This window comes from Lissotriton vulgaris, unplaced genomic scaffold (assembly GCF_964263255.1).
Source record: "Lissotriton vulgaris unplaced genomic scaffold, aLisVul1.2 SCAFFOLD_251, whole genome shotgun sequence".
In the NCBI taxonomy this organism is placed as follows: domain Eukaryota; kingdom Metazoa; phylum Chordata; class Amphibia; order Caudata; family Salamandridae; genus Lissotriton; species Lissotriton vulgaris.
The window spans coordinates 1531218-1675396 of NW_028250285.1; positions in this window are offsets into that span (position 1 = coordinate 1531218).

Here is a 144179-nt window from a genome sequence, read left to right on the forward strand (position 1 = left end):
CGCGTATGCAGTGACCACTGAAACTGAAGTTAAAGAAACACATCGTATTGATACACTGTCTGCTCAAGCGGCAGAGCTCATCGCTCTGACCCGAGCCTGTATTCTAGCCAAGAACAGAAATGTCAATATATACACTGATTCCCGTTATGCGTTCGGAGTTGTACACGACTTCGGCATGTTATGGCAAGAACGAGGTTTCCTGACCTCTCATGGTGCCAAGATCCAACATGGTCCCCTCATTCAAGCATTGTTAGAAGCAATACATCTGCCTTCAGCCATATCCGTCATGAAGTGTAAAGCACATACTAAAGTCACAGATTCTGTTTCCCAGGGTAACGACCTGGCAGACCAGACAGCAAAACATACAGCACTGACTCACACTCAGACAACTGATACGACAAAGACAACAGAACCGACAAACTGTATGACAGTCAGGGATCCCACCCTAGATGTTATCGACATTCAGACACATGCTACTCCAGAAGAAATAAAGAAATGGATTGAACAAGGAGGGATCCAAACAGATCAAGGTTGGGTGACGAAGGGAAAATATACATGGTTTCTCCCTGACTCTATGGTTCAAGTCATGATAAATACAGCACATAGCCCAGCACACCTAGGAGAGAAAGCGATGTTAGACAGTTTACAAAATCTCTGGAACAATAAACACTTACGAGCAGCAGCGAAACAGAAAGTGCGTACTTGCATGATCTGTTGTCAGTTCAATCCAGGTAAAAGTGTCCCTGTAGAGCAAGGTGGATTTCATCCTCCCGAACACCCTTTTGAAGTCCTCCAGATGGATTATATCCAGATGGACCGTTGTCGAGGATTTAAATATGTTCTCGTAGTTGTCTGTGCTCTGTCCCGCTGGACCGAAGCATACCCAGTCCCAGATTACACTGCTCCGACCACTGCCAAGCAGCTGGTTCGTGAATTCTTCCCACGATACGGCTTGCCTCGTGTCGTGTACTCAGATAACGGTCAGCCATTCTCATCTGCATTAATGAAAGAAGTTTCTTTATTATTGGGATACCAGTGGAAGTTCCATTGTGTCCGACATCCCGAAGCCGCAGGCCTTGTAGAAAGGCATAACCAGACACTAAAGATCCGCCTTGCCAAAATATGTCAGGAGAAAGGGGTCGACTGGATAGTCGCCCTGCCGGTGGCACTATTCTACATGAGAATGGTCGCCCATTCGAGATCAGGGCTATCCCCGTACGAGGTGGTCTTTGGCAGACCACCGAATATGTGGGGGACGCCCATTCCGAAAAAGATTACTGATGTTGATTGTAATATGTTGACAGATTACCTTGCCTCCTTGATGTCTGCACTCCAATCATGTCGTTCACAGGTTGCCGCAGCCTTCCCTGACAACACTGATGTAAAGCCACACGACGTCCGTCCTGGCGACCTAGTCCTGGTGCGCAATTTTGATAGAAAGAGTCCGTTGGAGCCCTGCTGGAAGTCCCCGAAGACCGTTCTTCTCACCACGAGGACGGCCGTGAAAATCGAAGGAAGAAAGGGGTGGGTTCACACGAGTCATGTGAAAAAATTTTCTGGACTGAAACCTGATCGAGACTCGTCCACCCCCACCAAAGACTGTGTCGAGCCAAAAGACTTTACAGAATCTGAACGAGAAAAAACTCCTCAAGAGAAATATCGCATGAAACTCCGATCTAGCAAGTCAGACAGTTTAATTGTTTAAGTCCTCCCCTAGGTGAATCGGTTAAATAGTTTCTGACATGTATCCCCTAGATCGAGATAGAGAGAGAGAGAGAGAAGCCAAGAAACGTACATATTGTAAATCACTTCGTAGTCACTGTATAGTGACACTAATAATCATGTTTATTCTGAGTATTTTAATTATTGTTACTAGCATCCTTTTACCTATCTACTATCCTATTCTCAAGCGTGAACAATCTGTCTATAATGTATCTACTGAACACACTTTTAGTGAGTTACCTCCACATGAACTTTCCTACAGACTTGCGCTGCGCAACAACACATTCATTAGTATGCTACACCACTCTCATCAAACTAACAATGCTACAAATTGCTGGATATGTGGCCGACTCCCTCCCTACCAGAACTACAAGGGAGCTCTGCCCCTCTTTCCGTACCCATTCACCCACAATGGCTCTTGCGGAGCATGGTTTAAAATAATTAATTCCTTAGACCCTGATATTGCTGTTTTCGACGGGGGCTGGGTTTGGGGAAACCTGAACTTAGTCCTGCTAGACGTCTGTTACCCTGATAAGGAGGGACTCCCCACTAGAATAGGAACTGATCTAGAAAATGAAGTGTATGGATTAGGTAATTATACAATTAGCCTTATGATTCTTACTGTTGAATCCGAAGACACGCCTGTTCTACCCATTATGTCAGTATTGCCAGTCACTGGTGAATTATGTATCAAGAAGAAAGGTTCAGTACACTTAGGTCATAGTAAATGCACTACTGTGGTCGAATTCAGTGATCAAGGTAAATCGTCCTTTAAAGCTATTAGTCATTCTTACTTTGTTTGTGGTCATACCGCATACATACGTCTACCTCCAGATTGGGATGGTACCTGTTACATTGCATTCCTTCTGCCACCTGTCTTCCTAGCCCCTCCTGATTACCATAGAAATACCAATCTAGTAAAGACTAGACCCAGAAGAGATATCCCACTTGTCGACTACACAGAAACGGCATGGGAACAGTACACCGATTTTAATAAAGGATTCTTTTTCTTTTTAGGACCTGTTCAGAATAGTAAATTAATACGCAGATTAACTAGAACGCTTGAAGCAGTAGTGAATGAAACTGCCTCCGCCTTAGGTAACTTAACAGAAGAGCAGTCCGCCATGCGGGTTGTTGTCCTTCAGAACCGTCTTGTTATTGACGTCATCTTGGCAGATAGAGGTGGAGCCTGTAAGGTCATCGGGTCAAGTTGTTGTGTTTTCATACCACAAAACGCACCATCTGTATATCAAGCTATCACCCGTCTCCATAAAATTGCAAATCAGATACATCAGAATCCAGGCACCTGGACTTGGTCCGGTTGGTTCTGGACAACGTTAACAGCTTGGGGATGGAAGATCCTATCCTTCCTAGGCATTGGCCTAGTCCTAGTATTCAGTTGCTGCCTGTGCCTGCAGTGTGGGCCAGCGATTTGTGGACTATGTGCCACCTCTTGTGTTGAACATTCCAGTTTTCTCTCAAAACGTAAACGAAAGAAAGAAGAACAAATGATGTTGCAAGAACAAACTGATCGATTCATGAGGATCGATATATCATGAAGGGTCCGTAGGGAACAAGGAGGGAATGAGGAAATATAAATTTTTGGTCATGTTATGTTCCCTAGCGCGTACCCCACCGACTCCATGTACCAGCTTAAAGTGCATGTAACTTCCCTCCTGTGCCAGCTATGAAGACGCAAATACATTTGCGTCCAACGTTAACTTGTCCTCTTTCAGATCCACCCTGAATGGATTATATAGTCCGTTCCTAAGTATGTTATGCCACCGTCTTTTTGTAGTGTACTTTACATATTTTCCTGCTCTGGCAGAGTAGGCCCTGAATTCCTGCCATCGAGCCTCTTTTCTGGCTTTCGACTCTGACAGCCTCTGCCCAGCCTACCTCTGTACCCGTGAACTCTGACTTACTTCCAGCGCGGCCCCTCGCGCTCAGCTCAGCCTGCTTTCTGCCAAGACTGACTATAACCTTCGAGTTATCTGTTCCGCTCCTCGAGAATACATTCCTGCCTACTAGCTTCAGTAAACATCCTCCCCAGCTGCAGAGCCAAAGGGCCGACCTGTCCCAATACAAGTAATTCATAGCCTCTGTTACCATGCTCCCATGGAAGGCCCCGTGCCCCACGCTTCTCATGTAGACACTTAGGCGCTTATACACGCATCCACAGTTAGCATAGAATAGCTTCTGCCCTAGAGACCTTTCCGCCCAGATAGTATGGTTCCTAAACATCAGATATCAGATATGATAGAAGTACAAGTTGATCTGACATGCCAGACTTCTGTCTCTTTCCGTCAGTGTAAATGTCAAGTCCCCTGCACCCCTTCAATCACACGTCATGCAGCTGCGCGCGCATCCAAGTTTCCGATTTCTGCTGACATTGCAACAATTCTGTTAGCACCACCCCTTGGTGCCACCCACTTGCGTCACCTATCAGTGACGTTTCTAGCACACACCTCCAGTTCACGCCTAGTTCACGCCTCTTGATTACGTACTAGTACCACGTGTATACTGTTATCTTGTCTTCTCTCAGCTGTTACGCCTCCTGCACTATTACTTATGATGTGAATCAAGTATATAAGCTATGTATTGTTAATAAAATGTTAGCGCGCTCATCTATCCCTTCTGACACCCCTGTGGTGTTCAGAATCCGATATCCTGGTCACGACCATTCCTTTATGAGGAATAAAACCCTTAGAAACTCTAACACCACGGACTCTGTCTTTTTTCATCCGATCTGAGTTATTATTGATTAAGTACTTACCTGCATAGAAATTAAGAGAGTAAATTAATTATTTACGTCATTTCTGCTCCAGATTGCCCCTGTCTGTCTGTCTGACTTGCTGTCAGCCATAGCAACGCCCCTTGCCTACGCTCACCAATGAAGCACGCTACCTGCGACTAAGGTTCAGGACAGGACAAGATAGCACAGAAGAGAGAGGGGACCAGAGGAGACAGTGGCGCAGTGGAGGTTGAGGAGGTTGGGGAAATAAGGGAAATCAGTGCAAGAGAAAATGAGATCAGGCAGGGTGAGAGGGGGTCCGCTGCTCAAGACAAAAAAGAAAGAAACGCAAAAGAAGATTCCTGTCGCTGCAGGCCAGTATGGGTGAACCCCACTCTAAAAACAGACCGGGCTCAGAATCTGGCGACTCTTCATCAGGAAATGCATTGCCATGGGGGGTCAACAAAATGAGGTGAAAACCTCCCAGAACTGTCCTACAGTGTTACAGCCTAAGATCTACACCAAATTTCGAGTACAATTGTAGCCCAGGACCTACTGACGCCGCTTGAACCACTCAATCTGCTAGACAACGGAAGCAATAGGAATGGTCTGGCTCTCAGGTCAAGTGCTACACCCGGACCAGAAATCCAACTCCTGCCCGAGGCCAACCGACCTACTGTAGCAGCTTCAAGACCAGGCTCACAAAATCACGCCACACTTTTGTTACAGGACCCCCAGTGGCCTGCTAAGATGACCACGGCAGAAGTAGTAGCAGAAGTAATAGCAACCAACTAAAACTGAGAGGGTTAGAAGAGGAGAAACAGAGCCGCCATGAGGGGGGCCCGCCACAAAAAGATGCAAAGTAACTGTACCATACATAAGGATCTGTCAATAATAGAGCTAGGCCGCCCGAGGACGCCGAAACAGCCCTGGTCTTCCATTAACAAAACAAAGTCTAACCTGATCTTCACATCAAAAGAATTTAACGCCGAGTGTCACATGCCGTTAAATCCACCATTGACTAGATTAGAACCAGATCTAGAACCAGAATCGGGCCATGAGACCTGAGACTATGAACAGCACTCTCACCTCAATGCGAAGGAATGGGAGGAACTGCTGGCAACCTACACACAAGAGCCATCAGCAGAATCTAAGACCAATTCTCAAAACTCCGATGCTCTGGAGCACCTAGAGGCAAGAGGGAACCAGAGGACAGAAGACCCCGAACTAGGGACTGACCTGGAAAGTCCAATAAAGCACCAGCAAAAATTGAACTCTGAAAGCCCATGGGCAAGTCTACGCAAAACAGTGCAACTCTTGGTGGAATTAAAATAAATGTTAAATCCTACCTCAGGCTGGGGTCCTGAGTAGGTCCGCGCCGCCGCCGGGTCCTTTGGCGCCTACCACCCGTCTCAGCCAATCCTGGCGCTGCCAGCAGCGCCAGGCTAGGCTTAGGGCACGGCTACTCTTCGCCCGCCCATTAGGAAAAACACAAGTGCGCATGAGTGGGAACGGTGCGTAAATTCGCACTCCGTCCCCACTCATGCGCACTTGTGTTGTGCTGCTGCCTGTTGCCCCCCACTGGTCTGACAATCATGTCAGTCAACATGACGCCAGACTGCCCACCCATTTCAGACTCTGAAGGGGGTGGACGGTCCAACGTCATGCTGACTGACATGATTGTCAGTTCTCCCTTGGGTCTTTGAACTTAAATAAACTGATTCAGTTTACTTTAGTTCAAAGAAGCAGAGGGAGGTGCCCGGGCGGGGCAACGCCCCCACACCCCAATGACGCACCGCAGCTGATGCAGCAATAGGAAACGAAGTCAAAAGTGACGGACACAATAAAGCAACGGCACTGGAACAGGCAATCGGTCCTGATCGGGGGCCCAGACAAATTTCAGACTCTCAAGTAACAAAATCAAATGACAACTCAAACGCAAAGCAAAGACATGCCCAAAGGAGGAAGAGCCGGAACCAAAAGTTCATCTCTAACCAGAAAGACTTTGCCCGCCTATTCAGGTTCACCCTGCCTGAGATGTCAGGACCCACAAATCAACAAATCATAGCGTCAGCGGGGACACTGAATAAGAACCCCACGACTGTAGAAAAGAGGACAATCTCAAAATTCAACAAACAATCTACCACCCCAGGGCCACCATGCCAACCAACGCAGGTTGGGGATGAAAATAAACATTCATTCAACCAAAACAACTTCGGAAAGGAGGCAGAAGCATGAGGTCAAATGACATTCAGAACGAAGGAATTAACAAGAATTACGCACCATTTTTCACCGATTCCAACAACAGCACCATCAGTCTGTCAAGGGGCAAAGATTCCCCAGGCTGTCTCGGCCACTCCTATTTATCAAACTAAACTTCATCTAGTCCTAAGGGAGCTTCAACTGGAAATAGCAATCCAACTCTCGACTGAACTCGATTAATCTCCAATAAGGGATGAGCGGCCAGCAAACTTGATCCTGCCAAAGCTGGGGTGGTCCAGCTTTAGGAACATCTCAGTGGAAAAAAGGGATCACTTGTCCAGCACTGGATCAGTCTCAAACACAACTCAGAGCAATTGGTGCAGGGTTGACACTGAAGGTCCACTAACATTGGACAAACCAGGAAATAACTATCAACTTATTACCAACCAGAATGTGGCCTACACAACTGGCAACTTAAATGAGGAAGAAAACACTCTCAAGTTTGTACCAGAATATAGATCAAGAGGCTCACACAATATAATAAACCAAGGAAATATCCTCCGCCTAATGTCGCACATACCAACACTTTGAAAGATGTAAGTACCACAGACCTGGACTCAGTTGAATTCATCAATCGTAAAGGCCCTGAGGGGGGAGAGATTACAATGACCACATGGAGACAGCCAACTATGGCACAAAAAATACTCCTGGAAAGCTCCACATTCAAAGGCTTGGGGATAAAGATCATCCCCGTCAGCGTTCCTGGCTATCCTTTTCCATTGGCCGTGGAGTATATAGACAAAGCACCGACAGCTCGGAAAAACATCCCAAGATCTGTATTAAAAGGCGCAAGAGGGCACTCTCCTCTCACAAATGGGCATTCACAGGATTCACACAGAACAAGCCAAGAACCTGCAAATCAAGTGAACCGGCTTGAAGTTCTAGGATGGTTCTCAAGGACAATTAACAACCAAGCAAGAAATTATTGACAAATCAGCCACCAACCCCCACCAACAGGAGAAACCAACCTTCTACTGATATGCTCATGGAACATCAATGGGCTGGCAAGCAATATGACAGATTTGAATTTCATTAACTATCAAAGGACATTCCACATCATCGCACTGCAGAAGACTTGGTTGATTGATCCACCACATTTCCAAGGATATCTCAGTTTTTTCGCACCAGTTGTTAAAGGGGCAAGATACGGTCACCTGCAGGGAGGCCTCACAATTGATGTCACCAACACATGTACAACCTCAGCACATTCAGTTGGCCCAACAACATCAGAAACTATTGCAATAAAAATATCTGCACCGACGGTGCCACCAGGGAACGGGTGTAAGGACATCATAATAATAAACGCTTATATACACCCAAATAGAAAAACCAAGGCAGTTAAACAACTAACTGATTTGTTAGATACATGCATAAGTGAGATTAATACATCAGATATGATACTCACAGGGGACCTCAATTTACATCTAATTGTCTCAGACAGCGGAGGAAATGTCTATACAAAACCGGATATGGAACATCCCACCACAGGGGAAGAGCCTAACCGGACAGCCTACAATAACTGGCTAGCGTCTCTTAGAGGACCTTGAACACCTCCATTTTAGAGCAGTAAATGGCAGAAGCACAGGTGGCAACCCCCGGCAATCACTAACTACTCATCAACTAAAAATTCGACATTAGACTATACTTTCATGTCTCTACACCTGCTTAATGAAATTTACACCTTCAACATGGACAACAAAGTAGACAGTGACCATCGCCCCCAGAAAATCCCATTCTGTACAAATGTGCCCAAGTTTGAGAAATCACACCCCCTACAAGGAGTGAATTTTACAATTGATTTTATGTAAATAAAATTTGTGCAAGCATCGCAAAGGAGCTTCTTGCAAACTGCTGCACTTTTATTTGAAGCATGGGAAGGGGGCAACGAAAAAGAGAAATGGGTTAACTTTACAACTTCACTGGGAGAGTCTTTTGCCACCCCAATTAAATCAAGAGAGCAGCCTAGCTATAGCAGTGTAACCAACTTCACAAAAATGCAAAAAATCGAGATAAGATCCATAAAAAATGTAATCAATTGCACGCTGTGGTTCCTCCGACGAAATCCAACTGACATCACATACTTAGCCGCATTACGCCAGCAGAAAGTTAAGCTAAAGCAAGTAACATGGGCAGCCAAGAGAGCAACTGAAGACGCGGTCTGGGCGAAACTGCACGCACTGCCGGACTGGGAACCAGAACCGGCCCTGGCAAAGTGCTCGGCCGGCCCCCCTCCCCCACACAGGACTGGGAACCAGAACCGGCCCTGTAACAAAAACGGCCCCTTGGGGCCCAAAACCGGCCCCCAACCATGCGGCCCACCGAGGGATTGCCCGGTGCTCGTAACGGCCAGTCCGGGCCTGACTGCACGCAGATATTAAAGAGTGACAGTGCAAGATTCTAGGGGACAATAAATTGACTCATCTGTCCCGATATATCAGAAGAGGATTGGGCAACATATCTTGGAAAACACTTCCATCAAGATGACATCTCACCGCCTACTGGAGCACGGTCAGCTGTAAAGCTGAGAAAAACCCCACTTGAGACCAGACAAGTTGAGGGGAGTGCAATAGTACTGCAGGGGGAAGAAGGCATAACCTTGGGAGCTTTACTCCCAAGCAATCACTATAAAGCAATCAAACAACAAATAGGGAAGGGAAGAAGAGAAGGGCACCAGGCCGAAACGGAATCCCACCAGTGCTTTACAAACAAGATGCATATTATTGGGCAAAAGCACTCACCCCTCTCTTCACTGAAATACGGCAAACCGGCCAACTACCCCCTCCTGGAGGGCCTCGATAATTCTGCCAATTTGTAAGTCAGGAGACAAAGCCCTGCCCAAGTATTACCGCTTAGTTACCCTTTTGGACAACGAGGCACATTTTTTTGCAGGAACTCTTCTGGAGAAACCCCAGATATGGGCCAAAGGAAATTCAATCATTCCTCTAAATCAGACCTGCTTCTCTAATTCTGCTGGAACAGTAAGAAATATAATTACTATGGCTATGCTGATAGATAAGTCAGAAAACACAAAGATGCCACTATACCTATGTTTCATCGATTATAGGGCTGCCTTTGACCATGTAAACCGCAACAGATTATGGGCAAAATTGGCCAAGCGGGGCATACCACAGCCATTGCTTAGTTTGCTAATCAACTTGCATACTGACACCTGGATCCAAATAAAACTGGGCAACGGATCAACCCTTTCAAGACGGGTACCAACAATGAAAGAACTTAAGCAAGGTTGTGTGCTGGCACCGACCCTTTTCAATCTGTTTCTTGCGGACATTGTCCCGCTACTAAACGCCAGCAATTCACATGCCCCACGGCTAGGGAACTCATTACTACTGTGCCTACTCTACACAGATGACTAAGGGCCAGATGTAGGTGAAATAGATTTACAGATTTTTAATTACAGAATTTTACCGATTCGGTAATTAAAAATCAGTAAATCTATGGGGTGGACATGTAGGTATTCCAGATGTGCTGGAATACCGAATCGGATGATTTCGGTATTTACCGTGTCGGTAAATACCGAATCGGTAATGCCCATTCATTCCTATGGGCTTTGAAGCCCATAGGAATGAATGGGCATTACCGATTCGGTATTCACCGAATCGGTAAATACCGATTTTCACAAGGGTGCAGGGGGTATCACTTTGACACCTTCTGGCACCCCCAAAACAGGCTTGGGTGCCATGTGGCAGGCATACATGCCCTAAGGGCAGGTCTGCCTGTCACATGGCATAGGTGTGCATGCACACATGTGCATGCACACCGGAATCAGTATTTTACCATCAAATTGGATTTGATGGTAAAATACCGATTTGGTAAGGCCTCTGGGACTCTGAAGAGTCCCACCTACATCTGGGTGGCTCACATTCGGTAAATTTACAGATTTTTTATTTTACCGAATCGGTAAAATTACCGATTCGGTAATTTTACCGATTCGGTAAAATATTGCCCCCTACATACCTATCACCTATTTACCGATCGGTAACGGCCGAAAATACCGATTTTCGGCCGTTACCGACCGACCTACATCTGGCCCTTAGTCTTAATTGGCCAGACAAAGGTGGGTTTAGAACATCTCCTTAGCACAACATTGGAATACTCCAAAGCCAACAGTTTGAACATCAACCTGGAGAAAACTAAGACTATGGTAATCAAAAAGAATCTAAAGAAATTACCCGCCTGGTTCAGCAGTAACACCCGCATTGACTCTGTATCAAAATATAAATACTTAGAAGTGGTTATCGACAAAGGCGGCCACTTCACTGCTCAAAGGGACTCAATCAGGAGGAAGGGCACAGCCCTGGCAGTTTCAATAAGAAATTTCAACTCTAAACTGAATAGCCTGTCACTCCTTACATTAGTCAAAGTTGTATGGGCAAAACTCTTACCGACAATAGCCTACAGCAGCGAGGCACAAAGGGGCAGGGACTAAACTACTGAACAGCACGGTTGGAACAGCGTATAAAATAATCTTTGGCTTGCCTAAATACACCTCTCCTGCACAGATCAGGCTAGAGTTTGGCACCCAAAAGCAGACCCTGGCTCTCTGTAAATTGATGTTTGCCGCATTGACTATTATCGTACGTTGTTACAATGTAAATGTCGCAGTTATTGTTGTTAATAAAATTTTTTTTTTTTTTTAAAGCAGACCCTGGCTAGCATATGTCATTTTTTGGAACAAGGTACGAAAATCTGGACCAGGTACTCTCAACTGGCACTTGTGGTTAGAGCTACAACAGCAAACATCATCACCAGCCGCAAAATATCTACAAACAAGTCAGACCACCCGGGCCTATCCGAGCTCTGGGAAACACCTACCAATCACTGCCTTTTAAAAAACATTGTATGGAAAGAGTAAAATGTTTATCATGGATCGAGGATAAAGCATCCTTATCAAAAAAGTCACAAGGCTGGATGACTCTGAGTACCTATCCCACTCCCGCCACTCAAGAATTTCTATCCCTGTGTTATGCTAGATCTAACAAAATCCAATTCTTAAAGTATCAACTAGGTCTACTACCCTGCACAAAGCACTTTCCACATTGGCTGAAGGCCGAAACTGACTCCACCTGCCGTTTATGTGGCACAGCACAGGACATGTTGCACCTGCTTTGCACTTGTAAAGAACTGAAGGCTGAACGAAAACAACTTTTAAAACCATTTTTTAACCACAGAGGCATTCGCACACGGAGACAAGCTGTGCTTACCTGCTTTGCACCTGAGGACTCGCAGCTGAATTGCCGCCTGGTGAACTTTTTGAGGCAGGTGGGGAAGAAAACGCAATATTTATGATAGGCATACGCCAGCACCAACATCACCCCTGCAGAGCTACGTCCCGACCCAAATGCATCGCAGCTAACTGTCATTCAGCAAACAAACCGCTTATTATAAACTGCAATGGAAATGAACGTGCAACTGTTTTAACCAAACTCCTTTTAATATTTTCTTATAATATAATTTACCCCAAAAAATGTTATCGACACATTTTGTAGCAATTGTTTTAAGTAACTACGCTATAAAAATAAACGTACTTACTAGTGTTATTGTTAGAAACATCAGATATTACCTAGCACCTCATTGAGGTCATCACTCACAGGCAGCCCACGGAGCAGGTGGGGGTGCATGGTGGAGAGGACATCCCTCTCGAGTGGGATGAGATAGAGGCAGGCTCCAGTTTGTCCTCCAGGGAGAGCTCTGGCCACCTCTATTCTGCTGTATGGACATCCTCCCCCAATGCAGTGACTGCAGTAGCCAAATGCTGCAATGGGGCTGCCTTCTGTGTGGCACTGCTGCTGTAGGACGGTAGACCATGCAGTCTTTGCGGTGCCTCACTATGAACTTGATTATCATGGTGGTCTCATTCTCAGTATAATTCTTCTTCCTCCTCAGGGGTAGCATGGTGTGGAGGCAAGGCGCAAGGCAGGCAAGTGAAAACCAGGGCCTTGATTTTGTGCTGCTTTTATGTCGTTTGTAGTGCTGGGATTGCAGGTGGTGTTGATAGTCTGCAGGTGTATATATTTACACTGGTCCGAGGGTGGAATCTCTGCCCAGAGTGCGGAGATTCTTCCCCGAGTGCTGAGATCCCAGCCCGAGTGAGGAGAATCAATCCTGAGAGCTGAATCTCTGCCCAGAGCGTGAACTAAACGATATTACTTGTAAATACCTTTTGTGAATATCGAAAGTCGTAAACTTGGACTTTTGGTCTAAGTTTACCTTTGTGAATACCGAAAAGTAGGAAACTTACACAAAGTGTACGTTTACCTTTGTAAATCAGGACCACTGTGTGTATTCATGGTGACAACCTGCTATTCCTGTCATAGTAGTGGACAATCAATGACATATATAGGCCATTCTTGGTACAGTGGCGGCTCCTCGGCCGCTTTCAAGCACAGTGAGAAGGTGAAACATAATATGATAAGAACTTTCAGTTATTATCATTTTATGTTTGTACTGCTTTGCGGGTTGGCGTGGCCTCTCTGCTCAAGGAGCAGTGTGGGGGAGGAGTAGATTTCCCACTCCTAAGTGCGCAATGACTGTTTGGCCGGCCCTCCTGGGCCAACCAAACGAGTCATGCAAACTTTCCCCATTCTCCGTGCAGGCTGCATGGAGAACATGCCCAGGCCCCTATTCCCTGGTTGAGCATCGAACTAGGACCCTTAAAATCAATCACAACACTGCATTGCAGCATTGTGATTGGTCAGGTGAGCCTGGGTGCCTGCCAATCACATTGCAGCGTTGTGATATTTCAGTGGGGCCTTGCTGTGCTTCCTGTTCCTGGAAGAGAGCAGGAGCAGAGACGCGGGACCTGGCGGCAAGGTAAGTTAATTAAAAAAAAAAATCTTTTATAATGCGCACTTCCAGCAATCACGATCACCCATGTTATGTTATGTTATGTTATGTTAATAACACTTCTATAGCGCACAGATGCCCCAGCCAAGGGGCGTCCCGGCGCTTCCGGAAGGGTACCCAGACACAACATAGCAGTATGAGAGTGGAAACACACAGATCAGGATCCTAAAAGAAGTGAGGGAACAGATGTGTTTTGATGGCTCTCCTGAATTTCAGCAGCTCATCAATTTCACGGATGTGGGACGGAAGAGAATTCCACAGCTTTGCAGCCAAAACTCGGAAGGAACGACCTCCCGTCCTGCACAGTCTAAACCGTGGGACCATGACCAAGTTTTGGCCCAGGGATCTCAAAGAGCGCGAGGGCACATAAGGCTTCAGAAGATTATCAAGAATCGGGGGGATGCCATCCTGAGGATCTTGAAGGACAGGCACAGGGTCTTAAAGTGGATCCTCTGTGCCATCGGCAGCCAGTGTAGAGAGCGGATGGTACTCTCTGCAGAACAGAACCTCGGTAACCCCACCAGGGCTCTGGCTGCAGCATTCTGGATACGTTGCATCCGGGCGATTTCAGTCTGGTTGGCCCCCAACAATAGTGAACTGGCATAATCGAGCCGCGATAGTATGGATGCTTGAATGACCAGCTGCCTAGTTGAGGCATCAAAGAACCTCAGGATAGGTCTCAACCCTCGTAAGATGCCAAAACAAGTGGCCGCTACTTTTTTCATGTGGCCACAGAAACTGAGGGCAGGATCTAGCCAGACCCCCAAGTTCTTTACCTCTGTGACTGGAGTAGGGGTTACACCCAGCTCAGGGGGCCACCACGTATCACCCCAGAGATCTGCTCGCTTTCCCACTATCATGACCTCTGCTTTTTTAGCATTAAGCTGGAGACAGTTGGTATTCATCCAGCTGGCTACTGCCAAGAGTCCTTCCCAAAATCTGGGGGCATCAAGGTTGGAGTCCCCACTCAAGGTGACCGCCAGCTGCCATGATCCCCTGCGCCTCACCACCTATAAGCAATGCGGCCGCCACTGTCTTGATAGTGTTCTAGTGACTCCTGGTACAACAGTAGACCATCTATAACATATACTTGCCCTTCTAGGCAACATTCTGAATCACCCTGCCATTCTTGTGGCTCATCGTTGATGTGAGATTCTGGCTAACTGGTGTAACAATGGACATCCATTGACACTGAGTGGACTTTTATGGCAACTTTATTGCTATCCCTGACATAACAATGGCTCATCTTTGCATATTGTGGGCATTTTTGATAATATTCTGACTATGCCTGGGATAATAGAGGCCCATCATCGAAAATTGGAAGAGTATCTGGTGACGTACTGTCTATCGTAGGCATGCTAGAGGCCCTTTGTTGCCACATTTTGAGCATTTTGACAACATCTAAACTAAAAGAACCATAATATTAACCAATCCCCATCCTTTTTTTGCAGGTTTTTGACATAAATGTTCCTATCTGTTGCATAATAGTGGCGCTTGCACAATGGTGCTCGTCCTTGACTTAATGGGCCACCCAGGGGGTAATGTTGCCCATCCCTGGCTCAATGATCATGAAAAACCATGTCATGTTGTATTGTATTTTATCATTTATAAAGCCCTACGATGAACATCCTTGTATTTAATGATGCCAATAAATGGGCCTGAAAGGCAGGATGTGCCTATGTGTGACAGTAGTACGTGAGAGTGCTTGATGAAAATGACAAGCTGATGTTTGGGACTAGATAACTAGTTGCGGGACCAGGTACAGGGGGTCAATGGAGGCACCGCCGTGGGTATTCGGATGCCTGTCTTTTGCGGAGGAGATTCCGCCGCAAAAAGACAGGCAGAAAATGCCTTTGGGGGCCTGTTGCGGGACCCCAGGGGTGTGGGGGGTGGGGCGCTGCACATGGGGGGTACCTATGGTAACCCCCTACATTTGCACGTACAAGGTGGCAGGCACCACACGGTGCCTGCCACGTTGTACATGCAAATGTGAAACATGTATTTTTACAATGTGGGCGGGTGCTGCCACCCGCCACAATGTAAACATACAGGATGCGCATGCCGGTGTGGCGGGTGCATCCTAATTTGTTTTGTGGGACCGCCGCACCTATGGCGGGCGGTCCCTTTTGCACCACAAAGTCCACCCGCCATCGTAATCGGCCCCCATGTTTTCTAAAAAGTCTATGCTCTTTGGACATTATACTTCCCGTTCAAATACGCTTGAAAGTGCTGTTGGTTTTATGTATGACTCAGGGTTTACACACTGCTTGTCTTGTCAGTGTGTTTCTGCAGCTTTGGTAGTAGGGTGCTCGAACCATTACAACACCTCCCTAATATTTGGCTTTTCTCCCAACCAATAGATTTGCCACAGTTTATTCTGTTGCTTTCATACGAGGTGCGATAACTGTTACCACTAGTACCCAACGTTCTATTGTGCAAAATGATGTCCTGTTTAAGTGTCCTGTTTCCTCCTGCAACATTTCTTGCTTTGGCACCCTCTTACATCCATTGCTGGTTGCACAGTTGTGCAGCCGCCTGCAATGGTCCTAATTTAGCGTTGTCCGTCTTGGCCATCTGTAAACAAACCATTGATATCCATAGTTTTCCTTCAATATGAAAAGATGAGCAAAGAATGAATGGAGAGGTTTGGCAATGTGAGGAGAAGTTACACTCTGGATGGGGAACACAGAATGGAGGACACGAGCTAATAACAGAATTGTGGGAAAGCAGAAATGGACATTGTTGATGTAGCGCTAATGGAAGAAGGCTTGGAAATGACAGTGAGAAGAATAAAGGCTACCAAGAGAAAGCAAGTTGGACGAGGACACAGCAGATTGAAGGGGAACAAGCAGCATGGAGCTATTTTCTTAAATGGGGCTGGAAAAAATGGGGATTACATTTTTTTTTTTTTTTTTACCTCAGACGTTTTTTGAACCACACTGACATCATTCATGTCACAGGGCTGTGAATATAAAGCAGGCACCTTTGGCGGTAAACATCCTTTTATGCGCGGTCATTCCACCGCGTACCATTACTATGCGAGCTTTGCTACTCATGCGCTGTAATAACACGTAGCCATTTCTATGCATGTTATTACAACGCATGCGTTGTAAATCGAACCACACCGTTGTAAGGAAACTGAGGCGTTTTCTCTCAGCCACGTGCAATGATCACCGCCTCTCTGAAGACGCAGGAAGGAGAACATAGTACACGAGGAGAGAGAGGTAAGAGGGGCTATTTTTAAGGGTTTAGGGTAGGGGGGTCTTTAAGGATATGGGTAGTGTTCTATTTGAGGAGTAGTGTTTTGGGGTTTAGGGTAGTGTTGGGGGGTCGTGTAGGGGAGTGTTTGGGTGTAGGGACAGGATTTGGGGTAGGGGAGGATCATGCTGGGGGTAGTGTTTTAGGGTTTAGTGTAGTATTGTGGTGTTTGTGTAGTGTAGGATAGTGTTTTAGGGTTAAGGCTAGTGTTGGGGTGTCGTGCATGGTAGTGTTGTAGTGTAGGGAGCGGACTGGGGAAGGGTGAGGGTCATGCATGGGGTAGTGTTTTAGGGTTTAGGGTAGTGTTGTGGTGTTAGAGTAGTGTAGGGTAGTGTTTTAGGGTTAAGGGTAGTGTTGGGATGTCGTGCATGGTAGTGTTGTAGTGTAGGGACCGGACTGGGGGTCGGGGAGGGTTGTGCAGGGGGTAGTGTTTTAGGTTTTAGGGTAGTGTTGTGGTGTGGTGTAGTATAGTGTAGGGTAGTGGTTTAGGGTTTAGGGTAGTGTTGGGGGTCGTGAAGGGTAGGGTTTGGGAGTAGGGACAATTCTGGGGTAGGGTCAGGGTCGTGCTGGGGGTAGTGATTTAGGGTTTGGGGTAGTGTTGTGGTGTTTGAGTAGTGTAGGGTAGTGTAGTGTTTGGGTAGTTTTTTAGAGTTTCTTTTGTGTAGGGTAGTGTATTTGTATTTAGTGTAGTGTTGTGGTAAATGTCTGTTTTTATTACTATGCAAGTTTTAGTGTTTAGTGTAGTGTCGGGGGTTGTGATGGGTAGTGAATGAGTGTAGGGACCGAAGTGGGGTAATGCATATGTTAGTGCAGGGGGTAGTGATTTAGTGTTAAGGGTAGTGTAGTGGTGTTTCAGTAGTGTAGGGTAGGTTAGTGTTTGGGAAGTGTTTTACAATTTTAGATGTGTAGGGTAGTGTATTTCTATTTATTATTTAAAGTAGTGTTGTGTTTTAAACATTTTAAACAAGCATTTACAATGCAATGGTTTCGCCTTTGGAAAAGTTAGAGCTATTGGCATTGTAAATGACAAAATTTGTATTTATGTGTTGGTTTTGAAAACAGATAAATAAATGGCATTGTCATTTACATTGCTGTTAGCTTAATCTCTCGCAAAGGTGCGCGGAAAGTAACAGCGAACTTGCGTGTCTAGTATTTACCATGAATAGTACGAAAGATACAGTGAGTCTACCATATAAAACAGGCTGTGGGAAAGAGAGCAGCCAGAGTATATCACAAAAAGGCTACCAACATTTAGAAAATTAAATGCATTGCACACAGCAGAAGACAGGCCGCATGCAGTATAAGAAAATCTGCCAAAAAATGTGCAAAATTATTCAGTGTATAATAGCTTACATGGCCTTCCAAAGTTGTATAACAGAGTTCAACGAGTGTGGCAACAGGGGAGTAAGAGGAGGATGGCAGAGGAGGGGGAGGAGCCATGGAAGAGGAGGGTGTGGTGACAAAACTGTTTACAAATAAAGCTAATAACAAGAGGGTGGTAGCAGAGAAACAATACCAGAGCAGACAGTTGGCAGAGATGTGATCGCAGAGAATGGTGATGGCTGGAGATAGTGAGGGCAGGATAAGTTAATGGCAGAAGCCAGTGAGGTTTTGGCAATCGCAATCATGGAATACTGGTAAAATAAAATACTAGAAATAAACCGCAAAAATAAATCACTGTTGAGCCTCAAAATCTAAACGTTGGTGCTGCAAAATCTTCAGGGGGGGAGGAATCGGTTTAGAGGAGAGAATTAAGAATTGTAGAATCAAAACTCAGAAATGAACCAAGCCGTTTTAAATTGTCTGCTCGCACGTGAAGAGTCTTGAGAAGTAACAATGCAAAATTCACCACCTTACTCTTTACTTATAAATTAAAAACAACTTTATGTGCTCAGTACTAAAGCAAGATTAACAATAAAACGCTGAACGTAGCGAATCACCAAAACATATCGTATAGGAAGCAGAAAAGAAAAGGAAAGATAAACATTTGAATGTTAAAAATTACTTATGAAAGTGAAGTGCTGTCTAGGAAATCTCCCGAGTTGGAGCTCAAAGGATAGCTGTGGCTGCATACCAATCTGAAGCATTGCCACGGCCCTCCGTCTGATTCCAAACCATCTGCCGGAACATTCGCATCTAGGTTGGCGCATACTGGGCTGTGCGGAAAACACTAAAGGGATCACCTGATAAGAGTAAGATGCGAGAGTTAAAAAAATAAGTATGGCTATGTGGTAGAGATGTTAATACCACAGCTGTGCAGGTAGGGCATACTTGCCCTGGGGCTGTGCTTCAAATATGGCAGGAGTCTGTGCAGGCAGCGTCCCCTCGTACGCTAAATGACTTTGATTGTTTAAATGACTTGAATAGTGTGGTGACAGGGGTAGTAGCGCTTACCTCTCTGCAGCGCTGCAGCGCCGGTTGGAGCGTCCACCTCCTCAATGCAGGTCGGGGGAGGTGGGCATTGGGCCCGATTGCTTGTTTGGCTCCGCACTGCCCCTGGAGCCGCTTGCTTCATGCCGGAGGCAGGCCAACCCTATACAGATATTTTGTTTACATCCTCTGCCGAGCTATACCACGGCCGCCATGTTCAGCAGGTCTGAGGTATCGTCACTTCCGGCGCAACCTTGATGCAACTGAAGGGCTTTCCTCCGTCTGAGGTTCGATAACGGAGTGCAGACGCTGGTGATTTTGGAGCCTAATACAATGATAGGAAACTTAAATTGGAAATCGGGCTCGCTAACTTAAAAAAACGAAATGTAAAAGCTGGGCTGTTATGAACAATGCAAATGCAGGTTGGGGGCAGCGGGCATTGGGCCCCGACTGCTTGTTTGGCTCCGCACTGCCCCTGGAGCCGCTTGCTTCATACCGGAGGTAGGCCAAGCCTATACATATATTTTGTTTACATCCTCTGCCGAGCTATACCACAGCCGCCATGTTCAGCAGGTCCGAGGTATCGTCACTTCCGGCCCAACCTTGATGCAACGGAAGGGCTTTCCTCCGTCTGAGGTTCGATAACGGAGTGCAGCCGCTGGTGATTTTGGAGCCTAATACAATGATAGGAAACTTAAATTGGAAATCGGGCTCGCTAACTTAAAAAAACGAAATGTAAAAGCTGCGCTGTTATGAACAATGCAATGGTAAAAAGATTGGCCCCCTTATCAAAAATAAAAACAAGCATTTACAAGTGGGGCCAGTACGTAACGTGTAGGAAAATTAAAAAACTTACATCCGGGAGTCGGCTCGGAGTAGGGAGCGGGTGGTGTCTGCGTCCTCACAGGGAGAGCCGTCCGGCTGGTGTAACGAAGGATGCCGAAGAATAAAAAAAAGAAACCCGCCCACCGCCGCATGACGTGGGCAAAAAGCGAAAAATTATACGGAACGCCCACGAATATGCTCGGGGAATGAGTGACGCATCTCTGTTCTAATGGCTAGCCTCCATTTATGGAGCTAGCCAATGGAACAGAGAGGCGGGACAAAGCCCCATACTAGTAAACAAAAGTTTTCGCCTGCGCGAACGCTGCTGCGCAGCGGATCGCCAGGCGAAACCTAAAAAGGGGTTAAATATTTTTTTTAATATGACATGTTATTCCACATAACTAAAAAGAATGCAGGATACAACCTACATGTAGTATGCACTTTTCCTAGTGAACGCTATGTTCACACTTTTCCCACAAATGATTGCTCAAAATTTATTCATAAATTCATATCTTTTTTATGTGTATCTTTTGCATGAAATCAATAAATCATAGAGCAAAAATTGACATCATTGTCGATATATTACATAATATCAATGCTAATATATACATCTTCATTGCTCCAATCTTTCTTGATACAAAAATTCATTCATAGATATATGAATTCAAATATAATGGCGTACAGTCCTAATTCCATAAATCATGATACATGAAGTTTACAGATGGCTTGATTTCAAGGGGTCCGGAGCCCAATGCATTTCGGGAATTATGCTTCCCTTCATCAGGGACAATATCCTGAACTTGATATTCCAATGCGTATGTCCCGACATAATGATCTTGATGAGGCGCTGTGGTTTGCAGGAGAGACAGAGTCGTCAATGACTTCAGGTTTATAATTCTAAGAGTTCAGTTCTGTATCCGTAGTAGAACACTCTTACAACGACTGGCCCAAAAGTCACCCCGAAGTGTACGCGTTAATAGTTTCCAACTTTAAACGTGTGTGGACGCTATCTAGATGGTAGTTCCTTGGTGCACTTAGGATACCGGCTATACTCAGAAACTATTCCCCATAGAACACCAAATGTACTCGCCGCGTTGTAATCCAGCGGAAGGATACCGCATACCATTTTTTTTACTAGGCAAGTTTTTACTTCGTATGCATTAACACTTTCAGTGTAATGGTATGCAAACTAAAAACTTTGCGTAGTAACGGTTATTGCTAAATAATAACCGCGTAGTAATGGCATGCGAAGTAATGGCATGCGAAATACAGTGTCATATTCACCTTTGGCACTACATATGCATCTGACCTAAGATGATCACCCATCAGTGACAACAGGAATTCCAGACCACTTAAAATGTGCACATCTTTCATTGTATATATGCTGTCCTTTGCCCTGGAGAGGAGTGAACAAAAAAATCCACAAATAACTAAATACTATCTTTAAAATTCACAAATGGCTAAAAACTATCTTTTTCGATCAAATGGTAGGCGAAACACAAGTGAGCTGGCATACGTCAGTACCTGCAAGCCCTTGATTGGACCTTTGGTGATATTTAACAATAAACCATAACCATGTTGTATGTGATGAAGAGGCATATTTACAAGCCCCTATCGCCACCACAGCATCACTTTTCACAAAGTTGTGGTGGCGATAGGGGCTTCGCCTTATTTACAAGGCAGCGTTAAGCCACTTATCGTGGCTTAACGCTGCCTTGTAATAAGGCACCCTTTCACGCTATGCTTAGCATGAAAGAGGAGGGCAATGAGTGTTGCAGTGGGCGTTTTATCGCCACTCCCATTGATTTTGATGTTGCCCCATATTTACAGAAGTGGTGGAGTGCGGCGTTAAGCCAAGAAGGCTAACGCTGCGATCCGCCACTTCTATTGTAAATATGCCCCTATGTTTTGTGCTGTGGTTTGGCAGGCTTTGTAATGTGATAACGCTAAACTGCTAATGTATTCACTGACACTGCTGTCTCCTATGGCCCTGTATGTAGCACTGCTGCTATGTCAGAGTTTGGTCCTGCCTCATAGGTAAAAGTCCATGCACCAACTGGACACACCAAATGATAAAATGTATGTTATTGTCGGGGTCCTTTTCACATTTTCTCTGTAGTATTTCCTAAGCGTATTGATTTTGTAGTATTAAAGGTGTGCACCTTTAATTTGTCAAGATTTAAGCGTCCATAGTTAACAAATATGCCTTTCTCTGAGTTTATTATCTAGGTGTTGATGATGAGGTGATTCTATTGGTGCATCAAGCTTGTGAAATAGGCTAATCTTTTAATGAACTCGCTAAACAGGGTAATGTTCAGCCTGTAGGGTACAGGTTCAAATAAATTCCATCGATGCTGACCGCGCTTATCCCACTTGGGTTGATGAAAATAGGAATAATAACATAAAATACCAGACATCTGAGATTTTACTGATTTAGTGATACATTAAAGATCAGTTCTCCTTACTATAAGTCACTTTCTCCAAGGGAAATATTTGATCAGCACCAGCTGCTGTCTAGAGGTGTAAATTAATTGTAGAAACGTATAATTATGGATGTCAAAACCTGGTTTTGCATATTTTGATATTGTCTATGCAGGCGCTTTAGTTCTTTCTTTTTTAATTTTACCGCATTGTAAAAAGGTACAAAGACCAGGAGACTTCATGGCATTAAATTTACCAAGTAAAAGTTGAACTAAGGTTGTCACTAACATGCCAGTTCAGTTATGCAACTCGCATAGGGTTTATGCAAGTTCCTGGGAGATGGTTGTCTTCTGAAAATAGTTCTGATTGGATCTTGGTCCGCATCTGAACTGATTATATTCAGAAATATCTGTCAGGTAGGTATGTACAAAACAAGTTTATTTAGACAATGTTCCATAAAACATTCTGAAAACTCATTTAACAATTAAAATCAATCCCTTTGTAACCAACTTCTCTTCATTTACATGTAATCTCTGTGTGTTAGTGGATCAAGTACTGGTTCTGTGTGGACTTTGTCAGGTTTTAGGCAAGTTGGTTGATGGTGCATGACCCAAATCCACTTGAAGCAGGACAGTATTTAATCCGAGTTGTTAGAAAACAGTCCAACATGCACACTGACAAATATACCCCTGCTCAATGTACTTGTAAAATGTAATCTTTTTCCATCACAAATTTCAGAAGGCTACTCACTTATGTGCATGGACGGCTTCCCCACAGTGCTGCCTCTCTTGCTGCTACACTATGCTCATCAGAGGGGTGTAGGTGGTTAATGTTCATTCAAGGGTCAGATGGATATAGTATCACAACATACACAACTCTGGCTCCTGTTACCGTACACATTATTATTGATCATTTTCCTCCTACTCCCCCTAATCCTCGTCCTCTTCTTCGTTCTGGTCCTCCTCATTATGGTTTTCATGATTCTTTTTCCCATGGCCCAGGTCCTCCTGGTCAGTGTTCTCCTCTTGCTGATTCTCCTGGTTGCCCTTGTCCTGATGGTCCTGATCTTCTTCTTGGTCCTCCTCTTCCTCCTGGTCTTCCTGCTCTCCATCCTGGTCTTCCTTCTGGCTCTTCTATTCATCCTCTTGGATGTTTTGCTCTGACTCTTGGTCATCCTCTACCTCCTCCTGGTTTTCCTCTTTATCCTCCTTGCCCTCCTGGTCCCAGTCCTCTGGTGGTCCTGGTTGGTTCTGGTCACCTTTGTCCTCCTACTCCTTCTGTTTCTCATCTGTCTCCCTCTTGGTACTAGCCCCCCTGCTTGTATTCCTCCTTGTTCTCAACCTCCTTATTCTGATCTTCTTGGCAATGGTCCTCATGAAGAGGGTCTTCCTGGACCACATTTTTTAGGTCCTGGTCTTCCTGGTGGGCTTGGTCGTCCTCTTCTCCCTTGCCTCCTCCTTGTTGACCTTCTCATGGTCCTTCTGTTCAACCCACCAGCCCCCTTCACTGGGGTCAAACAGATACCTGGTCCTAACTAAACAGGTGTGGCGGGCTTCAAGAAGCCTGTTGGCCTGTGGGTTGTGCAGCCCTGCACAGTATTAAAATGAGATGTGCAGAAATGCATTTCATGAACTAGTGTTTGTTTACATGTTGCATGTGGAGAAGAGGCTACAGCACATACGGTGTCCTGTACAGGTCAACATTAAAAATAATTTTTACCTTTAGAAATGCCACTAAGGAGACTGTGACCACCTGCAGTGACGCCGCCTGGTACCAAGTTGAGACCAGTCCTAAGTCAGCCAAAGATCAATGTCAAAGCCTTTGATGCAGCCCGGCCCTTCTGCATTAGCAAGATTGACTTAATGGTCGATTTGCCCCACCTCCATTTTTTTCATTTTGCTGCCTTCTGATTTTTCTGGTGAGAATAGGGCATTAAGGAAAAAAAACGGGCCTGGTGAGGAACCCTTTGCTTTGAGGGTGCTGAGCACAAAGAGGGCCCAGCAAGCCCTGTCAGCGGCTTTTTGTGTGTGCTGGGTCAACACTCGATGCACGTCCACCTGGATGTTTATTTATTTTTTGCCATAAGCACCTGTTTCTGGTAATAAAAAAACACAGCAGGTCGATATATGGTGCCATCTAGTGGAAAGGTCATGTAATCTCAATACTCATTATTGAAGAAAGAGAATTGCTTTAAATTAAAATTGTATTCATACATTTTAATTCAGGACTTTAGGGCCCTAAAAGGTGTGGGGTAGGGGTGGTAATGCCCCCTTAGCTCCCCCTTTGTGGCAGGCGGTGCCCGGCCAACATAAAGCAGAACACTTTTGAATGAGCAAGATGGAGTCAGGGACAAAAGAACACAGAGGACTCTGAGAAAAAGAAAAATTGAGGACGCTGGTGTAGAGGGAGTGTGGAACGGCCAGGGTTGTTTACTGCTCTGCACCCTGAGTATTTACATCAATATAAACAACAGCAGGCACGTCTGGCAGGCGCACTAGCATTATGCCTGTTGTTTTAAATCGTAAGTGGCTTATATACGAGCCTCTTGCGTCGCCGGTGCGTCACTTTTTCCCCCATATTAAAAGTGACGCACCGGCGGCGCAAGGGGCTTGTGAAAGACGCACACTCGTCCACCGACGCTGTTACGCCTTTATGGATGTGGCGTTCTACGCACACACGGACGGGTCAGATGACTCACAACAACTGAATGTGCAGTTCTGCCACAGACCATTACTAAATGGGGCGTGACAAAGGCCCATCTCCGACACCTCAAAGGCACCAGTCAGTGTCTGTATGTAACATCTGGCGATAGGGCGGTTTAGAAAAAAAAATAGAACGCAGAGACTGCCTTGTCTCCCGACTGAAAATGAAAATGTAGAGCGCCAAGGCCCTACGGGGCAGTTGTGTGTCATCAGCGCTCCCTGCAGCCATCGGCATTCTCCCGCCCTTTCCTGAGCATGTAATGCCCACATCCAATCCGCAAATGGATGCTGTGAATGTTATGTTGTTTTTTTTTTTTACTTGCAAAGAAATGAACCGTACAGCAATGCTTCTTTGCAATGCAGGCTGTGCGATAGGAGGCGTATACGTCTATTCCCCCCTCCCCCAAGGTCTTCTTTAGTCCATAAACTAATCTGGACATCACATGTTTCGTTTTGGCCTAAGAGAAACCTAAGTGAACACATCAACGTCTTTCAGATGCTCACACTTATCCCTACAAAGACCCATGGATCTACCATGATGTAATAACCACAGTGGCTATGTCCACATTTCCACAGGGGGATGTCCAAAGCAGGACTGACCCGCCCCTCAGGTCCCCAGAGCCATCCTTCAAATTCAACCAACCTCATCCATCTCAACAGAACCGCAAGCATGCGCAAGACAGCATGAGGGAATGCACAACTGGTAGTGAGGGGTAAACCAACCGATTATTACACACACCCTGTTCAGAAAATACTCCATGAGCTAGCAGCAGTATCGTTAGCCAACATTCTGGCTTTATGGGGGATGTCTGAGCTGGCCAGTGCCCAAGCGGTGCACAGGGAGGTCATGGTTGGAGTAGCATCCATTAGACAGGCGCAGGTAGGACTGGTCACCAAGTTGTCCAAGAATGACAGACAATAACTGCGGGGGGAGCACTGTGTTCCATACAAAAACACAAGAGCAGTGAAGTACCTTGGTGTCACATGTCCTAATGCAAGCAAGGAAAATGGGCCTCTGGGATGAGTAGCAAAACACAGCCATAATGTGGGTACTATTGCCCCCATCACTATCCTGATCCCCGGAGCACTAGGGCTCCCTGCACCCGATGCACTGCCTACTTTGGTGGAGAAATACTACAAAAATGCTACAAAATACTACAAAAACCATTGGGTGCCATGAAGGTTGGACTTTCTATGCCACAGTATGCCATGCTCTAAACTCCTTTACAAACCAAAGAGTGGCCCGATAAACCATTGGGTGCCATGAAGGTTGGACTTTCTATGCCACAGTATGCCATGCTCTAAACTCCTTTACAAACCAAAGAGTGGCCCGATCACAGCTCAGAGAGAACTGGAAAGTGGTTTATCGTGATTATTATCAAATGTGAATTCTGATACGACTAACATTTCTCTTCCTCTCTTTCGCCGTCACTGTGGTGGACCACCTCTCCTAGGTCACCCACTTCACAGTCTCTCAAAGTGCATGAATTATATATACTCCTTTATTGACAACACAGTTTTGCCTGCTCACCAAGTAAATATTTTCCACTCCACCTACTTTGTTTTGCTCAAGGCACTGACACAAATCATTCCCCTCTTCTTTTCCCTCATTTATCATAGGAGGTACAATTTGTTATTACAGCTTGCCTCAATTATAGAAACGCAACTTATCTGGGATTTTCTACATGTTTGGTCCACATTATGCAAGTGACCCGGACCACGGCAACTAGACATTTTTGTTGGCCTACCAATAAGTCTAGGTCCCATCTCACCTCAAAGATCTTCATTGGCTAAGAAATCCGCAAAAGCAAAAAGTTGTTGTAAAAGCTCTCTGTGTATGCAGCGTGGATCTCAACCGTGGTCTACCTGCCTTTTTTTTCACACGCCTTGTGAGGTATAGACCGAAACCTGACCTTGGATCATCTTCTCAAGGTCTTCTTGTGGCTCCTAAAGTGATTCTTAAGGATCTACAGGCGATTGTTTTAATTTGTCTTGACACCCAGGCTATTGAATGGTTTGCTGCCGTTGAGCTGTCCCCTAACAAAACACACTTTATCAACCAGTGCCGTAAAAAACTTGAGGGGGGCCCCTGAAAAGTGCTCTAGTGCGGCCTCCCCTACCCGGCCTACCACCTACCACTTTTGAGGCGCCCCCCACACAGCAGGGGCTGGGGGGGCTTATGTTCTGCTACTCTTATCAATGCTTGAAATATGGCTTTTCTTGTTGATTGGCAGTGCATTTTATGAAATTAATTTACCTATTAATTTCTCATGTGCATTCATATTAAGTTATTTCCATTCCAAAGAAAGTGAAGACGGAAAAGCATGACATTTGTTTAGCAGAAAGAGAGGCAAAACTATCTGCATAACCAAGTGTGGGTTTGTTTTCTACGACCATTTTTTAGCTTGTGTAATTTTTATGATTGCTATTCTTAAATGTTTTTAATGTTTTATCAAATGTATTACATATATGTGCTTTTATGATTTTGCACAAAAATCGAATAAAGCAAATTTTGAATCTTTGAACCTTTGCATAACCAAGTGTGCCAGGGTCACATACAAGGTTACTACTATACTACTATCCAGAAGTGGCAGTTCCATTTACTCTGAGCACACTCTTTCGAGTTACCGCCATTGCGTGGCTGTAACCCGTAAGAGAACGAGGTAAATATATCATGGACGAGGAAGCAGTATGCAGACTGACGCTGAGGATGTGAGGAAAGATATCGATGGACTGGCTGTTTCTGTCGGATTCTGTTTGTCTCTGCTTTATCTCTTGAAATAGAATAAAAGCAAAGGTTACTGGCGATCAAAGGAGAAGGTGTGGTGATGGCACGTGGTAATGAGACCTGTCGAGTGCAGTGGCGGCTGAGGAGCGGCTCACTTGAGGTTAGAAGGGGGAGTTGGCCCTGGACCGTCTGCTTCATCCAAATCATGCGCTTTTTTTTTGATCACTGACATTGAAAGAGATTTCCCCCTCCGGGGAGGTGCTTACTGCTGGTTTGCAAATTTGGACTAATCTGGGGGAAGCGTTTGCGCCTGGAGGAAAGCTGCGCGTGCTGGATGATGCAGCGTGGTGGTGGGAGGGAGGCAGCGCTTTCAGCAGAAAACAAAAAAGCATTACCGCCTGGAAACTGAAATCAAAATCTTCAAAGCCAGACAGACATTCTACTATTCCTGCTCACAAATCAGAGACACATGAAAGGAATGACATTTATAAAAAATAAAAAAATGAAAAAAATCTGAGAAGGCAGCATCAGAACTGATGCTTTGAATTCCCAGACCCCTGTGCCCCCACACTGTGCAGCTCTACCGCCTCAGCCTCACGTGCACTCTGGTGCACCCTTCTCCTGTTTTCTATGTAGAGTGCTGGGGATTGGGCAAGTGGGTATGTTTAGTTTTAGTTTATTAAATTAGCACAGTTAAATAAAACCATTGCAATAAAATGTCATCATAGCGCTGCTACCACGTTAAAAAGCAAAGACGAAGCAAACCGTCAAGTTTAAATTCATACACATATTACTGACGAAGTAGTCTTGTAGTTACTATTGTAATCATGTGACAGGTTTACAAAACCAAGGATAAAATAGCTTGGTACCGAGACGCTAGGGCAAAGTGCAAGAAAAGTCTGTGATACGTTTTTTGGGGGGAGGAATTGGTAGGGCAAGGGCAGGAGAGGGTGAAAGCAGATTGTCCAAGAGTCTCACATATTTTCCAGACCTTGCAAGCACTTGAATATCAGGGGAAGAAAAGAAAAGAGCTGATGCCTCCCAACATGTACTGATGCCCCTTTTTAAATATAAGGGTTTTAAAAGAAGTCTTCTAGGAGCGTCAAGGGCGGGGCAACAGCACAGAAGATGCAACCATGATTCAGACCTATAGTGCACAGTCTGCAAGCCCCCTCCTGACTTGTTTGAGCCCATCGGTTGAAGGCAGTGGAGCGCAAACCTAGGAGACGCATGAACATTATATTTTTACGGGCCACTGCGTTCAGACTACGCAGAAGGTAAGGTTGAGGTACCCCAGGGAGGTATGAGTGGTTCACGGGAAGCAGGATAATTGTTGTTTTTAGAGCCTGAATGTCCATCTGGTAGGAAATTTGTGTAACCTGCTTGTTAATAACCCGTTTCCAGACTGTGTATGGAATATAGTCTGCAGTTAGTAATGATTCGTCGATATGTAGTGTTCTTATGGCTTTTACAGTGGGTATGTCATGAACTACGTATTGGTCTAGCAATCAATCCCACTGCACTGCCCTTAGAGACACTAACCAATCAGACTGTATCCTAGGGAACGTCACCCGCAATACTGCATAATCATTGTCTTGCTTGCTAGGGACTCCAACCCACAACACTGCAAAGCTAGGGATACTAGTCTAACCTAACCCACAGCATTATGCTCATCTTAACTCATCACATTGCATCCTATGGGCACTAGTCCACTGCACTGCATCCTGTTCAATCTATCAGTGTAATTTCTAGTTTGGTGCTCTGCTGTATGTTGGGGGAGATCCCGCTCCACCTCATTGAGGTTTCCCCTGTCCCAGTTATAGGTAACGCAACCGGCTCTGCCACCACACAATCAAAGAGAGTGCATGTCTACCCAAGGGCTGCTGCAGTCAGTACATCAGGTGGTCCTCCTTATATAGGCTGGTGCATTTGATGCCCGGATCCAGGCAGAGAAAATTAAACAATGGCCCCACCATGAGGGACACAGCTTCTTGTGCATAGACGTCATTGTTTTTTCTTTTGCTTTAAAGAAACAAATGTTCTGAGGGGCGCAATAACATGCCCACTCGGAATTCAAATTTCCAAGAGTGTATCTGTCGTAGCTGAGGAGGCTGTTTTGGAAGAGGGCTCTAAATGGGTCGCATGATCCTTTACTGGGAAGGCCCCCTGCAGACCTAGTGATTTATTAGGATCCCACCCCCGTAAATGTAGTTCTACTCCACCACACTGCATAGCTTCCTAGGCATCCTACTGACAATAAAACACCACACTGTGCTGATCTGTGGACACTAAGGCCTCAATTATGAGTTTGGCTGTAAATACCACTAAACTTGCAGGTAAGGTAAATACCCATTCCACAGGGGCAGCTCCTCCACTACACTGAAGAAGCGTCGCCCCACTGCTCTTTGAGAAGGAAAAAGAAAACAACAGTAACATTGTTATTATTGTTTTATTTTTTTCAAGTTCTCGGCTGGGTTAGGGCGGGGCGGGGCTGGAGCCACCGGGGCAGGAGGGGTTTGCACACTCCAAGTGTGCAGCCATCTTGGCCCTGCCAAACAGTCATGCGCACTTTGTATGTTCTCCACCAAGCTGCATTACACAGCCTGGTGGAGAACATGCAAAGGCCCCATGTCCCCATCTGAGCACCGATCCACGGTGCTCATATCACTAACAGCTCTGCATTGCAGCGTTGTGAATGGCTGTGGGAAGCTTGGGTGCTTCCTGGTTTCAGGACTCCCAGAGAAGCAGAGGAAAAATGCAGACGGCGAAAGAGGTAAGTGGCTTTCGCCCATATTTTATTTTGTACTGCACTCCCTCCGCCACCCCTACCCTGTCCTCCACCCTCATTGCCTGCCAGCCGCTACTACCATTTCATGGGGTTCTCTAAATAACATGTGTTAAATAACACTGATTATGATTTTTTACCATATACTGCGGAATTGGTATTGAGTGCATGCTGTAAATACTGTACCTGACAAATAGCACATGCACAAAATATCAGAAGGTGCCAATTGTCAGGCATTAGAAATTCCTGCAATGAGAAAATTAATCCTCAAGAACCCTGGCAGGGAAAGGAAGTATACATTTACGGATCCTGTGCTGGGGGCCCTGGCCCAGGAGGAGGTAAAACACCATTACTGTCTAATGTGCCATCTCATGCTGAAGATGACTTAATAAACATAAAGATGTCTGTGGAAGGCTATAATAGGCAAAATAAATAATGAATTAACATGTTCACGTGACATTGAGAACAATAAAAACAGGTTCCAAACCTTGAAACTAGATGTTTAAATGAGTTGCCAAGCACAAACACTAATGCATGGCAGCTGGTGGTAGTTAAGTTCTACATCAAGCTATGGGAAGAAACAATTATGACCGGTTATATGACAGAGGCACACATGGCTAAATCACGCATGCCTCTACCACGCAGCCCGAACTACGAATGCGTCTGACCCACGCATGCATTTACCACGCATGCATTTACCACACATTTTCGAGGTAAAGGCATGATTGGTATAGGAATGTGTGGTAAAGATCCCACCCTATGCTATCTGCCCTTGGCCCTAACAACTTCCCCTACTCTCCCTGGGCCCTAAAAAGTACCCTGACCCCACCCTGAGCCCTAAAAAGTAACCCAATCTCCCTCCCTGAGCCTAAAAACTTCTCCGACCCCCCCTGAGCCCTAAAAACTACCCCAAATCCCCCAAGCCCAAACAACTACCCGAGCCCTAAAAAGTACCCCAAGCTCACCCTGAAATCTAAAAACGAACCCTCCCCTCCTCCTGAGCCCTAAAAACTACCCGAGCCCTCAAAACTACCCTGACCCCGCAAGCCCTAAAAACGACCCTTACCCCTCTAAGCCCTAAAAGCAACCTGACCCCTAAAAACAACCTCTTCTCCCCAGCCCTGAAAACAAATACGATACCCTAAACTTGAGCCCTAAAAACTACCCCATAACTCTTAAAAACTATCCCTCGCCCCCCCCCCAAACCCAGCCCCAGCCCTACTTACCTCACTGCGTCCTCTTGCAATCCTTCCTGTTCCTGGGCCCACTCATCTCAGCATCTAGACTGTACATACGTCTTAACCATGCATATCCGTGCTTAAGGCATATGCATGGTTAAGAAATATGCGTGGTTGCGCTTGTGTGGGAACGGCACCTGTGGCTCTTCCCACGTTGATCAGGCTGTTTGCCATTATGGCCATACTCAACATGTTTGGAGTGCAAGGCATGAAAGAAGATTTCAAGGTCAGAGAAATCCAAGGGGCGTGGTTAGCCAGGCAGAAAAATGGCCGCTTCTTGAGCGAGCTTTGCCGACTGAGGCATATATCCTATATTAATCCTGCGTACAGGGCAGCTAGGCGGGCACAACTGCTAGTCATCGAGGAGCGGAATCCGTGTGGAGCCAGATGCTCAAAATTTGCGGCCCGATCTGAGACCTGTGATGAGTTTGAGCCAGCAGAGGTGGGGACCGGAGGAGGCGGCGCCGGAGGCCGAGTGCGGATCAGACTTCCCCAGGCGAGCCTGACAACTCAGCCTGGTGCTTGATGGGCCATTCGTGGTAGAGTTTGAGTTTGAGTTTAAAATATTTCTTAAGCGCACGTACACCAAGCGGTTTCATGGCGCTGTAAAGTACTGAACCCCTGAGGGACAGGAAAACAAGAGCAGGGAAAAGGGGTTTTAAGGGGAGAAGGCTTGTGTAAAGAGAAAGGTTTTCAGTGCCTTGCAGAAGAGTGTGTACTGGGGGCAGGATCTCAGATGAACCGGAAGGGAGTTCCAGAAAGCAGGGGCAAGTGTGGAAAATGTGGAGCCTCCCCACTTTTTCCGTTTGAAACTAGGGACTACGAGCAATTGTTGGGTGGAAGAGCGCAGCTCCCTGGGAGGAACATAAGATTGAATTTCGGAAATGATAAAGGCAGGGGCTGAGCCGGACCGGGCGTTGAAGATGATGCAGCCTAGTTTAAACTGGGCACGTTCACGAATGTAAGGTCTTGAGGAGGGGAGTGACGTGGTGTGACTGAGGCAAGTTGAAAACCAGGCGGGCCGCCTGGTTCTGGACCAGCTGGAGGTGTCTCACGCTGTACGCGGGCATACCACAATAAAGGGCGTTACCGTAATCCAGGCGGGAGATCACCATTGCCAGGACTATAAGTTTGAGGGCAGTGAAAGAGAAAAACCGAGAGACTTTGCGAATAGTGCGAAGGGAAAGAAAAGACGAGGACACCACAGAGCTGACTTGGGAGTGAAGTGAGAGTTGGTGATCCAGTTTGAACCCGAGAGTTTTTACAGAGGGGGATGGAGTTGGAGGGGGACCCAACGAGGGGGGCCAAAAAGAAAAAGACCAGGGACTGGAGCAACCACCTGTCAGCACCAACTCCGTTTTGTCGGGGTTAAGCTTCAGGTGGTTGTGATTCATCCAGTCCCGGATGAAAGTCATGACAGACTGAACGTTAGAAATGGACTCTGGGGAGGAGGATAAGGAAAAAATGAGCTGGAGGTCATCCGCGTAGTTGTAGACGGAGACCTCCAGCTGTTGCAGGGCAAAAATAAGAGGAGCAATATACAAATTGAATAACAGCGGGTAAAGGGATGAACCCTGGGGGTCCCCACATTTAACCGGCTGGAAGTCCGCTGAAAAATCACCCAAGCGCACTGCTTGGGTGCGGTCACTCAGAAAGGAGGACAGCCAGACCAAGGCCGATCCTCCGATTCCCGCTGCTCTGACACGGGAAAGTAAGATGGAATGATCAACCGTGTCAAAAGCGGCGGAGAGATCGAGGAGGACCAGGGCCTGGGGATGGTTAGTGTCCATACCCTCTCTGAGGTTGTCAAGGACCGATAATACTACGGACTCCGTGGAGTGTGAAGGGCGGAACCCAGCCTGCCGGGGGGCTAATACCCTATTCTCCTCCACGAAGGTGCTGAGCGTTCTGGTTACATGGCGCTCCAGAACCTTCGCCAATAGAGCAGGAGTGAGATGGGGCGATAGTTGACGAGTAACGAGGGGTCCGCTCCGGGTTTTTTTTAAGATGGGTAGGATGACAGCCGATTTGAGAGGTGGGATGACGATGCCCTGTAATATCGAGCTATTAGAAGGGTGAGGGGGGGCAAAACACAAGCAGAGTAGATCTGTTTCAGAATATATGCAGGGCAAGGGTCTAGAGGGGAACCGGACTTGACCAGCGGTAGAAGAGAAAGGAAGGATTCTTCTGTAAGGAGGGGGATGGAGTCGAGGCATGCTGTGTTGGGGGGACATTGGGGGTTGACAAAGGAGGGGGAAGGAAGGGGGATATTTGCTTTAATGGTGGAAATTTTATCAAGGAAAAAAGAATTGAGGGAGTCACAAAGATGCTGGGAGGGGGAGGGTTTGAGGGAGGCCCTATCAGAGTATGCGAGGTCGTGCACAATGGTGAAAATTTCTCTGGACTGATTTTCGGCGGCTAGAATTTTGGAGGAAAAGTAGGCGTTCTTGGTCACCAAGATAGATTTTTTGTACTGGGCCAAGAGAGTGATGTACTGGTTTCTGAGACTTGGACAGTAACCCCGCCTCCAAGAGCGTTCCGCCCCGCGGACGTTGATTTTTTGAGCTTTCAGTTCCTGGTTAAACCAACGATTTGCGTTGTTGGTACATCTGGATGATACACGACTTAAGGGGGCGACTAAGTCGCAGCCTGTACAAAGCCATGAATTGATGGAATCAGCTTGTTCAAGAGATGACAGCCCGTGAAGATCCGGCTGGAGGCGGAAAGTGTGGCAGACAGGGAGATCACATCCACGTGGTTCTAGGAGCGCGCCCAGATGTTTTTTGGGAGGGAGGACTTACAGGCTGACCTGAGGAGTAAAGAAAAGGAAATGAGAAAATGATCAGACCAGGTGCAAGGGGAGATAGTCAAAGACGATACCGGGCAATTGAGGGACCAAATCTGATCTAGAATGTGGCCCTGACTTTGGGTTGGGGAGTGCACGGCTGGGGCAAATTTAAGAAAACGGAAAGACTTCGAGAATTCTTTCGATGTTGAGCATTTGGCCGGATCTGAAGGCCAAAAGTTGAAGTCTCCTAATACCAAAATGGCTGAGTTATTTACTACTAGTGTGGCCACCAAGTCTTGGAAGCTCGGCAGGAAGAGTTGAGGAGAAGAGGGAGGGCGGTACATTATTTAATTATTTAATTATTTAAAATATTTATAGAGCGCGACTGTCACCTGGCAGGTATCCTGGCGCTGGTAGCTACTCCTGGGGTTTATTGACGGGGGGGATGGACTGTGGCTGGCAGGTTTAAAGGGGTGGAGGAAAGAGCCATGTTTTGATTCGTTTCCTGAAGGGGAGGAGATGAGGGATTTGGCGAATATCGACAGGCAGACTGTTCCACAGCTTGGCTGCAGCTACTCTGAACGATCTTCCCCCCATCCTGGCTTTCTTACATCTGGGCACTCTCACAAGGCAGGCAGTTGTGGACCTGAGTGTTCTGGTGGGGGTGTACCAAGAGAACAGACGTTGAAGAGGTCTGGGTCCTGCACCATGTAGTGCCTTAAAGACCAGGCAGAGGGCCTTGAAGGCAATGCGTTGCTTCAAGGGCAGCCAGTGCAGCTCGGCCAGTGCAGCGGTGGCCGAGGATCTCCTGGTCCAGCCAAGAGCCAGTTTGGCTGCTGCTGACTGAACTCGTTGGAGTCTGTCCAGTAGTGTCGCAGGAGATTCAAGCAGCAGGCCATTACAGTAGTCAAGGCGACTAAGAATAGTACACCTGACTACTAATGCTCTGGCGGAGGAAGGTAGCAAAGGCAAGACCTTGCGCAGTGAGCGCATAAGGCCAGAGCAGGTAGCGACTGTTCTTGAGACCTGCGTTTCCATGCTCAGTTGGTGATTTAGCATGACGCCCAGGTTGCGAACACTGGTGACAGGTGGCGGGTTGTTAGAGTTTTCCGGGGGCCAGAACTCAGCGGGCAGAGGGCGGGGTATGCGACTCGCAGGACAGAACAGCACCTCGGTTTGCGAGGCGTTGAACTGAAGGGAGTTCCGGTGCAACCAGCTCGCAGTGTCTCTTAAACAATCATGGAAGGCTTGCAAGGAGATGGAATCTTCGCCTTCCCAAGAGAAGAGGAGCTGGGTATCGTCCGCATAGTTTACTGTGGTCATGTTATGTGATTTAATTAACGTGACCAATGGTTTCAAGTAAACATTAAAAAGAATCGGACTGATAGAGGAACCCTGGGGAACACCGTGAGGGACAGGGGAAAAGACCGATTGGAAAGGGGGAAGGGATACGGCCTGTTTTCTTTCGCTGAGGTAGGAGTGAAACCAGATCAGGGCCGTGCCGTCGATCCCTGCCTCTCTCAACCGCTCGAGCAGAATCCCATGATTAACAGTATCAAATGCGGCAGACAGGTCTAATAAAATCAGGGCCACAGCTTGGCCCCTGTCTGCGCGCATTCGAAGCTCCTCCATGGCAGTGAGCACAGCAGTTTCAGTGCCGTGGGCTGGGCGAAAACCAAATTGGAATTCGTCCAGAATGTGGTGCTGCTCGAGGTGGGTTGAGAGGCATTTACTGACCCAACGTTCAAGCACCTTCACCGGGAAAGGCAGGAGTGATATGGGGCGGAAGTTGGACAAACATTCTGGGTTTAGCGTGGGTTTCTTTAGTAGCGGGGTGATAAGCGCTTGCTTCCAGGGGCGGGGGACGAAGCCGCAGCTAAGGGATTGATTACAAATCATCCGGAGAGTGTGAAATAGTTCGTTCCCACATGCTTTCCAGACTTTCGGAGGCAGAGCATCAAGGGGGGATCCCGAGGTGATGCCCTGTGCAACTTTTTCAAACTCTGTTTGAGAAATAAGGGGAAAAGCCAGTAGCCTATTCGTAGGAGGGCAGGCTGACCTCAGAGAGTCAGGATTGGTGGGGCAGACTTCGGGAAAGGTGGGATGAGTGTGTAACGGGGACGTTGCCAGATTGTTGATGATAGTCTCAATTTTGTCAGTAAAAAACTGAGCAAGGCTATCACAAAGGGACTGAGATGGGGGAATGGGGTTTTTGACGCAGTCAGGATGTAAGATATTGTCCAGGATCTGAAATATACTTTTTGGACAGTTGGCCGCATTGGCTATAGTGGAGCAGTAGTAATTCGCTTTACTCTCTGCGATGGCGGATTTGTAGTCACGGAGTGACTTTTTCCAGAGGATTATATTGTTGTTGCAGTATCCGTGTCTCCACTTTCTCTCAGCCTGTTTGCAGGCTGATTTGAGGGTTTTTAGAGAGTCATTGTACCAGGGAGCAGATGCTCTACCTTTAGGTTTACAGAGTTTAGGAGGGGCAACAGAGTCCGCGATGGAGGTAATTCTCGAGCTAAGGGATCTGTAATTGTCTTCCACCGAGCTGGTGGAGGAGAAACTGTCCTCCACCTCGAAGACTTTGGTGGAAATGCTGAGTTTTTCTAAAGCTTTCCAGTTCCGATAAGAGAATTGTAGTGGCGAGTGATTTTTGGGCTTACTTGTTGTGGCGATATTGATGTAAAGTTTGATGAGCGAGTGGTCTGTCCAGCTCATAGGTAGAATGTCGCCTACTTGAGTTAGACCCGGGCTCGAGAAGATAAGGTCAAGCCGGTTGCCTGCGGAGTGAGTGGGGTCCTTTATCAGTTGGTGAAGCCCCACACTATCACAGGACAGCACAAGGTTGTCTAGGCCTGTGTCTAGGCTGCCGTTTGGCCAGAGATTGAAATCTCCTAGAAGTATAAGTTTATTATGAGAGGTTGCCATGTTAGTGATAGTCGTGAGGAGTGCTTGCTGTTGCGAGAGAGAAAAGGCCCCAGGTGAACGGTAGCAGATAATCACCGTAAAGGTGACTCCTTGGTGGCAGTTTATAGTCAGACCAAAGAGCTCGATTCCGGGTGCAGGATCTATATCTAAGGTGTTCATTTGCCACGAGGCTCGGAAGATGACGCCAACTCCGCCACCGCGGCCTTTGGGTCTGGGGAGATGAAGAATATTAAAATTTAGCGGGCAAGCAGCTGCTAGGTCGGTCTCAAAGTTTGCATGTGTCCAAGTCTCGGTTAGGAAAAGTACATCCAGATGGTGTGAATCTATAAGAAGATTGATTTCAGTGGCATGCTTCGGTAAAGATCTAACGTTCAAGAGGCCTCCTACAATTAGGTCCTTGTGGGTGAAGTCGGTTAATGGAGAAGCAGTCTCTTCAAAGGTGAGCTTACCTTCGTGCGCATACCCTCGAAGATTAAGCAGTGCATCCCGAGTGTAGCAGGGGGCGAGTGGGCTGTATAGGGCAGGGTTTGTGGCGCTAGGCGCGTCCTCGTCGCGGACGAGCGCAGACGAGCTTGCCTTAAGCGCGCCTTCGGCGCGCAATCGGCGTGCCCGCTGCGCTCGTCCGCTGCGCTTCCGGTAATGACACATGAATTAAAGTGGTCGCCAGTGACGTAGGAGGGGTCCTGGCCAGCAAGAGATGGGCGTGGCTATCGTTCTCCCTCGGCGGTCAATGGCGCCAAGAACGAGTGGTTTTCGTTTTCCCAACAGCTAATATTCAGCTGTAGTGGGAATGAGGAGAGTGTGCAAATCAGCAGGTATTATTAAAATCAATACACGAATTACAGGTTTAAAAATAGCAGTAAAACACCTCCCGGCTTTTCGCCTCAGGAGTTAGCAGTGCAATGGAGCAGCGCGAGAGTCAGCGCGCCCTATTTATCACAACGGAGGGGGCGTGGCCAGCAAGAGATGGGCGTGGCTATCGTTCTCCCTCGGCGGTCAATGGCGCCAAGAACGAGTGGTTTTCGTTTTCCCAACAGCTAATATTCAGCTGTAGTGGGAATGAGGAGAGTGTGCAAATCAGCAGGTATTATTAAAATCAATACACGAATTACAGGTTTAAAAATAGCAGTAAAACACCTCCCGGCTTTTCGCCTCAGGAGTTAGCAGTGCAATGGAGCAGCGCGAGAGTCAGCGCGCCCTATTTATCACAACGGAGGGGGCGTGGCCAGCAAGAGATGGGCGTGGCTATCGTTCTCCCTCGGCGGTCAATGGCGCCAAGAACGAGTGGTTTTCGTTTTCCCAACAGCTAATATTCAGCTGTAGTGGGAATGAGGAGAGTGTGCAAATCAGCAGGTATTATTAAAATCAATACACGAATTACAGGTTTAAAAATAGCAGTAAAACACCTCCCGGCTTTTCGCCTCAGGAGTTAGCAGTGCAATGGAGCAGCGCGAGAGTCAGCGCGCCCTATTTATCACAACGGAGGGGGCGTGGCCAGCAAGAGATGGGTGTGGCTATCGTTCTCCCTCGGCGGTCAATGGCGCCAAGAACGAGTGGTTTTCGTTTTCCCAACAGCTAATATTCAGCTGTAGTGGGAATGAGGAGAGTGTGCAAATCAGCAAGTATTATTAAAATCAATACACGAATTACAGGTTTAAAAATAGCAGTAAAACACCTCCCGGCTTTTCGCCTCAGGAGTTAGCAGTGCAATGGAGCAGCGCGAGAGTCAGCGCGCCCTATTTATCACAACGGAGGGGGCGTGGCCAGCAAGAGATGGGCGTGGCTATCGTTCTCCCTCGGCGGTCAATGGCGCCAAGAACGAGTGGTTTTCGTTTTCCCAACAGCTAATACTCAGCTGTAGTGGGAATGAGGAGAGTGTGTAAATCAGCAGGTATTATTAAAATCAATACACGAATTACAGGTTTAAAAATAGCAGTAAAACACCTCCCGGATTTTCGCCTCAGGAGTTAGCAGTGCAATGGAGCCATCAGCACACAAGTGAGCGGAGTACTGAAAGAAAGTGTACGGGCAACTAAAAAATCTGATGAGCCAATAGGGGAGAAAGTTAGAGGTTGAAAAACAATTTCTCTGCGGGCAATCAGGGCGACGCCACCACCCGGTTTACCGGGGGGACGATCGTCACGAAGAGCATAATATGATGCAGGAAGCATGGCTAATAAGGGGGGCAGGGAACTGTCACAAAACCAAGTCTCCGTAAGAAATAGGAGGTCGGGTTTGTGCAGGTCCAATAAGGTGAAGAGTTCATGATGGTGCTTGACTGCTGACCTGGTGTTAAGGTAAAAAGCAGATAAAGTGGTGATGGGAGGGCGGGCTGGTTAAACAGAACAGGAACAGGTGGCAGGTGAAGAAAATAGGGAGGGGGAGTGGGGGGAGGTGAATGGAGGGGTCAATCCCAGTCTATTAATTCATAGGAACTGATAGGGGCGAGTGCCTGTGGTGAATTCCTATTACCCGACCCCCAAAAGTGTGATGCCGGCTGCTAGATGTACGGAGGTACGGCTTTAGAACACATCACGCCATTCAATTCCGGGAGTCGCCATCTTGATACGGACAGGGCCGCGATAGTGACACTGCTGCTACGAACCCTCCCTGTTGCTGTTGGGCACCACAGGCCTAATCTAAAACCCACTGACATCTGCTCCCCCACTGAGTGGATCCCTGCCTGTGGTGCCACATCCTCTGACTAGATCCACGAGACACGAGAGTAACTATCTGCGCCACATGCGTGAGACTTGCCCCCCACCCTCTGAACCCGGCCCACCGCCTGGGCCGCTGCTGAGTGGATTCTGCAGTAAACACTGGTTGGTCTTGCCTCCTACCGGGGAGCTGTCTTGACCCCCATGAGAGGAATCCTGCCGAGACGCTGCCACTGAAAGTAAGGAAATGTGATGCCGGGGGCCGTTGACACTGCCACAATACTACCATCCATACTTGCGGATACCTGAGACTGACCGCGCCGCATCTACTGGCGACTACCTATGGGTGTGTCGCTATTAACTGGATGCGGCTGCATTACGCTCCACTACATGCCAGAGGGGATTCGCTTGTGCCTAGGAGTCCCGAATGACTGAACCCTGGGTGCCGGTGTCGTGAAGGTAGAGGGGGAACTGCGGGGGAGATGCTGTTGCTGCCCTTTGGGAAACGACTCCTGCTGTGTGTGCCCCTGCCTGAAGATAAAAGCCCTGAGGGCATACAGCTTCGAGCGCACCTACATCCGCTAAAATTGCCAGGCGGGCCGCTGGTGCTGTTCGATACTGCTGCTCCCTCGTGACTGCCTGCCCTAGCTGGAAGGGGCGACCCTGGGTCGAATCACTGCACTCTGCCTCACGACACACACATCCTCGCCCATCTGGAGGTCGATATGGGCAAAAACGACAATCTCCAACCAAAAATCACCTTTGACAATAAAAGACCGGCGAGGCAGGTCTCCACAGAGCAGGATGCACTGGGGGCTGCAGGTGGTGATAATCCTGGTGCAGGACAGGAGGAAGACATCAGATCGCTGATGCTGGATGTGCATTCCAGTCTTAGGAACATAGACGCCAAACTGGACGCTCTAACATCTCAATTGGACTCTGTAAAGTCCCAAGTCTCCACCCATGAAACACACATGGACTGCTTAGAAAATCGCCACACTGAAGAGCAGGAATTCCAACAGGCAACTAAGGAGCAAATCTCCCACATGGACAAACTCCTGGCAGTCATGCGGGAAAAGACAGATGATTTGGAGGTGCGCTCCAGGAGAAGCAATGTCCGAATTACGGGCATTCCGGAGACGACAGTCAAAGCAAAGATGGAAGTATATGTTTCGGACCTTCCCCATGAACTCTTTGACCCCCACCTGTCCCCCGTATTCACAGTGGAAAGGGCTCACAGGGCGCTAGGCCCTAAACCACCGGTGGGTGGCACACCCAGACCCATACTGGCCAAACTCCTAAACTACCAGGACAGAGATTTGATTCTAAAATTGGCGAGAGAGAAAGGGCGAATCACGCACAAAGGTAACAACATCTCCTTTTACCCTGAATTTACCCCAATGGTGCAGGCTGCCCGCCGAGAATTCCTCCCTGCGAAATGCCATTTGCTACAGGCGGAGATTCCATACTCACTGTTATATCCTGCGAAATTTAAGGTCTCCCACGATGGAAGTGCGCATCTCTTTACTGATGCTAAGTCCGCCCTCAAATTTTCCAAACACATCTGCGGTCCTAAGGCAAAGGCGACAAACAGTGGGAAAGGTGGAAATGATGGTCTTCTGAGTGATAATGATTAACAAATGTTTTATATAGGTCGTGTGGTCAGACTGAAAATTAGCAGTATAATCTATATAAGTGGATAATGGTTCATACTTTACTGTTAATATTCCGATTCTTCAGGGAGTCGCCCTTGCTCTGCCGTTAGATTAAACATGTTCTCATATATGCCATTCACATTATAAGCAATGATATAATGTTAACTTTTAAATGTTGAGGCCCTACGGGCGCACTCTCCTTTTCTTTTCCTCAGTCACCCTGTGCGAACAGGGGTGTATGTTTGAGCTTCCACGCCTCCGTGGGGTGTTTCCCAATGTTTTGTTCTTACGTCTGTTTCCACGCTTTGCGTGACTATGGGGGGGATTTGACACAACCTGATTGGGGGGTTGGAGTGGGCGGGGGGTGGGTGGGGATGTTTGGATGTTTGTTTGAATGTTGGTCATTAACAGAAACTTTCCCGCATGATCCAGGCTGTGTACTTGATGACAATAACCGTGGGGGTAAACACCTGACATCAACAGGACAGCCGTGGGAGTGACTAAAAATTCGCTTAAAATCCTAACTTCGAATATCCGAGGTTTAAATGATGGTAGAAAAGCAAGGCTTATGCATGCGTATCTACAGAGACATGCAATAGACATTTGTTTCTTACAGGAAACACATCTCAACGCACAGCCTTTAGCAAAATTACGACACAGTAGGTGGGGTGATATTTATTCTGCTATTTATTCGAACTATGCCCGTGGAGTGGCCTTGTTGGTGAAACGTGGTTTGGACTGGAGAGAGTGCAAAACATACATTTACCCAGAAGGGAGATTCATTGTGCTGTGTGGTAGATCAGTAGTGATGACAGCGGTATATGGTCCCGCCCAAAATTCATCAGGGAAGTCTGGGCCAGAATCACTGAGAAGGGTTGTGACACCATAATTTGGGGGGGGGGGACTTTAATGTCGTCCTCAACGACACCCTGGATCGCAGAGGTACGTCAAGGCCTCTACACCCTCATGCATGTCAGGCTCTACATGATATAATGACAGAGGGAAACCTACTTGATATTTGGAGGATACGTCACCCAGGTATTCGCGAGGGGACATGTATCTCCAGTCAACATGCTGCTTGGTCCAGATTGGATTTCTGGCTGGTATCCCCCGATGTAGCTAGCTGGACTGCGGGGGTCTGTGGACTGGCCCCCTCACTATCTGATCATGCACCAGGCCTCCTGGAGTTAGTGATCCCAGATACATGTACTCGTGCTTTTATCTGGCGGCTCCCACCACACGCCTTATTAGACGAAGCTTTCAAGGAGGAAATCAGAAAGGACATATTAAATTATTTCTCTGTAAATTCAGGTTCAGTGTCCACCGAATCGACACTGTGGGACGCATTCAGGGCAGTCATCAGGGGGCAATGTATAGCGAGACAGGCGGGAGTACTGAAGGCCATCAGGGGCACCTTAAGCACCATAGAAGGGAAGATAAAAGAGCTAGAAAACCTATTCTGTAATGACCCACACCCTGAGACAGTGACAGAATTGAAAGGGAAATTGCTAGAATATGCAGAGGAGGCCCAACGGGAACTTAAATTCCTAGGTAAACCCGCCGAGGCCAGAAGATATAGTGAGGTGGGATAGGCCGAGTCGCACCCTAGCAAATCTGATTAGAAACACCAGAAGCACTGCATTTATACACACAATTAATGATCCGGACGGCCAGGTAGTCGTGGGGCAGCCCGAGATTTTGCGAGAATTCCGGGCCTTCTACTCCAACTTATATACTACCACACACTCTACTATACCGGAGAACTTCCAAGACTTCCTAGACTCAATCGCATTAGTCTGGTTTAATGACGCACATCGCAAAAATATGGACTATCCAGTAACGATAGCTGACATTGCAAAAGTGATTAGTGGTTTACAATTGAACAAGGCGCCTGGCCCAGATTGCCTTACAACTGCATTTTATAAAGCATATGCGGAGGAACTGGCACCAAGTTTACACGCCGTTAATGCGGAATCGCTAGAACTGGGTGTTCTCCCGGCCTCAATGAGAGAGGCATTGATCATGACATTGTTAAAGCCAGACAAAGACGAACTATCATTGGACGCCTATAGGCCGCTTTCCCTGATTAAATGTTGATGTAAATGTTTTTGCTAAACTTATAGCAGACCGCCTGCAACCACTGCTCCCGATGGTGGCCCTTCCGGATCAGTCTGGGTTCATACCTGGCCGCTCCACCTCCCATAACTTCAGAACCATCTTCTCGGTGTTGCACTATCTCCACCCTATGGTGCACGCTGCGGCTGTTTTTCTCGACGCCACTAAGGCGTTTGACTCCCTAGAATGGCCTTACTTATTCCGTATATTGGAACGTAGGGGATTCAGCCGGATGTTTATTGCCCAAATTAGACTGCTTTACACTAGACCGACTGCAAGAGTCAGGGTAAATGGTATGATCTCGGACCCATTCGACTTTTCCCGGGGCACTAGGCAAGGTTGTCCATTATCTCCGCTACTCTTTGCCATTGCTATGGAACCTCTTGCGGCTAGAATTCGACAACACCATACGGCCCGAGGAATCGGATTCAGCACACGCAGCCTATTTTTTTCTCTTTACGCCGATGATGTAACCCTATATGTCCGCGACCCATCCACTAATCTAGACCCCTTACTGAGAGAGTTTGTACGATTTGGAGGACTATCGGGTGTATCAATTAACTGGGCCAAATCGGTGGTCTTCCCATTGACTGACAACACGCCCGAGGTTCGGTCAGAGTTCCCACTTCGCTGGGCAGCAGATGAAGTCAAGTATCTAGCTATCTGGCTCAGTCGGAATCTTCAAGATATCTGGTCTTTAAACTTTGGACGAGCCGTAAATTGGCTCGAGAGTAAGGTAGCAATCTGGTCGAAACTGCCCCTCTCGAATGCTGGGAAGGTGGCCCTATTCAAAATTGTGGTCTTACCTAAACTCCGTTATTTATTTATGAATATTCCGATCCCGCTCACAAAACATTTTTTCAATTGCCTGAGATCCCAATTGTTAGCACTGGTGTGGGCGGAAGATCAAGTCGGGATTTCCTGGGATTTGATGCCCTTGCCGTTGCGACAGGGTGGTCTGGGTGCTCCAGACATGCACTTATATGCACTGTGTGCGCAAGCTCAATTTTTACATTTCTGGGCCTACCCCACGCCTTACCAGCCACATGTGGCAGTGGAGCTGGATTAGGTGGCACCACTATCTTTGGCGGTAGCCTTATATCACATAACCTCTAGACCTTCAGTTGATATTGATACTGCTAATACCCTCCGCTGGGCGTGGAGAGAGTTACAGAAGCGAGCGCGCCTCCTGATACTCTACGCACCTGCGATTCCTTTAAAACACAACCCGATGCTGGCCTGTCTTGAGGAAAGTGGTGGTGAAATGTCACTGGGTGGTACTCGCTTGCGCACCTTCGCTGATATATATCCTGAAGGGACTTTCAGAGAACAACCCGCAGAGACAGGGGAGCTGAAAGTCCCCTTTCAAGAGATTTTTTTCGTATCACAAATTAAAGGCGACATGCCGCTCTTTTTGGGAGGGTTTTCCAGACGAGCCTCCCACATTACAAGCCCTTCAGAACATATTAGCACAAGCCTCTCCTAGGAAATTGATGACTAGACTCTATACTGCTATGCAGGACCAGGCCCCGATTGCGGAGCCACCCTCCATGCGACTTTGGAACTCAGAATTAGATATACCACTGATTGAAGAGCAATGGTCTTTTTGTTGTAAACACCTATTGGAACTCTCCCCCAACTATAAATTGCGCCTTATTCATTTTACATTTATAAATCAATACTATTGCACGCCCATTAGCCTACACCGCATGAACCTACGGGAGGATGCTAGATGCTGGAGATTTGGCTTTGATAATGCTACCTTTCTACACATCCCGAAAACAACTAGGGGTTGGCTCTAATCAGCAAGGCTGAGCCGTAATAGTAAATAACAAAAGAGGATTGCCAATACTGATAACCAAAAAATTCATATACTTTTAAATACAGTACTTGAAACCACATTTAAGACCAAGAGCTAGTTAATAGCTTTTATTATTCTTTAAGATTTTATCAACACGAAGATCATATTTTTTAACAAATGCATATTCCAAAAAACAAACATAGAGAACATATTCAACAGGAAGTTAACATTGGGAATCATTCAACATGTCACACGTATCACACATATCACAGGCATACACGATACAGCCATTCATGAGTGGGGGGGGGGGGGGGGGGGTGAGGGGGCTTGTAGTAGCTTAAAGCGATACAAAATTTACAAAAAGGTTTTTTCAATATTTACAATGTAGTACCAAACAAGAAATGGGGAAAAAATGGGAAAGAAGCCAAAGTCTGCGGGGGCACTTAACACTATTATCACTTAGTAATTAGTCTAACACAAGGTACATTCCTATATCAAAATCAAATTTCATTTAAAAAGAAGGTAATGTACAAAAACCGGGGATAAGCAACAAAATAATTCTTAACATTAGTGCTTATCACTCTTGCAGACAACAGTGTGGCTGTGGCCTACGCGTTTCGAATCCCGTTGACTTGTGGGGATTCTCTTCAGGGCCTTTGGTTTTCTCTAGGTAGAAGAAATAAAGAAAAAAAAAAAAAGAAACAAAGTGTGAGAAACTCAACATGACATAATTTATTTAACCAAGCGATCAACATCAGGCACATCCCTCAGTTGCCACCCTTCTCTACACAGACTTACCGAAAAGCAAAAATGCAAAGGGCAGGGGAGCCTCAACTTTCTAACACGTTGGAATATGGCAGAATCTGGAAAAGTTAAAATTGGGGGAGTCAGCAAGTTATAACCGTTGTTAGCAAGCAATCGGTAGAGAGGGGGCTGCAGATTTACTTACTTTCTTACTTGAAAAAGATTTTCTCAAGGGGCGGAGCCAGATTGCAAAAGTTAACGGTGGAGGACCTATATGAAGGTAAGCGTATGGTACATCAGGAAAGTCTGATAGAAGTGGGTTCACAACATGTTTTTGTGTATAAATATATGGTTGCGCTCACCTAAAAGTGTTCATGCAAAAGATGCACCTTTGCCGAGAGGAACAAACTCACAGGGTACGTCTAAATGAAGAAAATGATGCTTTAGTCTACAAGAACTACAAAATGTCAGTACAAACGGATTTAGACTAAAAAGTCATACCGGGCTTCCAGTAAAACTCTTTGCGGTGAATGCAGGGGCGCCTTGTTACTTGAGAACGATTAGCGTTTCAGCAATCTGAAAGCAACCCAATAGTGGATACAGTTTAGCAGCTAACAAACGAGTGTGTTTCAAAGAAAAGTTGATAGTTTGAAAGCGGCATCTTACCGCAGCGATTGACAACACCCGGTAGTGGATACAATATAGCAGCTAACAAACGAGTATGTTTCAAAGGAAAGTTATTAGTTTGAAAGCGGCGTCTTACCGCATTGATTGACAACACCCGTGAATCCGCGCCGGGCGGGTCGCTACAATGTATCCCTTTAGGGCGCCTGAAACAAAAGTAGCAAAATAGGCGCGTGAGGATTTTAAAGCATAATCTGTAGAAACAGATTACTAAAAGGTTCAAAGCGGGCTTACCGACATGTCTACAGCCCGCTGTCCACCAAAATTAATTTGAAATGGTTGACTGAAATAAAAGGAAAATAAGCGTAAGTCAAACCATTTGGGGAAGAGCGGTTAAAGTACCGGCGGGAGTTACGAGAAGAAGTACTTACAATGGAGTCCTAGGTCTATTCTTTAAACTCGGCAGCGTCTTAGGTCAGCACTGGTCACTGGCTCATGCGTAGTCGCAAGCCAGGGTTACACTGATCTTCCTTTATATGTTTGCTTGGTAAACGGACCGCCCACAACTTAGCCCAGGTGGAAAGGGAAATGAGGACCGGAGTGGAGATGGATTGGCTCAGAATATCAGCCTGGAAGAACAGGCAATTGCACATCAACAACAGTTTATAGTTTGAAGATTTCGCTCAATTCATTGAGCCCCGATACTGCAGTATCAAACTTTACTATAAGAAATGCTTCCCGTTTGGATAAGGCAAGATTAAGATCTCCTCCACGGGGATTTTTTTCTATTTTGGAGATCACTGTCCATTTTAGGTCACTGACTCCATGTTGCAATCGTATCCAATGTTGCACCAAAGGGGCATTTTCAACTTTCCTTTTGATCCTAGATTTGTGCTGCGAGATCCGTTGGCGGACCTCTTGGTTGGTCTTGCCTATGTATAGTAACTGGCATGGGCATGTAATGCCATAAACAACGAACTTACTCTTACAGTTGCTTACAGTATCATGTTTCCAAGAAATTCCATTATGCTGGAACAATGAACCTTCAACAGTCGATTCACAGCATAAACAAGTCCCACATTTGTGGTGTCCGAGGACGGGTGGCATCCCCATCATTTGACGTAAAGTTAAGGGTTTGGAAACAGGCATAGCTGCTCGGACTATGTGGTTGGCAATGTTGTTTTCTTAAAAACAACATTGCCAACCACATGCCCATGCCAGTTACTATACATAGGCAAGACCAACCAAGAGGTCCGCCAACGGATCTCGCAGCACAAATCTAGGATCAAAAGGAAAGTTGAAAATGCCCCTTTGGTGCAACATTGGATACGATTGCAACATGGAGTCAGTGACCTAAAATGGACAGTGATCTCCAAAATAGAAAAAAATCCCCGTGGAGGAGATCTTAATCTTGCCTTATCCAAACGGGAAGCATTTCTTATAGTAAAGTTTGATACTGCAGTATCGGGGCTCAATGAATTGAGCGAAATCTTCAAACTATAAACTGTTGTTGATGTGCAATTGCCTGTTCTTCCAGGCTGATATTCTGAGCCAATCCATCTCCACTCCGGTCCTCATTTCCCTTTCCACCTGGGCTAAGTTGTGGGCGGTCCGTTTACCAAGCAAACATATAAAGGAAGATCAGTGTAACCCTGGCTTGCGACTACGCATGAGCCAGTGACCAGTGCTGACCTAAGACGCTGCCGAGTTTAAAGAATAGACCTAGGACTCCATTGTAAGTACTTCTTCTCGTAACTCCCGCCGGTACTTTAACCGCTCTTCCCCAAATGGTTTGACTTACGCTTATTTTCCTTTTATTTCAGTCAACCATTTCAAATTAATTTTGGTGGACAGCGGGCTGTAGACATGTCGGTAAGCCCGCTTTCAACCTTTTAGTAATCTGTTTCTACAGATTATGCTTTAAAATCCTCGCGCGCCTATTTTGCTACTTTTGTTTCAGGCGCCCTAAAGGGATACATTGTAGCGACCCGCCCGGCGCGGATTCACGGGTGTTGTCAATCAATGCGGTAAGACGCCGCTTTCAAACTAATAACTTTCCTTTGAAACATACTCGTTTGTTAGCTGCTATATTGTATCCACTACCGGGTGTTGTCAATCGCTGCGGTAAGACGCCGCTTTCAAACTATCAACTTTTCTTTGAAACACACTCGTTTGTTAGCTGCTAAACTGTATCCACTATTGGGTTGCTTTCAGATTGCTGAAACGCTAATCGTTCTCAAGTAACAAGGCGCCCCTGCATTCACCGCAAAGAGTTTTACTGGAAGCCCGGTATGACTTTTTAGTCTAAATCCGTTTGTACTGACATTTTGTAGTTCTTGTAGACTAAAGCATCATTTTCTTCATTTAGACGTACCCTGTGAGTTTTTTCCTCTCGGCAAAGGTGCATCTTTTGCATGAACACTTTTAGGTGAGCGCAACCATATATTTATACACAAAAACATGTTGTGAACCCACTTCTATCAGACTTTCCTGATGTACCATACGCTTACCTTCATATAGGTCCTCCACCGTTAACTTTTGCAATCTGGCTCCGCCCCTTGAGAAAATCTTTTTCAAGTAAGAAAGTAAGTAAATCTGCAGCCCCCTCTCTACCGATTGCTTGCTAACAACGGTTATAACTTGCTGACTCCCCCAATTTTAACTTTTCCAGATTCTGCCATATTCCAACGTGTTAGAAAGTTGAGGCTCCCCTGCCCTTTGCATTTTTGCTTTTCGGTAAGTCTGTGTAGAGAAGGGTGGCAACTGAGGGATGTGCCTGATGTTGATCGCTTGGTTAAATAAATTATGTCATGTTGAGTTTCTCACACTTTGTTTCTTTTTTTTTCTTTATTTCTTCTACCTAGAGAAAACCAAAGGCCCTGAAGAGAATCCCCACAAGTCAACGGGATTCGAAACGCGTAGGCCACAGCCACACTGTTGTCTGCAAGAGTGATAAGCACTAATGTTAAGAATTATTTTGTTGCTTATCCCCGGTTTTTGTACATTACCTTCTTTTTAAATGAAATTTGATTTTGATATAGGAATGTACCTTGTGTTAGACTAATTACTAAGTGATAATAGTGTTAAGTGCCCCCGCAGACTTTGGCTTCTTTCCCATTTTTTCCCCATTTCTTGTTTGGTACTACATTGTAAATATTGAAAAAACCTTTTTGTAAATTTTGTATCGCTTTAAGCTACTACAACCCCCCCCCCCCACTCATGAATGGCTGTATCGTGTATGCCTGTGATATGTGTGATACGTGTGACATGTTGAATGATTCCCAATGTTAACTTCCTGTTGAATATGTTCTCTATGTTTGTTTTTTGGAATATGCATTTGTTAAAAAATATGATCTTCGTGTTGATAAAATCTTAAAGAATAATAAAAGCTATTAACTAGCTCTTGGTCTTGAATGTGGTTTCAAGTACTGTATTTAAAAGTATATGAATTTTTTGGTTATCAGTATTGGCAATCCTCTTTTGTTATTTACCTTTCTACACATGGCCTGGAGCTGTCCTCATCTCCTTGGGTACTGGTGGAAAATATTCACTGCTGTTAATCACATTTTTGGGAGATCTGATGACCTGACCCCACACTTAGGCCTCCTGGTTTTGGTGAAAGACACTATGCCTAAAAGACGTAAACTCCACGCCCTTTTACTGTTATATGCTAAGTGGCAAATTGCAATCAGATGGGGTCGGAATAAGCTGCCTGAGTTCGCGGATTGGCTGTCGGATGTTACATATGGCCACACACAACTTGGCACATATTGGGAGTTGATGCCCTCAGCATCTAGACCCCGAGATATCTGGGAGCCATTCATGCAATGGACACAGGCAAGAGAGGCATCTCCTGCGACTATGCAATCCGAGACTCGATTGGAGAAACAAGAGAACCCACCTAATTAAATACCAAATCGATTGTAATGTTTCCATACTTCTTCTAAATTGTATGTGTCATATACTATACTACCCTATGCATCAGTTCAGTTCAAAATCTTTATTCGAATTCCAAGAATTCATGAAAGCACATATACAATTGCACAGTTTATCATAAAATCCATAAAAATTAATAATGTTATTGAACATCAAGCAGGTGAATGAAACTTAGGCATTGTACATCATTTAGCGGGCGCGAACAGCAATTTTTAGGAAAGTGCAAGTGCGGCAAATTATCTCCTCATTGTCCAGGGTAAGCAGCAATTGGTAGGATTCTTCCATAGTAATTGGTCTATGTTTTAAAAAAATGGAATTAAAAGACATTTAGTATACTTCAAATAAAAATTACATGAAAAGAAAAAATGTAAGTCATTTTGGTTACTTAGCCCATCACAGGGGCAGCTTATTTTACTTAAACTTGGATGGTAACCCAGATGAAAGTTTAACAAAAATCTGATAGATCCAGCCCTCAATCGAAACAGGAGGCTTCCTTCCCAATGTGTCATCGGTAGGGTTAGATACAAGGCTAAAGGATATCTATATAGTTCCATCTCCATGTACCTAACAACTGTAGTTTTCACTGATTCTGTCCTGACTCTGTCCGTTGTGTAAAGTGTATAGAGTGCTTTCTTCAGGTCAACTGTATTCACCATGTTGGCTTTGCTTGGGTTAGTAAAGATACTACCTTTTCCTATCTTACACAAGACTTTGTAAACAAACGAAAGCCAGGGAATCTCCATTCCCCTTTCACAGTTTAGACAGTCAGTTATAATTTCTTGGGTCAGAGTAGCTAAATTATTCCTCCATACCGAGTGCCAAAATAGCACCGGTCGTGCACTGATATAATCCGATACAAAGTGTAGATTTAGTTCTTTGTGCAAAATATAATTAGAAGTAGAAATTGGTACACTTACCAACTTTCTACAAAACCGGTTTTCTTCCTGCTGTATATATTGGTTATTTCCAATACCCCATACTTCAGCCCCGTAGGTGGCTACGGGCGCACATTGTAATCTAAAAATGTTGACAATTGCTTTAATAATACCCAATTTCTTCGGTCTGGGGATGCTTAAAATTGAGTTGATGGCCTTTGAGAATTTGCTCATGGACTGGGCCAATTGCCCAGTCCACTAGCCATTCGCAGAAAAGGCCATCCCCAAATATGGAAAAATATGTGTAGCAATAAGTCTTTCATCCCCTACCTGTATGGAGTTCAGCTGTCTTTTCCCTGGGCCACATGACATTATAAAAGATTTTTTAAAATTAAACCGCAGATCTAATTCATCCATATATTTTGTAAAACTTTTTACTAAAATACGCAAAGAGTTAGGAGTGCGGCCCATTAGGACCGCATCGTCTGCGTAGAGAAGGGCGGGTAACAATTTACCGTTTATTATAGGAACATCTGGGGTGGAATTTTCAAGATATTTACTCAGGCCATTAATGTAAATGATGAAGAGATGGGGTGCTAAAAAACACACCACTGCCGGACTCCCCTTCCTATTTTAATTGGCCCGGATAATTCCCCTCCCATTCCTATCCTTACTCTTGATTTTAGGTCTGTATGTAAAAAGGCTAAAAAGTGGACCAATGTATGGTCCAGTCCGTAACCCAATAAAATAGACCAGAGCTTGGACCTGTTAACTAAATCAAAAGCAGATGACAGGTCCATAAAGCCCTAAATAAATCGGGGCAGAACGAGCAATGTTATATTTGTCAATAATTAATTTAAGATTTAAACATTGTTCGACTGCACCAACCCTGCTTCTAAATCCTTATTGACATGGGGATAAAATGCCACTTTCCTCTGTCCAAACAATTATCCTATTGTAAATAACGCGGCCCAAAATCTTTAAAGTGTTATCTAATAACGAGATCGGTCTATAATTCACGGGATCAGACCTATCTCCCTTCTTATATTTAGGGACAATTATACTAGTTCCCCAATTTTCGGGTATCGGTGCTTGAGGTAGGCTATTAAAAACATTCACAAGGATTGGGGCCCATAGGTCAGGTTTCCATTTAATAAGGTCTATAGGCAACCCATCAGGTCCTGGTGCTTTATTACTGAGTCTCTGGGCAATTGCCTCTTCCACTTCCCCCAGGGTTATCTGTAGATTACCAATCTGTTCTGGTGCATGATAGTTCAAACTTATTGATGGAGTGGCATAGATTTTGGAAAAATGTAATTTCCATGCGCTACTGGCAATAGTACAACTTACCGGTGTTAATTGTTTGCCCATATTACGAAGATATTTTACCGTGGGCCAAAATAAGTTACAACGTTTCCCTACTGTGGTTTCTGCCAGGGCTTCCCAACGTTCTCCCAAAAGTGTGCCTCTCCGCTTATCCAGTGCTAATATATAGGCCTTCCTTGCCGCACTGACATTTGCCCTAATTCGAGGGATCTCTGTAAGGGCCTTACGCAATTTCCTATTTGCCTCAGAGCAATTATGGTCAAACCACCTCAGATCTTTTGGACCCTGAGGTACTGGCACTAATAATAGGGTTCTAACCGTAGAACATATTTTAGTAAAGTAAGCAATGACTTCATGGCCTCTAGCTGTTGTAATTGAGCATAAGTTAATTGGTATCTTATCCTCCATTAGTAAGGACTTGATGATCTCATCTTTGTCTATGCCTCTCCATTTCAGCCTCAATCTATCCGTGGATACACTAATATCCCTCGCCCCCTGCATGGTACCGTAGACAGGCCGTTGAGCTAATCGTAAAATGACTGTCGCTGGGTTGTGGTCCCCAAAATCTGTTGCCACAACCTCGGTTGCCAATATACGGTGCGCCAGACCGGGGGAAACAAAAATAAAGTCAATGGTTGAAGTGCTGACTCTTCCTCTATGTGTAGGAGCCTGCTGAGTGGTAGATTGTCGGCCAAAGTCCATAGTGTTACTCATAATATGTTCATTAAGCAGGGCTCTCAATTCGAGTCCCCTCCGCCTAGCTGGGTCCCTCTGTCTTATTCCTTTATCCCAAGTATCCTTTGGAAGTTTGGCGTTGAAGTCCCCACCCAATGCAATCCCCAGGCCTTCACCTTTGTCCAGACTATCCTCTAATTTGGAAATAAATGTAAAAAGTGCTACAAAATTCCTATTTGGAATAGAAATAAAGTCATTATTGTAAACATTTATTAGGAAAAAAGGGACTTGACGCTTATATTCTATGACTTGTATGTTGGGGTTACTGGTATTTATATTCTTAAAACTCTCCCCAGCCATTATACTAAACCCGACAAACAAACCTCCTACTGCCCGACCAAAGTGTGACTTGGAGGCCACTATGCTAAAGCAGTGGAACCCATCTATATTAACCCTGGGCGTAGTTCGCGTAGTGGGGCTATGCGGAGCTACGCGAAGTGGGCACAAAGCTACGCCCACCCGCACACTCCGCAGCAGCCCGCACATGCGCATTTGTCACGAGAAATGCGCATGCGCGGGCGGCCGCGCATGCGCATTGGGATTGACGACGTGCAGCAAAACAGAAGAGGGAGCCCCGGGATGCGCCGCGGACCAGGTACGTGATTTAAACTTACTTTTATGCCACTTTACACTTTAAGGGGGGGATTTAGAGAGGGCGGGAGGGAGGCGGGTGGCGGCCAGCTACGCACCGTCTGCGGAGCGTGCGTAGTGCTGGCAGATACGCATGCTACGCAAAATGCGTAGGAACCAGCACTAGGCACACTCCGTGCACGGAGCGTAGCTGCCCGCCCAGGGTTAATCTATATGCAAGTCATGCGGTGCCCATGTTTCTTGGAACATTACTATGTCATACATAGAAATTAAGTGCAACCAGTCTTTGTCCGCTAATCTGGCTTCAAGACTGGCAATGTTCCAACTAATTATTTTAAGATCGCAATCATTGTTGCGCTGATTTGGGGTGACTCTTTTTGGCGCATGGGTTAGTGTGTTCGGTTCTTCGACTGAACCACTCTGATTATATATTCCATTATCTACCTCAAATTGCCCTGGGGGTTCTAAGCCTCCTGCCTATCCCATACAGTATTTGGTACAGAAGATTCTAATTTGTCTTCTAAAGCAATTGTTACTATTGCTGGGGGCAATTCGTCTCTGCCATTTCCCATGATCACTACACCCCTACTCGGATCAGAAAAATTCTGGATGATAGGAATGGATTTTTCCTTGCACCGTCAGTCTACTCCCTCAAGACCTTCTTGTGCATGGAGGATATCAAAGCGGTTATGAATAGGGACTTTGAAATGATTGTTATAGAAATCCCTATACCACTTTCCCTGTACGCTTTCTAAGTACATACGTTGGGCCGTGGGCGGTGGTGGGTAAAAATACCTCAGGTCTACTGTTTGTATCCTACTCTCGATGTTTCCCGCCCTCAAGCCACAAATATGTTTTACCACCCGCCTATCTCTGAAATTCACTACGATGCAGTCCACTTCTTGATCTTTTTGTCTCTGCCCCACCCAACTTAGTCTGCGGACATGGAGAATTTCACCGTGTAAGGATGGAGGAATCGGCCTGTACCTATTTAGCCAATGGCTAACTTTAATCTTTAGTTCAAAGTAGCTTTCTGGCTTACCCTCTTCTAAGTCTGGTACCCCTATCAAGACCACAGTATATGGGAATGATTCAGGCGGCAGGTCGATACGTATATGTTTGTTCGCTGGTCTTACTCTGTCAGATTGATTCTTGCCCAGGCCCTCGTCTACCCCTTTATCCCCGGTCTTCCCATGGGTATTACCAGTTTCTAATTCCCTAATCTGGACATCATTAGCTATCTCCATTCTCTCTTCCCCTGGTGTTACTAGGGGCTTATTTATTGAGTCCATATGCCCATTAACGATGTTGCGGCGGTTGCGTGCATTTAACAGACTTACTTATGCCAGATACAACTGTTAAGCTGTTCATATTTTTAGGGGGGTTTACTGGTGTTGGGGGTTTTAGAGTCTGTATTGGTTCTATATACTTCGTCAACATCTCATTATATAACCGTGAGACTTCTTCTATTTTTGCCAATTTCTCCTCTATTCCCTTTACCCTTTCAAGGAGAGGTAGCATAAACGACTTAACCAGTTGTTCCATTTTTAACAAGAAACCCTCTACACATTTTGTGTTTTCCAATGCCTGACTTGCATGTTCTGCCGTGATAATGTCAGGAATTTTAATTTCCTGGGTAGTTATTGGCGGGGTATAATCTGTGGTTGTTATAGTCTAGACTGCTATACTTGTACTCCTGGGTGCTTGAATGTTGCTTCCTCCTTTTTCAGTTATGGTTTTCGGCATATGCGCCCTTTGTTTCCTATGTACTTTAGGCTTGTTAATAGGGATTTCTTTGCGTGTTTTAGTTTTCCCTCCATGATTAAAGATATTTTTGGTTTTGGACCTGGTCCTGGGGAGTGAAGTGTTATTGCTAACTGCGCTAACATCATTTGAATCACCGGACTCAGCCAGCTCTTCAACGGAGCCACTACTCTGTGCTAGTGGTGTATTTAGCGTGGGAGTAGGAGAACCCTCATTAACAATTACCACTTGTGGTCTAACTTGATGTGGTGCACTAGAATTTGCTATGGCCCCCATAGATGTGGTATAATGGTTCCAATGACAAACCTCTCTCTGTTAGAGCAATTTCTTTTTCAAGGACACTAGCAGCTCTGATTATAAAATTGTCTAGTATTCCCATGACACTACCCCCAACTCCTCCCTTTCGCACTATATCATTCCGCGTAGTCATAGCCTCTAACAAAGACACAATAATATTGAATATGAACGGTCTCACAGATTATACATACGCTCCAAAAGACGTTAATAATATGGCCCAGTCCAGTCCCGTACAATCACGAAAGGTCACAATCGTCCCGCCCTTGTCCCGAGCTTCTCCAGGACGCTCCCGCGCGCTCCCGCAATGCGGGGAATCATGCGGATATTTAAGCGCCTCCTGGCGCGATTACCCGGTATGCGGCTTCCGGCCACAAGGGCTGCTACGGATTGTGGTTTACTGCCCCTCGAGCTCTCCCCCACTCAGCGGCCGCACTGGGATGTAGAAATGTGGCAGTGGAGGTGAGCGAGCACAGCAGCGTAGGGCAGCGGTTCTGGTTCAATAGCGGCCCCCAGGAAGGCAGGTAGGGTTTAGCAAGATTCGCCAATGTTTTGCAATAAGTCCCCACTCCACCGGGAATGATGCGGATATTTAAGCGCCTCCTGGTGCGATTAGCCGGTATGCGGCTTCTGGCCGCAAGAGCTGCTGGGGATTGTGGTTTACTGCCCCTCGACCTCTCCCCCACTTAGCGGCCGCACTGGGATGTAGAAATACGGCTGCGAGGGTGAGCGAGCACAGCAGTGTAGGGCAGCGGTTCCGGTTCAATAGCGGCCCCCAGGAAGGCAGGTAAGGTTTAGCAAGATTCGCCAATGTTTTGCAATAAGTCCCCGCTCCACCAGGAATGATGCGGATATTTAAGCGCCTCCTGGCGTGATTACCCGGTATCCGGCTTCCGGTCGCAAGGGCTGCTGGGGATTGTGGTTTACTGCTCCTCGAGCTCTCCCCCACTCAGCGGCCGCACTGGGATGTAGAAATGCGGCGGCGGGGGACGAGCGAGCACAGCAGCGTAGGGCACCGGTTTCGGTTCAATAGCGGCCCCCAGGAAGGCTGGTAGGGTTTAGCAAGGTTCGCCAATGTTTTGCAATAAGTCCCCCCTATGCATCAATTGCGAATACAGGTTGACGTACCGTTCGAAATGCCCTGCCCTGCTGTCTACCTCGTATGATTTCCTCCTATGTATACCACAATATTCATGTCATCACTCGATTGACTCTCTCTTGCCATGACTTCCCCCGCGGTTTGCAGACACCCTAGTCCGGGAAAGATCCACTCTTTATGTTTCTATGTAGATATAAAATGTTGACCGACAGCTGTTTTGTTCTTGTATGACTTTTTGTTGAAGATCATGACTGTTTTATTCCTGTTATATTTCAGTGATATATTTTATTTATTATCTGTATTTGTGCACCATGACATATGGTTATTGTATTATCATTTGAACAGTCTTTTATGATGCTATGTATGTCGTTTTTTTTTTTGAAAACTTAAAAAAAATAAAAATAAAAAAAAAGGTCAGAGAAATCCAAGGTAAAAGACATGAGAGTTGTAAGGGAAGTACATGTGGTTGTTAAAAAGTTGGCTTTGCTTGGGGACCTTCATGATTTTGAGGAATGACGATTTATTTTTTTGCAGATATTAATTTTGATCCGTACATGCGATGTCATACGGTCTAACAACCCTCTAATAATACTGCTGATATTTATTGAGATTGGACCTCAATACACTCAATGCATTGTAATCTTGATGAAGAAGGGTTGATTTGTCTGCCCAGTAGCTTAAGGATGATGTCTCACCACAGTATGATTAACGTTGTTTCTTGTCAGGATCATGACATTGTGGTTTCGTCCAGAGCACCTAACACAGCAGTTCAGTGTGCACAGATATACATTACACAACATTTGCTCATAAATAGTGTGTTTTTTTTAACAGTTTTAGCACACTTGTTCTGGTCTACGTGAGGCCACCAGACGTACATGAGTGCAGTCAATAGGTCCTAGGATGCCAGGAAATCCTGCAACAGCATGCATGTTTGCTTTGCTGGCATTAGCTGTGTGGGCGTCCAAGGGGAACTGCAAATGCTTCTCACCCACTCTCTGAAGGGCACCCATCACTCAGCAGAGTAGATTGCTGAAGGATGAATGAGAAATGCCAAACACCAATCCTACCTTCTGCTGTGAGGTGTCTACTGCAAAGATCACTAGCATTGTTAACATTTTCAGGAAAGGGGTATGGCTTTTTGATCTGTATGGGCTCCATGATAATATATTTTGTATGGTTGACTGTTTATAATCTGGCTTTCAAGCTGACTCGTGTTTATGGGTTCTAGCCTTAGTCTGTCAATCCTGGCGTATCCTGAGTATTTTAAGATGGTACTTTCCACTGGCCTCTTATACTTGTAATTGGGTGTTATTTACCACATGATATTTTTCAGGTGTGGTAAATATCGCATCTGGTAAATAGCACAGCGTTAAATAGCACATGTGGACTACAGTCATGCGGTATTTAGTATGTGTCCTAAATAACACATCCAGTTTTTAACTCGTGATCAGAAGATTCGTTCAAGTCATGCACTATTTACCCCTACATGCGGTAATTACCACTATGCCTAACTCATAAACAGGGCCTAAAAAAACAATATTGAACTTCATTCAAGAGATTCTACCATGCTACACTTCACTGTAGCAGCACTAATGCAATGCACTGCATCCTGGAATATAATTACTAACACTTTGCAGCTTATTTGACAGATAACACAAAAAATATACAAGATCTAACACCTTAGAGGCACTTATACATTACATTGCACTACATTGCTAATAGTTACAATGAACTGAGCCTAGGAGCCAGTAGCCCATCACATTGTATTGCTACCTGGGTACAACAACCAACTGCAATGCATTCTATGCACACCAACTCACCACATTACATCCTTGGTACATAAACCTACCATTTTGTGGTGCATTTCAAGAATGCTATTACACAACAATAATATCAAAACATTGACGGACCACAGTGCACTGCTTGCGAGCAACACTAACTCACTAGTCTGCATTGCATCTTCAGATATCATCCAATAATGTTTACTGTATGCTAGGCACCCTAATCCACCACATTTCACTATTCCTTAGTAATATTAATTCACTGCAATGCATTATAAGACTATCACCAACTTTTCAAACTAACATTATTATTGTATAGATAAAAGAACTGGGGAATGGGGTCTAAGCACAATTGCACCTATCCTCAGTATTGCTTTTAGTTTTGTTGGTGCCACAGACTGGAGACTCAATATCCCCTAATTCTCCTAGAACAAGAACAGTCCTTACTTTCAATTTAAACACAATTTGGTCCAGCACACAAATTTCTCTTTTCAATTATTCAACAGTAACCATAATTATTATGCACAGTAGTAAATCATTTGATAGCAGAATCAATAACATAGTTTTCAATTTCATTCTTTATTCAATCTTCATAAAAACACTGTAGCCAACGCGTTTCGTCCTCCACGGACTTCTTCAGGGCTTCAAATAACACATATATATATATACAATCAATTATTATACATAATATACACATTATTTTACAGGTTAAAACAAATTTCTCTAATGTCCATCACTATACACTTTGTACAATTTTTTCTATAATATATTCAACCAACATTGTAATCAAGCTGATCACAAAAAGATTGACCATTATTAAACCTTTATACTGATTCTGCTTACATTCCAAATTACACCACCACATCTCAGTTAAAGTGGTCAGTAGTTAAAAGAAAAACTACTGGGGCCTTCTTTAAGATCTATTTACTATGCAGGTTTAAGGTGGGTTCTTACCATATTTCTATTTGGATTACTGTATACATTGTTTTCTACTTAAGGAAGGTTAGCTTACCTAAGTAAAGAACTCTTCTTCTAACGTTAACCTGTGGAGATGTATCCTCTGTCCAGTCCAGTTTACATTACAAGTGTCTAATGAAAAAAGCATGTCCTTAATTTAGATCTGTTAACCTCCAAATAGAAATATGGTAAGAACCCACCTTAAAACTGCTTAGTAAATAGATCTTAAAGAAGGCCCCAGTATTTTTTCTTTTAACTACTGACCACTTTAACTGTGATGTGGTGGTGTAATTTGGAATGTAAGCAGAATCAGTATAAAGGCTTAATAACGGTCAATCTTTTTATGATCAGCTTGATAACAATGTTGGTTGAATAAATTATATAAAAAATTGTACAAAGTGTATAGTGATGGACATTAGAGAAATTTGTTTTAACCTGTAAAATAATGTATATATTGTGTATAATAATTGATTGTATATATATGTGTTATTTGTAGCCCTGAAGAAGTCCGTGGAGGACGAAACGCGTTGGCTCCAGTGTTTTTATGAAGATTGAATAAAGAATGAACTTCAAAACTACGTTATTGATTCTGCTATCAAACGATTTACTACTGTGCATAATAATTATGGTTACTGTTGAATAATTGAAAAGAGAAATTTGTGTGCTGGACCAAATTGTGTTTAAATTAACATTATTATTGTACCTCAATGCATTCTAGAGAAACTAACAAACAATACTGCAACCTGAGCCCAGCAATCTAGAAAACTGCACTGCCGCCTTAGCACACTTACCCAGTGAACTGCACCCTAGACATCCCAACATGGTACTACTGCACTGCGCTGCATCCAAGGCACTCCAACACTCAATCCTGCATCCCTACAACATTACCTTACTGTATTGCATTCTAAGGGCTCTAACCTTTCCTGCATGCATCCCAGAGACATGATCACTTACCACACTGCGCTGCATTTTAGCAATTCTAGCAATCATCATGGTGCCTTGGGGACACAACCCACCTGTGCCCCATGAGCAAACACAATGAAATGCTCTACGTTAAAGAGACTTTAACTCAACACATTGTGTTACACCCTAATAACACTTACCCGCCACACTGTGCTGTATTCTATGAACACACTTTAATCATACTGCACTTCCCCCTTGTGACACAACTCACCAAATTACACCAAGTGGACACTAAACCACTACAATGCACTGCATTCTAGGGATACTAACATGGCACCGTGCTCTGCATCCATAGACACTGCAATCTATTAACACCAACCCATAAATACTACATTGCCCCAGGTATATCTATTCACAACTTTACTCTGCAGCGCATCTTAGAGACATTATCCTAGCCACTGCTACTTTGGAATGCAGATACCATATCGTTCTGCCTCCCATGGACAATAAACCACAAAAATGTATCTAAGGGACATCAACCAATAATATAGCCTCCGGACGTTTAAAAATTTCATTTATTGATTTTCATTTTTACAAGACAGAAAACAATAACAAGGTCAGTGGTTATGTCCCATCAACTTTGCAATGACTCAAAGAATTTCAGGAAAAGTCCTTGTCCATGGATTTGCCCTATAGTAGGGTAGGAAGTGCACCCATCTGTGTACATGGTAACAACCAATGCTAAGGGATTAGAACTGCTGTATAGGTATCGCATTAACTCTTCTTGCCTTATAGGAAGGCACAGTGTGTGTGGGGCTGGGGGGGATGGTTGGCGGAGGAGGAGAGGCAAGGGGGATAAGGGGTCAATTCTGGGGTCCCTACAGTATTCTAAGCATGGGTTCCAGTCCTGGTGGAAAAAAGACACTTAATCATTATATATGATACATTCATGTGTTGCAGATCTCAGGTGTTCAGGTGTCTATTCTCTACGTGAAGACATTTCTTGCCAGTGGCATAGAATGCTTATTTGGGCTGTAGACAAGGGCTGTCTCCGTCTATCTTCACCAAGTGAGCGGGGTGTGTTCCAAGTGGAGTAATGTATGATGGCTAACTTCGATGATGGCGAAATGGGCCATAATTCGCCACCCCACCATGCATTGAATTCTCACAAAAGATATGATTTGCGATGTTATAACTATTATTGTAAATACTTTTATTTTAAATGTTATAGGTGAGATCATGTAAATCAGTATAAGCAGTGCATGGAGCAGCCGCCTGTTACAGGCAATGTAGTGTGGCTACCGAGTTGAATACACTGTGTTTGGGTGTGCGCAAGTTAGAATATTTTGAAGGTCTTACATAAATTATAAATTAAAGGCATAAGTAAAAGTTTTAAAATGTTTATTTTCGTGTAGTGTAATTTTGTTTTGCAGTTAAAGAATAAATAAAGTTATATTAATTTAAAGGTGGTGCGTAATGTATAAATTGAAGGTATTACTTAAGAGTTTGTAATGTTTGTGTATTTTCAGTTTGGTTTGTATAGAAACTATAAGTAAAGTTTTCTGATCCATAGCAACGGTTGAGCCTTTGTTTTTTCCTTGAACATAAAATATAGTCATTCGATAAATGTTATATAATAATATCACACATATTGTTAGAACAATTGCTTTAATGGACTTCAAATACTACTCAACGCAGCAGAATGCAAATAGATAATGCTATGTAAGTTCACTGAGGAAACTGTAAACACTATGGTAGAGTGTGACTGTATTATTTTCTCCTAAAGGGGTTTCTTTGATTCCTGATATATTCAATGAGCATCCATAATATATCAATACAGGATGTTCTGAACTACTTGATTTTTTTAATGCATGCCAAACATTACAGAAAATGCAAAACCAGTCGGAAACCCTTATAGACTTATCATGAAGCAAGGATATCCACAAAACCCACATAAGTGCCACAATAAGTAGTGATTTGTCCCCTAATTCCATTTGAAGGATATACTGCAAATATAAGGTGCATGTGTTTCCTGATCAAAAGAAAGACCTCTATACAGCTGACTGGACAATTTAAATGGTCCACCATATTACAAGTACCACAGAACATAATGCACTTGTAATATGGTGGACGGGATATCCATCAAGTTTGTGAAGGAGTATCCCATCCACCAAGATCTCAATCTGGCCCTACGCTTTCAAACCATTCTTCCTTTTTCAATGTAGTCTTTCTGCACCATCTACGTTGCTTGTTGAGTGTGAAGTATAACTGGTAAAAGATTTTGAAGAAGTGAAGCATTTGTGTATATGGGTTATAGAAACTTACTTAGTCTGTGTGCAGCACTATTTTCATTGTGTGTCAGAAAGTTCTATACCTATAACTATTTCCCAAGTGCATTTGTGATGTATGGAGTTTCCTGCCAGTATATAAATCCATACAATTTAGAAACCCATTGTGAAGCATCTGGCAATATGCTGAGTTGAATCATTGGTGTAAACTTCCATGGCTCCTCAGGGAACCCCAGAATCAATTCCTGCACTGTGTGTTGCAGCGAAAGGTGTATATACTGGTCTAAAGGGGATGGCTGACATTTGGACTTGAGGTGATCACGAGATATGAACTTTTCCTCTACATATAAAACTCAGATAAAACCAATCTGCGTAGGGCTTGTTGTACTAAATGCCTCTTAGTTACCGGTAAAAACGGGGTTTGAACAAACTGCAGAACCACGTGTGCCGTTCACAAATCCAACATTTCCCCTTTTATGAATAATTGGAGGGTTGGTACATATCTGATTTTCCTTTAATAGATCTTAGCATTTATCACCTAATATGGTCCAGGCTCAGATGTTTCAAAAACAGCGCTAACAATATATGATTGTTCAGTGATTGTGCTTCTTTTTGAAGTTTATGGCAGGCATAGTACGCACTAGCAAATAGGTTCATTCTAGAGCACCAACCTCCCTAAACATACACCCTTACTCCTCTTTTCTTTAATCTTCAAAGGTAACAACACAGGTCTGATTTTTCTTATCTAGAACCCATAAGCAAACAACTTTTTTGCTCAGTCGTTCACCATGAGGATTACTCCGTAACATACTTCTGTTTTCCCTTTCTGTTCAATGATGAAAGGTGCTGATACAGGTCTGATTTTTCTTTGCCAGAACCGACTAACACATTTCTTGCTCAGTTGTCCACCAAGACCTTCCAGCAAGATCTGTTACCAAGTACAGGCACCTTTTTGCTTAATTTTATCTTTTAACTTTTACACCAACAATGCGGCAGTCCGTTTTTAAATGGACAATTGTAAATGTCGCCCTGTTAAACACTAGGAGCCATATGTAGGTAATCTAATTTTACCGATTCCTAAATACCGAATTTTACCTATTCGGTATTTAGGAGTCTGTAAATATGATGTAGGTAATGAATCGGTAACATTTACAGATTCGGTAATATTTCTTATTACTGATTCGGTAATAAGAAATACCTTCCCATTCATTCCTATGGGCCTGGAGGCCCATAGGAATGAATCGGAAGCCATTCACTATTACCGATTCGGTATTTACCGAATCGGTAATAGCTGGAGCATATTCAAGGGTGGCAGGGTGTCACATTGAACCCTGTTGCACCCCTGAATCGTGCATTTGTGCACATGTGGCGCACATACATGCCCTAAGGGCATGTATGTCTGCCACAGGGCACCTTGAAAAAAGAAAATTACTGCTTTTTGAAAGGTATTCGGTATTTACATACACCGTGGCTTCCCTGCAACACGGCAGTTGCCATCATTATGCGTAGGAATCTGCACGCGGGCGCAGCCTGCTCCGCGAGTCTATTTCACTGGGAGCGCTCCACCAGCCGTGGAGGACGCTTCGTCAGTGTACTCCGAGCTTGAGACGCCGAAGGTAAGTTTGTTCACAGGAGAACTTAGACCTGATTTCCTTCCTTACTTTACCTTGGGATGCAATTACCTAATCATTCGCCCATGATTTTTATGTTTTAATATAGGATCCAAGGTAGCAAGACTGCTCCTGGTCCCTGATTGTAAAGGGAGATGGAGGCCGCTGGCCCCGCTTGCCTAATTTGCCGTGTGCACTCCACCGCTGTGGGAGTACGCTCAGACTGTTCACTCCGAGTGCCAGACGCTGGAGCTGAGTTGTTGGTATTTTGCCATGATGTGGTGTGGTGCCAACAGTGGCTCGAATTAGTTTCCATTTTTCTACCTTGGGTTATTTTTTCCCACAGGTCCCAAGGGAGCACGGCGTGCTTCTTTTTATAGGATACTAGCAGCCCGTCCCGACCTTGTCCGGGAGCAACAGGCTTCCCCGACCCCCGCCTTCCCCGCCATTGTCCAGCAGCCCGGGCCCCCACCCAGCCCGTCCCCCGCCTGCCCCAACATGGGTCCCCTTACCTCAGCCGCTGCTCCTCCCGCCTGTCCGCTGCTCGCACCGCCGCTGGCCTGTCTGCTGCTCCTCACGTCACCGCTCCTCCCCCGCGCCATGTCCCCCGCTCCCTTACCTCAGCCGCCGCTCCTCCAGCCTGTCCGCTGCTCGCACCGCCGCTGGCCTGTCCGCTACTCCTCACGTCACCGCTCCTCCACCGCGCCATGTCCGCCGCTCCTGGACGCCACTCCTCCCTGCGCTCCTGACGTAGGCACGCACATCGCAGCCGGCGCTACTTCAGAGGGACTACTTTTTTTTTGTTACTGTAAATTTTTTAAATAACGTTTTTTTAAAAAATTGATATAGCCTATAACCATCTACACACCCTGACGATTCCAACGGTGTATCGGGTGTGTGGATTGGCGCTGTGGTTCCCGAGTTTACCCGCCTCAAAGGCTGAAAGTTCTTCCTTTATTATCGTAGTATAGATTAATTGACAAGCCAGAGGGACGGACTCTAATACCTGCGTATCATAATTCTGAGATAAAGGACTTTAAAAGGTAGAGAACCATGTCCTTTTACAAACATTATTAATGCTGCACATACATATATAACACTTCTAATGGGTGCTTAATTTTCTTGTTAGGAGGAAGTTTGTTATTAACAACTCTACCACCAACACTATTAAATTGCCTAAATACGTCCAATCATGTTTTGGACGGCCCTCCAATGGCTGCCTACTACGATTAGATACCTGTCTCAGGATATACAGGTAAGAAACATGAGCTGTGGTATTTGTTCAACTGGTTAGTGAACTGATTTCTCCATCTATTTACGCACATTTTATGTGCAGGTCATCGTGTACTGACAATGAGGCTAGCTGTTCCTACATTTCCTTGAGGCAATTGTTTAAGAAGGTGAGCATGAATCCTACGCTTTCCCCTATGTCCAAAATAGTAATTTTTTTACACACCGAATTCTAAATTGTATTCACTTTTCTTTTATACAGGTAATACACAATTATTGTTCTTTAATCCTGATGAAGACCCAACGGTGATGCTTTTCAAACTCACACGTATTTCAAGGGGTCGAAACGTCGACGTTCATATGATAAGTGGTGTTGCCTAATAAGACCTTTACAAAAAAGAGGCAGGGGTGGCCTTAGGCATGTGCAAGCTGTGCACCTGCACAGGGCCACCAAACCCCAGGGGCTACCAAGCCAATATATATCCTTAATATAATAATCCTCTGAGGATGGATACATATTTGCGTGGCGGCCCCTAGCAGGGATTTGGCGGCCTCCGGCTCTGTTCCACTTCCAAACACCCTGACCCCCTCCTCTTCACTGGCCTCTGCGCTCCGCCCTGCCCGGACCCACTCTTCAGGGGCCCCCTACCTACGCTCCCTGCCCAGGGCCACCATGAGCCTAGAGCCGCCCCTGAAAGAGGATAGATCATAGGTCTTGTTAGGGTCTTTCATTGATGATACAATGCTGTGCTATCGACTTATGTTTTATGTGCAATATTTGGTATGTGCATTTTGTATTGTGATATCTGTGAAAAAACACTATATTCACTTCCCCCTTTTTTCACCATTGTGTAAAAACCACATAAGGTAGTTGTGTACATTGTGCATTTCTCCTGTTCGGGATCACTAATTCTCAAAAAAATATGATTTTCAATATATCAACTGACACCATTCAATTTAGTAGAGTTGTTTGTTTGCCCAAATCAGTGTTGTGATTTACTGTATCATTAATTGGAGTCCTACCATTTGTGTAGACAAAGTAAGAAATGCTTTAAGTTTATTTTGTAGCAGGGCCACTGCTCGTATAACGTCCCCATCCCCAAGTTCTGCATGTGACTCAGTTGCCCCATTTCTAATATCGATCTACATGAGCAGACGCTGGTCTGCAAGGGTTTGTCCTCTTGACTAAATAATTCTGATGTGCAATGTCTGGCACGCTTGCATATAGTGAAGAATACATAGCTAGGCTCATTCAAGGGCAGGATGACATCTCCTTTTTAGGAGTAGCCGCCATACCATTTGACAATTCACTGAATGAGAAACTAAACAAACTTGAAAAATTAGAGAAGTTAGTCAGAACTAGACTACATGGTCACTTGCTTATGAAGAATCTTCAAGCGAATATTATTCCTGTGGGACTCCAAGTAAAGAACGAGCCCCCAATTCTCATCGATATCCCCAAATTTCGAGAGAATTTTAGTTTTGTGGCCAGAAACTGCTCCAGGCACTGGATGGTGCTGGGAGTGGAGACGGCATTGGAATATTTAAAAAAAAAACTAACTAGAGAAATCGAGGAACTTAGAAAAGAAATTCTAGAAGATAAGGCATTAACCAACGCAAAGGAAGGCCTAGAAAGATTAAATAAGACGATTGCAGAATTCAGCTCCATCACACAAACTAGAAAACTAGATAAACTTGCAAGGGATATAAGAACTTATGATAAGAAAGTCGCTTATCCATACACTACGGAAGAATATTACCAACAAGAGAGCAAAGGCCACTACTTGAACAGAGGCAGACAAGGTGGTCGCAAATACAAAACTTTCTCTGAACCCTCACACTTGAGTGGTTGGGACAGTGATTACAAACAAACAAATTCCAACACGAGCAGGCAACTATCCTATCAGGGACCTAACTAACAGGGACCTCGTTACCAGGGACAGAATTATCAAGATCTTGCGTCAGAGCCTTTTTTAGGAGACGGCAGATGGTCGGCCCCCGGGGCGGAGGACCACCACAGGGTTGGTCAGAAGACAGAGGTCAGAACAGAGGTTGGAACAGGGGCAGAGGCAGGGCCCGGAAAGCTGTGAAGTTTTATCCTCAGGTAACACATGGGGAAATTCAAACCAGGCGACAAACCTACAGATGTTAGACAAATCTAAAAATGTATCAAATGAAGAAGCTATACAGGTGAATAACCAGCGAGTACCAGGGCCTAGTTCTGGTAATATTGAACAAAGCAATCCCTTCATAAACCTTTTGAACCATCCATTGTCTCCCACAAAAATGTCTATTCTTTCTAAAGGTCTAGGTTTTGTGCCTACTGCTCTTACCAACAGCTTCAACACCAAGATTGAGCTGCATCATTCCTTTAGGAAGATACGTTTGCGGCACTGTTTTCATAAAAACCCTAACCCTACATATGAGAATAAACGTCCTGTAACATCTCTCCGTACTCCATTTACTTTCACACCTCTCACACGCCTAATGTCCAGTAAAGTTCTTGCCTTCGAACAAGTTGTTCTGAGAGACGTGCTAAGACTCTTTGATAACAAGAAATATATCAAACACAACATCAGCAAAGAAGAGAAATCTAGTCTTGAGTTACTAAGACATAATAGAGATGTAGGTATCAAGCCAGCGGACAAAGGGGGCTCTATTGTGGTCCAAAATAGAGAGGATTACGTAGCAGAAATCTTGACAGTTACAGGTTGCGGATAACTATAGGAAAATTCAAGGAGATCCTTCAAAAAAGGGTCTAAACTCATACATCAACTCGCTTCCTAGGGACTAGAAGAAGGTTACTTGAGTGAGTTAGAATTTGGTTATTTGTACCAAAAGGAACCACACATTGCTACTATCTATACACTCCCCAAGGTACATAACAATAGGAACAAACCACCGGTAAGGCGAATTGTGTCAGGCCGTGGCTCTGTTTAAGAGCATCTATGCTGCTTTGTGGACATCTTTTTACAACCATGGGTGTCCAAAATGAACTCATACACATCTGACACAATGGAAGTGATCAATTGGATTGAGAATTTTCCATTTGATAAAGATAAGCAGCTATTGGTAACTGTAGATGTGGCCTCACTGTATACCAGTATCCCCCAAGAAGAAGCCTTGGAGATAGCCCGTGAGGTTTTGGAACGAAGAGATAGGCCTCACTTCTTCCCAACAGACTTTATTATAAGTCTTTTAGAAGTAGCCATGACCAGGAATTTCTTCATGTTTCAAAAATATTTCTTTTACCAAACGAAGGGAGTTGCTATGGGGCAGACTTTGCCCCAGATGTAGCTAAACTCTACAAGTACAGTTATGAGGACAAATATATCTACAGTTCAGATAACCCTTTCATAGAGAATATTACTTTATGGAAGAGATATATTGATGATGTCTTCATGGTATTGACAGGTAATTCTGAAATGTTAGAGGACTTTTGTATGTGGCTCGATAGAAGTTCAGGAGACATACAATTCACTATGATGTTCGGTCAGGATCAAATAGATTTTCTAGATCTAACCATCAAGACTGAAGAGAACGTACTGTACACTACATTGTTCAGGAAACCGTTAGAACGCAATACTTTACTGGGGTACTACAGTCAGCACCCCGGAAATCTGTGAGACAATCACCCTCACTGTCAGGTCCTAAGGCTTTGAAGGAACTGTACCCACAGGGATGACTTCTTTCGGGAGTCAGACCTACTTATCACCAGATTAACGGATTGAGGCTATCACCATGGTCTTCTGAAAAAATCAAGGAAACGAGCGTGGTATTGTCACAGAGAGACACTCTTACAAGTCAACCAAGACAAAAAAACAAAGGGGTCTATTGTGATGTAGGGCAGATCGCTACCACCCGCATGGCGGTGGCGATCAGCCCTACATCATCCCCGCCCGCCTCCCATTTCCCACGCTATATTATGATGGCGGGGGGCCCGCAGCGGACGGGAAGACCGTCCACCGCTTTTCCGCCCGGTCGATGAATCGGGCGGGAGGAAAAGGGTTGTATATAGTGGCGGTGTCTGCCAGACACCGCCAACCATATTAGGATGTCAGCGGGAAGCATCCTTTCTGTGGCGTCATTGTCGCCACAGAAAGGCATGCATATTCCTGGGTTGGAGGCCCGTAGCAGGCTCCTAGGATGTAGGGAGAGTGTGGGGGGGGGGCACATGGGGGGTACCTATGCTACCCCCCAGCATTTGCATGTACAACGTGGCAGGCACAGCACAGTGCCTGCCACATTGTGCCTGCAAATGCACATAGTGCAGCAGTGCAGCCACAGCAATGTGGCGGGTGGTGCTGTGAGCGCGCCCGCCACAATGTTGTGCATGGGGGATGCCACCGCCACCGTGGCGGTGGCATCCTAATTGCCGGTGCAGGCCCGCCGAACCATCGGCGGCCGGTCCCAGCACTGCTAAGGTGGCAGACGGACTTTCATCCACCCGCCATCCTAATAGGCCCCCTAAGAGTGACAGAATTGTTTGTGTCTCCACATTTGGTAATGGGAGTAACAAAATAAAGAAGATCATCAATCACAATTGGTCACTTGTATCGGATGCGATAGGCACTACCGATCCACCACTTTTTGACTTCAAAGGAGGAAAAAATATCAGGGACAATGTGGTTAGCTCGTACCTGAGGGACAAAATATGTATTGAGATATGATCTCAACTTATGCTATCTCCCTTTCGTTGTCACTTCAGATGTGGTCGCTGAAAGGCTTGAGAATTGACAGTTGAGCAAAAAGTCTTTATGTATGCTGGTAGACAGTTTCTTCTCCATTATCACACCAACTGCAATATAAAGGATGTGAATTACATCATCATGTGTCCTTGTAGTAAGGTATATGTTGGCCAGACCAAACAGAAGATCAAGACCAGAATCTTATAGCATTGCTCATGGATACGCTGTAAGGTTCATGGTGCACCATTAGTGGAACACTTTAGTAAGATGCATCACCCTATTAACAGTTTAAAGTGCTGGGTGTGAGAGAAAATATTACCCAATCCAAGGGGCGGTGACTTGACAGCCACTTTGCACCTGCGCAAATGGAAGTGGATACACCTCCTTGATTCTGTCAGTAAGGGATTGAATAAATCAGAGGAGATCTCGAGACAAATCTTGCTTCTGTGCACAGAATAAATATAAAAATTGTTTATATACTGTCTGAGGTTGTACAATGTATATTAATGATTGTTAATTTGAAATGATCATGGTTTCCGCACTGGAAGTTGTTTAACTGTTAAATATCATCCCAAAACTACTATGCATGGAGCTGTTTTCATGATAACTTAGTAAACCATGTCTTTAGAAACGTAACTGAGGTTGGCCACATGTTTTAAGCATCTGTAACAAATTAGAATGTCCTTCTGGTTGTTTACAGTGTACATAAAACCATTATTCCCCTCTTTCTTTTTTCCACTGTTTGCTAGGGCATCATCCACCCTACCCCTTCAGATTAATGCATTGATTGAATTGCATCTTTATTGTTCCATTTTCGACACCACGTGTGCTCTTTACCACTCCTACATTTCCCTTTTTATGAATATTGGGAGGGTTGGTACATATCTGATTTTCCTTTAATAGAGCTAAGCATTTGCCACCTAATATATTCCAGGCTGAGATGTTTCAGAAACAACTTTAACAATATACAATTGTTAAGTGATTGTGCTTTAAAAAAAAATGTTTATGGCAGTCATAGCACGCACTAGCGAAGAGGTTCATTCTTGAACACCAACCTCCCTAAACATATACCAGAGGGATGGTCTCTCTTACCAGCATATCAGAATTCTGAGGTAAAGGACTTTAAAAGGTAGAGAACCATGTCCTTTTCTGCACATCATTAATGGTGCACATACATATATACCACTTCTAGTAGGTGCTTAACTTTCTTTTTAGGAGGAAGATTGTTATTAACAACTCTACCACCAATACTATTAAATTGCCTAAATACTTCTAATCACGTTTTGGACGGCCCTCTAATGGCCGCCTACTACGATTAGATACCTGTATCAGAATATACAGGTAAGAAACATGAGCCGTGGTGGTTGTTTAACTGGTTAGTGAAATGATTTCTCCACTTACTTACACACATTTTATGTGCAGGTCATCGTGTACTCTCAACGAGGCTAGCTGTTCCTACATTTCCATGAGACAATTGTTTAAGAAGGTGAGCATGAATACTATGCTTTCACCCATGTCCAAAATAGTAATTTTTTTACACGCTGAATTCTAAATTGTATTCACTTTTCATTTATACAGGCAGTACACAATTATTGTTCTTTAGTCCTGATGGAGACCCAACTGTGATGCTTTTCAAACTTACACGTATTTTAAGGGGTCGAAACGTCGAAGTTCATATGATAAGCGTTGTTGCCCAACTAAACCTTTACAACAAACCAGATAGATCATAGGTCTTGTTAGGGTCTTTCATTGATGATACGACTCTGTGCTATTTATTTATGTTTTATATGCAATATTTATTTTTATTGCGATATCTGTAAAAAAAACACTATATTCACTTCCCCCTTTTTTCACCATTGTGTAAAAACTACTTATGGTAGTTGTGTACATTTTGTATTTGTCCTGTTTTGGATCACTAATTCTCTAAAAAATATGATTTTTCAATATATCAACTGACACTATTCAATTTAGTTGAGTTGTTTTTTTGTACAAATCAGTGTTGTGATTTACTGTATCATTAATTGGAGTCCTACCATTTGTGAGGATAAAGTAAGAAATGCTTTAAGTTTCGTTCATGGCAGAACCACTGCTCGTATAACATACTCATCCCCAGATTCTGCATGTGACTGGGTTACCCCATTGCTATTATCAATAGTAGACACCCACGTATCAACATACAATCTGCAATACCCCACAGGTGATCGCAATTGTCTGACTTTTTGTTGTGGGTTCTTGACAGCTCTTGCCGTATGAGGGATGGTAATGGAGTTCCATCAGTTTGCTCCCTTTTTGGTGCAAGGTAAGGAAGTTTGACATCTGGGTGCTACCAATGTCTGGAAAATGGCATTGTGCCACTAATTAATATAACTCCAGTTCTGAGACTTCAAATCATCCCCGCCCCCATTCATATCACAGTTTCTCGGATGATTCTGGATTGTTTGTTAGCCCAGTAATGTAAGGTTCAACAGGGCCCAAGCACAAGCCTCCATTTTAGTTACACGTTTCAACTTGACATCTTTTTCTAAACTGAAACTTTTTACATGCCTTGCACTTACACAATAACATACTTAGAAATTATTCTGCTTGCAACACATCTGTTAGTAAGAATTTTATCATGTATACGGAACAAAGCAATCCTGTTGGATGCTGGATTTTACACATGTCAGCTGTAAACCTAATAGAGAAAACGGTCGGGGTGACGGCTGCATGTATATCGGCGTCACTACGTTGCAGATTTCGGGCTATTGGAGCCACCTGCCCATACGGTTCCTGGATTGAATACAAGGAATAACCCTTTTTGAGGGAATTATCTTTTTTAATACTGAGATTCTATGTATGATAAATAGACGGAGACTATAAGAAGAACAGATGCTAGGGAGACGTGGGCTTTCCCAGTCACCATCATCCACCAAATTTAGGAGATTAAATTGAGTAACTTAACAGTGTCTACTGCAGAAGTTTTTTATGTAAAAAGAGAGGAACAAGCTGGGTCTTGATAAAGGTGGGTTATATGTGCTTGATATCACCAAAACGCTTTGACACATTGAAATTAACTAAATCGGAGATATAGGCTTATCTGAGGTAAAGAGAAAAAGATTTGTTAAACCGGATGGCAATATTTAATTGTTTTAACTGATTAGTGAACAAACAATAAGTATAAGTGCATTGTTGTATGTTTTCTCTCTCTCTTTTTCCTTTTGAATCTTTATCTTCTTCTCTATAAATTAGTTATGTTACTATGATGAAAAAAGATTTATTGATGATTTACTGCTTATAGTTTTAGTTGTGCCTCATATTTTGGAATTCAACTGAGTAAAGCTGTGGCAAATTTAGGCTTTTTAAAAAAATGAATGGAATTTTTATATAAGAAGACAGTGGAGGCCATACTTATTTTATAATAAAACAGTTTTTAATAGTATACATTGTGTTGTGGTACTATGAGTGAGACCAGGGTTTAGGTGAACATATCATCGTGGACTGAGATTGACTGTGTATATGATTGTGAGTATTATTGACATTAAAGGTCATACTCTCTCTACATGGCTAAGGAACAATGAGAGCGATGCCGTTAAATATTGTCGTCAGGTTGGAGACAGCTGTAAGTTGCAAGACAAACAATCACATCAGCGTTGCACCTCTGACACAGTGTGATTGGAACAGTGCGTTTAATATATAAACCACCTCTAGCCAATTTCGCCAGAGAAGCACTTCTGCTGATCATTTTGGAAAGCCATGCATTTTCTGCAAAGGACGGTAGCCTGCTCTACACCAGGTCGGTTTCCTGGTACATCATACACAGGTATGGGCGAGTTGGGTTGTCCCAAGGGATCTGGCAGTGGGTACTTATACTATGGTCTCAATAGAATAGGTAGTATTAGGTAGGACTATAACTATACATCTAATCATAGTTGCACTGTAAGGTTATAAGGGCTGAACTGTTTATATTTTTCACTGTTCGTGTAATGCTGGTTACAACGCCTTCTTTCATCCTACTAATAATTGCAGCTCACACTATTTACACAAGAATACAATTGTTTAAATAAATGTTTAAAAAGCCAATTTGTATTATTCTTTTGTCTCCATTGGGCAAGCCTGAGTAACAACGAAAGGGTAGATCTGTTTCCATGATTTACTTGGTGAATCAGAGTGGTCATGCTCTGAGGATGCAGATACTATCCGGTACCCTGTTAGAGTAGGGGATACAATGCTGCACTGTGAGCTAGCTAGGAATTAAGCCAACATACTCTGATGATGTGCATGGACTCAGTCCCTACAGTCTGACTGTTATGTTGTCTGGATACACAGGCCTACTTGATTCACAATAACCATATAACACCTGAACAATTTGATCAGTAGGCTTTTCAATGTATGAAAAAGTAGTTTGTTCAGTCGGATGGCTATATTTACAAATAAGTAGTGACATTTTGGAAGTACTATAATTTTTATTAAGGCCACAAAGCCTGCTAGGGAGAGTGGTTGTTCTATCCATTTATTTATTTATTTGGAAGAGTAGTCTGCCTATTGCTGGGACAGAATGTAACTGTATAACTAGCTTGCAGTCTAATCCCCAAATATCTAATTGAGTCCTCCCCCCAGTAAATCAGAAACTCTAAGTCACATCCAATTGTATTGGCAGTGAGTGGAAAAAGTCTACATACATGGAGAACAACAGGCGGCCAGAGCTCAAATACCTTCTCGTAACTGATGAGCCACAGGGTTCATGCCAAATTGAACTACAAAGGAGGCAGTGGAAAGCCCTGCTTACATCACAGAAAAGATATGAGTCGTCAAACAGTTAGCTGAATCTGTGCCACTGGTTGTGAGTACAACAGCATCAGAAATGTTAATAAATTTCCCAATATACAAATGGGGTTCAGCGTTCCCTTCAAGAAAGATTATTCAAAAGAATCACAATCTTACTCAGTCTCTAATAGGGCAACCAAGGCATCTAAATTAGCAATTAGTTGGTGCATTACAGCAAAAATTGTGCGCAGGTTAATTGCTTTGGATCTGGGTTTTTTTTTTGGGGGGGGGGGTTGTCCACATTTGCCTCTTTCACACCATTTCACTTGCCTTACCAACCGAAATGTCCGAAACCTCATATGCGGAATGAGGTGCAAGAAGTGCGTCCACTTATTGTCGCCTTTGGATTGTGATGCCCACCTTCTTTCTCCTAATACACACCATCTCTATGTGCAGGCGGTGTCAGCGGAGGCGGAGAAGGGCTTAATCATTGGACCCCTAATCTGACGGATTTACTGGTTGCTCACACCAACTCAGGAGGGGTACCCAAAATTCATATCTTCTTTGGCCCTTATCCGAAATGTCCAAATTGGCCACGTTCCTCATGGAGATTAACCAATCCTCATACCTTGGCGGAACCTGCAACACCCACTGTTTACAAATTTCTCTACGGGTCAATAGGATAGCATAAAAAAACAACTTTGCATTGTTATTGTTACTTACAATTTGGGGATCCAAAACCTCCAAAAATAACTAATAAAACACTTACCTTGATTTGTAACTTCAAGGGATTTGACATAGCTTTACTCATGGCCTCCCAAAATGCCTGAATCTTTGGGCAGTATAGGAACATATGGAGATCGCCTTCCTTCATGCTATCACACTTTGGGCACGCGACATCGCCTCCTTTCCCGAACTTAGATAGTCTTTTGGGAGTCCAGTAGGCCCTGTGAATGGTGAATAGATGATTCCTTCTCAGGTATGCAGGTTTTACTATTTTGTATAAAGTAGAGACAGATAATTGCCATTGATCTTTCAGCATAGACACCGGCCAGCATCTTCCCCATAGATCCACCCACCGGGAGGGTGAATTTCCCGTCTTCCATCTCTATCATCAGCCAGTACCACAGTGCGATTTCTTTCTTTAGAACAACCCCGGACAAAAGATTTTCCTCAAATACAATGTATTCACCTATTTTTGTATCTGAGGCCTGCAACCAGCTCTGAACCTGAAGATATTTAAATCTTGAAATTCTTTGATCAAATTTCTGTTACACCACTCCCACGAGACCAACTGGTGTTCGCGCAAGAGATGTTTCCACTTTAGTAAGGCGGCCTTCCTTAATGGAATAACCAACATGGTCCATTCTGGTGAGCCCAGAGAGTCCCAAATTGGGACATGCTGACTGAAATATGGCCGTTTTACAGTCTTCCTAATTTTATACCATGTCTCAGCCATGCCCCTTAAGATCTTCAGCCTAACTTTTTTAAAGTATTTTGGATCTGCGTATTTGAACATGAAGCCACCTTCCCCCCATTTTCTTTCATCAACTGAACCTCAAAACGTTTGCCAATCTCCGATTTAGTGGGTGTGTCTAAAAGCATTCTTCCATTCTTTAATAAAAAAGACCAAGAATAAAAAAGCAAATCAGGTAATGCTAGCCATCCTTTCTCCAAACTTCTTCTCAGCTTTTTCTAAGAAATCCGTGGCCCTTTAGAAGACCAGATGAAGGAACTAATCTGACTATGAATTTTTACAAACCACTCTTTATGAAAAGGAAGTGGAATGGACTCAAAAAGTACATTTTAGAAGAATTACCACCTTTGTAAGGTTAACCTGACCAAACAGGGTTACGAGCATATGTGCCCAATTCTTCAGCAAGACACCCACCTCTTTCTTAACTAGCTCAAAATTTTCTTTTGTGAGGCTTGTAATATCATGTGTAATCTTAACCTCTAGATACCTCATATCATTTTTACACCTTATCTCACCTGCCTCCGAGTTCCAGGCCATAACCTCTGTTTTTTATTTGTTAATATCATACCCTGAGATTTTCCCAAAGCCTGCATAGCTGTTAAAGCACACTTCAATGCACTCTGTATATCCGCAGTAAAAATCAAAATATCATCTTCATATGCATCATTTCTTTTGCTCCAGCCATTATATTGGAATCGTAGAATCTCTACGTTGTTTCTAAATCTTCTAGCCAGCATAGATCGAAAAGAAGGTGGACATGGGACAACCTTGTCTCGTCTCCCTTGTATTCCAAACAGGTTTTATCAGGACCCCGTTAACTAGAACCCTTGCTGCGGGAGCAGCATAGATTCCTTCCAGGATTATACAAACATTAAGACCGAGGTTAAGAGAATTAGCCACAACTTTTAGGAAGACCCGGTCAAAAGCTTTAGCGGCATCTAGTGCCATGACTGCTAAAGGGAGACCGTAGGTAGTGGCCAGGTCTATTGATCCTTTAAGGGCAAATATCAGTTTTTTCAGTGTTCTTCCTCTGATAAATCTCTTTTGATTCTCGTGCACCAACAAAGGCATAACCCTATTCAGCCTTTCTGCTATGGATTTAAAAAAAAGTTCACAATCGCAATTTAAAAGTGATATAGGCCTGTATTGCTGTGGATCTGCAAGGAACACGTCTGGATTGTACTGGAGAAAGTATATTCTCCATCAATTGGGATTAACAAGTCCCGATCACTTTTGCCAGTATTTTGCTATCTTAATTTAACAATGAAATAGGTCTGTATGAAGAACATCTAGTAGGAGCTTTTCCCATTTTTAAAAGCAACGTACTGACTGTTTCTGATTGTTTCGTCAAGCGAGGGGGGCAACATACCAGCCTCTAAGGCCTTTGTGTAAATGTCTAAAAGATGAGGGGTTTTCATATGCTTTACAAAACTCTGATATTCAGCTGTTGCAGCCCAGTGCCTTACCACCAACCAAGATGTCTTTTACCACAAATACCTCCTCGGTCGTCATTGGGTAGTTTAGAAGGCTGTCTTCTAACAAGACCATTGCTATTTCATCCAAATATTTACCAAAGATCACTGGTCTCAGGGGTGTGTGAAATATACAGTTCTTGATAATAACGACCAAATCCCCAACTATATCTTCATTAGCTGTTTGGGTTTCTCCTACCTCAGTCTGTAACTGAAGTATATGATTTTGATTACTATCTTTCCTTAATAACCAATCCAGGGTTTCCCATGGCTGTTTGCCTTCGTCATGTTATCTGGCCAGCATATGCTTCCCCAAATAAGCCTCCTGTCTGTCTGCTAAATCTTGATACTCCTGTAACAACATATACCTTTCTTTGATATATATATATATATATATATATCTCAACGCTCCAAAGAAAACACCAGCACTCTCGGGGGGGGGTAAACCCTGTGTAAACCCTAGTGTGGATTTACCCTGTAAATTTGTAATGTGTAATTATGTAAATAACACCTTTAGGTATTGGGTGGTGTGGGTAGGGGCAAGTATGACTTGGCTTGTTGTATAGTAGCGTCTTATGTGTCCGTCTATCTTGAACACCATTATACGAGCATTGGGCCTTTTGGCTTGACTGCATAATGACATCAATGGTACCGTTGGTAGCCTATGCCCATCAGAGACTATGCTGACTATGAGAGTGGGCGGATCTTGACCTTTAGTAAAAAGTATGATCATTTATATAGAGAAGAGCTGAACGAACAAGCTGGAGCAGCAGCAACCAATATCTCTATGGAAATCCCAGTGATCAGCGACACAGACTCAGAGGCCTCATTGGAACAAGCATCAGCAGGTGAAAGGATACCTAAGCAAGTGAATTTTTTTAACGAATTCCGAGTGATGCAAAAAGACAGACAAAAAACAAGGGAGGCCACCCCTCAGAAGACCAGAGGAAGGGGGCGAGGACGTGGCAGAGGCCAAGCACTGCACCAACAACAGGAACGAAGAAACGAAGAAACCGCAAAAAAGATTACAACAACGCTGGGAATCAAGACAAAGGAAAGGGAGCCATGGGAAAACGCATCACCCGCTCCAACAAGGACAAGTAATGGATCTAGAAACGGTAAATTGAACTATTGTTAATCTCTCACAGAGAACTCTCAGTGACTTAGAAAAACGTACTTTATGTTTAGGCCTGTCTTTCTGTCCGACAGCATATTTTAATTTCACTGATACTCGAATAGATGTTTTTAAGTTTGTACGGAAAATCAAATTGAAAAAGTGGCATAAACTTAAAAGACTGGGCCATGGACCCAATACAGACATTCCAACCTATGATAATCAGTGTAATTTTAATGTGGGTGATGTTGACAGCCTCGTAGCCATTGCCCAACTGGATATGTCAGAGAATACAACGACTGATTCCAATACATCAGTAGATATCCTTAATAGGGCAGGTTTTCAGGTTGGAGCAGCGGCCGCTACCAGCTTTAAAACTCGCTCTACATTCATGCCCACTCTGCCCCATGATAACATTGACACCTTTCATGACTGCGTGGTGAAAGATCTAGTTAAACTAAGATCTAAACAGGGGGTGGGCAATAGAGACAAACAAAAGCTTCCTAACAATTTGACCCTCAAACAACGTATGGCTCTTAAAACATTACAAGAAGATTCCTCTATTGTTATACGCCCAGCAGACAAGGGGGGTAACATTGTTGTGTTAAATAGGAGTGATTACATTGCTGAGGCCATGCGCCAACTCAGTGACGATAAATTCTATGTACAGATTACGAGATCTGAATATGGTAAAAGTATCACTGAGATTTGGGACAAACTTGTAATGTGGAAAGATCAAGGATTACTTTCGTGGGAGGAGTACTGTTACCTTAAAAAGGATAATCCCATTCTTCCCATTCTGTACCTCTTACCGAAGCTACATAAGCACAAGACTCAACCACCTGGCCGGCCCATAGTCTCTTCCATTGGCAGCGTCTGCGAACACATCTCTAAGTACGTGGATCACTTCCTAAGAGACTATGTGGTCAATTTACCAAGCTACCTGAGAGACACCAAGGATTTCCTTAGTAAAATTGACACTCTTAAATGGGAAAGAGATTGGATCTTTATGGTGCTAGATGTCCACTCACTCTACACCATAATTGAACACCAACAAGGCCTTGAGGCATGCGAATTTTACCTACGCAATAGATCCATCAAATTCTTTGAACATAACGTCATGGTGATGAAGATGATTGACTTTTGTCTCAAAAACAATATTTTTTCATTTGATGGCGCCCTCTACAGGCAGACCAATGGTACTGCCATGGGTTCTTGCTTTGCTCCCAGTTTCGCAAATCTTTTTATGGGACACTGGGAGCAGGAGATCCATGGCAGTGCCACCCTGAAGGAAGACTTTGGTAGAGTCATGGTATGGCTACGTTATATAGACGATTTATTTATTGTCTATAAGGGGAGCAAAGTACAAGCTGAAACCTTTCTTTCTAAATTGAATGCCAACAGATACCACATCAAACTATCAGGTACCATCAGCAATACCATGGTGGAATACCTGGATGTGAGACTTGAAATTAAAGATAATACTATCAGTACCTCACTGTTCCGTAAGGAGACAGCAGGCAACAGCATATTGCATGCCCTCAGCAGTCATCCTGAGGTGCTCAAATGGAGCATACCTTATGGTGAACTACTGAGGGCTAAGAGAAACTGCAACTCTGTAGAAGCATTTCAGAGAGAACGTGACATCATAACAGAGAGGTTCAAGGAAAGAGGATACCCCAACTGGGTTATCAAACAAGCCATCACAAGAGCAGGCAAGGTGGATAGGAGAGAAACACTAGAAGAGGCAGAATCTGTAAGTGAAGAGTCTGAAGAGACGACGAGGTTGATACTGACTTACAATTCTCAGTCGGCCTCTGTCAAAAAAGTTATAGCCAAACATTGGGACATCTTGAGACATGACAATACCATAGGGAATAATGTGAATGAAAGACCCAGTATAACATACAAACGGAACCTTAATATCAGGGATCTGGTATCTAGGAATGATGTTACAGTTTACAGGGACGCGACAGAACATGGACTACAGGGTTTCTACCCCTGCGGTCACTGTAAAGCCTGTAGCAACAGTGTATACAAAAATGAACTTTCTTACAATGGTGTCAAAAGAAAAATAACCCAATTCTTGACTTGTAGTACATGCTATGTAGTATATGTGATTGAATGCCCGTGTCACTTGTGGTATATAGGGAGTACCAAATGCAGTGCTAAAAAGAGAATATTAGAGCATCACAGGGCCATAACCAACCAGGACCCTAAATATCCGGTGGCACGACACTTCAGTGAAAAACATTTCTCAAATGCCAACCTATTGAGTTACATGCTAATCGAACAAGTTCAAGCTAAACCCAGAGGGGGAGATAGGTTACTATCCCTGAGACAACATGAGTCAAAACATATTATTAACTTCCAAAGTAAGCACCCAGGTGGGCTCAACTGGGATGAGGAGTTAGAAATACATCTCAGGGTTGACTCCTGGATTACTTTATAGTCTAGTAACTCGACAGTAACCCTTGTACTTGATAGTATTTTGCCACAGATATGAGAATGTGCTTGTTTATCTTTATTTTGCTTGTTTCTCTCCAACATGTTTTAGGTGTGCTAGAAACGTTATTCCTAAAGCATTATTTTAATTGTATTCTATCCTTTGTGTATTCATTTACAGGTGTACAGGCAGGGTTTCCCGGTATGAATGGATTCCAGAATTGGGCACCACTGTCATTGACACTTCCAGTTTGCACTTCTTCTTTTAGACACCTTCTCACGGTCAGTTATTGTTCACTCACCTGTTTTGCACATCGTTACAGTCGCCCGTAGGACTATGCTAAGCGTGATTTTAGCACCCAAGTTGGAGACTGGCTAAAACACTGGCACAGAATATTCTTTGGACACTTGTCATGAATAACCCTTTCCAACCTTGCCTTGAACGTTTTTGACTGAGACCCATATGAACTTGTCCCAGGTCTCGGCAGAATTGCATGCTGCACTTGAGCACTTCTTTCACCATTATGAAATTCTTGGGGTGAGTTAGGGGTCGATTATGAACTGCTTATTGACCAACTTATCCACTTGCATTGCCGCTTTGCAGCCTGCTAGTATTGTGGGTAAATTTAGAGTACCCGGGCAGTAATTACTATGGTTGTACATGACTAGAGGCAAGTTCATGTTGCACTGCCGCTTTGCAGCCTGCTAGTATTGTGGGTAAATTCAGATTACCCGGGCAGTAATTACTATAGTTGTACATGACTAGAGGCAAGTTCATGTTATGTTTACGTGCCAGCACATCTCTGAGACCTTAGAGATAAACGATGCCAGCTAACATAGAGTTTTATTCCTCCAGGTGTCATTCACCATGACAATATGGCCGACATTAATTGTTTATTGTACACGGGCTTATTGAAATTATCATGTTGCCGGTAGAATTATGAGGTTCACCCAGTAAACGGGAGGTAACGTGGTATGATTCCTAATGCCACAGATGTAGTATGTCATACCAATGTGAAATATGAATTGTTTTCACCAACTGTTGTAACATATGATTACCATTCCAATATGTCTGACGCTAACGTGCTTATGTAACCATAGTCCTACTTCGGTTTTGATGTATTCGTTTGTAAATAGCACACTTTTTTTCACTTTGATGTCACACGTGATCAAGGCAAGTCGCCGAAACGCGTTGTGTGATTAAAACCAAGGTTCCACTTTACTCTTGGACTGTGTTTGATTCCTGAGAGCGTACTATACTGCATTTTCATTGTTGGATATTGAATTTCCGGTTGCTTCGCCGGAGTGTACGCCACTTGTCCACGGGTCACCGCGTTGCAGCAGGAGCAGCTTTTGTTTGAATATATATATATATATATATATATATATATATATATATATATATATATATATATATATATATATATATATATATATATATATATATATATATATATATATATATATATATATATATGTATATATCTCAACGCTCCAAAGAAAACACCAGCACTCTCGGGGGGGGGGGGGGGGGTAAACCCTAGTGTAAACCCTAGTGTGGATTTACCCTGTAAATTTGTAATGTGTAATTATGTAAATAACACCTATAGGTATTGGGTGGTGTGGGTAGGGGCAAGTATGACTTGGCTTGTTGTATAGTAGCGTCTTATGTGTCCGTCTATCTTGAACACCATTATACGAGCATTGGGCCTTTTGGCTTGACTGCATAATGACATCAATGGTACAGTTGGTAGCCTATGCCCATCCAGGCTATATCTCACCATTGCCTGTTTTTAATGTGAAATGTGTATATATATGTGTACAATTTGCTCATAAACGAATAAGATGACCCTTATTTTGCACGACGGAGATGATGGCAGTGACAATGAATCAATTGTCCTTGTTTGGTGATTGGTACCTTTCTCGACTGGAATTTAGACAGTGATGAATTAACTCTCTTTGCTGTGTAAATATGTATATATAAAATTAGCATTTTTGTCTTTTGGGCACCGTTTAAGGGGCAATTTCAAATTAATTGTCTGTTCCCGCCAATGCTTTATTGAAATTTTGAAGTAGTGACGCTTTGCCTGACGTTACAATGGCGCCCATGAACTCCACCGCCCATGTGATGGAGACTTTCTCGAGTGATGGCAGTCCTTTTTGGAGGTCTTGAGTTCGTCGGTGAACCAGGGGGCTTTCTTGCTTCCGGGTCTGCTGGGAGGGTCCTTCAGTGGTGCGAGGTCATCTGTGCAGTTGGTGAGCCACTGTATGAGGTTGCTGGCTGCTTCATTGGGGTCCGTTGTGCTGGCGGGAGGGTTCTGGCGGAGGGAGGTGGTGAGCTGCTCGGTGGTGATCTTGTTCCAGCTCCTGCAAGGAACCTGTAGCGGGTGGTGGTGGGTCGTGGTTTTTCTGAAGCTGAAGTGGATGCAGCTGTGGTCAGTCCAATGGAGTCCGGTGGTGTGGCTGAAGGAGATGTGCTTGCTGGAGGAGAAGACGGGGTCAAACGTGTGGCCGGCGTAGTGGGTGGGGATGTTCACCAGTTGCTTGAGTCCGAGGTTGGCGAGGTTGTCCAGCAGGGTGGCGGTGTTGTGGTCCTTGTTGTTCTCCAGGTGGAAGTTGAGGTCTCCTAGGAGGATGTAGTCGGCGGAGGGGATGGCGAGCGGGCTGATGAAGTCGGCGATGTCTTCGCTGAATTGGGTGCGTGGTCCCGGGGGTCTTTAGATGAAGGTGCCTCTGAGGGTGGTCTTGGGGTCGGTGTGTATCTGGAAGTGGAGGTGTTTGGCGGCGGTGAAGGTGTCGTCGGGGTTGGTCGTGATGCGGATGGTGTTCCTGTGCACGATGGCAATGCCTCCTCCAGTCTGGTTGTCACGGTCTTTCCGGGTGATCTTGTATCCGTCCGGGATGGCTATGGCGATGTCAGGCGCTGAGGAGGCGTTCATCCAGGTTTCTGTGAGGAAGGCGACGTCTGGTGATGTTGTGTCGAGCAGGTTCCAGAGTTCGGCGGACGGAGCAGGTGTTGAGCAGGATGCACTTGAGGTGGTTGTTGCTGGTGCTCGGTTTGGCGGACGCAGTGCAGGATCGGAGGTAGGCGAATTGGCAGGCTTGGCAGGTGAAGGGTCCGTGAGTACGTCTCGGGGTTCCGGCCGGCGTTGAGTGCGTGGAGGGAGGCGGCGTCGTAGGTCTGTCGTGTGGTCTGGCGTCGGCGGGGGCCAGGGGTCCTGGTGCTGGGCGCGGTCCAGGCGCAGACGGGCGCAGACGGGCTTCATCAAATGTCTGGATCAGTTTGAAATATATCCGGCTATGCACAAGGATACAGACTTCTCTAGAATAACAGCCATCGATTGAGAAATATGTATGGATTTCCCCTTTCTGAAGGAAGTAAAGCCAGTTTTACATCATGTCTATCCAAGTATGACAGGATTTGTTGCAGTTTGTGAGGATTATTTAGTTCCCTCATATTCCATGTAAGTAGTGCTATTTTTTTTTTTTATGGAGGGCCATTGCACCCTAAAACACTTCCTATCTGAATGGTGGTCTTGGACAAAATTATCTGAATGCAAAGGTATGCCTAACTTTGTGGTATGAATAAGAAACATGTCAACCCTCAATTTGGAAAACACTGAGCCCCCCCAACTATCAGTGCGATATAAGCCCAATTAACCGAACAGCACTCCAGAGCGGTATTGCAAGAATGCTACAAATGAAGGGGTCAATGCTTTTGTTGAGGATATGTATCACCAACTTTGTGGATGGGAAAGCAGTCGTCTCTTGGAATTCTACACTTATTTATGTGAACATGGAGTCCAGTTAGTCTTGTGCAGTGTCATCTCAGAAGTCGGGCCATTTGTCTCTAAATCAAGTCTCAGCTGACTGGATAGAGGAGAACTAAGTGGGGTATTCAGTCTGTATCGCCCATATCTGCTGAACATTCTCGTTCCACAGGAGATCACGGTAATAATTTCCAGGTGTTGAAATGCTGCTTGCAGAATGAAGGCGCCTCTGCTGCGCTTGCAAAGACTTGACTTTACCCTTAAAAATTGATTTTCAGGTGGGTTGGTTAAAACATTGCATATCTGATAACCTAAGAGTGGAGGATGCATTTCACCTCCATGAATTTGCATCTGGCCAAGGTGAAATCTGGAAATATCAATAAGGTGGAGCCCTGCTATTGCAATGGCTCTATCTCTCTTGCCAGCCCTAGAATGGCAACTTGATCTCTGAAATTGAAGCGTCTGGTGAAAATCAGTGAAGTAGTTGCCCCTGGGGATGGTCTGTTCACGGTAGAGTGATGGGCACACTCCACTAATCATTTCTCGGGAAAAAGTCGAACCTGAATTCAGACAGAAGGCTTTCATTCAAAATGTCCAGACGCCCCATGCTAGTAGGTTCAGCCACACTGATAATTCTGATATTATTGCGGCAAGAGCGTGCCTCTAAATCTTCACTTTCGTATAATCCACTAAATAAAATATGTGTCTGAAGCTCCATATAATCTGATATTCTGGTGGTCAAGTCTATTTTAGAGTCTATGGATTTAAAGTTGTCTTTAAAGACTAACAATATGGTCTCCATGCACATATGAGTGTCCTACAGGTCCATCTCAGTCGCCCCCTCATTGGTTGCATGCATGGGCGTTGTACAGCGGACTGTCTTCCTTTGCTCTAAAAGTAACTTGCTCTGTTTTGTAGCTCCCTTACCAATCATGCCAGCTCCTGAGGGAGCCCGCTCCTCAAAGCGAAGTCAGCTAATGTATTATGGGCTGTGAAATGTTTTGGCTGGTGAAGCCTCTCTGGTCACACAGAGCACCGCTCTTAGCAAGTACGGGGAGCCTCCCACTACTCTAACTATGTAGCGCCATTCACGGAAAGCTACTTGTCTGCGCAATCATTCACTTTAAAATATATCCAGACTTCCAACTTGCTTGGTCAACAAAAATGTAGCTGAGGTTATAACAATCACTGACCTTGCAGTCTATTTCACGGCCTTTGCATCTCCACACGTCCACTTCCTCTCCCAGGCCCCTGCCAGCAGTAGCCATCCATGTATTACTAAGTGAGTGACTCTTTGCTAACATGGTGATCACTGAATGTATAATTCATTGAGGAGTGGAAGAATTTTAATGCCACATGGTCATATCCTTCCCTATATCCAATCAAAAGATGCCTCTTGTTTGGGTGGCGGGCTACTGTAGATGTTCCTGTGGTGCTGCAGTAGCACAGCACAGCACACTAAGGAGTTAGCTGAGGGAGCCCATGTGGTTTGCCTCGGCTGTCTGACATGGCAGGTGGTAAGTGTGAAAGGCCTCCCCGCTTTCCACCTGCCCATGTTGCCACTCGGCTTTCATAAGGCTCGTCTCCGAGCATAGGCCTCTGTAAGGCTTCACCACCAATGCTACAGGCAGACTATACCACAGCTCTCCCCTGGGTCAAGCAGTGAGCCAGGTCTCCTTACCTCGTACATGTTGCATTAGAACTGCTTGGATGCTACGTCCCATTGCAAAGTCAGAAGCATGGTGTTGGAGTTATATTCCACACAGCTATGTTGGTTTCCAGTGTGGCTACGTCCTCTGTACTACTTGATTAATACCAATATCTTTGGAAGTAAATTGATTTCTATGGAAATAACTGATTCTTCCTCTAAACTACTAATACTAGATTTTATATGATATGCGCAGTGTAACAGTAATTTAATCATATATTGTGCCAGGTGGAGATAGACTTTAGTTTGTGATTTCCGAATAGCGAATTTTTGCGATTCGCTATCAGGAAATCGCAAATTACTATGTACAACAGTGTGTTTTACACTGTTTGCTGTTCTTAATGGGTCACAGGGGATCTGCCTCATTAATATTCTTGAGGCAGGTCGCAATTTGCGACCCATTGGGAATGACCAGCACTCACAGGGATTGTGACCTGCTGGTGGTCAGCATACCACAATGTCTGTGACTGCTTTATAAATAAAGCAATATTTTTGGGAAATGCAGCCCTTTTTCCTTAAAGGAAAACGGGATGTATTGAAATAAAAAAGGAAAAATGAAAAATTTCCTTTACATTTTTTAAGAATAGACTGTGGTCTGTAGGACCACTGCCTGCTCTTAAAAGGTTTTGCTGCCCACATTCACAAAGACGAAGTGGTCCCTAGGGGATCCCTTCCCATTTGCGAATGAGCTACCACCTCCTTCATGGAATCAGTAAAGTATGAATGTTTGCAATCAAATTCCGGTCGCAAAACATTCATACATGCCCCTGCGACTTGTTATTAGGAAGGGATGCCCTTGGCACGCCCCTTCCAAATAGCGACCTGCAAGCCCAATTTGCGATTCGGTGATAACTTACCGAATCGCAAATAGGGCTTTGTACATGAAAAAATACTTATTTCAGGTTGCAAACAACCTGAATCTGTGAATCGGGCCGTTTGTTAGCTGAAAAATGCTTCATACATCTGGCCCATTGAGCTGTCCTTGAGATTCTTCTTGTGCAAATCAGGTACAAATGGGCATTAGGGGCTGGATGTACGACGGTTTTGGTGGTCGCAAACAGAAAATTGAGCAGTTTGTGACTGCTTAAAACGGTTGTAGTATGTACAAACCCTAATTTGTGAGTCGTAACCTATTACTATCAAAATAGGGTTTGCGTGCCACTATTAGGAAGGAGTGTGCCAAGGGTGTCCCTTCCTTTTTTTTTATAAGTTCAAAATGATTTTATTGAAACAATATGCAAACAAAAGAATTAGACAAATACAATACAAAAGAATAATTCTCATATGCGTAAATGATAAAATTGCAAATATAAAATGCAATAATCCAAGGAATAAGAAAGGGGGAGAATAAGGGAGGGAAGGGACGGGGTAGGGGACATATCAGAGAATCGTAAAATACAACAATGTAGAGTCACAATTAAATTGGATTATAAAGGCCGATAAAAGAGGGGAAATTAATTATCAAAATACAGAATAGAACTTGATGTCATAGCATTACATAACCCATAAATCATTGCATAACATAAGAATCAATAGGAGACCAAAAAGATTGAAATGACTGCGAATTGTGAACAACGCCTTTAAGAGACAGCTGAGCTCCTTTTCTAGTAAAGATAATCCACGACCACCAGGCATGAACTGAAAGAGAAGAAGCATCTTTCCAACAAAAAGTAATGGATTTTAAAGCAGCTGTAATTAAGAAATTAAATAACTTTGCTTCTGACTCACTAAGAGGATGAGAAAGGGCAACTGATTTACATATTAACATAGCATAAGAAATATCATCTTGTACAGGTAAAATTTTTGAAATTACAATCCAACCAAAATTTCAAAATAACTGGGCATTCATATAACATATGACGAAGTCATCCAGAACTAGAAGTGCAGTGCCAACAAACATCAGATGGTAACAATTTCGCATGGTATAATCGAAATGGGGTCCATAGGGCATTAAATAAAATAAAAGCATTAGTTTGATACAGAGACACTGGAAGCCAAACAGAAATACTGTTAAGCCATATTGATGACCATGTGTCATCTGATAGGAAAATGGACAATTCAGTATTCCAAAAAGATGAGATTGTACCAACATTGGAGTCCTGGGAAGAAGTAAATTTTTTATAAAATACCGAGACAGCTTTGGGGGATGATGTAACAGCTGTAAGGTAAATTAATAGGTCATTAGTGGTGGAAGAAGGAATACCATTGGGAAAAGAGTCCAAAATTGAATTACATAATGATTGGTATTTTATAAAATCAGAAGCTGGGATATCAAATTTTAACCGTAGTTGCTCAAAAGGAATAAAAGCAGTTCCACAAAAGACATCTTTGAGATAAAAAATTCCTTTTGAAATCCATGAGGACCAACAATTAATGTTTCTATTTAGTTTAAGTAAAGTACTGTGCCATAAAGACAAGTGGACTGTGGAGAGTAAGGGTAATTCAAAATTAGAATCCAATCATTAATTATTAATCTAGAGGATTTAATGATAGAGGACTTATGAATAACCTTGGATGTAGAAGACATTGACAGCAAAGAGGGCAATGAAAAGGGACGAACAATTGAAGATTCTATATCAAGCCAAATTGGAGGTTTGACCATATGAGAGGTTGTGAACCATAAGGAGCTTTGCTTTAAAATAAAAGCTTTATGGTCGAGGTAAAAGTCTGGAATAGCAAAGCCAGCCTGGGACTTAGGGAGTTTTAATTTCCTATAAGCAATACGAGGAACCTTATTAGACCAAAGGAATTTAGATAATAGTTTGTCAATATCTTTATAAAATTTGAGAGGAAACTGAGTGGGAATCATGGCCAATGAGTAGAACATTTTTGGTGCAACATTCATTTTTATATTCAAGTATAAAATCACCATTTAGTTTTAATGTAGCAGGCAACGAGGAGGCAAATAGGATACCTAAGTATTTCAGCTTACTGTTCTGCCAAAGAATATCTGTGTTTGGTAGCATATCCGGGGTACAAAAAGCATTCAAGGGAAAAAATTCTGTTTTACTTACATTTAACTTATAACCAGAAACCACCGAATATTTTTCAATAATGTCTAATAGGGAGGGAACCGAAGAAAGTGGATTACTAATAAAGAATAAAACATCATCAGCATAGGCCAAAGTTTTAATCATGACATCATTTATCGCAATCCCCTGAATATTATCACTGCATCGGATATAATTAAGAAAAGGCTCAATTCCTATTAAAAACAATAGTGGAGAAAGGGGACAACCCTGTCTAGTACCTCTAAAGAGGGAAAATTGAGTGGAAATTTGACCATTAATAAACAAACGAGCGGTAGGGGCAAAATATAAAGCAGAAATCATACGAATAAAATGGGCACCAAAATTAAAGGACAATAGAGTTTTAAATAAAAACTGCCAATTAATTTTATCAAAAGCTTTTTCTGCGTCCAAAGCCATCACTCCCGCAGGGGAAGCAAGATATGGACTCTGCTCAATAACGTGTAAAAGGGATCTAGTATTGTTAGCCGAATACCTATTTTTCATAAAACCAGATTGATCTGGATGGATGATGGAGTGAAGGATGGGAGCTAATCTAGTGGCAAGAATTTTGGCATATAGCTTACAATCCTGGTTTATTAAGGAAATAGGACGATAATTAGCAACCAGGGTAGGGTCCTTATCAGGCTTGGGCAGAACAATGATTAGAGCGTCAGTAAAGGAACCTGAAATAGTGCCAGAGGAACCAAAATGGGAAAAAAGTGTATTTAAATAAGGTAAAAGGTAAGACTGAAATTCTTTATAAAATTCAGCAGGGGTACCATCTGGGACTGGGGATTTGTTCTTGGGAAGTGATTTGATAGCAAGTAAAATTTCATCACAAGTAATCGGAGAATCTAAACTTAATCTGTCTGAAGGAGAGACTTGAGGTAAATTGTACTGATTTAAAAAGGGATCAATTAAAGAGTCATCACAGGGTACTGGTTTACTATATAGATGAGAATACAAATTTAAAAATTCTTTTACAATATCATTATGGGAAATAGCAACTCGACCATTAGGACCACGGATTGATGTTATTTGAGTTTTGTCCCTCTTAATACGTAAATAGTTTGCAAGAAGTTTTCCAGATCTATTGGTATTAAAGCGAAATTTAGCATTAGATTTTGTAAGTTGGGTTCCTGCTCTAGTACTAAGTATAGCATTAAATTCATAACGAAGCTTCTGCAGTTTAGATTTGTACTGAAGGTCATTAGAGGAGATAAATAGACTTTCATATTTAACAATTTGTTTTTCCAAACGTTTAACATTAGAGTTAAATTGTTTATTTTCATGAGCCATAATAGAAATAGTGGCACCTCTAATGTAGGCCTTAAAGGCATCCCACCTATTCACAATAGAAGTTGAACCTTCTGGGTTGAATAAAAAATAGTCTTGAATAGCTTGTAAAAGTTTAGACTTATGTTTATCATTAAGAACTATATTTGTGTTCATACGCCACCGATTTTGCTTAGTAAAAGTAGAGGAACTATTTAAGACAAAGGAAATCAATGCATGGTCTGAAACATCAATATTACCTATAACAGGGTTGGTGGCTAATTGAAGTAAAGAGGGTAAAAGCAAAAAATAATCAATCCTTGAATGAGAATTATGGGGATTAGAGAAAAAGGAAAACCATTTCTCCGTAGGAAAGTGTAACCTCCAAATATCAGCCAATTTGGTTGTGAGAAGGAAAGATTTAAAGGCATGAAATACTTTAGGAGGACGGAATTTTGTAGTGGAAAGCCTATCCAGTAACGGATCAATAATTACATTAAAATCCCCCCCAACAATCAAAGGAACCTGCCCCAACTTCAGTACCTCAGAAGTTAAAGCAGACCAAAAATAAGGGTCGTCAGCCGTAGGACCATAAACATTAAGCAAAAAGAAGATTGAGTCGTGAATTTTAACCTTAACCACTATAAATCTACCTTCTGAGTCTGTAAACTTACTAAGAATCTGAAAATGTAACCTTTTTGCAAAGAGAATTGCAACCCCATTTTTCTTTCCTTGTGCAGGAGAGGAAACAATATTATCAACCCACTTTTTCCTCATATATTGCAGAATTTTATCATCAACATGCGTTTCTTGAATAAAACAAATGTCAGCTTTACACGCACCCAGGTAATCCAAGATCTTAGTGCGTTTTACCGGATGCCTCAAACCCTTAACATTAAGAGAAACAATTTTAACATTATGAATATTAGCCATTATGCATTAAGAGGAAAGAACAAAAGAATGACACAGAAGAAGAGGAATGGAGAAACAGCCATGGAAAAAGAGCGACTCTATGCCGAGAGTAAGAAAAGGAAAGACACAATAGGAAGAAAGAACAAAAGGAAAGGAGACAAACAAGGAACATAAATAAGAACAAGGAAACGCACACCTGTTCCACAAGAATGGCCAGAAACCGTTGGAGCCCATGAGTATAAGAATATGCAAATATGTGACAAGAAAAGTCAGGCTACTCAAAGTCAAGTATTAGCATCCTGAGTATCCATAGATGGAGGAGCTTGCTGATCAAGAAACAAACGAAGATCTTCAGGACGTTGAAAAGATTTGGAGACATTGTCTTTCCGTACACACATCGTTGAAGGATCAAAAAGACCATATTTAAATCTAAGGTGTCGCAGCTGTGGACGTTAGGCAGAAAACTCTTTGCGAATAGTAACAGTTTCTTTGGCAAAGTCCTGGTGAATGAAGATTTTGGTCCCATTCACTAATAATGAAGGAATTTCTCTTGCAGCCTTTCGAATGAGGACAAAATGATGATGACGCAGAACCTTGAAAATCATTTGCTTGGGTTTAGTGCCTAGGATTCCGATGGGAAGGGACTCTGTGGGCTTTATCAATCTCAAATTTTTCAGCGAATTTTATATTCAAAAGGCCCGGTAGAAGAGATTCAAGATATAAGCGACAGTTTGTCCCCTCAACTTCTTCAGGCAAATTAAAAATACGCAGGTTGTATTGCCTATTACGATTTTCCATGTCCAACAGTTGAGTATGCATTGGAACTATTTTGGCCAGTAAAGGTGTGAAAGTGTCAATTTTATTTTTGTTATCCTGAATTTTAATGGCATTGTCAGAAATTTTCATTGACATAGAGGCCATATCTTTGCGGATATTTTTGACTTCTGAAGCAATTGTATCAGTATTTAAGCGCAGTGCTTTAATTTCCTCCAAAATTAGAGCAAGAGAAGGGTCTGAAGACTCTACCATCTTAACCTTTGCTGGAGGAGGAGAAACCTGCTGCTTGCGTTTATTAGTATTGGAATTCTTAGAATCCATTATGAGGTGAAATAAAGGCTCAAAAATATGTGCAGACTGATAAGGAGAAGAAAACAGTCTCAAAATGTGAGAAAAATTAGGTAATTGTCACCAAAAACACCAACAAACTCTCAAAAGCAGCAGGTGCAGCAGCTAAATTAGACTGGAGGCGTGGCTAGGCCCAAGCCAGGCTCTGTCACAAAATTTGCTCCGCCCCCAAGAACTCAGACTCGGTAATACCTGAAGGATAGACCGGGGTCCAGAACCATGGAGCCATAAATCACGCTTCCTCCACAAGAATTCGCCCCAAAATCACTCCACAGGCCGGAAAGCACTTTGGGAGGTAAGCACCAGCAATTCCGCCGACTTCCTGACACAAAATTCGGCGTTTTGAAAGAGGTCGGGCTGAGGGAATTACGGAGCTCCGGTTGTGGCGGCCATCTTGATTGACGCGCTCGCGCGTCTCCCCAGGGTGTCCCTTCCTAATAGCGAGTCACACTGGTATGTACGATTGCTTTGCTACCGCAAATGCATTTGCAAAACAATCGCAGTTACCACCTACTTCAAGTAGGTTGTAAGCCAGTCGCAAACGCTGAATGCAGGCAAAAATATTTTTTTCGAGCAGGAAGTGGTCCTTAAAGAAATTAAATGAAAACCTTTTTTTTTTAAACGCATCCTGTTTACCTTTAAGGAAAAAGGGCTGAATTAAAAAAAAAATAGTTGCTTTATTTAAAAAGCAAACACAGACATGGTGGTCTGCTGTCTCCAGCAGGCCACCATCCCTGTGTTCTTGCCCATTCCCAATGGGTCACTAATTGTGACCACCTTAAAAATATTGATGAGGCAGGTCATTTGTGACCTCATTGGGAATCACCAAGGGCCAGATGTACGACCCTAAACTGCGGTCGCAATTTAGGACATGGCCAAGTACGGACCTTATTTTGCAAATCAGTAAATTTTACTGATTCGCAAAGTGAGGTTTGTGACTCGCTATTAGTAAGGGGCGTGCCAAGGGTGTCCCTTCCAAATGGCGATTCACATTTGTATGTATGAATGTTTTGCAACATCAATTGCGGTCACAAAACACTCTCAATTTTCCACCTACTTCCTGTAGCTGGTAAACCATTAGCAAACAGGAATGGGTCCCCTGGGGACCCATTCCGCTTTGTGAATGGGTCAAAACATATTTTTTAAGGGCAGGCAGTGGTTTCAGGGACCACTGCATGCCATTAAAAAATGATACAGAAAAGTTTCATTTTTCTTTTTTTTTAAATGCATCCTGTTTGGGATGCATTTTTTTTTTTAAAAAACTACTTTATTTAAAAGCAGTCAGAGACATGGTGGTAAGCTGACCCCAGCAGGCCACCCCCTGTGAATGCTAGCCATTCCTAATGGGGTCGCAAATTGCACCTGCCTCATTAATTTTAATGAAGCATGCAATTTGCGACCCCGTTAGGAATCCCAAACAGTGCCTGAGACATTGTTGTACTTTCCAATTTGCGAGTTTTAAATGTGACGCAATTTGTGAGTCGCAAATTGGTGGGTGGTACATCTGGCCCTAAATGTATCTAAGGCACATTCGTACATTCCGTTTTGTGAGTCACAAATTTGCGACTCGCAAAACGGAATGGTCGAACATTTGGCCTTGCATTATGCTTCTACCCAAGTCTTTCTTCTATTTCTTAGCCTGTTTTAATTTTTATTTACATTTCCTATGTATGCTTTTTATTTTTCCTCCAAAGTTATCGTTTGAACATTGTACACGTTTTTATTGATTTATTTCTAATTTTTTACCCCTCTGGTGATTTCAACGTCCCATCCCCCACTGTGGGACTGAAGCCCATATCAGCCATGCTTATAGGCCAATGGTTTCGCATATGTAACTGCTCACTATCTGGAAACATTTACTGATTGGTGCTGCGCCGCTGTCTGTTAATTCAGTTTCCATCATTGAGTTCTGGCCGCATCTGTAATGTTTGAAGACCGCATGCACGCGGTCTAGTGGTTGCGCACATAGCAGTGCGCTAGCGCGACCGTGATACGTCACGGCGCGCAAGCTATAAATAAAAGAAGGCGTGGTCACGGAACTAGTCCGGACCACGCGGAGAGTCAGAGCGTGTCCTGGGGTCCTTCATTCCTGCGCTGCGACTAGGGCGCTGTGCAGAGCACAGAGGGCCCTGACAATGGCGACGAGGGCCTAAAGAGCCCGTGATGTGCCCTGAAGCACTACCTGCCCCGCCCCTCAACTGATCGGCGATATTCTGTGCCTGGCCGGGCCCCGCTGGCGGTACCATGTGGTGTGTGGTGCCCCAGGTCGAATGGATGGCGGCGCGCTCCTGACTTCCCAGCTGCCAGAAGGTCAGAGGTGAGCTCAGCCCTTGTACAGCTCCGAGGCGTCCGGGCCCAGGCAGAGAATCCTGCACTGCAGACCTGCGCGCTCCCCGCGCCACCAGTGGTACAAGGGGACAGAACAAGTGCACCCCTGAACTGTGTCCTGAGGGGGCCCTATTAAGGACGGCCCAGCACCACGCTCCCTGCAGGAGTATCCCGGCGGCCCAGACAGTGTGGAACATCGGCCCTGCGGCTTCTTGCCCTGTGTGCCGAGGCAGTGAGAGGCAGCACCTCCCTCCACCATGGCGTCCATTCCGCCCATTGAACCCATCTCCGATTGGGTTGAAAGGCTGCAATTCTATTTCGAAGGCGCAGGTACGGCGAGAGAGAGACGCAGGGCGCTCCTCCTCCATCTTGGTGGGAAGGACATTTATCGGATCTACAAGACCCTGACGGAAGCTACTCCTCACACGTATGTCACGCTCTCGAACACGCTCAACGCCCACTTTGAGCCGATGCAAAGTAAGGACTACGAGCGGTTCATTTTCCGGCAAGCGGGACAGGAAGCGGAAGAATCCCTCAACGCTTTCCACGGCCGCCTGAAGGAGCTAGCGAGCACGTGCGGAATCCGCGACGAGCAAGAAGAAATTCGCGGACAAATCATTCAAGGCTGTTACTCCTCCGACCTGAGGGTGAAAATTCTCCAAGAGGATGGCAAACCATTAGTGGAGATCCTAAAGCTGGGCCGCTCTAAAGAATTATCCCAGGCGAGGGCGTCTCATATGGAAGCAGCACTCCACAGACCGGTTAAAACGGAGCAGGTACACGTGGCGGAACACGTCAATGTGGTGCGGCCCAAACAACGGCCGGCAGGGAGAGGGATGCAGCTAGAACGCCAAAAAGAATGTGGATACTGTGGAGGTGCGCCGCACAGAGCACAGGACTGCCCAGCCAGAGGAAGAAAGTGTGGGTCGTGCGGGCGCATGAATCACTTCGCATCGGTATGCAGATCGTCCAGGCCCAAACCCGAAGCCGCTCACGCCATACGAGAAGACCCGAAAAGCGAGGACATGGACGACGACGCACACAGCTACCCTGTACACTACGTGTTTGCCATAGACCAGCCGCTGAGGAAAAAACGGCGACTCCCGAAGTGCAGGATAATGATACAGAACCAAGAGGTGAGAGCAACCATCGACACAGGTGCATCCATCGAACTTATGGCGGCAAACGTTTACGCTCAGCTGCGGGACAAGCCGAGTCTGAAACCAGCCAAGATCAGAGTCTTTGCCTACGGACAAAAGACACCCATACCGCTAATTGGGTGCTTCCAAACGGAAGTACAGCACCAGGACAAGAGAGCGCCATCTACCATCTACGTCACCAAAGAAGGCAGTGGAATGCTACTCAGTGGCCAAACAGCCGAAGAACTACATCTGATATCCTTCGCAATGGCAGTACTAGAGGAAGAACTCGAAACGATCATTGAAGAATTCGAAGACGTCTTCAAAGGCATCGGATGTCTCCGTGGAAAGGAAGTATCCTTACACATCGACCGGTCCGTTCAGCCTGTGGCCCTGCGTCATCGACGGATAGCATTCCACCTGAGGAAGAAAGTGGAACAAGAGCTGGAGACCCTTGAAAACCAGGGAATAATCGAGAAGGTCAGTGGGCCCACCCCCTGGGTATCGCCAATCGTGGTGGCGCAAAAACCCAAGCAGCCAGGGCAAGTACGCATCTGCGTCGACATGCGCCTGCCCAACGCCGCGGTCAAAAGAGAAAGACATCTGACGCCCACAATAGACGACATCCTGGAAGAGTTAAATGGAGCGAGTTGGTTTTCCAAAATGGACCTGAGGTCAGGATATCACCAACTGCCCCTGCACCCGGACTCCAGATATATCACCACCTTCTCCACTCATGTCGGACTCCGGCGCTATCGAAGGCTCAACTTTGGGATATCAAGTGCCACGGAAGTATTCCAAAATACAATTCGAGAGGTACTGAGCGGAATAACAGGAGTCCTCAATGACAGCGACGACCTGTTGATATACGCCGACACCGTGGAAGAACACCACCGGAGACTCACGAGTGTGCTGCAAAGGATCAAAGACTCCGGCCTTACGCTACACAGAGAAAAGTGTCAATTCCTACAAAACACCATCAGCTTCTTTGGATACACTTTCTCCGACAAGGGAGTCGCGCCAGACCCTGAAAAAGTGAGAGACGTGCAAGCAGCCCCCGCCCCAACCAAAACGTCAGAAGTGCGGAGTTTCCTCGGAATGGTGAATTTCTGCGGGCGGTTCATCCCAGACCTCTCCAACCTCACGAGACCACTAAGGGAACTCACGAAAGCAACTACCCCGTGGCATTGGGAAAAAGAACAAGAGCTGGCATTTCAGAACACTAAAGCCGCCCTGTCCGCCAACACCACTCTGTCGTACTTCGACCCCACCAAAGCAACAAACATTGCTGTCGACGCCAGCCCGTACGGACTAGGGGCAGTACTGACACAGAGCCAAAATGGCGAGGACTGGGTACCAATAGCCTATGCGAGCCGGTCCCTAATGGAGACCGAACTGTGCTACTCTCAAATTGAAAGGGAGGCCATCGCAATCCACTGGGCCTGCAGGCACTTCCATGTATACGTTTATGGACATCCCTTCACTGTATCCACCGATCATAAGCCTCTACTTCCCCTATTCCGTGGATCAGTCTCGAAACCTCCCCCCAGAATCGAAAAGTGGATCTTACAGCTCCAAGAGTATGACTACAAACTGGAATTCAAGCCCGGTGCAAGTAACCCGGCCGACTACCTCTCCCGGCATCCCCGAGCGGCAACCATGCAGGAGCAAGAAGATGCGGAAGAGACGGAGGAGTACGTAAAGATCATCTTGGAGCGCTCACGACCCCTACCTATGGGCATCGACCTGATCGTGGAAGCGACCCGCGGTGACGAAGTCCTCCAGCTTGCAATAGATGCGTTACGACACAGCGACTGGAAGTCACTCCAAAATTCCCTGGGTCAGAGAACTCCCGAGGCAAAGAGTGCCCTAGAAGCGATCATCAGAGTGAAGGATGAACTATCAGTGGACACCAAAGGATGCCTCCTCCGAGGACCCCGGCTTGTAATGCCTGCTAGCCTGACACAACAGGCAGTCGAGCTGGCTCATCGTGGCCACCAAGGGATCGTGAAGACAAAAAGCAGGCTCAGAGCGAAAGTTTGGTTCCCGGAGATGGACACCAAGGTCGAACAGCTGGTCAGAGGATGCTGCTGGTGCCAAGCGGCAGGTCCACCCGAGCCTCCGGCCCCGGTAATCACTGAAGACAACCGCTACATGCTCGTCGTCAGCGACGACTTGACGAAATATCCCGAAGTAGAAATAATAACATCTTTGACCGCCAAGGAAGTGACTGTCAAACTGGAAAAGATAATCGCCACCCATGGCATCTTCGAACAGATGAAGACGGACAACGGACCACCGTTTCAAAGCCAAGAGTTTGCCGACTACCTCCAAGAATGGGGGATTCAGCACAGGAAAATCACCCCCAGATGGCCCCAAGCCAACGGTGAGGTGGAGCGGTTCATGAGGACCCTGAACAAAGTCATCAGGATCGCCCAGGCGGAAGGGACACCTGTCGAGAGGGCCCTGTACACATTCCTGAGGGAATACAGGCTAACGCCTCATCGTACGACTACAGCCGCCCCGGGACCATCCGCAATGGGCAGAATTGTCCGAGACACCATTCCTCATCATCGCACCTGGACCCCAACGGAGGCAGATCCTCAGCAAACCCTACGCAACAGAAGACGCTCAAATGATTATGCCAGTTTTAGACGCCGGGCCAGACATTCGCCCATAAAGGAAAGAGACTGGGTCTACGTGAGGGACCGTTTCCCCGGGAGCAAGTTCAGGCTCCCGTTTGAGCCCCGTCCATGGACAGTCACTCGCCGGTCGGGCACGATGGTAACTGCCCAGCGCGACGGCGAGAGCGTCACACGCAACGTATCGTTTTTCAAGCGAGCGGTCACCCCGTCTGGAGAACAACAGAATCAAGACCAGGACAGAGCCACCTCAAGCCCCACAACATCCAACATCAACTCCCCAGTGAGTGTGCAAGGGAGCCCCGAGGAAAGAGCGGCGGCGAACCCTCCGGATTCCGGGAGGTCAGATGCAGATAGCCTCCACTCCTCCGGTGACGGGCTGTCACCAACCCCAGCCTGACAAGACACTCCTCGAAGGGTCCTGTTCCGAGGGGAAGCTGCTGGCTATGGGTTGAGAAGAAACCCCGCGCCCTCTTCGCAGCTGGCGGACTTTGCTGTGGGCTAAGACTGTGGTACCTGCTCATCAGACTGGTAACAGGCCTGCCGGCCATTTTGATTTATCACCTGTCCCTGGTTAACCAAGTGACTTTGAGACAGACTACTGTTGTGGTTTCCTTCCTTTTTCTCTTTTGATTTAATAAAGGTTGAAAGGAGTGTAATGTTTAAAGACCGCATGTACGCGGTCTAGTGGTTGAGCACATAGCAGTGCGCTAGCTCGACCGTGACACGTCACGGCGCGCAAGCTATAAATAAAAGAAGGCGTGGTGACGGAACTAGTCCGGACCACGCGGAGAGTCAGAGCGTGTCCTGGGGTCCTTCATTCCTGTGCTGCGACTAGGGCGCTGCGCAGTGCACAGAGGGCCCTGACAGCATCAAAGTAATCCTTATAACCTTACAGGGGTCATTTTGTTCTATTGACAGAATCTGCTCGGACCCTTCATTAAAACCTCTCTCGCTCGTCACATATTTTCTATATGGATGGTTTCGCTTACCAAAACGTGTCTGTGGATTCCTGCGGGGGCACTAGTTTTTTTCCACCGATCACTATCTATTTGATTGTGCCTAATTTTGACTCCATTGTGGACTCCAGTGGGACACTGAAAAGCCCCATTAAGAAATGGCAGGCCGCCATTAAAAATTATCCAGCGTTACTTAATGCCTTAATCCTGGCGTTCGGAAACTATGTGTTACAGATAATCCCCCTTAAAACAAGGGTCAAGGGAGTAGCTTGGTACAGGAGAACTAATTAGGAAAGTCTCCTCTTCAAAAGAAAAAAGAGATGCTTGCCCAGGGTAGCACACACAAAAAGCACAGCTGCATGCTGGAGACCACTGCCCTTGGGCTACCCGAGGCCTGACGTACATAAATAACACTTTTGAGGTTGCAAATCCTGCAACACAAGGTTTGAGACTGTACAAAAGTGTTTTTGAAATGGACTATAATGCTTTTGTGAGTCGGATAATCCTTTTGACTCGCAAAAGGATTTCTGTAAATTTTAATTAGGAGGGGGCATGCAAGGGGCGTTCCCTTCTACTTGTGAGCAACAATGACGTATATCAAGGGTTTGGACTGCAGTTGTAGTTGCTAGCTATTCAATTCAATTCAATTCAAATTCTTTATTTCGGCTTAAATGCCATAAAAGAACAAGGCATACTTTACATTACATTTCATTAATAAATAAAAACATATCACTGCATAAAAAACGTTAGTTAAAAAAGTACAATTCAAATTGGAAGATAATTGGAGCGGAAACAATACTTTCATAAATCATAGAATGGACCATCACGGCAATTTCCAAGCAAATCAGTTCAGTTACAATTGATGCCCCATTTTTTTCCTTTGATAAAAGATAGAAAGTAAAAATCTACTGACACTAAATGTTATCTGTTGAGATGTGTTTGTTGTTAGGATTCTCAGAGCCTGTGAACATGACCTCAAGCCTAAGAGTAGGCATATTGGTTTGATCCATCTCTTTCTTGCCTGAGCATAAAGAGGGCAGAAAAGGAGGATATGTTGCTCGTTTTCAATCTGGTTGAGTTCACACATAGGACAAATTTCGTCCATTACTGGGGACGATAAATCGCGGTTCCTAGCCCAACGAGCCAAAGTAGTTTTAATTAATAAATTTCCATATCTGAATTTTAGGAATAAAGTTTTGGCAAGTGGGGGCTCTATTTCATCCATAAAAATCTCATAAAAGGGTTCGTCCTTAAAATTTAGGAACTTTGAAACTAAGGTCCCGCTAGTTGTATTAATTACAGTCCTATTTAATATGAAACTCCAAAAGGCCCTTTTTAGAATTAGTTTGGGATTGACGGGTAATTGCTCGGGGTTCTCCCAAAAATGTTTCAATCCTATATTACTCAGCCAAGTCTTAATGTGCCTCAGCCATGGAGTGGCAGTCTGGCTGTCAAGTATCATGATTTCTTTTAGCCCGTCTCTATAATCTTGGAGTTCAGGGACATGCCATAATCTAACCCACAGCATTAGAGGTCGAATCAGGACTTGGTGGTCAGTTCTTTTAAAGTTTAGGTCCAGTTCCAAGGGTACTAGTGGGGCGCCTCTCGGGACCCTTACCAAACTTCGCATAAAGTTATTGTCTAAGACACTAAAAGTCTCCCAGGACCCCATATTTCTGCACCATAGAGGACTGATGATTGGACCTTAAATTTAAATAATTCCATCACTGGGGACACCGCTTTACTGGTGCTCAGGCTTTGCTCCCTAAGAATTGGTTTAACATTCTGTGCAAAGATTAATTTACTTTTATCCATTTGGGCTTTCCAGGTAAAGTTTGAATCCAGGGTCACCCCTAAATATGAAAAATGAGGCACTGATTCCAACTTTACTCCTTTTAATGTTAGACAGCCCTTGTCCGGTTTAATCGGATTAAGGGCCATACATTTGGTTTTCTTCCCATTGATCTCCAACCCCTTTTGGCTACAATATTCACTGAAGGTGTCTAATAATGTCTGTAAGCCATTTTTCGTTTGGGAAATCAAAATGGTATCATCAGCAAATAGTAATGATGTCACCTTTTCGCCGTTCAGTTTAGGAGAGTCATTTTTACATCTCTCTAAAAAAGAGGGAATATCGTTTACAAAAAGGGAGAAGAGCATAGGAGCCAGGACACAGCCCTGACGGACTCCACGCTCGATGGGTATTTTTTGAGTTAATTCACCATTTGGGCCCCATCTAATGCTCGCAAAATTCTCTTCGTGTAACTCTTTAATCTGAACGACAAGATTATTTGGCATGCCTGCTGCACTCAAGGTTTTCCATAAGAGATTGCGAGGCACCAGATCAAATGCTGCCCTTAAATCAACAAAGGCAACATATAAGTGGCACCTTTTAATCACTACGTACTTCCAATAGAGGCAGCAGAATCTAAAGATCTGATCAATTGTGCTGACTTTTGATCTGAATCCGGCTTGGAATTTAGTTAGAATTGTATTTTCATCTAGCCAGTCACTCACGCGTAGTAAAATGTGTCGTGAGTAGATATTCTGTAGGATGTCCATTAGACTTATTGGCCGATAATTACATAGGTCCATCCTATCTCCTTTTTTAAAAATTAAAACAATTTCTGCTCCCTTCCAACTTTCGGGGAATTTTAAAGTGCAAGATAGTGTATTGCACAAGTAATTAATGTAAGGTGCCCATACTTCTAGGTCATGCTTGTATAGGTCACCTGGGATCTTGTCCAAACCTGGGGCTTTCCCAGATTTGATTTGGGTTATTGCCAGCTCTGTTTCCCCTAAAGTAAAAACCAGGTGGTCTGCTGGGGGTTCGTGGGTTGCCACACTCGTGTCCATATGTGGGTCATCATATTTTTTGTATAAATTCGTAAAATGGGTGACCCAAGTTTGCTCATCCAAAAAAACGTCTTTGACCACCCTACCTACATGGTTCCCATTTGCGACCAGCCTCCAGAAAGCCACATTATCACGCGATCTGGCGGCTAGCAACAAGTCGGCCCATTTGTCTTCCTCCCATGCTATCTTTGAGGCCCTTTGGACAGATTTATAATTTATAATTGTTCCTTGCTCTTTTTACATCTATTGAAGACTTGGTCTTTATTGCAATTAATAATTCCCTCTTTGATTCTCTGCAGGATCTGTCATACCATGGCTTACTGGGTCTTCTGCTGGGTTTTTTTGGGCATTTTGGTGACTAGTAATCTTAGATCAGCAAAACATTTCTGGTGTATTGGCAAGAATGACATTTTAGTTTCATCCTCAAACATTGCGGCTAAGTGAGGTCCAAAAGTCCCAGCAAGAAGTGAGTATATTTCACTAAGGATGTCACTGTGGTCCAGTATAAATGGCCATTTCAGAGATCTTCTGTTGTTACTAATATGGATCTCAGAATCATCAACACCACTTTCCTCATGTGTAAGTTGCTGAACCATGTCGTTAAACAGTGAGACATCTAACGTCAAGTTTAGGGGGAAATGATCGCTTTCAAACCGTTCCATTACTTCAAGGTCCAAGAGGTGTGGCCAGAGGGGAATAGAAGCAATCACAAAATCTAGGTTATTTTTATAATTGTTCCAGGTGAATGTTGGTTTCTTAGAGCTATCGGATGGTAACCGTCCGTTGCAAGCCCTAAGAGAGTGTTCCATACATAAATTAATCAGTTGAAGACCCAGTGTTGAACATTTAACCGATTTAACATTCTCCAGAATAGGGATTTTGTTTGCCTGATCTTTCTCATCGAAAATTTCGCTAAGACCCAAAACTGGCTCGAAATTACAATTTAAATCACCAGCCAGGATAACAAAGTCCTCCCTGGGGTCTAATCTGCTCAAGAAACAATCTAGTTTTGCAATGGTTGGTGATTCTCCTGAAGAGGGTAGGGGCCTATTATAGACATTTACAAGAAATAAGTTCTCCCCGTTACAAACTGTGGCTTTTAAAGCTAGTATATCTACAGAATTTGTAGGTATCTCCTCAATTTTTACCCTTAAGTTTATTTTCACCCACGTCAAAAGACCCCCTGACGGCCTTCCACTTCTAAAAGGTGTCGCACCAATTCCGTAGGTCTTGTAGCCCACCCTATGGGGCGTCTCCACTGCCCAGGTTTCCTGAAAGAAACAGAGGTCAAAGGACTCTATATAGTTTGCCCACTCCGGGTCCCTCAAGTTTTTTACGACTCCAGCTATATTCCAACAGACCATTTTAACCGGCATCTCAAGAGCAAGTGGCCTCTCAGAAAAAGCCCTAGGCATCTCTTCATAATTAATGGGAAGCACAGGTTGTATTACCAAGGGCGTTACCTCTAGGGATGAGTTATTACTCAAAATGGTTGTGGGTAATACCTGCTCTTCTAGAATATTTACATCATGGGATACATTTACATCATGAGGTACAGTTTTATCCAAACAAGAAGACACAGGATTAACCAGTACATCAGGCATATTGACAATACCCACATCACCAAGACTCGTTGTTTCTGGCCCCTCACCCCCGAATCAAAAAACATCAGTCGCAATCATCTAGACCGCTAAAAATGTCAAACCTATTAAAGGTTTCTAGAGGTGTGAAGGGTTTTAGGTGATCCATCCTACCTTTCTGGGAGTTGTATGTTTTAGCCGATACGTAATTCCATCCCATAGAGTCTGGAGCTACCACAGGGCAGGGAACATAATGCATATTGTTTGCATTCTGTAGTAAAGGGGGATACAGAGCATATTGATTGCTCCCAGCATTCTGTGCAATGAGATGATTATTTGGCTGGGTTTGGAGTATTTGCTATAATGGTTGGTACTGGGGCGGATGGTGCTGGGGTGGAAACACCACTGACCTTGGATAAAAGTATGTTAGTGGTTTAGGGATTATTATATTATTAGAGCTGCCTGTCTGCCAGTTCAATATAAATTGAACAGCATTAGGGTCCCTAAAATTCACCACCACCACGTCACCATTGATGTCTTTGGGTCTACCCCCCAACCATTGGAGACGACGAACATGGGCAATTTCACCATTAATATGATTTGCAATTGGCCTATATATACTCAGCCAATGCATAATCTTATTTTTTAATTGGGCGAAACCCTCCCTCTTATTTTGTCCAAGCACAGGCACCCCTGTTAGGACTACCACATAGGGTACTGCCTCTGGTGGAAGTTCAGGCAGAGGAGTCCTTCTAGGTTTCCCCCAGGTATGTCTGGTTTCCCCCACCTCCCTTATTGGTTTCCCCAAGAGTGAATTAGATATGCTACCAATGGTTTTATTTGTAACATTTGACGATGGTTGGTCAGCAGTTTTTTGTTGGGGAGGTTTAGGGGGTGGGTGGTGTTGGGCAGTCGCTATCACCGTGTTCCCCATAGATTTGGAGGTAGATGCAGTTGCGGGAGGGATAGAGATAGGGATAGAAATAGTTTTGGGTGGTTGAACTGGAGTTGGTGTATTTTTTGATGCATTGTTTCGAATCGTGTTAGTTACATTATTTGAACCAGTGTTAATTACAACGTCCTTGCTTCCCAATGCATGCTCAATTTTACACAGCCTACATTCCACTTCCATCAACCTCTCCAAAATATTTGCAGAGTAAGATTTAATCAAACTCTCTATATCAAGTAATGTCACAGGACCCTTGTTCTCAATAGGTACATTAACAACCACACTAGTGTCCATACTGTCCTCCTTGTCTGTCGGCAAATTTGACATGGCTAAAGATGAAGATGATGTATGGATCCCCTCAGTATCTATTTGTGGAGTACAGGGTTCCTTAACTATATTGTTTGCCTTTTTGCCAAAATCACAACAGCTCAACTTGGGTTGTAACGGGTCCCCCCTTTTCCGCTGCTTTTTATTCGGTGGTGGTACATAGATTTTTTGGAAGGGTGTCAGTTTTTTGGCCCTATTACGGGGTATTTTCACTGAAGGCAGAACATCTCCCTTCAATGTACTTGGACTATTTGCATGTGAAGTTGAGGATGACCCATTCGCGTCTGTCTTGGATAAGGTATTTGGTGTGAGCACAACCACATTCGCTTCCAAGGGCTGGCTATCCAATAAGTTAATCGACTCATTAACTATTAATTCAGTGTCAGTGTCGGTAAAACCAGTGACGGGAAGTGATGACAAGAAAACTGATCCATTTTTTATGCTTTCCACGGAACGGCGTCGATCCGCCCGTCGCTCCGCCAAGACGATCTCCCTTGCGATATCAGGGGATGATTTAGAAAAGTAATTGTCCAAGGTTCCATTTAGCAGCACTCCCTGTTTGTCATGCATGGGCTGGTCTATATTTAAAGAAGACATTTATAAGGCTAGTTTGATAAGCAAACTAGTCAGAGCAAATAATGGGCAATGACAGAAGCAATCAGTACCTGTAGGACATAGAGATGTGCCCAGTCCAGTCTCCTCAGTTCTCGGAGGGTCTCAGAGGGTCCGCCCTTAGTCCGGGCTTTGTCCCGGGATGTGTCCCGCACACGCGTCCCGCTAACGCTTTAAAACACCAGGTCTTATACGGGACTTTAATTAAGGGGCGGAGTCACGGGAAGAGGCGGCAGGTGTGCCAGGTGATTCACGCACAGCCTGGTGGGCCTCGCAGTCCCGTCCTCCTGTAGCTGCAACTTTCTCCCCTAACGCGGCTTCTCCTGACCGGCAGCAGTTACCCAGCGGGAATCCAGGCAGGCAAATCACAAGGTCCAAATCTCCTCAGCGAGCGGCACCTGCTAGCTATTGATCAGATACTCACACCGACATTGTTGTGTAATCTGCACTAGTATGACTTTTGTCAAACATCCTCAGGTGCAGCGGTGGCCGGCACAGGTAAGCGAAGTGGGGCGGGGCAGGGCGCGGCAGGCGGGAAGCCGACAGACGACGGAATATGTATTATTTATTTAATTAATTATACCTATTCTGTAGTCTGTCGACTTCCACCACCCGCCTCACCGGGTCCCGCTCAGGTGGGCAGACAGTAGTCGAGGGGTGTACAGTCAGCTCCCACTCCATTTGTCTTTAAAAAGAGGAACCTTTTGTTTTCAAAGCAGAACTATTCATTTTAAGACACATGAGTAGCTTCTAAAAACATGTTTTGGCAAAGCCAAAAAGTCTTGCCTTGGGTAAGCTGGAGCAATGCAATAGAACACAATACGAATTTCTAAAGCGCATGGCTACTCAAACCGAGTTTCCCAGCGCTAAACATTAAAGTCAGACAGGACAGAAAGCAAGAACAGCCAGGTTTTTGACAATTTCTGAAACTCCACTAATAATGAGCAGCAGGGCTGGACTGGCCGTAGCGGGCACCAAGTGTTTTCCCAGTGAGCGAAGGGTGAGGGACGGATTTAGAACTGTGGGGATGGTTTTTGTTCCTGGGGGCCGGTTTTGCAGCAGTGCTGCAATATTGGCCCCTCTAACAAAAACGGGAGTGGTGCTTCTCACTAGCACCCCCCACACCCCTCACCCCACTACCAGGGCTGGTGGAGAGCAGATTGCCAGGGCTGGTTGCTGCTCCCAGTTCGGCCATGTTGATCAGCTACAAATTTTCCAGGGAAGATAGTTCCATAGAGTTGGACCCAGAATAGAAAAAGACCTGCCATCCTGTCTAACGAGTTGATAGTGGGGAATAGTAGCAATGTACTTCTATTCAGAGTGAAGATTATGCCCTGGAGAGTACAGATGCACCAACTTTTTAAGATAAATGGGCCATTCTTATGCAGAGCCTAATGAATAAAGCAGAGTTTTTAAAGTGTATGCGCTTCTCTACCTTCAGCCAATGCAGAGATTGAAGGTGGGAGGTGACCGATGAATGGTGTGGCACATGGCAAAGCAAACAGGCTGCAGAATTTTGCAACCGCTGAACCCTTTTCAAAGTTTTTTAGGAGTACCCAAATAAAGCACATTTCCTAGTCCAGCCTAGATATAATCAAGGCTTAGACCACTGCCTTTTATGCCTGCAGTAGTAGGAACGAACAAATCTTTTTAAGGTATTTAAGTAGCCAGAAACTGTAGGTAGGAATTTTGAAAATTTGAATATCGATAGTGAGCTTATCATCCAGCCACACACCCAGGTTTTATGCAGCCTTACGAGTGGTAGGTAACGGACCCAGGTCAGCCGTCCACCACTGAGAACCCCAAAGCTGTGGTTAATTTCCAACCATTAATACCTCAGTTTTGTCACCATTTAACTTAAGAAAATCACACCTCATCCATCCGGCTATCTCGGACAAACAGAGTTGAAGATTGGTGTAGCCATTTTATTTATTGTTACTGAGTGTGACAATGATCTGAGCATCAATCTCATGCATAAAGATAGTTAAGCCATAGCTCTCGAATAGATCTGCAAGAAGCCTGACATTTACATTGAACAAAGTCGGGCTTAATGAGGAGCATTGACACAACCAATATATGGCAGATGGAAACTGGAGGACTCATGCAGCTTTCAGTAGACATGAAATGTACCGTCCTGTAGAAAAACAAGATAGCCAGCAAGAGAAGCATCTTGGAGTCCAGTGTCTCTCAGCCTCTGATGTGATACTGTGTCAAATTCTGCACTAAGATCTATGAGATTGAGAGCCGCCATGCCCCAAAGATCCAATTGTTTTCTAAGCTGCTCTACTGCACCTAGAAGGGCAGTCTCTATTCTAAATCCAATACAGAAGCGAGATTGAGAAGGGTATAGCATCCCAAAGGTTTACAGAATCCTAGAGAGCTGGTTATTCACATGCTTTTCAGCTATTTTGGGACAGTTTGGTAAAAAAGAGTTAGGATGAAGATTTGCCCACACATTAGGATCTAGGTTGGGTTTTTAAATAGAGGAATGACTGTGGCATGTTTCCAGCCTAAGGGAACCCTACTTTCTTCCAGAGAAGCGTTAATAAGTCGTAATACACAAAGAAAGAGCACATTGATCATCTTAATCATCTGTTTGGAGGTGAGGGGATCCTGGGATTAGCATGATGTAATGGAGTTTAATAATGACTAGCTTCTCATGATCTATGGGGCTAAAAATTGATAAGCTAGTGTTATAAGAGTGTTCCAACTTGTTGCTTCAGGCCACTATCGGTGGTCAAGGAAACATAGATATCAGCAGTCTTAGAATAGAAAAATGTAGTAAAATCATCGCAGTTAGTTAGAGAAAAAGAGGTAGGTGTGAAAGCTTGCACAGAGTCTAGCAGAGATTTCACAATTCCACAGAGCTCCATAGAGGATTTAGGAGCATTAGTAAGTTTGCAGGAGTAACAGTCCACCTGTGCTTTATTGTGGGCTTTTGCATACTCCTTAGACTCTACCTTCAGATTGAGTTTGCACTCCTCCCCATAAGTCTTTTGCCATGCTCGTTCCAGCTGTTTTCTTTTTTCTTAAGTAGTACTAAGGAATCGTTAAACCAGGGCAAGGATACATGAAGCTGTTTAGTCTTTCCTACTTTGGTAGTTTACATGGTAACGAGCTATCCAGAGAGGAGTGAATCCAATTATCAAAAGCATCAGCATCTTTATCTGGCTTACCTGTGAAAACTGGGCTTTCCTTCTGCAAGTTAGTTCTAAGCAGTTCCCCATTCAGCTTTGTCCATGGACGCCAACTCCTCGCAAAACCAGGTGTAGCTTGTCTAAACCCATGTATCTGAAGTGACAGGGGAGCAGCATAGTGATCCGTCTAGTGTAGTGATATTGGATTGTCTGCCAGCAGGCAATTCAGATTGGAAAAGACTGCATAAAGAGAATGCCCTGCGATGTGAGTTGAAGAGTGTACAAGGGGTGATAACCAAAGTTCGAAATTCATCAATCAGAGTGATCATCAAAATGAATATTAAAATCTCTTAAGATGGTAACATTTGCTGAATGCCTAACAAATGGAGCTATCCTATCAGCGATAGCAGAGAACCCACTACTGGCGGGGAGGGGGGAGCATAAATTATCGCACCTGACATACTGTACTTCTTTGTTAATTTTAGTGAGAAAATTAGGCCTTCGCATTCGGGGTCAGATAGGAATTCACTACAACAACTTAAACTATTGTTCAGAATAATGGCAATCCCTCCTCCACGCCCTCCCGTACGGTCTTGCCTAATGATTCTATCATTTCCTGGGATGGCTCGAGCGATATCAGTCGAGGAGGAATCATTAAACCAGGTTTCAGTAAGAAACAAAGCCTCTATACTAAAATCATTTATAAAATCAGAAATTAGTGAAGTAAAAAATGCAGGATTTCTAGCCGCTAGGCTCGGTCGGGGGCAGAAGGGCGCAGACAAGTGTGCCCTTGGTACACACCTGTACAAAAGGGGGTGGTGATGGACGGAGCATCTGAACCAATCAAACACTCACACCCAGTAAAAAGATCTGGGTTTGATCCATCACCGTTTTTTAGCCCACTCTGCCACCCCAGTTCAGACATGGCTATATGCAAATCAGTCTGACCCTGTGCCTCATGGGAACAGTCCAGCCTGAACTGCCAAGCCATACCTTCCCTGGACCGGAAACAAGCTTCCGAGGACCGGTTTCTGGCATTCCAGCCGTCTTCAGCCCGGCTTGCTTGAATCCAGTGCCAAAGTGAGCAAGGGACTCACGTCTGAGCATACCTGCCACACTTATGGCGGCCAAAGCGGTACAAAAGGGGGTGGTGATGAACGGAGCATCTGAACCAATCAAACACTCACACCCAGTCAAGAGATCTGGGTTTAATCCATCACCGTTCTTTAGCCCACTCTGCCACCCCAGCTCAGACATGGCTATATGCAAATGAGTCTGACCCTGTGCCTCATGGGAACAGTCCAGCCTAAACTGCCAAGCCATACCTTCCCTGGACCGGAAACAAGCTTCCGAGGACCGGTTTCTGGCATTCCAGCCGTCTTCAGCCCGGCTTGCTTGAATCCAGTGCCAAAGTGAGCAAGGGACTCACGTCTGAGCATACCCTGCCACACTTATGGCGGCCAAAGCGGTACAAAAGGGGGTGGTGATGAACGGAGCATCTGAACCAATCAAACACTCACACCCATTCAAAAGATCTGGGTTTGATCCATCACCGTTCTTTAGCCCACTCTGCCACCCCAGTTCAGACATGGCTATATGCAAATCAGTCTGACCCTGTGCCTCATGGGAACAGTCCAGCCTGAACTGCCAAGCCATGCCTTCCCTGGACCGGAAACAAGCTTCCGAGGACCGGTTGCTGGCATTCCAGCCGTCTTTAGCCCGGCTTGCTCGAATCCAGTGGCAAAGTGAGCAAGGGACTCACGTCTGAGCCAACCTGCCACACTTATGGCGGCCAAAGCGGTACAAAAGGGGGTGGTGATGAACGGAGCATCTGAACCAATCAAACACTCACACCCAGTCAAAAGATCTGGGTTTGATCCATCACCGTTCTTTAGCCCACTCTGCCACCCCAGTTCAGACATGGCTATATGCAAATCAGTCTGACCCTGTGCCTCATGGGAACAGTCCAGCCCGAACTGCCAAGCCATGCCTTCCCTGGACCGGAAACAAGCTTCCGAGGACCGGTTTCTGGCATTCCAGCCGTCTTCAGCCCGGCTTGCTTGAATCCAGTGGCAAAGTGAGTAGGGGACTCACGTCTGAGCATACCCTGCCACCCTTAAGGCAGCCTTTGTCTGACCTAGGGTGGTGTGGAGTGCAAAATAACGATGGATTTAGGCCCAGATCTTTGTACTGGGGAGAATGTAAGACATTGTTCTGCATTCTGTCCATCAACTGTGTTTTTTGCAATTTTCACCCCGAGTGGGCTGGGTATGCTCAGACGTGAGTCCCAGGCTCTCCACATCACTGGAGTCAAGCTATCCAGGCTGAAGAAGGCTGATAGCCAGAAACCGGTCCTTGGATGCTTGATTCCGATCTAGGAAAGACATTGCTTGGTAGTTCCGGCTGGACTGTTCCCATGAGGCACAGGGTCAAGTCTGATTTGCATATAGCCATTATCTGACCTAGGGTGGTGTGGAGTGCAAAAAAACGATGGATTTAGGCCCAGATCTTTGTACTGGGGAGAATGTAAGACATTGTTCTGCATTCTGTCCATCAACTGTGTTTTTTGCTTGGTACACACCTGGCATGCCTGCTGTGGGTTTGCACACTGCCCTTGTTTAATAGGTTCTGTCGGGGAACACAAATAAATTGAAAAAAGTATTGAATACACAATTATAGCGATATATCCAAGGAGGGATATATAGAGAAACAAACACTGACCACAATAGTTATAAAGATTAATCTTTTAGTTTAAATCTTATGGTAATTGAATTTACAGTTCTTTGAATAGCTGTCCAAATCAAACAGCACACATCAACTGTGTATACATTGAGTGAATAAGTTGTGACTGGTGACCAAGTGTTGTGAATACTTGGAGAAAGTACAAACACAAGCAAACATATAGATAAAACATTACAACAAAGAAGTCCACTTTAGAGTACAGTAGTCTCAAACAAGGTTATTTATCTCTTTGTTTTGTTGAGGCTCTGTGTGGACGAGAACATAACCTCAACATTTCGACCCTAGATAATTGCGCAGATTTGCGTGCATCCGAGGCGGGTCTTCATCAGGACTACAAAAGGGAATGGGACAGCCTTGTTAGAGGTGTATATTTCTTCCAACAGGTCCTTCAACTAGGTGATGGAGAGTGTCAGCCGACGTACTCCATGAACATGTATGGTAAAGGAATTTCGTTTTCTTTATGTATAATCTTCAGCACCGTCCGGTGGGAAGATCGGTTGAATAAGTGCCGCAGCAGCGATCACTCTGGAAGCAGGGAAGCCGCGAGGACGTCTCAATCCGTTACCGATGCATCACAGACGGATTGAGACGTCTGTAGTTTTGGTTTGCTTAAATATGTTGATCATATAATCAATTCTTCATCCAATAAACTTTGGAATGGAAAGAGGAAATCTCATTTGGTGAAATTCAGAACAATTTTGTATAATGTTGATGATATGTGAAGTTTGATTTACGCTGTGCAACTAGGTATCAAGTGAAGAGTCACTTGTTCATTTTCTATATACAAAGATAATATGCCACTACCTAAACATGGCACCTACATTCTCACAATAAAATGCTTACATTTCTTTAAAAAAAACTCACTTATGTAGCAATTTTTCATTTTTTAAAATATCACGCCTTTCAGTCGGGCTGTGCATTTTGTTATTATCATTTGGGAAGTAGACAAGAATAAATCACCACTTAAATCATAGGCTCCTACAATGTTACAGTGCCACTTTATTAAACCAGCATTAAAAAGGACATGGAAAATCAACCAGCATCTAACTAGGTAACTGAAATGCAGATTAAATAAACAGCCAGTATTTAAAGGTAGTATAAAAAATGCATTTGAATTAGCTTACCCACTGAAGAAGAAATACATTATTCTTAGGCAGATGTAAACAATGTGCACAGAATTTGTCCAGCTTCTCAAAGTGAAGAGAGAAAATTGGTAAAGTGAGCTGACAATTAAACAGACCAATGAATGAAGCAGAATTGCAGGTCTGATGTCTCTTGCGGTTCATCATTCCAGTGTTCCTCCTGCAGCTACAAAGAGAAACCTGCCTAAATAATATTCCTACGCACAGGGTTTTGATAAATTCTGAAAACTGGAAATGTGTAATTTCATCTCTTTGTACATAGGTCACATTGCAAATTGCACACATACTTGCGAACCTGTTGACGGTCAATTTGGGAAACACCGTTTACAATGCATGCAATACATCGCATGCCACTACAACGCGGTCATTACACCGACTGTGTTAATACCTCACACACCATTACAGTGCAAGTTGTTACAATGACTTGCTGCAGGTGGCACAAGGTGTTGGATTTAAGATCCAACACATTCCTTACTGTTGCACAGCCTGGAGTTGGAATAGTGAATTATGCTATTCCAAAATCCAGCGCGCCCCCTACAGCAAGTTGTTGTAACAACTTGCGTTGTAATGATATGCGATGTAACAATGCGGTCGTTGAAATGACAGAGTTATAATGGCATGCGTTGTATTGCATGTGTTGTAACATGGTCTATTAGCTTAGGAGCACTAACCCACTGACTACCCCGCATCATAGAGACCCCGGCCTACAAATCTTCACTGCACCCTAGAAGCGCTAAACTACTATATTGGACTGCTATCTAAGGACAAAAATCCTCCACACTGGGATGTAATCTAGGATTACTACCCTTGAGGATACTAACCAACTGTAATGTCTTGCTTTCTCAGAACACAAGCATCTGAACATTTCTGAAGAGGGCCTGGAAAAACCACAGAGAAGTCCTGTTGGACCCCAGGATCAGACAAGATGATGATGTGAGCAAATGCATTGCCACGTTCACACCAAATTCCAACTGTATTTAGAAGATTATACAAAAACATTGGCGCAATCTTCAGTCAGGATCTCTTGATAATCCTATACCACGATTTGCCTTCAAGCACACCAATAACCTATGAGGTCTCTTGGTACATATTAGACCACAGGCGCATCCCAAACAGGAACAGAGAACATTATGGAATATTCCATCATTGGCCGGCCACTTCCCATTTGGCTCATGTGACGTTTGTCAACTGATGGATGGGATCATCCAAAGAAATCACTCTTGATGATTCACACATTTGGATCCAGAGAAATCACATGACTTGCAAAGCGAAAAATTGCATATATCTCACCCAGTGCCCGTGTCAACTTCGCTATATAGGCATGATCACCAGACTTATCAATACACGCAATACCGAACATCGCAGCAACATTCGCTGATAAAGATGAGGCCCATTTTAAGCAAATCTTATTCCAGAAAGAACATTGTTGGATCCTTCCCCTGTCAACCCACTTGAGAGGACGTAATGATGAGAACCCATGGAACAAATTAGACAATCCATAACTTTTATGGTTAATACGAGGGGTTTCACATTCAGCTATACCAGATCAATAAGTGATGCATTTTCGTGGCATCTGCACTCTCCTCTCCCTTTGTGTTCCCCCACCCCTTTTCAGGTATTAAGATTTACATTAAGGAGTTACAATGGTCTCCCAGTGATTATATGGGACACATGTTTAGGGAAACTTTGTGCTCTCCTTCACCTCTAAAGTAGATAGCATTCACCCACTTTGGGATCTGGGGAGCACTTATATAGGCTCTGCTGGCCCAGTAAAAAACAGATTGTTTTTAGTCACACCTGCTTTTTCCTCACTCCAATATGTACCACAACATCCAGGGCATGATTATCCTTTAAGGAATTAGGGTATGTTTATTTGTATTTTATATCTAGACCTTTATTTTTGTTCGGTCCCTTGCCTGTGATTAGCAAGGAATGCCTTAAATACATTTCATTGTTCAGCTTTGCATGGGGCTTTAGTAGTCTGGCTCCTCTTTATTATGGCATCCGCTATACATGTCAGATATGACACCTATGGAACAATGCTAACTCAGCGTGTACATCATTTCTTCCCCAACACACACACACATATAGCTTCAATCAGGTTTGGAAGTAGGGACTCTGCCATATTCTGTTCTCGATACGACGAGGGACCCCCTCTCCTCCTATCTATTCTGGCTCATTAGGTTTGTTATGACGGCCTCCACTATAAAATGGCTGCCCGAGGGACCAGTTGATCTAATGTTCACTTTTCACATGCCCCAATCAGCCATTCTGAAGTCCCACAGGTGTCTCTGTAATATTGCTTACATGTCACATCATTACGATCAGCTTGCACGGCTATCCTGAACATCTACAGCTGCATTGGTTGTTATTAACTGGCAATTAGCCACACAGGACCCCCATTAAATGTAATAACTCACCTCCTTTATAAGGTACAACAACCTCCTTATTCTTTACCTACAGGTCGGCAGAGAAGGGCAGGTCCTGGGTGAATATACCGTGAGATCCATGTGAGTTATTCACTTTGTTGTGCTTTTATGTTTTTATGGTTAGCACTATATTCTATACCTACCGATACATATGCTTTGTACCAGTTTCTCTTTGTCCGTGGCTAGGAGCGGTCATCTGCCTCTCCTAAGGGCCCTTTAATTCTTGATTATTGGGTACGTTTACCCTTACTTTGTCAAAATTCCCACAGCTGTATGAGTGAACCTGTTAGTTTTATAGGCACATGATCACACATATTCATTTTAATTTCAGAATTGCAGGAGAGGGACAGTTTATCACAGTATCTAGCTTCGAGTCTGTCATGAAGGTGGGGTTCTAAATGTGTTCTGTATTTTAAAGTCTGAAGCAAAAATCTCACTCTCATTAATTCGAGCTGCACCATTAGGCAGCGTAATGCAACCCTATGACATTATGTGAGATCCCTTAGGGTCATCTTTAATATTTTCTTCTATAGGTGGAATCCTCCTCTCTGCACTGCGGAAGAGGCAGCATCACATTTTTAGGTCGAAGCCTGGCGTTCACTGCGCAAGCAGTGTCGCGCAGGTGAGAAAGTTTGATCTCCAGTATGGGGCTTTAACCCGCCTCTCTCTTCCATTGGCTAGCTTCATAAATGGCGGCTGGCCATTGGAAGAGAGATGTGGCAATCATTCTCGGAGCAGATTCGTGGGCGTTCCTGTGTTTTTTTAAGCACCGCCCCCTTTGCCTCGTCATGAAGAGATGGGTGTTTCCTTTTTTAAAATTTTGTTCATGATGTTTGCGGCCGCCATTTTTTTCATGGAGCTGGGGCGGGCGGGTCGTAATTCCAGTCACTGTACAAACGCACCGCACCGAGTGACTTCATGCTCTGTGGCTGCGCCCCACTGCTCTCGGCCCCTTAAACTCCTGAAAGCTTCTTAATCCCGCTGTGGGCAGGCCCTGCACGGCCACTCCCCTCCCTTCGCCTCCTGATTGGTGACACCGCCCGGGCAAGTGGCACAGCCCGCACCGGCCCGAGCCCTGCTCTGTAACTGGAGATAGACGGACGCAGCGCTGCTGCCGCCTCTCCCCGGCTCCTGGACCCCGTAGCGGGGCTCCTCTTGTCTTTGCCCCCTGGCTGGGAGTAGCTTTTACGTTTATGCACAGAGTTTGGCCACGCTGGATTCTCGGGCACTCGGACTACAAGGTTTGCATAACCCGCTCTACTCCAACAGACAGCGCCTACTCTCTTGCCAGCTTCGGGATGCAGAAATCGGGAACTTTCCAAAATAAGCAAAATAGAATACAGTTATGTTGATAGTGGATAGTATTACTTTTTTTTAGAGAATAAAGAAGTTCTCCGGCACAATAGCGCCCATTGTTTACATAACATGTACAAATCGGCATTTAGTTTGTTTTTGAGCTCGCGGTGCTTTTAGGATCACGCATTGTGTAGAAGTGAGGGAGCCGAGATTGTAGCTTTTCCATTACTTGTTTTTTTAACCTCATCAGCGCGGCGCAAATTCGTGCGCTGTGCTGAACGTTCCATTGGGCTTATGGAACCATGACGGAACAGTTTTGTCATGAGCACAGGCCAACCGACGCTCATGACAGAACCGTTCCGTCATGAGCATCAAAGGGGCTAATGGCACCTGTGGGGCAGTTTCTGTGGGTGCCATTGCGGTTATTTTGGTCAGCCAGGGGGCATCTGGTTGTGTTATGCTTCTGTGAACCTAGATAAGAAGATTCATTGGACTGGCCACAGAGGTGCGGGCCGGGGCAGAGCTGGGGCTGCCTCCTAAGGGGCCACACCAGCGGCCGCCTCACCCCCCTCTGCTACGGGCATCTCTGGCGGGCCACGGTCATCTCTTTACTGGTAGAGTGAGTCAGTCGGCTTATGAGGATGTGGAACAGGAACTAAGGAATGCATTATTCCATGCTGCTTCAATCGGAGGTCTCACGTTTTCCAGTACAATGCTAAAATAGCTCATTTTTATTTTAGCATTCTTGGATTTGTAGTCCTGTTTCCCCTACAATTAAAATCAAGACTAAGAGTCCCAGAATGCAATGCAAAATCCGGGATTCGCTCATCTAGTCATGCAAGAACTCAAGAAACTTGAGATCTTATTTGTGTAAATGACTTACAAAGAAGTTTATATAAGAACCATTTTGGACAATTTTACTCCCTACGATTATACACACAACAAAAACAGGAAGTCCATAGTTTGTCAGATATGCGAGGGGGCGGTGGGGTGTGCGGGAAGGGGCTCAGATTCACGAGAGGAAAGAGAGCGCCGCACGGTGCCTTTACTGGCACCTCCGCCATCTGCGGGCGCCCCTTGAATCCATCACACAGTGCTGTTAAAAGGCGTCACACGCGAGCTTCTGCACGTTTTCTATGGTGCAGGGTCCGAAGAGGTTCCACAAGCAAGCTCCAGTCACGTGACATTGGGTGCAGGGGCGGCCTTAGGCATGTGCAAGCTGTGCACCTGCACAGGGCCACCAAACCCCAGGGGCCACCACGCCAATATATTTCCTTAATATAATAATCCTCTGAGGATGGATATATTTGCGTGGCGGCCCCTGGCAGGGATTTGTCGGCCTCTGGCTTTGTTCCATTTCCAAACACCCCTCCCCCCTCCCGACTTCACTGGCCTCCGCACTCCGCCCGACCCCCTCTTCCGGGGCCCCTACCTACGCTCCCTGCCCAGGGCCGCCATGAGCCTAGAGCCACCCCTGTTGGGTGGTATTGCTAGCCCCAGGTGTTGTATTCGAGGATGGTGTGTTGAGCGAGTGAGGTTTGCAGATTTGGTTAACTTAACAGGCTCTTTGCTGGATTGTGTAGTGCCCGATACCAGCACCTAAAATACTTGCGTATAGCATCTTATTATTATTAGGAAAATTTATAAAGCGCCTGGTTACGCGCACCGGCGTGTCCCCGCGCTATGGTAAGTAGAGTAAACAGTCCAAGCAACCATCACAGCCGCCTACCTCCCGTATAGATGAGTCTTAAGCTTTCTTCTAAAAGTGGACTCTGAAGGCTCCAAACGTAGCTCTGTAGGCAGGGCGTTCCACTGCTTAGCGGCCAGATATCTAAAAGACCTGCCCCCCATTTGAGCCTTCTTTATTTTTGGAATTTTCAATAGCCCTGTACAGGAGGAGCGCAGGTCCCATATAGGCCCATAACGAGTGACTAGACTCTGTAGCGGGACAGGGGCTTTACCGGCGCCGCTCAGTATACGGAAACACGTGGAAAGAGCCTTGAACTCCACTCTGCTCCTGACAGGAAGCCAGAGTAAGGCCTGGAGCGCTGCTTTAGAGGGAGCCTCAAAACTAAACGAGCAGCTGGATTTTGCAGCACCTGGAGGCGGTTGATGGCCCTTCCCGTGAACCCCAGATACAGCAAATTGCATTAATCTAGGCGCGAGGTGACAAGGGCATGCACCAGCGTCCGACGAGCTGTGATAGGCAGAAGGTCCAAGACCTTCCTCAGAGTTTTCAAAACTCCGAAGCCTACCCCCACGACCCGGCCAATCTGGGGGCCAAAGGCAAGGTCAACATCAAGCCACACTCCGAGATTCCTTGCTTCCTGGCAGGGGACAGGGGGTTCTCCCACACAGGGTGGCCACCATGCCGACAACCAGACAGATGGCCCTCCCCCCACCACGAGTACATCGGTCTTGCTACCGTTTAGTTTCAAACAGTTGGCGGACATCCAGGTTGCCAGTTCTTGCATGCAAACTCTGAAACTGTCCGCCGCAAGACTTGGCAAGCGTGAGAGGGAGATGGCCAACTGCGTGCCGTCGGCATAAGACACAAGGCGCAGGCCATGACTTTCAACAATCGCCGCCAACGGGGAGACATATAGATTGAACAGAGTTGGGCTCAGGGATGAGCCCTGCGGCACGCCCTGGCCCAAACTGATCTCCCTAGAGTAGCATTCTCCCAGACGGACTTGAAAGCATCTGCTTGTCAGGAAGGATTGGATCCATCTAAGCGCTGCTTCCGATACCCCTCCATCATTCAGACACTGTAGCAAGATGGGATGAGCTACAGTGTTGAATGCTGCGCTTAGGTCCATAAGGATCAGGGCCATAGTCTGGCCCTAATCCGCGCCCTGCCGTATGGCCTCTACTGCCATAAGTAGTGCTGACTCCGTCGAGTGCCGTGGACTGAAACCAAACTGAGAATCGTGAAGCAGGGAAGCCTCTTCCACAAAATTAATCAGCTGGAGGTTCACAGTTTTCTCCGCAACCTTCGCCATATATGGCAGGAGAGAAATAGGTCGAAGATTTTCTAACCTATCATAGCTGATATTGGGCTTTTTTTGCAGAGGGAGGACCACCGCCCGTTTCCAGGCATTTGGTACCGTATGGGTCTCAAAGGAGATATCAAGGAGATGACGGATGTACGGCTCTAATACATGCAAACTGCCCATCAAACTCTTGGGCGTAGTAGGGTCCCTAGGAGAGCCTGACTTAACGATCCGCCGAGTTGGATGAGTGCCTCAGTAGGCGGGGTTGACAAATGTGGTCAGCACCCGTTGATCTCCCCTCACCCTAATTTTCTCCTCAAACTCGGGCCTTTGCTGGCTTGGCTTGGAAAGGCTGAATAGATATTTGCTACCTTGTTAGCAAAAAACTCTGCTATTCGATTGCAGCTGTCCACCGAGCAGAATTCTTCTGGAACTGCCGCAGGCTTCCCAGCCGAGAGCGATTTATATATTAAAAACAATTCCTTCATGGAGTTTTCTGCTTCCCTAATTCTGGTGTCATAGTACGCCGTTTTAGCCTTTCTAATTAGTCTGTGATAGATGCTTCTACTAGCAGCATAGTCAACTTTAGCTTGAGTGGCGAAGGCTATCCTCCACTGTCTTTCTGCGCGTTTACACGCACCTTCTCACTATACCATGGTGCCGTTCTCTGAGCACGACCCCCATTCTGGCCAGGGCAAGCGGAGCAACACGGTCCAAGGCCTCAGTGATACGCTGATCCAGATTAGTGTTGGCTTTCTCCAATTCCCCCCCCCCCCCCGGGTTACCCCCTACAACAAGTGCCTCATCGAACCTGGCTTGGGAGAAGGTAGCCCATCTCCGACTCGGACGATTTGGTGCAGACTGCTCCAGTGACCTAGCTCCCTGAATGTGTATCAAAAAGGGCACCAGATGATGGTCTGACCAAGGGATGGGTACGGGGGTCAGAACCTCCACCTGTCCCCAGTTGGCGAATATAGAGTCCAATAAGTGGCCCCGCTGATGGGTGGGATCATTAACTTTTTGCTCAAGCTGAAGTGCTCTCATCTCTTGACAGAGGTCCCCGGCCGCCTTGTCCGCAGGGTCATCTAGGTGTAGGTTGAGATCACCCAACACCAGAAACTTATCCGCACGCAAAGCGGTCTCTGCGATACCTTCTACCAGGCTCTCCCCAAATCTCGCAAACGGGCCAGGCGGCCTATATATCAAGAGGCCCTTCACTGTGTCGCCTCCATTTACCTGAATGGAAATAGCACCCCCCTCGCTATCCTTGATCATAATCTGCTCCATATGGCAGCGAAGGCCCTGCTTAGCAACAATGGCTATCCCTCCACCTCTACCTATCAATCTGTCTTGCCTTACCAGGGTGTATCCCTCCGGAATAGCTTCAATAGCCTCTGGAGTAGAGTCACAGTCTAGCCATGTTTCCGTGAGGAAGACTAGATCCCATTGCTTCTCACTAAGGAGGTCGTACATATCTAATTTGTGCTTACGTAGGGACCGAACATTCAGCAGGCCACAAACTAGATCGCGATACTCACTATTTGCCGCATTGACCACGTTATAGGTGAATTGGCAGTGCCTGCAGCCAGTGTTCTCCTCAACCCTCATGCCATGCAGACACAAGCTGCTACTGCTCATATTGCAGAGGGACAGCAAGTCAGCTCTGCCCCAGCATATGTGTCCTCTCAGAGGGGCAGGGGGCAGGGCCCTGGCCCGCGCCCGGCCGCGGACGGGCGCAGAAGGGCTTAACTTAGGCCCGACTTTGGCGCGCCTTCGTCGCGCCCGCTGCGCTCGTCCGCTGCGCTGCCGATTACACATCCGCCTTATATTCCTCCCAGCGTCCAAACAACTAGATCGCTGCCCATAGCAACCGGAAGTAGCTGGCTCGTACCTTTCACGCCCTGTGCTCGAACGGTGCTAGTCACCGGCGTCAGAACGAGGCGGGAAGGAGGGACGAGTCCAGTGCTTCTCCGTGCCGTGCCGTAGCTGCAACTGCCTGCCTTCAGGTAAGAACCTCAGCAGTGCAGAATGCAGAATGCCCCCAAAACAATGAGCAAAAGTGAAAACTAAAATAAAACAGCACACGGGGGGAGCGTACACGCACTCGCTCACACAATGCCCCAGACTGAATTAAAATGAGCTCACACGCTATAGCAATTAAAAAGTTAGCAGAGTCACCAATGCGCCGGTCCTTGTGACCCCCCTTCACCTGCATGTGTGTTGTTACTTCTCCCTATGCCAGTGTTTGTGACTCGATGACGATGGAGTCAGCCTGAGAGCAGACGTGTGCTGCCCTCACTGTTCCGATCTTACCTTCCTATCTTGGAGGGGCGGGTTAGATGCTCAGGCTGCACCTCTTTTCTGACTGCAGACCTTCTAAGAATCTTGCAAAATACTGACTGCTGACAAAATGCAGTGGCTAGCCTTTTATTCAATGTGTTAAAGAAATGCGCCCGATAGACATGTTTCAAGGATCACAGCTAGAGTCAGGGCACTTGCAGGTTATGTATTTTTATGAAAGCAAGAGCTCTGATTGTATTTAAAAGCTGCTGTTATTTCCTGTTTCGCATAATACCTCTGCTGTCCTTGGGCATTTTGCTTTTACCTGCATTGCTGTCGCACGCAAGCCACGTCTGGAGAATGGAATGTAAACAAACCAACCCATTAGTATGTAAAAATGGATCTCTTTAAATGCAGTGTGTGTGTCTGTGTCATGCATGTGATCCGCATTGAACTCATCTTATGTTTCCTATCCCAGCTTATTGAGTGATACTCGCTTACTGCCAGCCGGGCCAAACCGCACTTGTGTCTTTAGACACGGTGGAAGCATGAAGGGCCTGGATCCGGCGTGCAGCTACTAGGTGCGTGTGTAGTGATGATTTCAAAGGGCTGCATGTGGTGCTGTTTGTGGCAAATTGTTGCAGTTCATTTAAGCGATGATGAGATGGGAACGCAGTGTTTGCCAGAGAGATGCAAAGCAGCAGCCGAAACAAGGCAGCTGTATTCTAATTCAACCTCAGCCATTCCGGCGTTATGAGGCAGCGCCTTAATATGCATTTTTGTACCCCCTCACCCAAAGCCTGGTTTTGCATTATTGCCCCCTCCACCTCACGCCTTGTCGCATCAGTGTCCCACCCCACACTCCCCCGGCATGGTTTTGCATCAGTGCCCCCACACCGAACCCCCGCCTGGTTTTGCATTAGTACCCTGCCCCGCCCCACCCCACGCCTGGTTTTGCATCAGTGCCTCCGCCTCCCCTCCATCACGGCTGGTTTTGCATCAGAGATTTGTGTCTACATTTCTTTCCTGAAACAACACTCATTTATGAGAGACAGAGTCCAACCCTATAGTATTGTTTTAATGCTGACAGGTGCATGTGCGTGTTTAAGTTATTTTACTTTAACTCACAAGTTAAAATTTATTCTGATTCAAAATATAACTGCAGAATGTTTCCTTCACGACATTATCCTTTGCAAACAGGCCTCTGTGTGATATCTGTACAACAACAAAAAGTCACCCAAGGCATTCTAAGGGTCACCATCTGAAAGGTACATAGGCTGAAAATGCGCAGAAAGGAAATATCCAAACCAAAAAATAAAATAAATATACCCAGACGTAACGGAAAGGAAAGATGTGACTTTCACCTAGATGTGATGAAAAGTCAGCTTGAAAGAACTGGGAAATACTCAGGGTTGTACAAACAGGCATGCCCTTCCTCATTTGAAAGAACGAATGTCTACTGTGAGCCCCTCAGAGCAAGATTTGTGTGAGTCGTCCAAATATGAAGCGAATTTCAATAATCTTAATGGAAGCAAGTGTTAGAGCTGGCAGCAGTCATCTTTTGGCAGGAGAGTATGTGGGAGATGTTTCAATTATATGGTTTGCTCGGGAGAGGAAATGTGTCTTGAATGGTCACATACTAAAAGGGTCTTTGGGCTGAACTGAGCCAAATGTATCCCAAAACACAGGTACGTGACTGTGTGCGCACACGACCATAGCATCACAATCTTTGTGTGCTCGAAGTTTTTAGCAGTTCCTTTTCTTGGCTGCGAGGGGAAGTGGATAACAAAGGGTTATGTGAACGTGTTTGTGATTCAGTAAGAAAAGAGTAATACAATTATATTAAGCACTGGCAATGCCAGAACGCCTGGCTTTGGCCAGCTGGTGCAATGGTTAGTTTTGTAAAACAATTATTATAAGCCTGTGTGTGTGTGACACTGTGACACACTGTATGTGTGAGACACTGTGCGTGTGAGACACTGTGCGTGTGAGACACTGTGTGTGTGAGATACTCTCTACTCAATCTCTACTACTCTCTACTACTCACTCTCTAATCACTCTACTACTTTCTACTACTCACTCTACTACTCTCTACTACTCACTCTCTACTACTCACTCTACTGCTCACTCTATACTACCTCTCTACTACTCACTCTACTACTCACTCTCTACTGCTCTACTACTCTACTCTCTCTCTACAACTCTCTACTACTCACTCTCTACTACTCGCTCTCTACTACTCTCTACTACTCACTCTCTACTACTCTCTACTACCTTTCTACTCATTCTCTACTACTCTACTACTCTCTACTACTCACTCTCTACTACTCTACTTTCTCTCTACTACTCTCTGCTACTCACTCTACTACTACCTACTACTCACTCTCTGCTACTCTCTACTCATTCTCTACTACTCTCTACTCATCACTCTCTACTACTCTCTCCGCCTCACTCTGGCTGTGTGTGTGTGTGGCTGCGTGTGTGGCTGTGTGTGTGTGGCTCTGTGTGTGTGGCTCTGTGTGTGTGTGTGGCTCTCTGTATGTGTGTGTTGCTGTGTGTATGTGTGTGGCTCTCTGTATGTGTGTGTGTGGCTGTGTGTGTGTGGCTCTCTAGTGTGTGTGTGGCTCTGTGTGTGTGTGTGTGTGTGTGTGTGTGTGTGTGTGTGTGTGTGTGTTGTTACTATCCTTGTGGGGACTTGAGTATGATAACACACTCACGCTGTGGGGACTTGATTGCACTGTGGGGACCTGAACCCAGGTCCCCACAAGGTAAAGTCTTCTAAATGATTGGAAATGACTTCAGAAACATCTGTGCCAATTTTTACAACTTTTTAAAAAACTGCCTTGTGGGGACCTGTGTTTCACCATGTGTGTTTATTTTTTTGCTCGCTCTGCCCCCATAGACAGGCGGTGGTACTGCAGCCTTAAACACACTTAGCATATTAAACACACTTCAGTGATTGAATCCCATCTAGCAACTGAGGATAGTGATTTTGAAGGAGCACACCCATCAGAAAACATAATACCTGAATGACATGGCCTTTTTAATTTTATGGAATCTTTTTTTAGAAGCAAAACATTGATCAAATGAGGCTACTGACTTTGCCCTTTTATTTTTTAGTAGCTATTTTCTTTACATTTCCAACACATGACAGAGTCCCTATTTAAGAAATGGTGCACTTCATCATCTTATCAGTACTCATAGATGTGACAACAATACAAATATTATTTTTATAAAAGGCATATCAATGTCCAAAAATGTGGAAAAGTATGGTAATTTTCTTTAATCCTTAACCAGAATTCCCCTTTAATATATACTTTGGCATTAAACTCATCGGTTTTTAAAAGTATATGTTAGACATTAGGATCCGTCTAAATTCCAAGCACCTTATTGAAATAATGACTGCGTTTACAACACAATATTTTAAACAGCCCCTGCTTTGCTGGTAGTGCATGTGATATAAAAATGAAAGCCCATTAAAATAAAAGAATGTTGTACCAAAATATGAAATCACGCAACACCCTGTTTGAATCACATTCGAATTTGCTGCAATGTGTTTTGCTGCAAGAAAAGAAAATTCCTTGTTGCATTACATCACTTGGAGATGTCAGAATCTGCCTTAAGAGGAAACTCAAAACAGTACTTTAGAATGGGCAGCCGCAGACATGTAAACGTAAACGCACACTTGTGCCTGACAAAAAAGACATTAGCACGGCTGCAGATCAGGGTGCTGAAAGCTCTTGGAGTTGATTAGTCTATCTGAGTTGGGGGTGGGCGCTGCTGCCAATGCACCTTCAAACAGAGCTGTAGTTCAGCATTGGACTGACAGCAGCCACGAAGGGAGTCAGGTGCCTGAGCAAAAGCTGCAGCTGATTTCACGCCTGCTATTAAAATGAAAAATGCATCACTTTCGAGTCAAGATGATATAGCACACATCCTTGAAAAATTACTTTATAATTATGCAATGTATTCTTTGTAAGCAGTCTGCAGATTATCGAGTTTGAGCTCAATACAGAAATCGAGGCCTTCCAAACTGAAATACTTGGGGTTAGTTTATTGTTTGTCCTTAACCTGTTAGTAGGCCGTGTACTGCACATTAGAAATGCCTAATGTGTTTCATACACAAGGGTTCCTTCAGGAAATAGCATCAGTAAACACTGTAGCAGGCAGGTGAATTATGTGGACTATTTCTTTCCTAAAGCAAAGTGCATATGGCTTCTTTCTGTAAACTTCCGAGTAGGCCTGGGTGAAATTTAAATTATAGGGGCGAACTTGTACAATTCTATGGTATAGAAATAAAAAGTAATTCTCTGAAACCAGATAATTACTTCGACTGTGAAGCATAGAGATAGCAAACAGTATACATATCTGTTGTGAAAGGATCTTTTTTTTTCAAATCAAAAAATATTTACTGAGCCAAGTTGTGTTTGTACTCAGTTAAGCTAAACCTTAAGCAGAATATTTCATTTTATATTTAAAAAAGAAATGCTTCAAATATCTAACTGCCAGACCTCTGAAAATGAAAACAATCTAATTGCATCAGTTCTAGCTTTATTTTATCTTTTATCATCTAATGCCAACATGTACATTTGGCCATAAGATGAAATTTGTTGTTCGGTATACTTATTTCTTAAAACATTCACTATTTCATTTCTTAGATGTGCAGGAGGTTTAATTTAAAATTAACTGTTTCTTTAGAGTCTTGTTACAAGAATGCAAGTATTCTCCGCAGTTTGTTTTCATGCAGAGAAGGAAAGGTAGCCAGGGCGTTGCTAAGGTCAGCCAAAGATGTGCAAATGCACTTTCGTGCATAACAAAGGACCAGTTAACTAGCAGAGCTGAGAACACCTAATGTCAGTGACTGTTGCAGACTGGGGATGGGCACAGTTGCAACAGATTTCAAACACCATGTTAGGCGAGCAGAGACACCAGCAAAAAGCACTAGATTTGCTTGGCCTGAAACTTCAGCAGCACCACTCAAAATGAGGCTGAGCACCTGACACTTTTTATCTGTTTTTGCACTTCCAATAATAAAAAAAATACAACGTAAAAAAGTGCCTTTCAAGAGAAACCCATGCAGTGGGACATTTATTCCTATGTATTACTGACAAATATTGTTAAGAAAAAAAAGAGAAAGGCCAGGGCATCCGCAGCCATGCAGACTAAGCATAGATATCTATTCTAGCTGCACACCTAATTCACCTGCACAAATGTAGAAAGTTTAATGGCAACATTTCCTACATTTGATAAAGAAAACAAAAATTTAGATTTACATTTTGGGCGTCTCCATTTTATTTTTCTTTGAATATTTCAAAATCATTTATATCACATTGTATCATATAATGTGGGTGGGTTGATGAGAAAAGGCAAATTAAACAGCATAACACGGGCACACTTGTGATAGTATACTTCCTCATGTTGTCATGCTTTTCAAACAGGTTAACACTGTTTAGGCAAATATTTCATCTCATTAGTACCAGTTTGAACCCCAAATGCAGTAATATGCCACCAAAAAGAAGACCAGAGAACCTTTGCCAAGGGCATTCGACTGCTGGGCAAAGTGTGTCACTTCGGGTTTAGTCGTTTTTGTCCATTTAAAGTAGAAACATATTTTTTTGTTAAACTCTGCAGGTTATGCAGCATGTGATCGATTATGTGGCAAAAGCATAACTATACTGAAAATGCCAGGGCTGTAAAATTACATACTTCAAGTGGCCCCACGCATAGAGAGCAAAAATAATGTGTCTTTGTGGCTTAAGACGTTCTCAGTAGCCAAATTAAGCAGGGCAGACAGGCTGACTATTTTGATTTTATACCATCTACAACTAAAACAGCAGAATATGCTATGTTAGAAATGTAATGCACAATGTTGGAAATGGTACCAAACATATGAAAAGTGCATTAGAATTCACGTGGAATCCTCATACAACCATGATGAGCACAGCCTGTTGGTTTGTGATACATTAAGAGCTGCTCTTCGAATGAAAAGATAAGGCTTAGGCTGAATTACTAGTTTGAAGCTACAGTTTTTACATTTGCAGTTTTGGTTGATTTTTTCTTTTTCTTGTAATATTTCAACAAAATAAGAAAGGGCACTACCTTATTTCTTAAGAAGAGAAGTATGGACCAGATTCACAAAATGACATGCAGAGCAAAGCTGTACTGCATTGAGTGAATGGCAAAATAATATGCAGTACCATATGTGGAAGGAGTCAAACATTGACGTCCTCACGCATTTGTGATAAAAAGTCATTTTAGTCAGAGGCTAAACTTCATGCAATAGCACAAAAGTGAGGTAGGACTACCAATGAGTGAAACCATGACCCTGCTCCAGTGGGAAACGTCCAGCCTGAACTGCCAAGGCAGGTCCTCCCTAGTTTTACTGAAACAAAGCTATACCAGACTAAAGAGATCTAAAACCAGTCTTGAATTCCTTGTATTCCGGTTCAGGGAGGACCTGGTCTGGAAGTTCGGGCTGGACTGTTCCCGTTGGAGCAGGGTCAAGACTAATTTGCAAATGGCTGAGTCCAAATTGAGGTAGCATGGTATGCAAAATAGCAATGGGCTACGATGTGGCCAGATTAATTACCAGTGGCTGGTATTAGTTCAAGCATTCCATCCATAATTTTTTTGCATACCTCAGTGTGATGTTGTAAAAGGAATGGATATGCTCAGAAGTGGCTCCTTGCCCACTGAGCCGCTGGAACCAAGTTATATCCAGTTGAGTCCTACTAGGGCAACACCCATATGGGAGGTTGAGTATTTACCAGCTGCTGAGATTAATTAGAGTTTATCTTCCTTCACTTTGCTGTATATTTCAGTTTTTCTTGTTGTGAGCAAGCAATTTTAGATGGAAGCTCCCAGACAGAGCAAGCTGCTTGTTTGCATAATACCAAGCATCTCATTTACAAAAGGCCTGCGCTGCGTCAATGTTATTGATGCTTTGTTGCCGCAGGCCTCTGAATCATATCCACAAGGCAACAGAAAGCTATCGTGCATGGCTTTTCATGGCCTTGTAGATACAGCGTTGCCTCACACTGCCTCGGGGAGACGTGCCATGTGTTTTGCTGTAGGTGTTCCACTCAAAGCCCCTGGTTTTCGACACATTTCCAGATTTACAACAAAGCATACACCTATGAATGCATCAAGGGTCCTGCACCTCCCCAAGGGGTGGCATGAGGGTTGTTTCTGTGAAGAAAGGTTGCCCTTCCTCCACAAAAAGAACCTGATTTCTACGCAGACATCCTTGCACCATGGTGCAAGGGTGCCTGCATTGTCACATGGAAGCCATTTGTGTGCCACTGTTGTGAAAGAGGACAAGAATGCACCATATCTCAGAGATACTGTGCATTCCTGATCTTTTCTTGTGATGCAGGTGAGTGCAGCACGAAGCCTTGCAACTCTGCCCTGTGACAAAACTTTGTAAAGGGGGCCTCGATTATCAGCTTAACAAGATCGTACATTGGGATAAAATCCCAACCATTGCTTGCCTTTTTTGGGCTTTATTTTTTTCTCATTTGCCTACTTCTGTTTAGATAGTTTATCTTATGTGTATCCCTCCAGTGGAGAATAACCTATTTAGTTGTGTCCTTACACTCCTCAATTTATGGGAACTCATTTTGTGTTTTCCTTAAGCAGTCTACAAGAGTGCATGTGTTTTCCAGCTGTCTTGTCTGTGTGCGTCTCTACTTCTCCCTTTTCTTGTTCTTCTTTCTCTGTCTGCTTTTCTCACTCCTTACTGCTAACTTTTGTTTTGTTTTGTTTAAGCACTCCACGCATGCATGTGTTTTCTAGCTGTCTCACTCGTTTGATTCTCTCCCCATGCTGCCATCTCTCGTCTGCATGCTTCCATCCTTCCACTCCATGCACTCTTTATTACCTGTGTACTTCTGTGGTGTTCTCTGCCTCTTGTGCTTCCCCTGCTATCATGCACTGATTTTCCCCTTCCCCCGCTCCTGCATTACCAGGCACCTCCACCACCAAAACCTACAATCCTTTTTTAATTGCCACTTTTGTAATAAAAAAATATATTTTTTGTATTTTCTGAGCCAAATGACATCGTTCATCTTGGATCTGCTCATAAAATAAATGTCAGCTGTGTCCTTCTACTGGTGAGCATATGCTTTCTGATGCATGTATGCATCAGTGAAAAGAGGTTACCACTATCGTGTCTTTCTTTATTTGTTATTTTGATGATGCTGCAGAGCATCCCAATGGTGTACAGCATTGCTAAAAGCAATTGGCAAAGCCAGTAGGTCCAAAAGACTAGATATACTGGCTTTGTCAATGATTGTCCTCATCCTCGGCCCCACCCCCTCAGCTTAGGCCGACTCCTGGTGGCCGACCACACTGGGAACAGTCCCAACACCCACGGACCACGCACGCAATCTAGAATTCATCCTCAACTCCTCCCTCTCCATTTCAAAGCAGGTCAACGCCGTCTCCTCCTCCTGCTAAAACACCCTCCGCACGCTTCGCAGGATCTACAAGTGGATCCCGACTGAAACAAGAAGAACGGTGACACAGGCCCTCGTCAGCAGCAGACTAGACTATGGCAACGCACTCTATGCAGGAATCCCGGCCAAACACTTGCGACGACTACAACGCATCCAAAACGCCTCTGCCCGACTGATCCTCAATGTCCCCCGCCGCAGCCACATCACCTCCCACCTGAGAGACCTGCACTGGCTCCCCATCACCAAGAGGATCACCTTCAAACTCCTCACCCATGCACACAAAGCACTCCACAACACCGGACCAGCCTAGCTGAACAACAGAATCAACTTCAACACCCCCGCCAGCCAGCTCCGCTCCACCAGCCTCACCTTTGCCACCATCCAGCACATCTGATGAACAACTGCCAGTGACAGATCCTTCTCCTTCCTCGCCGCCAAGACCTTAAACACCCTCCCCACCCATCTGCGGCAGACCCAAGACCTTCTCACCTACAGACGGCTCCTCAAGACCTGGCTCTTCAAGCAGTAGCAGCACACCCCCACCCCCTGCACCTTGAGACCCTCACTAGTAAGTAGCGCACTTTACAAGTTCACTGATTGATTGATTGATTGATTGTTGCGGTCAAGCGCTGGCCACTCTTGATGTTAGAGTCTGTTCTCAAGTATTGCCTTAGTTGAGTGATGGTGTCTGTCAAGACATGCTATACCTGTGGAAAACTGAAGATATTACAGCATAAATGAGCTATGGAAATATGGTTGGGCTGTAAATCTATGAAGGTTATAAGAGAGCTGTGGAGGGTTAAGGAGATATGGTTAAGAAGGTATTGAAAACAACCTGGAGCTCTGACGAGGTTTGTCAGGCTGTAAACTGAAGCTTTTGAAAGTGAGTACTAGCTGTCAGGGTATAATGTGGTTAAGGCGAGGTGCATGTAGTGTGAAGAACAGGATTAGGCAACATGTTGAGTAATAGAGAAATGTAGTGCATTTAGATATATAAGGATACTGTAAAACAGATACTGCTCTAATGTGTCTGTAAATATTTACGGCTAAGGAGAGAAGTGCGGAATATGCAGACCTCTGGAGAAATGCGAGTCTGACCGGAGCCTCAACTCTAGATAGGATTCTTATAATGAGCAGCATCGCAGCTGTGCCTGCTATAACTCGGGAGAACTCATCTGTATGGTGGATGGATTCGCTGCATTTGCAAGTTCAGAGTTTGGGTTGGAATTGTGGATTGTTTGCTTCTGATGAGGAACTATGACAATGTAGGTGATCACTACATGTGTGGTTATTCACCTACCACTTGTATTTATTTGGTTCTAAGTTTAAAACATTTTAATTTGTTAAAGACAAGATAAGTCATTTTGCTGCACTGTGCAGTGTAAGTTTGGAAAGCACAGAGATGCAACACATTTACAAGAATATGTTGCATCTCTGTGCTTTCCCCTGCACTGGTGCACAAACTGCAGCCATGTGCCGGCGCAGCCACCCTTGCACAATGGTGCAAGGATGCCTGCGTTGTGGAGTGATTGTTTTTGTGCAGGAAGGGACACAAAAAATCACAAGAAGCTTGTTGCTCTTTTAATGCGTGCTGCAGAATGCAGCACGCATTGAAAGAGAAAACCTCTAGGGTGGCGTAGCATTCACACGCATCTCCAGATTTACGATTTCTCGTAAATCTGGAGACGTGCTTGTTCCATGGGTGTTGCGTGGGAACACCCACAACAACACCCATGGAAAGCCCCTTCCACGCACTGTGCTGTGTGTGAAGAGGCCATATTTACAAGGAGAGGAAAAGTCACGCAGGGTGGCTTTTCCTCCTCTTGTAAATATGGAGAAGCCCCCTGTGCCACCAGTACATCACGAAAAGTGATGTAGTGGTGGCGCAGGGGGCTGGTAAATCTCCCCTCAGTATGAAAACCATTATCTGGAAATGTTGGATACAGCACAAAAGGCACTTAGAATCCCAATCTTTTGAAAAAGGTAAAATGAAAGTAATGGTAAAACATTAAATGATAACACATAAAAATGTACAGGATTTGCTTCTATAAATCAAACGTGGGCCTCAGGAAAGGGGGAAAGTATTAATATTGGAAAATAGATCATGTCAAATAAAGGCTAGATCAGAAACCGGGGGCAAGCAATAGGTAAATAATGCACATGTCACTGTACGCCCAAGCCATCATGTGACTGAATGGAATTTTCTTTTTTTAATTGAGACGAAAAATATGAAATGTTGATGAACGTGCATGCTAGGAGCGTTTAGCATATTCCCGACAAAAAAAGTATAATGATAATGATCATTTCAGCTTACATGAAAGCTACAAAATTTATTGATATGGCACATTTTTAGAATTTTAAACTTGTGCTTCCTTCAGTAATTATGCGTGATGATTAGGGGTCTGTGCAATTCGCAATATTTACTTTCAAAGCATGTAAGCCTTTTTTTGTTCGTTTTTTGCTCTGTAGAGTATAGACAAAGCCCGTTCCCCAGTCCACTATTGGAGATGTTAAGATTTGCCTTGAGAGGAGGCTGAAGGCAGGACTTGGGATGGGCAGCTAAATACATGCAAATACCCACCTGCGCATAACAAAAGGGCCATTAGCATGTCAAGAGGCGAGTGCGCGCCGAAATTTCATGAAGTCAGTTTACGCTGCAGACTGGGGGATGGGCCCTGTAGCCAGGAGAACACCTTTGAGAAACAAGCACCAGGTGCCTCAGATCTGAGACCCTGAGTGCAGCAAGGATGGGGTTAAGGCGTCCAGGAAGAGGCACACTGATCGTAGCCCCCGCCTCTGAGCGAGTTTACATTAAAAGAAATAAGACAACCTGTGCAATTTGAAAGTGTGTATAGCATATGTAAAGGTATCCATGTTTTCTAGTTCTAGTTGTAAATTCACAAGGAATTCCTTCTATGGTCACAGTTGTCTCGGGCGTTTTTTACTCAATAAAAGGGACAAATACTTTTCAGATCCCTTCAAAATCCGAATACATATTTTGTAGCGTTTTCAAAGGATTCTCACATTGACGTTAATTGGAGGTCTGGTATATGAAATATGCGATGAGGTAGAAATGGTGAAATCTAGGGTGATATGGGAGGGAATTAAATGACTTGCACCCAACATGTTCACATAGAGAAAAGCATAGTAGAGATTTAAGAGGGTGAAGTGTCTGCTGTCCCCATGGATGCAAAGTCAACCGGCAGTAATGAAAAAAGACCCCTGCACAGCAGACACTACTCGGACAAACCTATTCAAATAATTTCACAGCTGGAACATTTCAATTTGCAAAGCAGGCTGCAAAATAACGTTCAGAGTATGCAACATTTGGAATTTATTCAAGCTAATACGAAGCGGATTATGGGAGGGAGATATGGGGTGAAAGAGAAAGACGGAGACATGGAGAGAGGGAAACAGAAAGAGAAGTAAGACAGAGGTACATACAAAGTCAGAGAAAACAGAGAGGGGATGCTGAGAGAGACAGCAAGTGGCAGAGAGAAAATTCAGGGAGAGTGAGAGACAGAAAAGAATAAAAAGAAAGGGAGTAACATACAAAGACAAAAGGAGAAAGAGACATGTACAGAGACAGAGAGGAAGACATGCACATACATGGAACGCCAGAGACAGAGAATGCTGGGAAGAGAAGCAGAAAGACAATAACAGCACTTCTCAGGATGCCTGATATATTTGTGATCATGATTTTCTTGCCTTTATTCAGACTTTATAATCACTTCAGGACAGCTGCCCCTTTCATGGTATTGTATCCATTGGAAATGGTACCAAGTGGCACACCCAAACATCTAAGCACAGATATGCCTTATAACCAGGGCAACTGGAATTATGCAATTCTACAGCTGTTTTTTTTTCACATAATTATGAATTTGCCACATATTCTGTCATCTGCTGCATAATCTGCAGATTTTAACTAGCTAGGTCAAAGAGATCAAAAGTTAGTAACAATGTGGTAATATGTTTGACAGAGATTAACTGGTCATCTTTCAGTTGCAGCTTTCCGTAGTTGGTTGTTAAACTGGTCCTGACAGGGCAAAATCTTTACACCAGCATGGTTACCATACGTAAAAATGACAAAATAATGAAGTAATATGATCAATAAGTGTGCTGCACTATGCTGCATCATTTTCCCTTCCTACTGCATAATTTAGTCAACCCTGCCACATAATTTGGTGTACCCGTCTGTAGGAAAGTGCCCCTTTTTGCATAGTTACCTCCCACTTTTTGCCTGACATCTGATGCAACCTGACTTGAGGTGCCCTGGGTCCCTGCCAATTAGGTTTCCAGGGCCTGTGTTCTTTCCCCAAAACTCTACCTTTGTACCCACATTGGCACATCTCTTGCCACAGGAAGCCCCTTGTAAAAGGTGCCATGGGTACCAGGGGCTCTGTGACCAGAGAAGGCCTCCCTCTAAGGGTTGCAGCACCTAGTGTGCCACCCTTAACGACCCTGTACCTTAACACCCACAAACTGCCATTGCAGGCTGCATGTTATGGTGAAGAGAAAAGTGAAGAGTTGACATGGCACACATCCCTGTGTGTCATGCCTACAATCCACTGCCTGAGGTCTAGGTAAGTCGCCCCTCTAGCAGATGAGGGTACAGTGGCATGTGCCCCATACCCCTACAATGTTTAAGTCCATTCTTAGACATTTTAAAGGTAGTGCCGCCATAAAGAGTATATGGTCTGGGAGTTGCTCAATGCAAACTCGACAGCTCCATCTTGGCTTTACTAAAACCTGGGACATTTGGTAGCAAACCTCTCAGAAAACTAAACCCACTCTGATGCCTGTATGGGATTTAATGTAAGTAGCACTCAGAGGGCATCTTAGCCCCTTCGCAGTGCTACGGACGAGCCCAGGTCGTCATGAGGCACAGTGGAGATGAGCTCATGACAAGCTGGGCTCGCCAGGACTCTGCCCACCAATTGATTCTCCTGCACAGGTGGGCAATCAATTACACGTGGGCGGACCGGAACCGTTATGACGAGCCCAGCTCATCATGAGCACAGCTCCACTGTGCCTCATGACGTGCTGGGCTTGTCATAAGCATGGAAGGAGTTAGAGGTGCCCCCTGAAAAATGACCAGCCCTGGTGTGGTTCCTAAATGGCTATCTATCATTTGCAACTACCAGACAGGTTTCCGGACCCCTGGGTTGAGAGCCTTCACTCTCTGGGTCCAGAACCTATCCTCGGCAGAGGTGTCACCCCTCATCCCCAGTATGGATTGGGTTAACGAAGGGGAAGCTTCCAAGGCCTGTCGCCTTTGTAAGCTGTGCCAGCCTTTTGCTGCCCCCAGCCGCAAGCTAAGAAGAGAGGTATGCCCACCTTTGCCAACCCACCCCTCAGGTGGGGGAGATGAGGTGAAACCCACTCTTCAGTGCCTGCCATCTGGAGATGAGGGTCTCAGCCAGGCACGTGCCTCCTCCCACTGGAGGATAGAATGATAGGGGGTGTCCCCACCCCAAAGAATGAACTAACTAGTCCGGGCCTACACACCCCTTTTAACCTCCCTAAATCTAGTATTTAGTGGCCACCCTGAGCCTTGCCTCCTCAGATTCAAGGAAGAAAGAAGGGCTGAAGAGCTGTGCTGACCGAGGAAGAAGAGAGAGGTATATCAATTGGCAGGAGATTCAGGCTACGTGTGGAGTGCGGTGCAAGCTCTTCTTTTTAGGGTATCTCCACATTATGCTGCTGCTGAAAAATTGTCTTTACAACAAGGGGTGGTGAGGGACAGAGTCTCTGAATTAAGCAGAAAGCTCTCACCCAGTCAAGAGATCAGGGCTAGATCTAACACTGTTTTTTAGCTCACTGCACCATCCCAGTTTCAGAACCTGGCTGTATGCAAATTAGTCTGTTCCTGTCCCAGTGCATGATGGGAACAGGGCAAACCAAACTACAAAAGCCAATTCTTACACTGGGAAGGAAACAAGCTCCCGGGGACCGGTTTCTGGCATTACAGCCGTCTTCGGCCCGGTTTGCTTGAATCCTGATGGTGCAATGAGCAAGGGTCTCACATCTGAGAATACCCTTCCACACTTAGGGTGGACAAAAATATTTACAACAAGGGGTGGTGAGGGACAGAGTCTCTGAATTAAGCAGAAAGCTCTCACCCAGTCAAGAGATCAGGGCTAGATCTAACACCGTTTTTTAGCTCACTGCACCATCCCAGTTTCAGAACCTGGCTGTATGCAAATTAGTCTGTTCCTGTCCCAGTGCATGATGGGAACAGGGCAAACCAAACTACAAAAGCCAATTCTTACACTGGGAAGGAAACAAGCTCCCGGGGACCGGTTTCTGGCATTACAGCCGTCTTCGGCCCGGTTTGCTTGAATCCTGATGGTGCAATGAGCAAGGGTCTCACATCTGAGAATACCCTTCCACACTTAGGGTGGACAAAAATATTTACAACAAGGGGTGGTGAGGGACAGAGTCTCTGAATTAAGCAGAAAGCTCTCACCCAGTCAAGAGATCAGGGCTAGATCTAACACCGTTTTTTAGCTCACTGCACCATCCCAGTTTCAGAACCTGGCTGTATGCAAATTAGTCTGTTCCTGTCCCAGTGCATGATGGGAACAGGGCAAACCAAACTACAAAAGCCAATTCTTACACTGGGAAGGAAACAAGCTCCCGGGGACCGGTTTCTGGCATTACAGCCGTCTTCGGCCCGGTTTGCTTGAATCCTGATGGTGCAATGAGCAAGGGTCTCACATCTGAGAATACCCTTCCACACTTAGGGTGGACAAAAATATTTACAACAAGGGGTGGTGAGGGACAGAGTCTCTGAATTAAGCAGAAAGCTCTCACCCAGTCAAGAGATCAGGGCTAGATCTAACACCGTTTTTTAGCTCACTGCACCATCCCAGTTTCAGAACCTGGCTGTATGCAAATTAGTCTGTTCCTGTCCCAGTGCATGATGGGAACAGGGCAAACCAAACTACAAAAGCCAATTCTTACACTGGGAAGGAAACAAGCTCCCGGGGACCGGTTTCTGGCATTACAGCCGTCTTCGGCCCGGTTTGCTTGAATCCTGATGGTGCAATGAGCAAGGGTCTCACATCTGAGAATACCCTTCCACACTTAGGGTGGACAAAAATATTTACAACAAGGGGTGGTGAGGGACAGAGTCTCTGAATTAAGCAGAAAGCTCTCACCCAGTCAAGAGATCAGGGCTAGATCTAACACCGTTTTTTAGCTCACTGCACCATCCCAGTTTCAGAACCTGGCTGTATGCAAATTAGTCTGTTCCTGTCCCAGTGCATGATGGGAACAGGGCAAACCAAACTACAAAAGCCAATTCTTACACTGGGAAGGAAACAAGCTCCCGGGGACCGGTTTCTGGCATTACAGCCGTCTTCGGCCCGGTTTGCTTGAATCCTGATGGTGCAATGAGCAAGGGTCTCACATCTGAGAATACCCTTCCACACTTAGGGTGGACAAAAATATTTACAACAAGGGGTGGTGAGGGACAGAGTCTCTGAATTAAGCAGAAAGCTCTCACCCAGTCAAGAGATCAGGGCTAGATCTAACACAGTTTTTTAGCTCACTGCACCATCCCAGTTTCAGAACCTGGCTGTATGCAAATTAGTCTGTTCCTGTCCCAGTGCATGATGGGAACAGGGCAAACCAAACTACAAAAGCCAATTCTTACACTGGGAAGGAAACAAGCTCCCGGGGACCGGTTTCTGGCATTACAGCCGTCTTCGGCCCGGTTTGCTTGAATCCTGATGGTGCAATGAGCAAGGGTCTCACATCTGAGAATACCCTTCCACACTTAGGGTGGACAAAAATATTTACAACAAGGGGTGGTGAGGGACAGAGTCTCTGAATTAAGCAGAAAGCTCTCACCCAGTCAAAATTGTCAGCCATCGAGTATTGCCTGAATATGTGTACTGGCTCCTCTTTCCAGAACAAAGCTAAGGGGCGTGGGAAATTGCTACAGACTTTTATGGAGTCAAGGAGAGTGCTCTATAGTAACAAGAATTCTCGATAAGATTGCTCAAAAAAAGCAATGCACTTTTTCAGAGTGTGAGTGGCAGATGTGTTTGCACTATGGTAATAAGGCATTAAGAGCAGCGCATTTTAAAAGAATGACTTTTTTATCATGCTGGATGGCATTTTGTTCTCCCAGAGCGTTACATAAAATGCATCCAGGAATAGAGGATAGATGCTTGCACTGCCATCAATTGGGACAGGGTGTCTGGCTTCATATGTTTCTTACCTGCCCGGAGTTAGCCCGGTTTTGAGAAAGTTTTCTCCGCCCTTAGTTATGGTCTACAAAGAAAACTAGAACCAGAGGCGGAATACAGCACTTTTAGGCTTAGTAAGGCAGAGGGCAAGATTTCCCAATTTCTAAAGAAGAAGAAGCATTTATAGCAAAATCTTCCCTAATGGCACAGTCTTTGATTCTGCATGATTGGAGGACAACAAAATACCAGTTTATCGAAACGGGCAAAATAAAATTATTCAAACGAAAACATTTGAGGAAGCGTATGCAAAAAAGATGTGGGCTACTAAAAGATTTACAGGTGTATGGAAGCATATGGATAAAGTAGATGGACAAGTAGTCATGGTCAGTGTGTCGTGCCCTTGGTGAGTAGGGATCACAGCATCGGTGCGGCAGCAGCAATGCATTGAATATTGCAGGAATGCACCAATTCCAAAAAGACGCTTGAAGTTGATGCATTGGTTTCTTGATTGCAGCACTAAGTTCCTCTCCAAGGGCCCAGAACTAGATGGTATGGGTTTTTTGTGTGGCAAGGGAATTTTTAGTATTTAGGGTTGGTGTGGGTTTTTGGGTGGCAATAGATTATTTTAGGGTCTAGGTTAGGTATAGGATTTTGGTGGAAAAGGGAGTTTTTAAAGTTTAGGGTGGGTATGGCTTTTTGGGTGGCAAGGGAATTTTTAGGGTTTAGCGTGGGTGTGGATTTTTGGGGGGCAATAGATTTTGTAGATTTTACAATGTGTATGGGTTTTTAGGTCACAAGGTAATTTTTAAAATTTTATGGTGGGTATGGGCATTTAGGTGGAAAGGGATTTTTTAGGGTTTAGGGTGGGCTTGAGTTTTGTGTGTGGTAACAGAACACTTAGGGTTTACAGGTGGTATGGGTTTTTGGGGTGGTAATGAATCGTTTAAGATTTAGTGTTTGTATGGGTTTTGGGTGGCAATTGGGATGTTTTATGGTGGGTATAGCTTTTCTGGGTGGCGAGTGAATTTTTGTGGTTTAGGGTGGGTGCAGGTTTTTGAGTGGTAAGGTATTTTTAGGGTGTGTATGGGTTTTATGGATTTAAATGGAACTTTTAGCGTTTAGGATAGGTGTGGTATTTTTGGTGGCAAGGGATTTTGTAGGGTTTATGGTGTGCATGGGTTTTTGTCGTAAGGGAATGTTTAAGGTTTAGGGTTCATGTGAGGTTTTTTGGGGCAAGGGAAATCTAATAGTTTAGAGTGAGTATGAGTTTTTGGGTGATAAGGAATTTAAGGGTGCAGGGCGGTTATGGGTTGCAAGGTTCGCCTTAGGGTTAGGGTAGGTATGTGTTTTTGGGTGGCAAGGGAATATTGAGAGTTTAGGGTGGGTATGGGTTTCTGGGTGGCAAGGGAATTTTTTAGGTTGAGTATAGGTTTTTAGGTGGTAAGGAATTTTGTAGGGTTTAAGGTAGGTATGCGTTTTTGGGTGACAAAGTCAATTTTAGGGCTTAGGGTGGGTAAAAGTTTTTAGGTGCAAGGGAATGTGTATGGTTTATTGTGGGTATACGTTTTTGGGTGGCAAGGGACATTTTCAGCATTTAGGATGGGTGTGGGTTTTTAGGAGGCAAAGGAATTTTAAGGTTAAGAGTGCGTGTGGATTATTGTGGTACAAGGGCAATATTTATGGTTTTGGATGGGTATGGGTTTTTGGTTGATAATGGATTTTTTAGGGATTAGAGTGGATGTTTTTGGGTGGTAAGGTACTTTTTCAGGTTTAGGTTGGGTATGGTTTTTTGGGTGGCCAGTAAATCAGAATCTGAATGAGCTTTATTCAATTTCAGCCATATAAAATCACAAAAGCAGAGATGACAGAAAAAAACAGTACAAACATTATCAGATAACATACAGTATATCCAAAAATTAATTTTCCTCATGGTTAAATTTTTTTAAAGAAATGCACGTAGCTCAAAAAGTAAAAAAAAAAAAGATTATGCCTCACATTTATCACAAACAATTAAAACTTACATGTTTTGGGTATTTCCAGGTCTTAACAATGGTTCAGTATTTATACCTTTTCTGGCTGAGTACACCTTTTAAAAAACTAGCCATATCTCCAATATAGCTTATGCTGCCTAAAATATTATAGTTCAAAAAAGCTGGTTGGCATTGCCTCCATCCCCCTGACCATAGTGGAGGCAAAATCCATTGTGACCTCTCCTTTGTATAAAATTTACAGAAAAGCACCACATGTATCGATGATTGTGGAGATATGTCATCATGGGGACAGCAACATAATTCTCAAGACCTGTTATTCACTTCTGAATAACTAATTCTTTGATAAATGTTTCCAGATCTAAAATGGGTTAAAACATATCTGTTGTATCCACTTAAACAACATAGAAGATAAGGTTGAATGTCATATGTTGTTAAAAGCAATTGATGCTGTACCACTGTTGGTTTGTTTACCTCCAGGGAAAATCTAATTGCCTCCAGATGAATCGTACAGGTTTTCTTAAACTCTTTCTTAGATATAGAATTAATTGACTCAAGTCGGCTATAATATTCAGGGTGCCGATCATTTATAACGTTTTTTATATATGTCATCCAGGAATAACAGTCATTTCTTTATTTCATGTACTTGAAAAATGAAGAAAACTGTTTACAATTGTTGTCTGATATGGTAGAAAGGGTGACTTCATAGTGATATTCACAGATATGCACCTAACGAAGAAGCAGGCAAAGAGCAGAAGAAAGCACATGAAACTCCTGATACAGAGGGACAATATTTTGTTTTATGCATCCTTGAAAGTACCCCAGGGCTCCTTTCTCAGTGCCATACTGTTCAACCTCTGCATGTCGCCATTAGCACCCATCATTTGCAACCTCGATCTCAACATTATCTCATACACCGACACCCATCCCATACTCTCCCGCGCCAGTGACACAGACACCACTAGAGCGAGCTTCCAGAATACCATGACTGACGTTGTCGAATAGATGAGAACCAACTGCCTCAAACTCAACACTGAAAAGACCAAAGTTCTCTTTGGAGGACCCCCCTCACCATCCGATGACATCTGGTGGCCCTCCACCCTTGGACTAGCAACACCCCCAACCTTGGCATCACTCCTCGACAGTGGGCTCTCCGTGAGACTGTTGCTGACACATGCTTCAACACCCTCAGAATGCTCCGTAAGATCTTCAGATGGTTTACAACGGACACCAGTAGAATCGTCACACAATCCCTCATGACTACTCGACTTAACTATGGGAACACCCTCTATGCCAGAACCATCACCCTCCTCAAGCACCCCAAACTATACAAAACGCAAAAATCATCATCAAACTGCCAAGGTGAGTCCACTATACCTCCCACATCTGCAACCTGCACTGACTCTCCTCTTCAAACTGCTCATGTATGTCTGCAAAGCCCTCCACAACATGGGACCCGAATATTTGAACAGCCGCCTGACCTTCCACCACCCCACCAGCCACCTTTGGTCTGCCTCCCTGGCCCTCGCTTAAGTCCCCCGAATCCATTGTGCTCGAACCGAAAGACCTGCCTTTTCCCACCTCTGTGCCAAGGCCTGAACTTTCTTTATTTACAAATGGTATGCTATAAAGCATAACAGAAACTGGGAACCTAATTTTATAATAACGTTAATCATAAGATGCTGCATGGCTGAAACTCATTCTCCAAGTCAATATGTCTAATAAGCGAGACATATTGGCTTTGTCAATGCTTGTTTTTTATTTGCAGCC